General features: G+C 42.7%; 1 protein-coding gene and 1 non-coding gene across 2 annotated transcripts; one reads left to right on the top strand and one right to left on the bottom strand.

The window, feature by feature from the left end:
- Positions 1 to 71907: 71907 nt before the first annotated feature.
- On the bottom strand, positions 71908 to 117328 carry RAD23B (RAD23 homolog B, nucleotide excision repair protein). Its single transcript, XM_027550450.1, has 10 exons — positions 116860 to 117328; positions 99543 to 99624; positions 96390 to 96469; positions 93275 to 93543; positions 88989 to 89044; positions 84776 to 84903; positions 81477 to 81609; positions 79773 to 79900; positions 78906 to 79076; positions 71908 to 74308 (listed from the first exon to the last, which is right to left on the bottom strand). The coding sequence occupies exons 1-10, from the start codon at positions 116923 to 116925 to the stop codon at positions 74195 to 74197; spliced, it is 1227 nt and encodes a 408-aa protein (XP_027406251.1). The 5' UTR covers positions 116926 to 117328; the 3' UTR covers positions 71908 to 74194.
- On the top strand, positions 84195 to 84265 carry TRNAG-CCC. The gene has a single exon. It is a non-coding gene; the product is annotated as a tRNA-Gly (tRNA).
- Positions 117329 to 144179: the final 26851 nt, after the last annotated feature.

Genomic DNA, 144179 nt, shown 5'->3' with positions numbered 1-144179 from the left:
CCTTTGCTGTCAAGCATTCAGCCTTGGGGTGGAGGGGGTTGCCCAGGGATGGGACCCAGGTTCAGGCTGCAGAAACAAGAAAAAAGCATCGAGCCAGCAAACACATGCCAGCTCCGGGAGAGGTGGTCTGTTCTTTCTACTCCCGCATCTCAGGCCCAGCGTGGGCCTCCTCCCTGGGCTTCCTGCCTCCAGACTTCCCCACTGATGTCCTAGGCCACCAAGGCTTCTGGTATGAAGCTCCCCCAGGACGCCCATGACCCTATGGGGATGGCAGCTCCCCACACCCGCAGACTCACTTCCACAGCGATCCACTCTCCAGGACGGATTTATCAATTAGGTAGTGTGAGTACAGCTACAGAAAGATTTACTTCCAGAGCCTCTTTTTCGGTATATAGGTACATTCTCCAAAAATGATAAAACAAGAAGGCTGCCAAGTTTAATACATGTGTAATTAAATGTCTCAATGTAACCTTATATCAACTGTCTTTGCAGCTGGCCCTATAACTATATATAACTCATATTTAATATGCAATGTGGGTGAATTTTAATATGCACGATATGGTGTGAGGGTGGGGCCTTGGAAAAGAACCCTGCCTGGGGCCTCCAAGGCCTAACACATCCCTGTCCTTCACACCCTCTGCTGTAGCCATTCTGGAACATTTGCTGTTCCTCCCGTGAGCTCACTTTCCCTGGATTCCAGGCCTTTGCCCCGGCAGTTCTTTTGTTTGGAACACCCTCTCCACCATGACTGGCTGATTCCCATGACTCCCCCAGGAGACTCTCGGGAGCCATTTCCTCTGAGAAGCTTTCTGATACCCAGTCAGAAACCCCTGCTGCAAACTTCCTTTCGTTCATGTCTGTGGGGAAAAGAACATGGTAGGAAGGCCCAATACCAATATCTTTTGCCACCCCACTTGTATTTACATTGACCCTAACCACATTGGGCTTCCCTGGTAGCTCAGAGGTTAAAGCATCTACCTGCAATGCGGGAGACCTGGGTTTGATCCCTGGGCAGGGAAGATCCCCTGGAGAAAGAATTGGCAACCCACTTCAGTATTCTTGCCTGGAGAATCCCATGGACAGAGGAGCCTGGTGGGCTACAGTCCACAGGGTCACAAAGAGTCAGACACGACGGAGCGACTTCACTTTCACTTTGACTACACTGAGGACCCAAACTGGGTCTGATTCACTCCTGTGTCCCCAGCACTTGGTTCAGTGTCTGAGTCATTCCTCTCATTGAATGGCTGGTGGATGGCCAGGGAAAAGGGTGATGAATGGATAGATGGATGGATAGATGGGTCGATGGATGGATGGATGGATAAATGGGTGGATGGGATGGGTGGATAGGTGGATACATGGAAAGTTCGAGCACTGTAAAACAGGAAAGGAGATCCATCATCTGGTGTCTGAATTTCTTCCTGGGTGCCCCTGCCAACTGACAGTTTATGCTCTGCTGGATGTCTTCAAAGGGCAGTAAACATGTGACTCTTAGTCAGATGTCTACTGACTTAGTCTGTGATTTTGGCCATGTAGATTTCCCCCTCTAAGCTTGCCTTTTCATCTGTAAAATAGTCTCATAACACCTAGGCCATAGGATCACATGGGGTTAAATAAGATGACTTACATAAATTGGAGGGTCAGTTTTGTCACTCGACATCGCTTTGGTTCAAATTCCATTCGGCAGCTAAAAGAAGCTCCTTCCTCAAGTTGATCTAAAACTTTCTTTCTCATATTCCACTGGCTCACTGACCGCTCTGGAGTCTTGGACACTAAGGAGGGCCAGGGCGCTGATGTAACAAGGGACAGAAAAAGCAACAACACAGGCATTTCCTTGAGCTGATTGCCCTGTCCTGCCCGAGCACTGGATCTCTACCCTGGACCAAACGTACCAGAACAACCAGCGTCCAAGCTTAATGACGTCCTGGGGCTGCAGTCAGTGATCTCAGAATGTGGCCAACTCTAGATAATAGGACAGTACTTGCAGGAAAAACAACAACAAGCAAATTGCAAGAGGAAGATAAAAAAGGCAGAGAAGGAAATTTTAGGCAGAAAAATCCAGAAAAGACATAGCAACCAAATGCTATACATGGATTTCATTTGCATGTTGATTGGAACAAACCAACTATTTTTAAAAAGATAATGATGTGATTGAAAACGTAAACACTGAGATACTGAAACACTGAGATACTGAAAACACTGAAATACTAAGAAATTATTTTTAAATTTTTAGGTGCAGTTATGGTACTTTGTATGTGTGTGTGTGTTTCTTATCTTTTGGAGATATCCATTGAAACATACATGAAATCATTTGAAATTTGGTTCAAAAGATCTATATGTAGGGAGAGTGGGGATGGGAAATATATGAAGTATAGATGAAATAAATTTGCCTTTGAATTGATACATGCAGTAGCTGGGTCCATGGAGGATTATTATATTGAGTTTCTAGTTTTGTATGTGTTTGAGATTTTCCATAATAAATTTTTTTTTTAGTTTCTTGAACTAGTCTCATTCCTGGAGATACCTTGAATGCTTTGGTGTAAGTGCCTATAAAACCCTTCTTTGAGGGTGAGAGGTGGAAAGAGTCAAAGTCCTGGGCATGGGCTTCCCTGGTGGCTCAGTGATAAAGAATTCATCTGCCAATGCTGGAGACATGGGTTCAATCCCTGGGCCAGGAAGATCCCACATGCCTCAGAGCAACTAAGCCTGAGAGCCACAACTTCTGAAGCCTTCATGCCTTACGGCCTGTGCTCCACGAGAGAAGCCTCTAGATTGAGAAGCCTGCTCACTGCAACTAGAGAAAAGCTCATACAGCAATGAAGATCCAGCATAGCCAAAAAAAAAAAAAAAAAAAAAACTAAATAAAGTTCTTAAAAAAAAAAAAAGCCCTGGGCGTGGTGGGAGAGGAGCAGAAAGGAAGGATGGGTGCCAATCACTCTATTATCTACCTCAGTGTTTAGCTCTGGACTGGCTGCCATTTTGACCCCCTGCATCATGCCAGCCACTGTCCTAGGCCTTCTCCATTTCCTCATCTCAATTCATCCTGCAGAGAAGGCATTTTCCTCCCAGGCAAGAAAGCTGAGAGTCAGGGAGGTCACATACTTGCCCCAAATCATAACACTCAAAAGTGTCCAAGATCTACCAGGGAAGTAGGGTGACAAAAAGGAAATGCAACAGTAAAACGAGGGGAACAAACAAGAGATCTGCGGTCCATGAACGGTGCCATCAACCTAGGAAAGCAGCGAAAGATATTCCCAGGTAACAAGAGGCCTGGGGAGGCAAGGCGAGATTGGAGCAAGAGAATGAGAAGTCTCAAGAGAGGAGTTTGAAAAACACTTGAAGGAACACCGCATTACACTGTGCTTGTTGTTTGGTAGCTCAGTCGTGTCCGACTCTCTGCGACCCCATAGACTGTAGCTCGCCAGGCTCCTCCATCCACGGGACTCTCCAGGCAAGAAAACTGGAGTGGGTTGCCATGTCCTCTTCCGGGCCTCATTACATAGAGGTTGGAAAAATGTGATGTTGTGTTTCTTGCAAAGAGTGTAAGAAATGATTAATTAAAAGTTAAGCAGAAAAAAAAATTGCAAATGTTATAGAATAAAATATGAGATAATTCTGGGGAGCTAAATCTTAGAGTTGGAAATGTACAAGTTCACAAAACCAAAAATCATTTATTTTAAATTGGGCTTCATAGATTCAACTATATGAAAACTAATTTTTTTCCTCTGCATGGCAAAAAGTACCATAACAAATTTAAAACAATTGAAATTGTTTTATTGGAAAAATTATTTGGACACATAAATCAACAAAGGGCTAATTTTAGTAATATACATAATGTAAGCATAACTCCGGAGAAGGCAATGGCACCCCACTCCAGTACTCTTGCCTGGAAAATCCCATGGACGGAGGAGCCTGGTAGGCTGCAGTCCATGGGGTCGCTGAGAGTCAGACACGACTGAGCAACTTCACTTTCACTTTTCACTTTCATGCACTGGAGAAGGAAATGGCAACCCACTCCAGTGTTCTTGCCTGGAGAATCCCAGGGACAGGGGAGCCTGGTGGGCTGCCGTCTATGGGGTCGAACAGAGTCGGACGTGACTGAAGCGACTTAGCAGCAGCAGCAGCAGCAGCAAGCATAACTCAGCAGTGGCCACAGGACTGGAAAAGGTCAGTTTTCATTCCAATCCCAAAGAAAGGCAATGCCAAAGAATGCTCAAACTACCGCACAATTGCACTCATTTCACACGCTAGTAAAGTAATGCTCAAAATTCTCCAAGCCAGGCTTCAGCAATACGTGAACTGTGAACTTCCTGATGTTCAAGCTGGTTTTAGAAAAGGCACAGGAACCAGAGATCAAATTGCCAACATCCACTGGATCATGGAAAAAGCAAGAGAGTTCCAGAAAAACATCTATTTCTGCTTTATTGACTATGCCAAAGCCTTTGACTGTGTGGATCACAATAAACTGTGGAAAATTCTGAAAGAGATGGGAATACCAGACCACCTGACCTGCCTCTTGAGAAATCTGTATGCAGGTCAGGAAGCAACAGTTAGAACTGGACATGGAACAACAGACTGGTTCCAAATAGGAAAAGGAGCTCGTCAAGGCTGTATATTGTCACCCTGTTTATTTAACTTATATGCAGAGTACATCATGAGAAACGCTGGACTGGGAGAAACGCTGGACTGGAAGGAACACAAGCTAGAATCAAGATTGCCGGGAGAAATCTCAATAACCTCAGATATGCAGATGACACCACCCTTATGGCAGAAAGTGAAGAGGAACTCAAAAGCCTCTTGATGAAAGTGAAAGTGGAGAGTGAAAAAGTTGGCTTAAAGCTCAACATTCAGAAAACGAAGATCATGGCATTTGGTCCCATCACTTCATGGGAAATAGATGGGGAAACAGTGGAAACAGTGTCAGACTTTATTTTTCTGGGCTCCAAAATCACTGCAGATGGTGACTGCAGCCATGAAATTAAAAGACGCTTACTCCTTGGCAGGAAAGTTATGACCAACCTAGATAGCATATTCAAAAGCAGAGACATTGCTTTGCCAACAAAGGTTCGTCTAGTCAAGGCTATGGTTTTTCCTGTGGTCCTGTATGGATGTGAGAGTTGGACTGTGAAGAAGGCTGAGCGCCGAAGAATTGATGCTTTTGAACTGTGGTGTTGAAGACTCTTGAGAGTCCCTTGGACTGCAAGGAGATCCAACCAGTCCATTCTGAAGGAGATCAGCCCTGGGATTTCTTTGGAAGGAATGATGCTGAAGCTGAAACTCCAGTACTTTGGCCACCTCATGCGAAGAGTTGACTCATTGGAAAAGACTCTGATGCTGGGAGGGATTGGGGGCAAGAGGAGAAGGGGACGACAGAGGATGAGATGGCTGGATGGCATCACTGACTCGACGGACATGAGCCTCAGTGAACTCCGGGGAGTTGGTGATGGACAGGGAGGCCTGGCGTGCTGCGATTCATGGGGTCACAAAGAGTCGGACACAACTGAGCGACTGATCTGATCTGATCTGACTGAGTTGTAAGAGTTGTTTATATATTCTGGATAATAGTCTGTTACTAGATATATAATCTACACGTATTTTGTCCCATTCTGTGTGTCGTCTTTTGTCCTTTGAAGTACAAAAGCTTTAAATTTTGATGAAGTCCAACTTATTTTTTCCTCTGGTTGTTTCTGCTCCTCGTGTCATATCTAAGAAATTATCACCTAATCCCAGGTCACAAAGATTTGTACCTATGCTCTGTTCTAATTTTAGCTCTTATAATTAGGTCTTTGGTTCATTCTGGGTTAATTTTTGTATATGGTGTGAGTCAGGGGTCCAAATTCATTCTTTTGCTGTTTGATTTCTTTTAACTTTTAGAATCAACCTATACACAAAATATGGCAGGCTTAATCATGACTATTGAAACTGGACCAGAAATTTTCAATCTGAAAATACAAAGTAAAAGGGTCCAGGAAGTAAGTAATGCACCTGGGACCCAGATCTTGGTTTTGAATGCCACGCTCCAAGAATAGGAATCAGAGCTCCTTGGAGAAATGTTGGTTATAGGACTGGGGCAAAGCTGTACCAGATGAGCCTGGATATCATGTAGTGCCAGAAAGTAAGGAAGTGCTCAAATAACAATAATCACCAGCAGCACTGCTACCTCAATGGGAGTGTCAAGGGGACATAGGAAGAGACAACTGAAAGAGCTCCCACAGGCAAAGCTGGAACAATCTGAGCAAGAAATTAAGTAGCAGTGGGGACTTCCCTGCTGGTTCATTAGTTGAGAATTCACCCGCCAATGCAGGGACATGGCTTCAATACTTGGTCTAGAAGATCTGGTCTGGGAAGATCCCGGACATGCTGAGGAGCAATTGAGTCCATGCGCCACAGCTACTGAAGCTTGTGCTCCCTAGAGCCTGTGCTCCACACACAAGAGAAACCACCAAAATGAGAAGTCTGAGCACTGCAGCTAGAGAATAGCCCCCATAAAGTCTAAAATAAAAGTCTGAATCCATACTGATATAAATAAATGACTGAATAAACAAATAGGAGAAAAGAGACAAATATCCTGTGCAGAAGAATTCCAAATAAATTTCGTAGATGCTCCACACTGCAGGAGGGGGAACATAACTCCCATTCCTTAAGTGTGGGCTGTGTATAGTGACTTCATTCCAAATGTAAGGTATTGAATCAAGGAATATACATGTGTGTATACACATTAAAAAAAGTTTTTATACCAGAGCAGTGAATCAAAATGAAATATTTTTATAGTGCAAAAAGCATAGACTTTGAAGCTAGACAGACTGGGTTCTAATTTTCACTTTTCCCCTTGCTCACCCAGATACCATGAATGGGTCTTTTAATTTCTAGATATATCATTTAATCTCTGCTCTAAGCACCACTACATATACTAAGCTCCTTTTGTTTGTTCTTTTCATTGATAAATCATTAGTACCTAGGATAGTACCTGTTAGGGAGAACATGATTAATAAATGTATTTAAAAGAACTACTTTCTATGGCAAAACCAATATAATATTGTAAGGTAATTAGCCTCCAATTAAAATAAATAAATTTATATTAAAAAAAAAACTACTTTCTGAGCCCAAGTCTTAGTTTCCTCACTTGTGACATGAGTATATTTTAAATATATACATTGCAGGGGTTTCATGAAGACTGAAAGAAATCCTATGTGCCAAAGTGCTCTTGGACTTCACAGCTTTATATAAAATTAAGGGGAGCTGAACTGGATAAGAAATACCTGGGTTCTGACACCACCTTTCTATTGCCCCATAACAAATTATCACATATGTAGCAGCTTAAAATAACACCCATATTATTCCATGGTTTTTCTAGGTCAGGAGTCCAGGCATGGAACTTCTTTTCAAGTCTTATTTTTTCAAGGTCTCACAGGCTAAAATCAAGGTTTTGTCTTACTTGCACTCTTATTTAATGGCTAGACTAAGGGAGGATCTGTTTCTAAAATCCCTCAGGTGGTTAACAGCATCCACTTCCTTGTGACTACAGAATTCATAGCAACCTGCTTCTTCAAAGCCAGCAATAGAAAAAGAGAAGGAGAGGGAGAGAAACAAAGAAAGAGACTGAGAGATTGATATTGGGAAAGGCTTTACTGCTTGGAGTGTCTGGGTCAGGCCCACCCAAGGCATTCTTCTTTTTGTTTCACTCAAAGTCAACTGATTAGGGACCTTAATTACATCTTCAAAATCTCACACCTTTTCCATATAACATAATATAATCACAGGAATGCTATCTTATCACCTTTACCATATTCGATTGGTTGGAAACAGATCACAGGTCCTACCCAACTCAAGGAGTGAGATTATACTGGCAATAACAATGTAAGCTACTTGGGACCCTCAATTGTTATTGTATCTGGGAACAGGTACTAAGTACCTTAGACCTGGGCCAACAAAGCATGGTTCTGGCCCCAGCTCCACTGCAGCAACTTGCATGAGTTCCTTCCTCTCTAAGCCTCACTTTCTTATCTAACTTATGGGGTTAGTTATTGTCACACCCACCTCCCAGAGTTGGTGTGAGAATTTCTGGATTGGTGCTCTTACAAACATGCAGTACCACCTCCCCACCACTTCAGCAGTGGTTATATCCCTCTTAGACACATGGCTGTCTCAGCTCACATGCCCCCATCGCACAGAGCCATACAACAGCCTCTGCAACTCACCCCATCCCTCAAAGCCACCCAAGGGCCTTGGTTCTCATGTCCCTCCCACTCAGCAGGCCTTGCTCACCCCTGTGCCGTGGTCATGCCACCATATGCAGTTCCACCTTTGCATTAACACAGGCATGTGGATTTAACATATGGCTAACCCCTAAGGCGAGGTGGAAAAAAAGCAAAGGAGAAAAGCACAACCTTTTAAGGAAAATGAGCACAGCATATACCTGTCAAGTTGAATGTGAATTCCTACCCTCCCGACAGTCTCCAAAGCAAGAACAATAGCTGCACTCAACTTGACTAAAGCTTATGATGCTTTTACTGCCTCTGAATTTATGATGACATTTGGTCCAGAGCAGCATGGAACCAGCTTTAATGCCTGCTGTAAAACTTTGTTCACATGACCCCGTCCATTAAAAGGAGGCTGAAGGCTGAACAGCAGCAGATGAAAGCCCAGGGCCTTCTGGGATGACTCTGGTTTCCTCTGCCACACCACTTGGCCACACAGTGGACTTCTCTGCCCTGGGTATTACCCCTCTTTCTTTTTTCATGTCTTTTTTTTCTCTGTGTGTGTGTGTGTGTAATAAAATATTTTTAATGTGGAATTTACCATTTTAGGACTTTTAAGCATACAGTTCAGTGACATTAAGGACATCCACTTTGTTGTGCAACTGTCACATCTATCCGTCACCAAACTTTTTCATCTTCTCAACTTCCCACACTCAGTACTTATTAAGCAATAACTCCTCCTGACTTCCTCCCTACATTCCCTGGTACTTACTATTGTACTTTCTAGCTCTATAAATTTGACTATCCTAAGTATCTCATATAAGTGACATCGTATAATATGTCTTGCATATTTTATTTAGCAAAATGTCTTCAAGGTTCTCCCATGTTGTAGCATGCATCAGAATTTCATCACTTTTTAAGGTTTAATAATATCGTATTGTAAGGATATACTACATTTTGTTAATCCATTCATCTGACCATGAACATTTTTGTTGCTTTCACCTTTTCATTACTGCTACGAACATTGGTATATAGATATATATCTGTTCAAGTCTCTGTTTTCAATTCTTTTGTTAACTTTTTATTTTGTGTTGGAGTATAGTCAAGTAACAATGTTTTGACAGTTTCAGATGGACAGCAAAGGGACTCAATCATACATACACATGTATCCATTCTTCCCAAAACTCCTCTCCCATCCAGGCTATCACATAACATTGAGTACAGTTCCCTGTGCTATACAGTAGGACTTGGCTAGTTATTCATTTTAAATATATATGCTTTCAATTCTTTTAGGTGTATACCCAGAAGTGGAATTTCTGGGTCTGAAAGAGATGGAGTACCAGACCACCTGACTTGCCTCTTGAGAAACCTATATGCAGGTCAGGAAGCAACACTTAGAACTGGACGTGGAACAACAGACTGGTTCCAGATAGGAAAAGGAGTATGTCAAGGCTGTATATTGTCACCCTGCTTATTTAACTTCTATGCGGAGTACAGCATGAGAAACGCTGGGCTGGAAGAAGCACAAGCTGGAATCAAGATTGCTGGGAGAAATACCAATAACCTCAGATATGCAGATGATACCATTCTTATGGCAGAAAGTGAAGAAGAACTAAAGAGCCTCTTGATGAAAGTGAAAGAGGAGAGTGAAAAAGCTGGCTGAAAGCTCAACATTCAGAAAACTAAGATCATAGCATCCAATCCCATCACTTCATGGCAAATAATTGTGGAAATAGTGGAAACAGTGGCAGACTTTATTTTTTTGGGCTCCAAAATCACTGCAGATGGTGACTGCAGCCATGAAATTAAAAGACGCTTACTCATTGGCAGGAAAGTTACGACCTAGACAGAGAATATTTAAAACCTAGACAGCATATTAAAAAGCAGAGACATTACTTTGTCAACAAAGGTCTGTCTAGTCAAGGTTATGGTTTTTCCAGTAGTCGTGTATGGATGTGAGAGTTGGACTATAAAGAAAGCTGAGTGCCAAAGAACTGATGCTTTTGAACTGTGATGTTGGACAAGACTCTTGAGAATCCCTAGGACGGCAAGGAGATCCAACCAGTCCATCCTAAAGGAGATCAGTCCTGGGTGTTCACTGGAAGGACTGATGTTGAAGCTGAAACTCCAATACTTTGGCCACCTGATGCAAAGAGCTGATTCATTTGAAAAGACCCTGATGCTGGGAAAGATTGAAGGCAGGAGAAGAAGGGGACGACAGAGGATGAGATGGTTGGATGGCATCACCGACTCAATGGACATGGGTTTGGGTAGACTCCAGGAGTTGGTGATGGACAGGGAGGCCTGGTGTGCTGCAGTCCATGGGGTCGGAAAGAGTCGGACATGACTGAGCGACTGAACTGAACTGAACTGATGTTTAAACTCTATGTTTAAATTCTGAGGAACATTCATACTGTTTTCACAGCAGCTGCACCGTTCTACATTCCCACTAACAATGCATAAGGGTTCCGATTTCTCCACGTCCTTGCCAGCGATCACTACTTCTCAATGTTTTGTTTGCTTTTGTCTTGTTTTGTAATTGCCATTCTAGTGGATGTGAAATCGTATCACCTTGTGGATTTTATTGGCGTTCGTGCCGCCCCTCTTCACCCAATCAAAATTTGATCCCACTCCTTTGCCTGAGCCTCTTCTCTGGGGGGAGCCTGCCCATGGGGCTTGTCTTGACCTGCTAGGGACCCAGGCCTTCTTTAGATGTCAGGCTACCCTGAAGGCCACATCTAGCCCAAAGAATCCATGATTTTATGAGCAGCACATCTGTCCTCTGCAGGTCAACGCCAGACACAAATCCCAGTCTTCTCTCGGACAGCTTGGATCCGAGCCTCCTGCCAGATGTCGGAATACCCGACCAGCCTTTCCCTGGACTTGTCTCACATGGATCCAGACGTCAGTCTAGAGGTGGAGGAGGGCTGGCAGCAGCCAAGCTTTCAGGGCTCAGCTTCTGAAGGAACGTGAGGACCAGCAGGCAGCACAGCTCCGCAGGGCACTGCCCTCTGAGTGCTGTTTCCAACTGGGCTGTCATTATGCCATTTGGAGCTGAGACGGAAAACTTGGACGAATTTCCCCCATGCTCTGAGCCCACGAGAATTTATATTGGTCAGAAGTGATCCATATATAAAGAGTCCTGTTTGGGCACACAGAAACTTCCAGGGTATATTTTCGGTAAATTTGATGTATCTTTGATATGTAGTTGCTTAGAAACAGCAATTTGTAGAAGGTATACAGTGACTGCATTTTCCAAACTGGCGAGAAGGAGTGTGTTTATGAGGACACAGCATATTTGAAATTGGAACTTGACCAAAACTGCTCAGAGGTATGACTTCCCTAGGAATGCATAACACACCAAGTTCACAGACAGAATGTGATTCACGGTGGTTGATTTCCCCATGGTCACAGACTTGAGCTTAGGAATGAGCTTCTGTACAGAGCACGAATTGCCTTTTTAATTGTATTGCAACAACCCAAAGAATATATAAATCAACTCTCACTTACGCACAAAAAATCAAAATACTAAGAAAGCCAAACTCTTTCTTGACTATTGTCCCCAATTCTAGCCCAATTTCAACATACACTTGAGGCATTGCCTTCTACAGCCTTTCTATCTATTATGTAAATCATATATATATTTGTAAATATGCTGTTTTTAAAAACATAAATGGCATCATATTTTTATTACCCTCCCCAATGGCTCAGCAGTAGAGAATCTGCCTGCAATGCAGAGACAGGTTCGATTCCTGGGTCGGGAAGATCCCCTAGAGGAGGAAATGGCAACACACTCCAGTATTCTTGCCTGGAGAATCTCATGAATAGAGGAGCCTGGCGGGCCACAGTCCAACGGGTCACAAAGAATCGGACACGAATGAGCACACACAGTGACTTATTATTTTCAGTTAATATATACTACAGATTTTCCAAAGTTTGAACATACACTGATTTCTTACTATTCACTTATTATTTCTTATTTAATTTAGTATCTTCTTCTTATTGTATTTTATGGCTACATATTACTCTGTGACCTGGAGATACTGTGGTAGACTTAGTCACTCTCCAGTGGCAACGCATTTAAGTTATACCTAGCTATTCATTATTGTAAGCAATGCTGCGATGAAATGCTTAATTAAGCTACATAGAACCCGGGCTTCCCTGGTAGCTCGAATGGTAAAGAATCCACCTGCAATGCAGGAGACCCATGTTTTTCCTTCTTCATGTAGAGCACATGTGAAAGTGTTTCTTTAAGATGAATGTTTAAAGGAAGTATCCAAATATGATGAAGGAATTTTCTAGACAATTTTCAAGTTGCCTTTTGGGAGTGTGGTTACCTTGATCTTGGCTGCAAATGAACTGTTTACATACAATGGGGGCCCTGCTAGACAAAATTAGTAGTAAACCTATAGGAATCAGGCATTAAATATAAATGAGGTAAGCGAGCTGAATGTAAGACAGTCAGGAAGGGACATCCCTGGTGGTCCAGTGGTTAAGAATCCGCCTACCAATGCGGGGACTGGGGGTTCAATCCCTGGTCCGAGAGGATCCACATGCCACCGTGTGACTAAGTCCACATGTGCCAGGACTACTAAATCCATGCTCCAGAGCCCACAGGCTGGCTTGTGAGATTTCAGTTCCTCAACCAGAAATTGAACCCAGGTCCTCAGCAATGAGAGTGTAGAGTTCTAACCACTGGACTGCTAGGGAATTCCTGAACCTGGATTTTTTCAATATAAAATCTTCAGGTTTTAAAATGTTCTCACCAATTCCATTAAAAAAAAAAAAAAAAAAAGCACTGTGAAGGCAAAAATAGAACATAAAACCAACAACCCATGTCTGCAGACCAGATTCAGTGGTCTGTGGGTTTACTGCCTGCATCTGACCCCTAGGGTCCCGTGGGGAATGGCTTCTCTGGACCCAGTTTTGACCAATGGGGATGGATCCCTGGGTGCCTTAGCCTTGGCAGAGAGTGACTCCCCTTCAGGGAGCCAGCGAGGAGTAGAGCTCTGCACAGGGCTCAGAGGTCAGGGGAACTGCGCTCAAGCCGTTCAGAAAACACCACAGACCGGGGAGGAAGTTATCAGGACCAGATTTCAACTCAGCTCAGAAAAATACTGCAGCAACAGACAGATGTCTAGAGCCTCAAGAGGTGCTTCGTGGCATAAAGAGTATCCCCTCTGGAGAGAGGGCAAAGACAGGCTGGCGGTCCATTCAAAGGGATATTGCGGGTGATTCTGGCTGAGATGGGGGCTGGACCAGAGGACGATTAAAGTTCTCTTTGGTCTTGAGACCACCATTTAGAGAGTTGCTGACTGAGACCTTACTGTGGGTGAGAGGAAGAGACAGGGTCTTAACGTTTGTAGAGCGTCCTGTCAGTGCCACGAGGCTGTCCTGGCCCTTCACAGACACCGCTGAGTCCAGGCCTCCCACAATCCTTCGAGGCCAGCATTGGTACGGTGTCCAACTCTTCACCAGCGCATGGACTATAGCCCTCCAGGCTCTTCCCTGCATGGGATTCTCCAGGCAAGAATACTGGAGTGGGTTGCCATGCCTTCCTCCAGGGGATCTTCCCAACCCAGGGATTGAACCTGTGTCTCCTGACTCTCCTAGATTGCAGGTGGGTTCCTTTCCCACTGAGCCCCTTGGGAAGCCCAGCCTGACATTAACCTCCTCTTTCTTGCTGACGAAAAACAATAAGACTTAGAATCTAAGAGACTTGTCCAAGGTCCCCTGGCCAGCAAACTGGGGCCAGGGCTCCCACAGTGGTCCTTCTGGCTCAGGACTAAGTGCTCTTTCCACATGGCTCTCTATTTGACTTTTACCATGTTCAGTTCAGTTCAGTCGCTCAGTCGTGTCTGACTCTTTGCAACCCCATGAATTGCAGCACGCCAGGCCCCCCTGTCCATCACCAACTCCTGGAGTTCACTCAAACTCACGTCCACTGAGTCGGTGATGCCATCCAGCCATTTCATCCTCTGTCGTCCCCTTCTCCTCCTGCCCCCCAATCCCTCCCAGCATCAGAGTCTTTTCCAATGAGTCAACTCTTCGCATGAGGTGGCCAAAGTACTGGACTTTCAGCTTCAGCATCATTCCCTCCAAAGAAATCCCAGGGCTGATCTCCTTCAGAATGGACTGGTTGGATCTCCTTGCAGTCCAAGGGACTCTCAAGAGTCTTCTGCAACACCACAGTTCAAAAGCATCAGTTCTTCAGCGCTCAGCTTTCTTTATAGTCCAACTCTCACATCCATACATGACTACTGGAAAAAGCATAGCCTTGACAAGACGAACCTTTGTTGGCAAAGTTTAAAACCACAATAACCAGCCATCCAAGGGCCCAGTGCTCTGTTGCTTACAAAGCCCTTCTACATTCACTGTTGTGTGTTCCTGAGGAACACTGTTGAAATCCTCAGACTCACCCACCTGCATCTCTGTTCTCCTGAAACTTTTGTTCCAGACTATCAGTCAGAAAAACCAGGAGAGTCTAACCCTAACCCTACACTGGTGCCATTTATACTTCTGGGCCAGAGCAAAGATGGTCTAAAAATTGATTCTCAAATTCTCTTGCAGCATAGATCCCAATTTTTTTCTTTTTCCTTTTTAAAGAATTTTTTTCCTTAAAATTTTTTTTAATTTGAATATAATTATTTTACAATGTTGTATTAATTTCTGCTATACAACAAGGTGAATCAGATATACATATACATATATCCCCCCAGCCCGCCCCCGCCCAGGCCATCACAGAGCACCCGAGCTCCTGGTGCCACACAGCAGCTTCCCTGCTGCCTATTTTACACATGGTAGTGTGTCATGTCAGTGTCACTCTGTCAATTTGTCCCACCCTCTCCCTCCTCTGGTGTCCACAGATCCGCTCTCTCTGTCTGCATCTCTATTTCCACCCTGCAAATAGGCTCATCAGCACCATGCTTCTGTATTCCATGTTAATATGCTATATTTGTTTTCTCTTTCTCACTTACTTCACTCTGTATGACAGACTCTAGACTCAACCACATCACTACAAATGGTTCAATTTCATTCCTTTTTATGGCTAAGTAACACTCCAGTATTCTTGCCTGGGAAATCCCGCGGACAGAGGAGCCTGGCAGGCTACAGTCCATGGGATTGCAAAAGAGTCAGACACAACTTAGCGACTAAACAACAACAATAACAATATTCCATTATATATGTATCACATCTTCTTTATCCATTCATTTGTCAATGGACGTTTAGGTTGCTTCCATGTCCTGACTATTGTAAATAGTGCTGCAATGAACATTGGGGTACATGTATCTTTTTGAATTATGTTTTTTTTCAATGCCAAGTATTGGGATTGTTGGGTCATTTGGTAATTCTATTTTTAGGTTTTTAATGAATCTCCATAAAATTTCAATATAATATAGCATAGTATAAATTTCAGGTGTGCAACATAATGATTTGATATTTGCTTACATTGTGACATGGACACGATTGACACTAGTCCAGATAAATCCATCATCATACATGGATACAATTTTACTTATTTATTTGCCCTTGAAGTATAAAGGTGACAGTCACGGTGTTAATTTCTAGCTTTCAGGGAAACCTCTGCCTTCATTTTGAAAGCATTTTATTTCTCCAGGCAGACGTATTCAATTCTCTGAAAGGGTATTTAGCTACAGGTCACAGATATGGGCTTCCCAGATGACACTAGAGGTAAAGAATCCACCTGTCAATGCAGGAGACTGAAGAGGTTCAAGTACAATCTCTGGATTGGGAAGATCCCCTGGAGGAGGGCATGGCAACCCACTCCAGTATTCTTGCCTGGAGAATCCCATGGACAGAGGAGCCTAGAGGGCTATAGTTCATAGGGTTGCAAAGAGACCAGATTGAAGCAACTTAGCAAAACAGAAATATAATCACAGAGGTTTAACAACCAGGACGTCTCATGTCCTTAGCATATTAGGAAATCTAGAAACAGCAGCCTGAGATGGAGCAGTGAGCCCATGATGCCATCGGGAATTCAGCCTGCTGTGCCATACCTAGCACCCAGCCCTCCTTCTCAGGCTCAAGGACCCTGTGGCATTTCCAGGCCTTCGTCTTAGTTTCAGGCCAGCAGTGGGGGAGGATCAAAATGCAAAAAGCATAAGCCAGTTGAGCCTGTAATTTTTATCAGAAAAGTAAACAATCGATTCCCTGGAAGTCCCACTCATTGGCCTCACTGGCCAGCCTTTGTGCATAAGTATCTGGGAAATCCAGTATGTTTTTGCTGGGTATGTTGCTGCCCCTAATAGTTAGGGTTTCATTAGTCAGGAGACTGGGAGACTAGATGGATATTAGAAGGCCTCTAGCAGCATCTGCCATGTTTGAATGTGTTTTTTCCCCCAGATTATAAGCATCTGTTTCTAAAATATTTTTTGAAATTCAGCAGTAATCCAGGGAAATATCAGTTTGAAACTGAGGCAATTCATGGGCTCAATCTGCCAAAAGCTACAGAATCCACAGAATATGGCGGGATTAGGACTTCTGGACCTATCCTTCTGGTCCATTATCATGGGTTGCGGAGCAGAGGCTCAGAGAAGCTGAGAGCTTTTTCTGGTGGCAGTGGCAATGGCATTCCAAATCATGACTCCCAATCCAGTCCAGTGTTCTCTCACCCACATCAGGTCCTCTCTGAAACAAGTTCCCTCTCCGCTTTCTGGATTTCTAAAATATATATATTTATTTATTTATTACAAAGCATAGGCTTCCCAGGTGGTTCAGTGGTAAAGAATCTGCCTGCCAATGCAGGAGACTCAGGAGACATGGGTTTGATCTCTAGGTCAGAAAGATCCCCTGGAGGAGGAAATGGCAACCCACTCCAGTATTCTTGCCTGGAGAATCCAATGGAGGGAAGAGCCTGATGGGCTACAGTTCATGGGGTTGCAAAGAGTCAGCCATGACCAAACAACTCAGCACACATTACAATGTAAAGCACAGATTCAGGGAACCACATAAATCAAATTACTGTCTAATTAATTATATATGTATATAAAAAGAAGCCCTGTCTGGGTCAAGAAAAAAGAACTTGGTTGCAATCCCCTTCCTCTCCCCATAAAAAAATTTGTGCATTGTTTATATCACTCCCAGGTACTTTTTAGAATAGTGTTTTACCACCCACATGTGCATCCCAAAATTTAGTTTAGCTGAACCATTTAATAAATGAGATGTGTCTCTTAAATGTTTTTCCATCGTTATGTTTCTCCTCCATCTCCTTCATTTTATTACAACTTAAAAAGGAAATGGCAACCCACTCCAGTATTGTTGCCTGGAAAACTCCATGGACAGAGAAGCCTGGCAGGCTACAGTCCACAGGGTCGAAAAGAGTCAGACATGACTGAGCGACTAACACACACACACACATCAGTTGATGAACCCAAGCTTTCTGATCCATAGAATTTCACAGAGTTTTGCTTATTGCATCCTCTTGGTGTAGTACTTCATGTTTTTCATGAAATCCTTTGTATTTCCCGATCCAGACAAGGGGTTGGGTTTAATTCTTTTAGCAAGACTATCAGCAGTGTAGGTCAAGATTATAGGGGGCACATCTTATCTGGGGTCCCTTTTTGTGACCTTGACCGTAGCTGATAAAGCCGTTTCCTCTCAGCAAGTGTAGAGAAGTCAAAGCAAAGGCCAGGGTGAGCAGAGAGGAGAGCAGGTGGTATCATCTGGCTGCGTAAATAAGAGGAAGTGATAGGGAGTAACAAGAACTGAGGTTTGCAAGGCAAGATGGCATTAGATTGCTGAGGCCTTGACTGCCTGGCTCAGCGATTACAGCCTCACTCACTCAGCGGAGGGAAGGGAAGTGGAGGGTTTGGAGTGGGAGACTGGTAGGCCAGAGATCCACAAAAGGACATGGACTCTTATGTATTTATTGATAGCTTCACCGGGTCTTTGTTGCTGCACACGGGCTATCCTCTGGTGCGGGCTTCTCATTGCAGTGGCTTCTCTTGTTGCAGACCACAGGCTGCAGCGCACAGGCTGCTCTGCGGCATGTGGGAATTTCTCAGACCAGGGATTGAACTGGTGTCCCCTGCATTGCAAGGTGGATTCTTAACCACTGGACCACCAGGGAAGCCCGGGACATGGACTGTGTTGCAGAGTGAACGATGTATTCATGTGAGAGGCCAGAAGGAGGAGAGGCCATTGAATAGGCTTCTGCGGTAGCCTGGTATATCAGCCAAGTTCCAACCAGGAGACAAACTACATCTATAATTTGCAAATTTAACATAAAGAACTTTTTTCAAAATTGTGGTAACTTATAGAATTTGATGTGGACTCTAAGTGTCCAGTCCAGTGGCACCAAGTGCATTCACATGGCTGTGTCACCATCAGCAGCATCCAGCTCCAGAATGTTTTCATCTTCCCAAATAGAAACCTACCCATTAATCAATCTCTCCCCTTTCTTCTCCCCTTCCAGCCCCTGGCCATCACCATTCTCCTTTCTGTCTCTATGGATTTGACTGCTCTAGATATCTATATAATTATAAAGGATCTTAACTAGCAAAATATAATTATTGAGAAGGATAAAATGCAACTCTAAAGACTACAGAAGCAGCAAACACAGAGAGAAGTTGCTACCATTAAAGCTGCAAAAGATAGTGGACAAGGAAAGAATCCAGAAGAACTCTTCTTCCCACCAGCCCTGCCTTCTTCAAGTGCATGCGTGGTCGCCTCAGTAACGTCTGACTCTTTTCAACTCTATGGACAATAACCTGCCAGGCTCCTCTGTCCATGGGATTTCCCAGGCAGGAATACTGGAGTGGGTTGCCATTTCCTCCTCCAGGGGATCTTCCCAACCCAGGGATCAAACCCTAGTCTCTTTCATCTCTGGCTTTGGCAGGTAGGTTCTTTACCGATAGTGCCACCTGGGAAGGCCCCTCCTCCCCGACACCCCTCACTCCCCCTTCAAGGCAGAGATTCAAACCTTTTTGGAGAGCACGTGGTTGTTACAGGATTATGCAGCCTACTGATGGCAAAGAAACTTGTCAGAAGCTAGCGTAAAGGAACAGCCTTCCAGGTGGCAGAGAAAGTTACCAGGAGCTACCGTGCAGTGCAGGCAGGTTGGAGTCAGTAGCTTCCCAGCGGAAGACATGATGTAGCTTTTTGTATTACCAGCCACGTGTGCACCACAAGAATGAGTTTAGTCAAGCTCATTTAAAATTTTGATGTAATTACTTTTAATTTTTATTTATTCAAAAATTTTTTATTGATGTATAATTGAATGTTAGTTCCAGGTGCACAACCTAATGATTTGATATTTCTATACATTACAAAATGTCACCATGATAAATCTAGTTACCATCTATCCTCACACAAAGTTATTACAGTATTATTGACTATATTCCCCATGCTGTACATTTCATTCCCGTGACTCATTTATTTCACGGCTAGAAGTTTGTACTTCTTCATCTCCCTCATCGATTCCACTCACACCCACTCCCCTCCCCTTTGGTGACCGCCTATTTATTCTTTGTATCTATGAGTCTGTTTCTGTTTTGCTGTGTTTGTTCATTTATTTTGTTCTTTAGATCCACACAGAAGTGAAATCTTATATTTGTCTTTCTCTGCCTGACTTATTTCACTTAGCATTATGCTATCTTAGCCCCTCTCCCTCTTGATGTGATGATTTGATATATGTATATATTGTGAAATGATTACCATAATAAGATTATCCATCACCTCACATAGTTATATTTTGACTTTTAAGTGTGAACTTTTAAGGTCTGCTCTCTATTAGAAATTTTCTGGGATGGGGTGGGAGGTGGGAGGAAGGTTCAAGAGAGAGGGAACATATGTATGTATACCTATGGCTGATTCATGTTGATGAGCAGAAACCAACACAATACTGTAAAGCAATTATCCTTCAATTAAAAACAAACAAATTAAAATGTTAAAAACAGAGAAATGTTCAAGTATACAATACAGTATTGTTAACTATAGCCACATTAGACCCTCATGATTTATTCATCTTATTTGATCACCTTTACCAATTCCCACCCTCCCCCCCCACCTCCCCTGCTGCCTGCCCAGCCCCACCACCCCACCCGCTGTCTCTGAAATCACCAATCTGTTCTTTGTCTCTATGAGTTTGGGTTTTTTATTAAGATTCCATATATAAATGGGATCATACAATATTTTTCTTTCCCTGTCTGACTTATTTCACTTAGCATAATGCCCTTGAAGTGCACATTGTTGCAAAATGTAAGCTTTTCCTTTTTGTGGCTGAGTAATGTTCTATTTCGGAGAAGGCGATGGCACCCCACTCCAGTACTCTTGCCTGGAAAATCCCATGGACGGAGGAGCCTGGTAGGCTGCAGTCCATGGGGTCGCTGAGAGTCAGACACGACTGAGCAACTTCACTTTCACTTTTCACTTTCATGCACTGGAGAAGGAAATGGCAACCCACTCCAGTGTTCTTGCCTGGAGAATCCCAGGGACAGGGGAGCCTGGTGGGCTGCCGTCTATGGGGTTGCACAGAGTTGGACACGACTGAAGCGACTTAGCAGCAGCAGCAGTGTTCTATGTTGTTTATTTTTGTGTGTGTGTGCATTTTCATAGTTTCTATATCCATCCATCCATCCATTAATGAACATTTAGGTTATTTCCAGTTCTTGGCTATTATAAATAATGATGTCATGAACATGGAGGTGTAGATATCTCTCTGCACCTCCAAAATAAATGAAAATAATTTCATTTATTTTGGATCAATACCCAGAAGTGGGATCTCTGAATCATACGTTAGTTGTTTTAATTCTCTGAAGAACCTCCATACTGTTCCATTGTGGCTGTATCAATTTACATTCCCACCAACAGTGCACAAAGGTTTTCTCTCCCCCACATCTGTTATCTCTTGTCTTTTTGATCAGAGCCACTGTAACAGGTGTGAGGTGATATCTCACTGTGGCTTTGATTTGCATTTCCCTGATGATTAGTGATGTTGAGAATGTAACTGTTAGCCATTTGTATATCTTCTTTAGAAAAAAAAAAATTTATTCAGGTCCTTTTCCCATTTTAAAATCAGATTATTTGATTTTTCTGCTATTCAATTAAATGAGTTCTGTATAAATTTTGGATATGAACCCTTTATACGGTGTTCTGTTTGTAAGTACATTCTCTCATCCCTTAGGTTACCTCTTCATTTTGTTGACAGTTGCTTGCTGTTTGATGTAGTCCCAGGTGTGGATTTGTGCTTTTGTTTCTCCTGCTTTTGTTGTCACACCCAGAAAATTATTGCCGAGACCCACATCCAGGAACTTTTGCCATGTGTTTTCTTTTGGGAGTTTTATGGTTTCAGGTCTTATCTTTAAGTCTTTAACCCATTTTGAGTTAAGACTTGTAAATGATGTAAGATAGGGGTCTGGTTTCATTCTCCATGTGGATATACAGCATTTCCAATACTATCTATTGAAGAGACTATCCTCGTTGAGTATTCTTGGCTCCCTTGTTGAGCATTAGTTGACTGTATATCAGATCAGATCAGATCAGTAGCTCAGTCGTGTCCGACTCCTTGCGACTCCATGAATTGCAGCACGCCAGGCCTCCCTGTCCATCACCAACTCCCAGAGTTCACTCAGACTCACGTCCATCAAGTCAGTGATGCCATCCAGCCATCTCATCCTCTGTCTTCCCCTTCTCCTCCTGCCTCCAATCCCTCCCAGCATCAGAGTCTTTTCAATGAGTCAACTCTTCGCATGAGGTGGCCAAAGTACTGGAGTTTCAGCTTCAGCATCATTCCTTCCAAAGAAATCCCAGGGCTGATCTCCTTCAGAATGGACTGGTTGGATCTCCTTGCAGTCCAAAGGCCTCTCAAGAGTCTTCTCCAACACCACAGTTCAAAAGCATCAATTCTTTGGCGCTCAGCCTTCTTCACAGTCCAACTCTCACATCCATACATGACCACAGGAAAAACCATAGCCTTGACTAGATGGACCTTTGTTGGCAAATAATGTCTCTGCTTGGGAATATGCTATCTAGGTTGGTCATAACTTTCCTTCCAAGGAGTAAGTGTCTTTTAATTTCATGGCTGCATTCACCATCTGCAGTGATTTTGGAGCCCAAAAAAATAAAGTCTGACACTGTTTCCACTGTTTCCCCATCTATTTCCCATGAAGTGATGGGACCAGATGCCATGATCTTCGTTTTCTGAATGTTGAGCTTTAAGCCAACTTTTTCACTCTCCACTTTCACTTTCATCAAGAGGCTTTTGAGTTCCTCTTCACTTTCTGCCATAAGGGTGGTGTCATCTGCATATCTGAGGTTATTGATATTTCTCCCAGCAATCTTGATTCCAGCTTGTGCTTCTTCCAGCCCAGCATTTCTCATGATGTACTCTGCATAGAAGTTAAAAAAACAGGGTGACAATATACAGCCTTGACGAACTCCTTTTCCTATTTGGAACCAGTCTGTTGTTCCATGTCCAGTTCTAACTGTTGCTTCCTGACCTGCATACAGATTTCTCAAGAGGCAGGTCAGGTGGTCTGGTATTCCCATCTATTTCAGAATTTTCCACAGTTTATTGTGATCCACACAGTCAAAGGCTTTGGCATAGTCAATAAACAGAAATAGATGTTTTTCTGGAACTCTCTTGCTTTTTCCATGATCCAGTGGATGTTGGCAATTTGATCTCTGGTTCTTCTTCCTTTTCTAAAACCAGCTTGAACATCAGGAAATTCACGGTTCACATATTGCTCAAGCCTGGCTTGGAGAATTTTAAGCATGACTTTACTAGTGTGTGAGATGAGTGCAATTGTGCGGTAGTCTGAGCATTCTTTGGCACTGCCTTTCTTTGGGATTGGAATGAAAACTGACCTTTTCCAGTCCTGTGGCCACTGCTGAGTTTTCCAAATTTGCTGGCATATTGAGGGCAGCACTTTCACAGCATCATCTTCCAGGATTTGGAATAGCTCAACTGGAATTCCATCACCTCCACTAGCTTTGTTCATAGTGATGCTTTCTAAGGCCCACTTGACTTCACATTCCAGGATGTCTGGGTCTAGGTGAGTGATCACACCATCGTGATTATCTGGGTCGTGAAGATCTTTTTTGTACAGTTCTGTGTATTCTTGCCATCTCTTCTTAATATCTTCTGCTTCTGTTAGGTCCGTCCATTTCTGTCCTTTATTGAGCCCATCTTTGCATGAAATATTCCTTTGGTATCTCTGATTTTCTTGAAGAGATCTCTAGTCTTTCCCATTCTGTTGTTTTCCTCTATTTCTTTGCATATATGTGTGGGTTTATTTCTGGGCTCTTGATTCTGTACCACTGGTCTATGTGTGTATTTCTAAGGCAGTTCCATAGTATTTCATAAGCCATAGTATTTATTTATTTACTTGTGGCTGCACTGGGTCTCTGATGCAGTGCACGGGCTCTTCCTTGCTGTGTGCAGGCTTTCTCTAGTTGCAGCGAGCAAGGGATACTCTGTAGTTGCAGTACATGAGCTTCTCATTGCAAAGGCTTCTCTTGTAGAGCACAGGCTCTAGGGCGTGCAGGCTTCAGTGGTTGCGGCTCATGGGCTCTTGAGCTCAGGCTCAGCAGCTGTGGTGCATGCATTTAGTTGCCCTGTGACATGTGGGATCTGGGTTCCAGATCAGGGATCAAACCTGTGTCCCCTGCTTTTGCAGATGGACTCTTAACCACTGGGACCAGAGAAGTCCAGTATTTTGATTCCTATAGCTTTATGGTATAGTTTGTAATCAGAAAGTATGATGCTTCCAGCTTTATTCTCCTTTCTCCAGAACGCTTTAGCCAAAACTACGTTCAGGGTCTTTTGTACTTCCACACTAATTTTGGGGTTGTTTATTCTACTTTTGTGAAAACAAATGTCATTGGAATTTTGATAAGGACTGAGTCTAATCTATAGATTTGGGTAGTATGGACATTTTAACAACATTAATTATTTTCGTCCATGAACAGGAGATATCTTTCCATTTATTTATATCTACTTCAGTTTCTTTTATCAGTCCTATAGCTTTTAAGGCAAGGATTAGATTTTAAGTAGCAAGGCTCGTAAGTACTGGTTATTAAACTTGGCTGAACACTGGAATCACCTGGCCAGTTTTCATTTATATACATGCTGAGTCTCACTCTCAGAAATGCCGATTTAATTGGTTCAGGATAAGGCCTGAGCATTGAGATTTCTGAAACCTTCCCCCAGGTAGTTCTAAAGGGTGGCCAGTTGGCCCAGATTAGAAGTTAGTGGTGGGTGGCCCAAGGGCTAAATCCAGTCAGCACATCTGTTTGCTTTGGCCCACCCATGTTTCAAATTTGTTCCACTGCCAGCACTTAAAAATGGAAATTTCACATACACGCACAAACAAAAACCTATATTTCCAGCTTCTCCTGAAAAATCCGAAAGTCTGGTGCATGGAGCCCAATTCCTACATGGCCACAATGGGTGGCTATTGAGTAGCTGTTACCCATCGTAATGACCCTTCAGAAGCCCAGTCCACCCCACGACTGCCTCACCCCTCCTGCCTCACCCTGTGGACATTTGGGTTTACCAACCCAGACTGGACTCTAGAAGCACCCATTGGACCTTCTCCCTTGAATTCTGTCTTTGGCTGTGCTGCTTGGCTGGAAGAGGAACGCTGCTTTCCAAAATCTGGTTTCAGATTTTCAAATTGCAAAACAGCCAGCATGTTGTAAATCTGGGTATCATGCCCATATATCTTAATCTTCAATATGTTACATCCTGTATAGCACTGTTTTACAAGAGTTCTTCGATGTCCCAAGACAAATTATGATCCCTTGTTAGAAAACCATACGAGCTACTTGACGAAGCCCATGCCTGGTCAGTTTTGGCATTTGAAATTAACGCCTCCAGCTCACGATTCACTGCAGGCATCAACTGTTGGCATCTGCAGATAGAACAGCAAGGCCTTATGCATTCAGAGTTCTGCACAGTTTAAAAAGCACCTTCCCAGACATTCTTTCATAGGATCTTCACAGTAAACTGAACAAAAGCCAACATATTATCCTTGGTTATTGATAAGAAAAATGAGGCTCAAAGAGGGTGACTTTCTCAAGCTGACCTGGCCTGTTATTGAGGACTCTTGCTGTTTCACTGGCTCCTAACCCTGAACTTTCTGCTCCCTCATGCTGACTCTAAAAAAATGCTCCTCTAAGAAATCCCATGAGAACTGTGACCCCTCACCGCAAGACGTTGATCTGGAAAATACAAGGCTTTGGAAATGTTCACTCCTGAGGTCACGTCTGCTTTATGACCTCGTGCTGTTCAGATTAGACTGCTCTTGGAAAAGCCTTGATTTGTAAGAAAACTAAAGTTAGTAAAGGGTTCTTGGTACAGTGGGAAGAACACGGACTGTGGAGTCATGCAGACCTGGGTTCCAAGAGTCCCTACAGCTCACCTCCCATCAGCTCAGTCAAGGGAAACCAGATGTACGCAACTGGTTAAGCATGAATCAGAGCCAAGAGAAAAATGAGCAGAACCCTGGGAGTGGGAGAGCTAAGATGTTAAATAAACATAAAAACCCAAGAGGACTGCTTGACGGAAAGAGGAGCAAGCAGAGAGAAGAAGACAACCTTGATGTCTAACTTAGGTAGGTTTAGAAGCCCAGGAGGCTACTTGAAAGGGAAACAAAGAACTGTTTTGGACCATCTTTGGGACTTAATGTGCATGCACAATGGTTTTCCAGGGGCCCGCTCTGGTATTACGCTGTCCTTCCTGCCCTCCCTTTCACTAAGAGAACAGTTAAGGTGATATGCTTGCTTCATCAAGTTCACTCTTGCTGGAAGGATATACGATGAAGTGGAATTAGGAGAAAGGATATCCAATTTTGTATCCAGGAACATTTTTACTAAGGATGCCTCTGGGCTTGAGACAGAACAAAAGGGTCAGTGGAACTTGCCCTTCTATTCTATCTGCCCTTATTTTTTGCCCATCATCTCACACCTGGACCACTGCATCCGCCTCTCTGCCTATCTCCATCTTCTATGAGAGAGGAGGTCTCATCCATGCCCATAGACTGTAATCATCTGAAGTTAAGGTATTGGGAGGCTGTGTCCTAGTTGGGAATGGTTAGGTAATGCCAGGTACACAGTTTAGACTTTACCCTGCAAGTTGTTTCAGAAAGATTAATTTAGCATGGTAGCCCTCAAACTTGACTTTACATTAGAATCAGCTGACAACATTAAAAACTCTCCATACTGGGCCACACCCCACACTAATCACATTAGAGTCCCTGGGGTGGGTGTGCAATCCCAGCATCAGTGGGGTGAAAAACCCCCAGATGATCTCAGTTGCATCAAGGATGAGACCCATTGCCCTGAGCTCCAGTGTGAAGGATAGACTGAAAGAAGAGATGCTAAGGAAGAAGCAAGACGGTAGGTTAAGAGGCTGGTACAGTGGTCAAGGGAGAAGGCAAAGGCAACCCACCCCAGTACTCTTGCCTGGAAAATCCCATGGACAGAGGAGCCTGGTAGGCTGCAGTCCATGGGGTTGCTAAGAGTCGGGCATGACTGAGTGGCTTCACTTTCACTTTACACTTTCATCCATTGGAGAAGGAAATGGCAACCCACTCCAGTGTTCTTGCCTGGAGAATCCCAGGGATGGGGGAGCCTGGTGGGCTGCCGTCGATGGGGTTGCACAGAGTTGGACACGACTGAAGCGATTTAGCAGCACAGTCGTCAAGAAGGTAGGTTAAGAGGCAGGAGAAGAAGGGGATGACAGAAGATGAGATGGATTAGAAGGCATCACGGACTCAATGGACATCAGTTGAGCAAACTCCAGGAGACAGTGAAGGACGGGGAAGCCTGGCATGCTGCAGTCCATGGGGTTGCAAAGAGTCAGACACAACAGTGACTGAACAACAATATGGGGAAAGAAGTGGTCATGGGGAGAGTTGATACAGCAGGAACCAGAGCAAAAATGGTAGAAACAGGAAAGGAAGGACATGATCTAGGTTAAGGAAGGAGGTGACTGGGATAGGCAGGACAGGAGAGGCACCAAGGGTGATGTCTAGTATTCTACTTGGTCAAGGGGTTGAATGTGGCCTCATTACCAATATGGGGAAGACTGGCAGAAGAGCAAGCAGTGGGCAAACCAAGAGTACGAGGTTCTGCCCCGGGCCAGGAGAATAGCTTGAGAAGCCTCAGCATCTCAGTGGAAGGTGCAGCCATAGGCGTTCATGAGTTGCCCAGGGGAGAAGGTGGCAACAAAGGCAAGCACATAGGGCAAAAGGGAAAGAATAACAGAACAACATTAAACAAACAAACCAAAATTGTGACTGAGGCTAAGGCAACCGTTCTGATCCCTCAGCATCCAGGGGTTTATGACAGAGAAGAGGGGAGGGTACAGTGGCTTCCCTGAATTGGCTCCCAGCTGAAGCTATTACCGTGCCTAACACACTGCTCAAATGCTGTAAGAAACACAGCCCCTGACCCAACCCCACCCAGTGACTGAGCCTGAGTCAGGAGTGACATTAAGAGAATGAATTAAGAGAGTAGATCTGGATGCAACTTCCTCCCATTCTTGTCATGTAAGCATCCAGAATCCTAGTTCATCTCATAGACCTGAAACTATGAAGGAGTTCAGCCTTATCTCACAGATTTGAAAACTGCAGTTCAGAGGATGGAAGTGTGCTGTCAAGGTGCCACAGCTGGCTGGTAGCAGGCTCAGGAGCCGGAATTCAGATCTCCTGGGAACCAGTCCACAGTACCCTTCATTGCAGTCTTAGACATTGCGCCTCATTGTTGCAAAGTTCAGCACAGTGCTCAGTGTCTATCCAGGCACTCGGTGCTTCAGAGGCGATGTATAAGGAATTAATTTATAAGGCAATTATTAGGAAGGCAAGAGGGCGCCCAGGGTCATCACCTTGAAAGCATTCATGTGGGCACGATATTTGCTGAGAGGAGAATAAAGCCTGCTATACATAGTATTTCCTTGGATAATTAACTTTGTCCACAGGCTGCTCTAACAACCATCCATGGACACTAGCTAAGAAATGTCATCAGAGTCTGGGATCGGGAAAATTGGCTGTGAAGGAGAAAGAGCAGCAGAAAGAAAGGAGGTCATGCCCAGTTCTGCCATGTCTCAGTTTCTTGAGCTAAACATGCTCCCCTTCTGGGTTGCCCATGAAGGATGAGGTCAGACTAAATAATCCCTGAGATCCTTCAAAACCAATGACTTGGTGTATCCGCTGCCTTTCTCCAGATGCCCACGTGGTAGCTACCGTAGATTCTTTCCCAAACATGGAAGGAGGACTCCTCTCTGCCCAGAGCCTGGCTCCTTCCTCCAGGTGGAATTAATTAGCTATCAAGGCTTGATGTGGGGAAAAAAGAATTCCATTCTCATGTTATATTTGTTAAAAACACATTTCCATATAAGCACATACATCTGTCTCCGTGCGTGCACTGAAAGCTCCTTCTGCTGACAGATTCTTGGAGAGTTCAGAGAGCGGGAGGCCCCTTTTTCCAGTACTCACCTCGCTCAGGAGTGAAAGTTTGGAGACCTGATCAGTCTAGGAGACTTTGTGGTATTGGGGTGCACGTATCTCCCTTTTTAGCTCATAAGGTGCTTTATCAGAAATTATGTCACTGGGTCCTCAATGCAGCCCTACGAGGTAGGCAGTGTGGGTATCATTATTACCATCGCATTGATGAGGCATGTGAGGTTAGGAGAGGTTAAGTGACTTGGTCAAGATCACAATGGGGGACTTCTCTGGTGGTCCACTGGTTGACTTCATGCTTCCAATGCAAGGGGCGTGGGTTCAATCCCTGGTCAAGGAACTAAGATCCCACGTGCAATGCAATGTGGCTAAATAAATAAATAATTTTTCAAAATGTAAAAATTAAAAAAAAAAGATCACACAGTGGTTGCTGGTACCAATCAAGGTATCTTGACCCCATAGCCAACCCTCCTACCATTATGCATTCATTTGTTCATTCATCTGTTTGACATGCTTATTTAGCAGCTCACATGAACCCAATGGTGTGAAGGGCTCTGCAGATACAAAGATGAGTATGACACGGTTCCACCCTTGAGGTGCTCATAGTTCATGAGCTAGAAGATCTGGGAAGCACTGATGGTAACACAAGTTCTGTGCTTTGGGTGCACAGAAGAGAAAGAAACTGACTCTGCCTGGAGACACCTTCGCAGAGAAGCAGAGGTAGGGAGTTTTCAGAGCAATAGAGAGGGAGTGTTTCTTCTGCTGCGAGGAGAAGGGTAAAGGCACACAGGCATGAAGAGTCGCCATGGCCAGGAGCACTGAGAAGCTCCATGTGGCTGAAGATGGGGGTGGCTGGTGGGGTGTGGAGGGATGTGGCAGGGAAGGCGACCTGGCTTTCTGAGTGGAGCTGAGCTTGATCCAGTAAGTGATGGGTAATTGAGTCATCAGCAAGCAGACGTTCCCGATTTTCCTGTTTGGTTAATGGTGTGTCGGCTGCCGCCTGAAACGCAGCCACCTACGCAGTCCCATTGTCTCCTCCCCGCTACACACGGCTGATTTGACCCAGTTATTCCTGAGCATTGCTTAATCTCAGTACAGCTTCCATAAGAGGCAAAAAAAGAGGAGGAGGAGGAGGAGGAGGAAGAGAGTTGCTTGAGCAATCCTTGAGGCCCAGCAAGGTTCTGGCTTTGGAGAGGCCCACGTGGGCTCCATGTTCTCAAGGAAGTCTTTGCTGCCCCTTTGCCAGAAAGGGGGAGCGGGTTCTCCATGTGCTGTGTGAGCACAGGTCTAGGCCTGGGTGGGAGTGAGTCAGTGGCCTGGGCGTTGGTAGGGTTGGCATGGAGCCAGGTAGCTGATGGTGGGCACTGATGCATGTGGTCCTGAGAGAGTACTCTTCTATCAGGGAGGTTTTTTCCTCCTGCTCCAGAGTCTCTCTCCCTTCAATCATTAGAACTCCCTGGATTTCCTCTTGTCCCCACAAAGACAAGGGTAGGAAAAAGAAGCCTGGTCAAATATGGAGGGCAAAGAGAAAACCCATTGCAACTCTTGTGTTTCCAGCCCTCATTTAGTCAGCAACAAGAGCTTCCAACAACAAGTGTCCAAGTGAGATTCGACACTTGGGCATCAGATACAGAGATAGTTCTAGACACCTGAGAAGATGGATGGTCACCCTAGATATTTCCAAATCCAGTGGCTCATGAAACCCTCAAGGCCCGGAGGAGGATCTCACCGTTTCCATTCTCCAGTTGAGGAGAAGCATGTATTTCCCATTAGCTGACTCTGTCTGGTGGGGTGCTGCCAATGGGACGGAAGAGGCAGGTGGTCCAGCAGAGGTCGGGCGGGTCAGTGGCTCCCTTGCTCTGCTCTTCCTGGGCAAAAGAGACTGTGTCGTTAGAGGGTAAGTGCCCAGTGGAGCTGGGAAGGAGGCCTCTGAAGGTGAGCCCTGGGAACCAAGCAGGCTTTGCTTTCAGCTCTTGCATATCCATTGCCTCATTTAATTTTCCCATTAAGTCTTCGATGAGATACTATTTAGCTAATGAAGAACACAAGATTCAAACAAATCAAGTAACGTGTCTAAGGTCACAGAGGTGTTAGGTGCAGAGCTCAGATGCAAATCTAAACTCCCTTTTCATCACACCATGCAGCCTCTCATAAGATGTGGATTATCAAAGAGGTTTGTGTGGTGGTATCTATTCCCCAATGTGTTTTTTTGTTTTGTTTTATTTTTTGTTTGCTTTTTTACATTTTCCCTTACCAAAAAAGGTTTTTTTTTTTTTTAATGTTTTCGCCTCGCAGCAAGGCATGCAGGATCTTAATTCTGCAACCAGGACTGAACCTGCATTCCCTTCAGTGTAAGCACGGCGTCTTAACCTCTGAACCCCCAAGGAAGCCTCCCCCCAACAACGTTCTTATCTGCCCCCTTTAGTAATCAAGTACAACTTTAGCCTTCAGGCGCTTATCTAAATATGCTTTGAATCCAGCCAGAGTCAAGTCCAATATGAAATGTGCATGGAAAGAGCCCCAAAACAAATCATCTTTCACTCAACTTCTCTCCACCGGCAGAGGCTGCTTGAACAGGTAGGTTCTGCAGAACCTGAGTGAGAAGGCAAAGAAGAGAGTTACACAGGTTACCCCTGGTTGATTGCTTGCCATTCCAGGATTACCACTGGGCCCGAGAAAGCTGGAGTTGCCAATGTAAAGAGTGCAACCCCCTGGTTCTATCTCTGCTCCTGGGACACTGCAAGTTCCCCCTTCTCTTGCCCTCATCCCAGCTGACTCAAGAAGCCTTCTGGCAGCCCATTCACTGCCTCTCTCCCCAGATGACAATGCAAGAGGCCCAGCTGCCATCGCCCTGTCTGCTCACGAACAGCAACTTGCACACCAGGCAATGGGAGTAGGGAGCGTGAATTCTCTTCAAGCTACTCATCTATTTTACAACATGAGTCTGCATGGCAGTTACATCATCCTGGGTTGCTTGTCCAGGTGGCTGAGGATCTTGCCAACTTGTCTCTAGAACACTGTGAGCCCTATTAGGTTCCTGTTTGTCTGAAATTTTCCTCTCTTCTCTTATGAGTCAACACCTAACGTGGCCTATTGCCTTGCTGTTCAAAGTGTGGACTGCAGCTCAGGTGCCTCAGTAGCCCCTGGGAGCTTGTCAGTAATGTACAATCACAGGTCCCAATCTAGACTAGCTACTGACAAATCAGACTCTGCCTTTACCAAGATGATAAAGTCTGAAAAGAACTGCTCAAGAGGCCCATGAAAGTTCAATTCCAAAACCCCGTCATTCCTAAAATAGGTTTCATGTGATGGTGGATTGAAGATGATGGCCAAGTGCTACAAGATATTATTAAAACGTCGAGAACCCCTCTACTCAGGCTGTAAAGTTATTTGAGTACTAGTTAGAGAGGTTGGTAAAACTGGCCTAGCAAAAAAATATTTACTAAGTCTGCTTTGGACTCCCCGCGTGGCTGCAGGAGACCTGGGTTCAATCCCTGGGTCGGGAAGATCCCCTGGAGAAGGGAATGGTAACCCACTACAGTATTCTTGCCTGGAGAATTTCATGGACAGAGGAGCCTGGCAGGCTATAGTCCACAGGGTTGTAAAGAGTCAGACATGACTGAGCAACTAAAACTAAGTTTGTCTTGAAAGCCAAGGTTAAATTATTGGTAGCAGCTGCCTGGAGCTCTGTGTTGAGGCTGGTTTGGGTTAGGCTCAGAGGCTGAGTTTAGGTTGAGGAGGAAGGAGCTATACTGGATTAGCCATGTCTGCCCTGGGCTGAGGGGGTCACAGTGGCCACATGTGCCTGGTATCTGCCCTCCTTGACCCAGACCCTCTCTGCTTTCCTGGCACTCAATCTTATTTATATCTGTCAGCAGTTTCCCCGCTCAACCCCTGGCATTTCTAGTACCTCCTGGGGGACTGAGAACTGAATGTCACCAGACCTGACCATTTGGGACAAGGACTTAATCCACCACCTGCTCACAGGCCCGCTGTAACACAAAGTGTCACAAAGTGACTCCTCGCTCTGACCTGCTTCCACCCCGCTGTCCCAGCTGCATTTCTACAGGAAGACAGCACAAACGTGGCTCTGAAATGGGCTCCTTTGAGCCCACGCTTCTCCATGCAAAGGCTGGGGGAACCATGGTCTTCTTACCACAGGGTTTGGGACGTCTCACGAGTCCTGGAAACTCATCCAAGTCATCGGAGTGTGACCCTGAGAATGAAGTCTGCTCAGAACACGCTGTTCAAGGGTTTAGACACAGTCACCTTCGGCCTCAGTCTGTCCTGCTCAGCCCAGAACCTTACAGGAATGAGGATGGTGACTGGCTGGTAGGAAACCTGATGACCTAGGAGTGTATTAGCAAGGATGCCTGAGGCCATGCATGGGGCCCAAAAACCTGCTCTCATTTTCCTCTTGGGCAGAGTCAGCTGCCTCCACTCTCAGGCCTCTGGGTCAATAATCCTTTTCTTTTCTTTGAAAACAAGTACTGCAGAGGTTTCAAAAGCAGAACCTAAGGACACCAAGCCCTCTTCTCTGGGGCCATCCCCAGTTCCCTGCCTTTTCACAACTGCCTGGAGAGTGGGAATCAATATGTATCAAGTGCCTATTAAGTGCTATGCAATTTCATATACTTTATCTCACTTACACTTTACAACAATCCTGTATGGTAAATGTCATTGTCTAAATTTAGACAGTACCTGACCTGTCCAAGGTCGTCCAGCTTGTAAGTGGATGGACCTACAACTCAAACCAAATCCTATTTGGCTCCAAAACTGGCATGCCTCTCAAGTTCACAATGTCTGCAGGGAGGTTCAATGATCTTTTTGCCAAATCCAGTGGTGACTTTGGTCTTCATTGCACTTGATGTTTAAGCTGACCCATGTCCTCCTTCAAACACTGTCTTCTCTTGGCTTGCATGAACCCTCACTTGCTGAGGTTCCTCCTGCTTCACTGGCTATTCTTCTTCAGTCTCCTTTTCAGATTCTGTGCTTAAGCTCCCCACTTGAAAGGACCCATGATTCAATCCTGAGTTCTTCTCTTCTCCATTTACACTCTGCCTGGGTAATGCCACCCATCTCCAGGTTGAAATGCCATCCATGTATGGAGGTGTCCAAACCTGCAATTCTTGTCCTGACTTCTCTCCAAAAGTCCAGACTCACACAATTGACTCTCTGTTTGACATTTAGACTTAGATTAGTAATTTCTCCCTTGAAAAATTTGCTTCTCCTTCAATTTTCCTCAACAAAGTAAATAGCAAGAAGTGACCAAAGCCAAAAAAAAAAAAATCTAGGAATTATTTTTGATTTCTCTGTTCTCCTACAGCCCATGCTCAATCCTTCAGCAAGTCTACCTCGTCCTCCAAAGGATACCTTAATATCTACCTCTCTCCTTCTCCACTGCCAGCACCCTAACCTCTGAGCATCTCTTGCCTGGACCACTGCAAAAACCTTGAAACCGATGTTCCCGCTTCCGATCTCCCTGCAATCCTTTTGCTACACCGCAGCCAGAGGATCTTTCTAAAATCATAAATCAGATGAAATCACTCTCTTACTTAAAAAGCTTTCAGCGATTTTTCACTGAATGGTTTTGAATAAATTCCAAAATTCTTGTCCTGCCTCATGGAGTCCTGCCTGATCTGCCCTTATCTCACGCTGTTTACCCCCTCACCTATCACACTCCAGTCATATTAGCCATCCTTCATGTCTCACACCCACCAAACAGGTTTCTGCCTGAAAGCCATTGAACATGCTGTCCACTCTCTAGGGTATTTATTCTTCTCCTAGTCTTCCCAGGTTGGCACCTTCTTCTTCTTTTTTTAAGAAATTACCACGTATGAATTCATTCCTTCTACAAAAATACTTATTTCTTTTTGGCTGAGTTGGATCTTAGTTGTGGGGTGCAGGCTCAGTAGTTGAGGTGCACAGGCTCTCTAGTTGAGGAACGCTGGCTGAGTGACCCCAAGGCATGTCAGATCCTGGTTCCCCGACCAGGAGTTGAATACGCATCCCCTTCATTAGAAGGCAGATTTCCAACCACTAGACCACCAGGAAAGTTCCCAGGTTGGTACATTCTTGCCGTCAGCTGAAGTGCCTCCTCCCTGATCACCAGTCTAAAGGAACCACACACTCAGCCACTGTCACCATCCTGGATTTTAATTCTCTGCAGAGCACTGAGTACTATCTGGTTGTTTCTTGTTTATAGATTTGCTGCCTTTATTGCCTTCAATTCCTCATTACAAGTCAGGATCCAAGATGTTCCCTGTCTGTTCACCACTGTATCTCCAGTGCCCACACTGGTGTCTAACACATGGGAAGCTCTCCATAAATACATATTCAATGAATGAATGACTAAGGAGATAAAGTGCTGTTATTTATCATTTAGAGGGACAAAGCCACCAGGCAGCCTTTGGGGAGATAAAGGCATGGCCAACTAGCCTAGCATGACTCAGGCATATCAGAGCCATGTTCTTTTGAGGTGAGGCACGGATCTGGGGGTACTATGAACCCCCTTCATATCTTCAGGCACAAAGTCCATAATCAGAGTTTATTCCCTTTCCTTTCTTCTGCTCCTTTTTTGTTAATTGTAATAAAACAATATTTTTAAAGCTACCACAATCCGATTGCCCTAACAAAGAAATTCTTTTTACACGTGGCTATTTCCTTCAGTTCTTTTTCCATGAGCAAAAAGTTTTCACAAATTTGCAATCATAGAATATATAGTATTTTGTGGTGGGTTTTTTTTTTTTTTTGTATTTTCCACTGTCATAAATGTTCTCCTAGTTATTCCAGATCTTCATATTTTTCTATAATTTTAATAATACCTGACATATATTGAAGTCTGTGCTATTACATTACATGATTCAAGCATTATCAAGGATTGCTTCATTTTATCCCCACAATAACCTTATAAGATAGACACTATTTCATCTTACAGATGAGGACATTGTAACACAGAAGTTAAGTAATTTGTCTGAGGTAACACAGCTAAGAACTGGCATTCTGATTCCAGAGGACGAGCTGTCCCCACGACGTTTTACTGTCAAGTGGAAGTTACTTTATCATTCCCTGGCTATAGGATATTCAGTTCTTTATCTGTAAAATAGAGGTAATAATAGTACCTCCCTCATAAGGTTGCAGTTTTTAGGATAAAATAAGAAAAATGTATTAAGTATATGAACAGACAATTCACAGAATTCAAGCAGCTGACAAAAGAATGAAAAGATGTTCCACTTTACTAGAAACTAGCAAAATAAATATTAAAAGAACAATGAAAGAGCAATATTAAATATTGGAAGATTTGGGGAAGGGAGCACATTCACGTGTTGGTGGGAGAAGAAATTGGTGAAGATTTTTTGAATTGCAACTTGACAATTGCAAGAAAAAGCATAACCTAGGATCTGGAAATTCCTCTTTGAAACATCTTTCCTTTTTTTTTTTTTTGGCCATGCCATTCAGCTTGTGGGATCTCAGTTCTCCAACCAGGGATCAAACCTGAGTCCTTTGCAGTAAAAGAATAGAGTCCTGACCACTGGGCCACCAGGGAATTCCCATGAAGCATATTTCCTAACAAAACATCTGCCCATGGGCATAATATATATGAACACTCATCAGTTCAGTTCAGTCTCTCAGTCATGTCAAACTCTTTGAGACCCTATGGACTGCAGAAAGTTGCCCATCACCAACTCCCGGAGTTTACCCAAACTCATGTCCATTGAGTCAGTGATGCCATCCAACCATCTCATCCTCTGTCATCCCCTTCTCCTCCTGCCCTCAGTCTTTCCCAGGATCAGGGTCTTTTCAAATGAGTCAGCTCTTTGTATCAGGTGCCCAAAGTATTGGAGTCTCAGCTTCAACATCAGACCTTCCAATGAACACCCAGGACTGATCTCCTTTAGAATGGACTGGTTGGATCTCCTTGCAGTCCAAGGGACTCTCAAGAGTCTTTTCCAACACCACAGTTCAAAAGCATCAATTCTTCGGCACTCAGCTTTCTTTATAGTCCAACTCTCACATCCATACCTGACCACTGGAAAAACCATAGCCTTGACTAGATGGACCTTTGTTGACAAGGTAATGTCTCTGCTTTTTAATATGCTGTCTAGGTTGGTCATAACTTTCCTTCCAAGGAGTAAGCATCTTTTAATTTCATGGCTGAAATCACCATCTGCAGTGATTGTGGAGCCCCCCAAAATAAAGTCAGTCACTGTTTCCATTGTTTCCCCATCTATTTGCCATGAAATGATGGGACCGGACACCATGATCTTAATTTTCTGAATGTTGACTTTCTCACTCTCTTATTTCACTTTCATCAAGAGACTCTTTAGCTCTTCTTCGTTTTCTGCCACAAGGGTGGTGTCATCTGCATATCTGGGGTTATTGATATTTCTCCTGGCAATCTTGATCCCAGCTTGTGGTTCCTCCAGCCCAGCATTTCTCATGATGTACTCTACATAGAAGTCAAATAAGCAGAATGACAATATACAGCCTTGAGTACTCCTTTTCCTATTTGGAACCAGTCAGTTGTTCCATGTCCAGTTCTAACTGTTGCTTCTTGACCTGCATACAGATTTCTCAGGAGGCAGGTCAGGTGGTCCAGTATTCTGATCTCTTGAAGAATTTTTCACTGTTTGCTGTGATCCACAAAGGCTTTGGCATAGTCAATAAAGCAGAAATAGATGTTTTTCTGGAACTCTCTCACTTTTTTGATGATCCAACAGATGTTGGCAATTTGATCTCTGGTTCCTCTGCCTTTTCTAAAACCAGCTTGAACATCTGGAAGTTCACAGTTCACATATTACTGAAGCCTGGCTTGGAGAATTTTGAGCATTACTTTACTAGCATGTGAGATGAGTGCAATTGTGCGGTAGTCTGAACATTCTTTGGCATTGCCTTTCTTTGGGATTGGAATGAAAACTGACCTTTTCCAGTCCTGTGGCCACTGCTGAGTTTTCCAAATTTGCTTGCATATTGAGTGCAGCACTTTCACAGCATCATCTTTCAGGATTTGAAATAGCTCAACTGGAATTCCATCATCTCCACTAGCTTTGTTCATAGTGATGCTTTCTAAGGCCCACTTGACTTCACATTCCAGAATGTCTGGCTCTAGGTGAGTGATCACACCATCGTGATTATCTGGGTCGTGAAGATCTTTTTTGTATAGTTCTTCTGTGTATTCTGCCACCTCTTCTTAATATCTTCTGCTTCTGTTAGGTCCATACCATTTCTGTCCTTTATTGAGCCCATCTTTGCATGAAATGTTCCCTTGATATCTCTAACTTTCTTGAAGAGATCTCTAGTCTTTCCCATTCTGTTGTTTCCCTCTATTTCTTTGCACTGATAGCTGAGGAAGGCTTTATTTCTCCTTGCTATTCTTTGGAACTCTGCATTCAGATGCTTATATCTTTCCTTTTCTCCTTTGCTTTTCACTTCTCTTCTTTCCACAGCTATTTGTAAGCCCTCCCCAGACAGTCACTTTGCTTTTTTGCATTTCTTTTCCATGGGGATGGTCTTGATCCCTGTGTCCTGTACAATGTCATGAACCTTAGTCCATAGTTCATCAGGCACTCTATCAGATTTAGTCCCTTAAATCTATTTCTCACTTCCACTGTATAATCATAAGGGATTTGATTTAGGTCGTACCTGAATGGTGTAGTGGTTTTCCCTACTTTCTTCAATTTCAGTCTGAATTTGGCAATAAGGAGTTCATCTTCTGAGCCACAGTCAGCTCCTGGTCTTGTTTTGGTTGACTGTATAGAGCTTCTCCAACTTTGGCTGCAAAGAATATAATCAATCTGATTTCGGTGTTGACCATCTGGTGATGTCCATGTGTAGAGTCTTCTCTTTTGTTGTTGGAAGAGGGTGTTTGCTATGACCAGTGCATTTTCTTGGCAAAACTCTATTAGTCTTTGCCCTGCTTCATTCTGTATTCCAAGGCCGAATTTGCCTGTTACTCCAGGTGTTTCTTGACTTCCTACTTTTGCATTCCAGTCCCCTATAATGAAAAGGACATCTTTTTTTGGGTGTTAGTTCTAAAAGGTCTTGTAGGTCTTCATAGACCCGTTCAACTTCAGCTTCTTCAGCATAACTGGTTGGGGCATAGACTTGGATTACTGTGATATTGAATGGTTTGCCTTGGAAACGAACAGAGATCATTCTGTCGTTTTTGAGATTGCATCCAAGTATGCATTTTGGACTCTTTTGTTGACCATGATGGCCACTCCATTTCTTCTGAGGGATTCCTGCCTGCAGTAGATATAATGGTCATCTGAGGTAAATTCACCCATTCCAGTCCATTTCAGTTCGCTGATTCCTAGAATGTTGATGTTTACTCTTGCCATCTCCTGTTTAACCACTTCCAATTTGCCTTGATTCATGGACCTGACATTCCAGGTTCCTATGCAATATTGCTCTTTACAGCATCGGACCTTGCTTCTATCACCAGTCACATCCACAACTGGGTATTGTTTTTGCTTTGGCGCCATCCCTTCATTCTTTCTGGAGTTATTTCTCCACTGATCTCCAGTAGCATGTTGGGCACCTACTGATCTGGGGAGTTCCTCTTTCAGTATCCTATCATTTTGCCTTTTCATACTGTTCATAGGATTAATATATATTTCTTCTATTAAGAAAATAGTAACCCTTTTCCTTGTAACTCCATAGCCCCAGCATTACTGTGCTCAAAGAAACTTCCTTAGCCAATTTTTATTACAAAGAGCCCCACATTAGCTGAATTTTTTTCTGACTGGGGTGTCTGGAACTATTCTAAATAGTTAATCTCTGACTCCCCAGGTTTTTCTTTGATGGAAAGAGGAAGCTGAGTTTCTGTCATCCCACCTCAGCTCGACAGATCAGAGAGATAATTATAATGGACTATCCATGAGCGATTAAAAATGCATCCACAGTACTAGACAGATTCCTTATTTGTGGTTGAGATGAATCCTACTCGAGGGATCCCTTGTTACCACCCCTGTCCTTCAGCATCCCTACACGCCTCTTTCTGGAGGAGCAAGGAACTCCACCTGCTCTAAACTTACACTGACCGAGTCACTGGGCCCATGATATTGCTCCAAAGTTCTTTTATCCAGCCCTTGCATCTTTGCTGCTTGGGCCTTTCAAAAGAGTTTTCTCTCTTCTCACATTCCATACTTTCCCCCTCTTCCTACAGAACTCTGTCTCCTTCTCTACCCAGGGGATGCCCAACTTCTCTCCATCTCAAAGTATCTTTGGATTTTTGCTTATTTTCTTTCTTTCCCTTCACCTGTGCTCTGAATCCCTTCTATCTCCTCTAACACTTTGTTTCCATTGACTTCCCTCTTTTTCTGTCTCAGATCTTTAATTATTTCTTCCCTGAGTCCCTTCTCTGGGTTCAAACATCTCCCACCCTGAAACGACTTTCCCTTGCTCCTGCCTTGCCCTTAAGTCATCATCACATCTCTTTCCTTCACTTAGCAGCCAAATGAATGGAACAAATACCCCTCGCGCTCTGTGTCTACCTCCTTACTTCCTGCACATCCGCAGCCCACAGCCACCAGGTCTCCTCTCGCCCTCTCCACTGAAACTTCTCTGACAAAGGTCAATGGCTTCCTCCTGCTAAGCCCAGTGGGCGTCTACCAGTCCTTATCTCCCTTGACCTCGCTCTGAGAGTCTCCTGTTAATCACCCCATTCTTCAGGAAACTCACTTCCCTGTGAGAGAACAGCTTTCTCTCAAAGTTCTCCTCCTACCTTCTTGGCATCTTACTCTTTTTCAGGGTTAAATCACCCTCTTGTGATGACAGCAGCGAGACAACACCAGTAATTAGAGGTAGTACATGATACATGGAGTCCCAGCGATGTTGCTCACTGAGAGTAAGAAAGAATCCCATGAATTGTAAACCAAGATCTTGGCAAACCCAGTACACAGGTGTCTCAGGAACTAAGGATGATGTATCCAGGTGCTTAAGCAAGTACTATGGAAAATTATCCCTGTCTTTTCCATCTCCAAACTGTCTTCCAAGTTCCCATATTGCTTCCTATAAGGGTGGAGATATCCAAAGTAGACACATGGCCCTAGCGCTCAAATGCCATCTGGCTTTACGACACTGAATAAATTTAAATAATCCAAACTTAACAACTCTGAGGATCAAAGGCGATGAATGACTGAGGTTCAGCGTCTCGCTGTGTGCCCTGCAAGAATATCAATCTAGCGACTCTTGTCCCCTGTCTCCTGCATGATCAGATTTTCACTCTTCCATCAGCATAAAAACATGCTACTCTTCTCCCATCTTTGAAACAAATTGCCCTATCCCCCTTCTTTGCTCCCTTTTCCAGGTAAAGTTCCTTACAAAAGTCAGCCATACTTGCCTTCTCTCATTTCTCTTTCCCCGTTTTCTCTCTCTCTTTCTAATTTTTAGTTCGGGCTGTGCTGGGTCTCTATTGCTGCGTGTGGTCTTTCACGCAGTAACAGAGTCTTGTGGCACGCGGGGGGCTACTCTCTAGTGCGGCGTGCCCGCTCTAGGCGTGTGGGCTTCAGTAGCTGCGGCTCGAAGGCTCTAGAGCTGTCTCAGCAGTTGTGACCCACATGCTTAGCGGCCCCAAGGCATATGGGATCTTCCTGGACCAGTGAGCAAACCTATGTCCTCTGCATTGGCAGCTGGATTCTTGAGCACTGGACCACTAGGGAAGCCCCTCCCTGTCCCATTCTCTCTTAAACCAACCCTAATTAGACTTCCTTTCCATAGCCCCCAGCAAAACATTCTTATCACGAATGTCTTCCGTGTTGTAAAATTCAGTGGTCAGTTCTCATTCCTTCTGTTACTTAACCTATCAGCAGCATTGGACATAGCTATTTATTCCCTCCTCCTTGATCTTTTTTCACTTGTCTTTTGGGTCATCTTACTCTTGTTTTCCACTTCCTACCTCACCAGTAGCTCCTTCTTAGTTTCTTTTGGTTCTCTCTCTCCCTTGGAATGGCCTCAGGCCTAGTACTTTCTCTTCTCTTTTCTTCTAGCTACACTCCTTGGTGATCTTATTTTCAATATCATTTCTAAGCTAATGACTCCTACAAGTTTATCTTCAGCTCAGATTCCTCTGCAAACCTTTTGACATCTCCCCTTGGACATCTAATAGACTGCTTAAATTCAACATCACCACATGACCTGCTCTTCTTCCAATCTGCTCCACCCACAGATTTTCCCAGTTCAGTTGACAGGAATCTCATCCTTCAATTGCTCAAGCTAAAAACCTTGGAATCAACCTGGATGCCTCCCTTCCTCTTCACATTTATCTATCAGGCACTGCTGTTGGCTCCACCTCAATATGATATCAAGAATTCAACCATGATCCCCTTCTAGTGCTAACACCTTGGTCCAGGTCTCCATCATTTCTCACTTGAATTATTAAATGGCCTCTCATCTAGTCTCCCTGATAATTCAGTTCAGTTCAGTTGCTCAGTCGTGTTCAACTCTTTGCAACCCACTGGACTGCATACACCAGGCCTCCCTGTCCATCACCAACTCCCGGAGCTTACTCAAACTCATGTCCATCACATTGGTGATGCCATTCATTGATCTCATCTTCTGTCATCCCCTTCTCCTCCTGCCCTCTGTCTTTCCCAGTATCAGGGTCTTTTCCAATGAGTCAGTTCTTTGCATCAGGTGGACAAAGTATTGAAGCTTCAGCTTCAGCATCAGTCCTTCCAATGAATATTCAAGACTGATTTCCTTTAGGATTGACTGGTTGGATCTCCTTGCTGTCCAAGGGACTACCAAAAGTCTTCTCCAAACCACAGTTCAAAAGCATCAGTTCCTCAGTGTTCAGCTTTCTTTATAGTCCAACTCTTACATCCATACATGACCACTGGAAAAACCATAGATTTGACTAGATGGACTTTGTTGGCAAAGTAATGTCTCTGCTTTTTAATATGCTGTCTAGGTTGGTCATAACTTTTCTCCCAAGGAGCAAATGTCTTTTAATTCCATGGCTGCAATCACCATCTGCAGTGATTTTGGAGCCCAAGAAAATTAAGTCTCTCATTGTTTTCATTGTTTCCTCATCTATTTGCCATGAACTGATGGGACCAGATGCCATGAACTTTGTTTTCTGAATGTTAGTTTTAAGCCAACTTTTTCACTCTCCTCTTTCACTTTCATCAAGAGGCTCTTTAGTTCTTCTTCACTTTCTGCCATAAGGGTGGTGTCATCTGCATATCTGAGGTTATTGATATTTCTCCTGGAACTCTTGATTCCAGCTTATGTTTCATCCAACCCAGCATTTCTCATGATGTACTCTGCGTATCAGTTAAATAAGCAGGGTGATGATATACAGCCTTGAGTACTCCTTGCCCAGTTTGGAACCAGTCTGTTGTTCCATGTCCAGTTCTAATTGTTGCTTCCTGACTTGCATACAGATTTCTCAGGAGGCAGGTCAGGTGGTCTGGTATTCCCATCTCTTGAAGAATTTTCCACGGTTTGTTGTGATCCACAGAGTCAGAGGCTTTGGCATAGTCAACAAAGCAGAAATAGATGTTTTTCTGGAATTCTCTTGCTTTTTTGATGATCCAACAGATGTTGGCAATTTGATCTCTGGTTCCTCTGCCTTTTCTAAATCCAGCTTGAACATCTGGAATTTCACAGTTCATGTACTGTTGAAGCCTGGCTTGGAGAATTTTGAGCATTACTTTACTAGCGTGTGAGATGAGTGTAATTGTGTGGTAGTTTGAGCATTCTTTGGCATTGCCTTTCTTTGGGATTGGAATGAAAACTGACCTTTTCCAGTCCTGTGGCTACTGCTGAGTTTTCCAAATTTGCTTGCATATTGAGTGCAGCACTTTCACAGAATCATCTTTCAGGATTTGAAATAGCTCAACTGGAATTCCATCACCTCTGCTAGCTTTGTTCATAATGATGCTTCCTAAGGCCCACTTGACTTCACACTCCAGGATGTCTGGCTCTAGGTGAGAGATCACATCATCATGGTTATCTGGGTCATGAAGATCTTTTTTGTATAGTTCTTCTGTTATTCTTGCCACCTCTTCTTAATATCTTCTGCTTCTGTTAGGTCCATACCATTTCTGTCCTTTATTGAGCCCATCTTTGCATGATATTTTCCCTTGGTATCTCTAACTTTCTTGAAGAGATCTCTAGTCTTTCCCATTCTATTGTTTTCCTCTATTTCTTTGCATTGATCACTGAGGAAGACTTTCTTATCTCTCCATGCTATTATTCCATGCTATTATTTGGAACTCTGCATTCAAATGGATATATCTTTCCTTTTCTCCTTTGCCTTTGGCTTCTTTTCTTTTCACAGCTATTTGTAAGACCTCCTTAGACAACCATTTTGCCTTTTTGCATTTTTTTTTCCTTGGGGATGGTCTTGATCACTGTCTCCTGTACAATGTCATGAACCTCCATCCATAGTTCTTCAGGCACTCTGTCTATTGGATCTAATTCCTTGAATCCATTTGTCACTTCCAGTATAATTGTAAGGGATTTAATTTAGGTCATACCTGAATGGTCTAGTGGTTTTCCCTACTTTCTTCAATTTAAGTCTGAATTTGGCAATAATGAGTTGATGACTAGAGCCACAGTCAGCTCCCGGTCTTGTTTTTGCTGACTGTATAGAACTTCTCCATCTTCGGCTGCAAAGAATATAATCAATCTGATTTCGGTGCTGTTCATCTGGTGATGTCCATGTGTAGAGTCTTCTCTTGTGTTGTTGGAAGAGGGTGTTTACTATGACCAGTGCATTCTCTTGGAAAACTCTATTAGCCTTTGCCCTTTTCATTCTGTACTCCAAGGCCAAATCTGCCTGTTACTACTTATTCTCTATCTTTTCCCTCTTCTGCCCATGTATTCTCAAAACACAATCAGAGTACAAATATATTGAAATACGTTACAGATATAATGTATCTGTAATTCCTTCACCCCACCCCACCCTCAAGCTTCTGATAGCCAACAGTCTACTCTTTTGTTTGAGTTCAGCTTTTTTAGACTTCACATGTAAGTTAAATCATACAGTATTTGTCTTTATCTGATTTATCTTTGACTTAGCATAATGCCTTAGGATGCATTCACAGTGTTGAAAATGGCAGAATGTTCTTCTTTCTCATGGGTGAATAATATTCTATTGTATATATGTACCATATCATCTTCATCCATTCATTCACTGGTGAACTCTTGGGTTGTTCCTACCAGTGGGTTGTTTCTATCTTGGCTGTTCTGAGTAAGCTGCAATAAACAAAAGAGTGCAGCTATACTTTTTGATACCCTGTTTTCATTTCCTTTGAGTATATAACCAGAATTGAGATTTCTGAGTCATATGATAGCTCTATACTGTTTTCCACTGTGGTTTTACCAATTTACTTTCCCACCAACAGCGAACAAGTTTTCTTCTTTCTCTACAGTCTGGCCAGCACCTGTTATCTGTTGTATTTTTTATAATAGACATTCTAACAGGTGTGAGGTGATAGCTCATTATGGTCTTGATTTGCATTTTCCTGATGATTAGTGATGTTGAACACCTTTTCATGTACCTGTTGGCCAACTGTATATCTTGGGAAAATGTCTGTTCAGTTTTTCTGCTCATTTTTTCATTGGATTGTTTTTTGTGTTCTGTTTGTATTTTGTTATTAAGTTGTATGAGTTATTTTTATGTTTTGGATATTAACCCCTTATCTGATATATGCTCTTCAAATGTTTTCTCCCATTCTGTATGTTATTTTTTCATTTTGCTTATTTCACTGTGCAGAAGCTTTTTAGTTTGATGTAGCTCTGCTTGTTGACAGCCAATGCAAACCTGAGAAAGAACAGCAAAGCCAGAGACATTATACTTCCTGACTTCAAACTATACTACAGATTTCATAATTAAAACAGTGTGCATGCTTAGTTACTCAGTCATGTCTGATTCTTTGCAGTCTCATGGACTGTAGCCCGCCAGGCTCCTCTGTCTTTGGGATTCTCCAGGCAAGAATACTGAAGTGGGTAGCCATTCCCTTCTCTAGGGGATCTTCCCAACTCAGGGACTGAACCCATGTCTTCTGCATTGCAGGTGGATTCTTTACCATCTGAGCCACCAGGGAAACCCAATTAAAACAGTATAGTATTGGCATAAAAATAGACACATAGACCAGTGGAACCCTAACCAATAAGTAAACCTCTACATATAACATCAACTAATATATGACAAGGATTCAAGAATACTCAGTAGGGGAAGGATAGCATCATCAATAAACGGTGTTGAGAAAACTGGATAACCACAAACAGAAACTAGGGCACAATCCAACACCACTCACAAAAATTAACTTGAAATGGATCAAAGACTTCAACATAGCAACTGAACCATAAAATTCCAAGAAGAAAACAGGGGGGAAAGCTCTTTGACATTGATCTTGGCAATGATTTTCTGAATATAACACCAAAAGCACAAATCAACAGGTAGACTGAAAAACTTGTTCAGAGCAAGAGAATAAGCCTTAAAAAATATTTTGGGGGGCTGTACTGGGTCTTCATTGCTTTGTGTGGGCTTTCTCTAGTTACAGCGAGTTGGGGCTACTCTCTAGATCTGGTATGACGGCTTCTCATTGCAGTGGCTTCTCTTATTGCAGAGCATGGGCTCTAGAGCACATGGGCTTCAGTTGTTAAAGCTTGCAGGCTCTAGAGTAGGGGCTGAGTAGTTATGGCTCATGGGCTCAGCTGCCCCACGGCATGTGGAATCCTCCCAGGCCAGGGATCAAACCTGTGTCCCCCACATTGACAGGCAGACTCAACTGCTGGACCACCAGGGAAGTCCTGAGGATAAGCGTCTTAAAAGTGAATTCATTCATCTTCCATCTAGGTAATTCCACACTCAAATCCTCCCCACCGTCCAGAGCAGGATCCATGTCCAAGAGCAGCAGCAGCACATCCATAAACCTTCACAATATGTGGGCTCGGTTGCATTTTGATTCAAGGACATAGAGCAGGAAATCTGCAGACACAGTTCCCTGAGGCCTGACTGGAGTCAGTCATAAGAGCAGATATGTATGACTGAGCACCAGGTCCCAGTGACAGAGGTGCCCACGTGTTCTTCAGTAAGTGTATCTGCCAAATGCCCTCGAAAGCATGAGGTTCAGAGCAGGGCACCCTCTCCAGGGCCTGAGAGTGATGATGGAACAATCACCAGGTGCAGGACAAGGCTGCTCCTTGGCCGTTCCTCCTTCCCAGTCTGTACAGCTGGCAGAAAGATCATTCCCTTACCTCTGCTCTGGATAAACTGCCTAAGGATGGACATGGTTGTATTTCACAGGAGCTCTGAGCCTTTGGAAAAATCCCTTCTCTTTGAGGATCATGAAGAGTGCTGGTGCTTCGAACAAACTCTGGTAACCAGTGGTGGGGGGCAATCCCGGGGTGGGGAAGTGGAGATAGGCTCAAGGATGTGTTGTACAACATAGAGCAGGACAGGTGCAGGACAATACCGGTATATATAGCAATATTTTGTGATAGCTGTAAATGGAGAGCCACTTTTTAAATTGAATGAAATTTAAACAATTTTTAAAGAGTGCTGGTGCTTTGGTTTCGTATTACTGTGTTGCCTTTCACCTACCCTTCTCCATTTTTCTTTATGATGCTGAGGCTGGGAGCCTGCAAACTTCCCTTCTGCTCTGCCAGTTGGTTCTCTTGATGGCAAGTTCTGTCCACAGGGGGCGCTAGAGGGGAGGGGCCGCTCCTTTCAGCCTGCCTCCTGCTGGGGTCAATCACCCAGATTTGCTTCTGCAACGCAGGGGTGACAGTTCCTCCTGTTGCTGTTGTTGTTTAGTCCCTAAGACATGTCTGGCTTTTTTTCGACCCCATGGAATGTAGCCTGCCAGGCTCCTCTGTCCATGGGATTTCCCAGGCAAGAATACTGGAGTGGGTTGCCATTTCCTTCTCCGGGGGATCTTCCCCATCCAGGGGCTGAACCTGCATCTGTCTCCTGCATTGCAGGTGGATTCTTTACCACTGAGCCACCAGAGAATTTGGGTTGCATTTTCCTAACACTCACAGGTAATTGTGTCTACCTCAGGTAACTCAGCACCAGCACTAGCCAGCACTCCCTGCTCAGAGAACTGTGTTGCAGCTCCACGGGGTCCCTTTTCTGAGGTTCTTTTAAAATTTTATTTATCTATTTATTGAGCTACACTGGGTCTTAGTTGCTGCATCACTCTTCATTGCAGCATCTGGGCTCTACTTCCTTGACCAGGGGTCAAACCTGGGCCCCCTTCACTGGGAGCATGGAGTTTTAGCCACTGAACCACTAGGGGAGTCCCACCTCCTCTGATTTTTTAGGTTTTAATAATTACAGCATCTTCCTTTTGTTCCCTCCACTCTAGAGGTCCACTCTTGTAACTGCTTCCTGGAATTGCTACCTCTGTAATTTCTTAGGGTTTTTCTTTTCTAATTACCTAGTTAACCATTCTTTGTGTTAAATGCAGTCTTCACATATCTGAGGTGTTGTTATGGATTGAATGTGTCCCTCCACCTCCTCAAATTCACATACTGAAATCCTAGTTTCCAACATGATGGAATTAGGTGGTGGGCTCTTTGGAAGATGCTTAAGGTCAGGTCATGAGGGTTGAGTCCTCATCTATGGGATTAGTGCCCTTATAAAGGACACCCACAGGGCTCCTTAACCCCTTCTGCCAGGAAACAAGCTCTCAGGAGACATGGGATCTGCCAGCACCTTAACTTTGGCCTTCCCAGCCTCCAGAACTGTGAGCAATAAGTATTCGTTTTTCAAGCCACCCAGTCTGTGGCATTCTGTTATAGTAGTCCAGCTGGCTTCTGTCTCCCATCCGGGCCCTGACTGGTGTGGGTTTAAATCTCAGCCTAACTCTTCCTAGCTGTGAGATTCTGTTAGTTGACTTAAGTTATGCTGTGGTCACAAAATAACCCAAACTGCAGTGGCTGACAACAGAGGTTTGTTTTGTACTCAGGCCTAGGCTGGTCATTCTTGGTCATAGCCCTGGGATCCAGGCTGACGGAACAGCCCCCATCAGAGACGTTGCCATTTGTGCAGCAAAGCAATAAAGGAAGGTAATGGGATCAAGAGAGACTTTGACTTGAATGTTGCGTGTGCCATTTCTCCCTGCATTACATTGGCTAAGGCAGGTCACATGGACAAATCCAACATCAGTGGGGTCAAAAATGCTACCTTCCATAAGGAGGGGCTCTCTAAGGGAGGAGTTCAAATATTTTAAACAATAATACATCCAACAGTGAGCATCCCCAGGTGGTAGGTTGGGCTGGTCTAGGAGCACTGAGTACTGTGGGGTTTGTGTGTGTGTGTGTGAATTAAACAGCCCGTCTTTCAAGCACTCTCCTCTGGAAGCTGGCTTCTGTAGTGTGTCCCTCCCCCAGGGGTGACACTGAAGAGAGACAGCCTCCCATTCTGCGAAACGCCCTGGGAATCTAGTATCAGCAGCAGCAGTTAACGCTGCATGCCTCAACTCTTACTGAGAATTTCGACATGGTGCTGGACCGAGAGTCCGGTGGGGGCCACCGCGAGCGGCCAGCCCTCCCCTAAGCACACACACAGAGGCAGCAACAGTGGCCTGCTCCCCACAGGTGGCAGCAAGGATGCCCGGGCTCCCAGTGGAGTCAAAAACCCACCTCCGGGATTTTGAGTTGATCAGAATAAGGGAAACCAGGAAGTGGGGGACTTCTTCATAAGCAGCCTTGGAATCATTCAATTTGAATTTTAAAAAGAATTCTGACTTTATTTGTAAATCCAGCTATTAGTTATTTGTTCTGGTTTATCTTTCACATTGAAATTGGATTTTTTTTCTGAGTACATAAATAACATGATGACTTTTAATAATTGGAACTGTTCATATAAATATCTGGACCAAAAAAAGTCACCTAAAACCTCATACTCTAAGCTAACCACAATTAATGCTGGTGATTAGTTTTCTTGTACCTCTTTACACATTCATATACACACAGGTACCTGTAAATTCTCATAAATGAGAAGGTATCATTAATTTTTAAAATTATCAACCAGTTTCACCGCCATCCCCCAACCCATCCACGCCCCACCGGTGACCCTTGTTCCCCTTCTGGTAGATGGCCTTCCTCTCCCCCACACCCATACAACCCTGTACAGTTTATTATCTGTGGCCGTGCTCTACTGGTCTTTGTTTTAGAAAATGATATCACCCATTTCCTCGCATCTTCTGTCTGTCAGCAGTACTCTTGGAAATCCCTGTGGGTCACTGGGAAGGGCTCCAGCTCCTCGTAAATGGCTGCTTACTCTTCTATGGCAAATTGTGTAAAGCTGGAATTTCTCCACCTACTTTCTCCAAAGACGTGGATCCTTGCAGAGGCAGAGGAATTCGGAAGACAGCGTGGTATGGGGGAGCCCAGGAATTGTGGGGACCTGAGGACTAGTTTCCTTGGTTCCAGGTGAGGCTAGACGAAGAAGATTTTGGCAAAGAGCCTTTTAGACAATGGTAGTGTTGATGTTGCCGCTGACAGCAATGGCCGTCATTTGCATTTATTGATTTTGACTTTCTTACTGATTTTATTGGTTTTTTTCTAAGCTTATTTTTTCAGTAATGAATGTCTTTCATGTTCCAAAACATATACAGGGCACACGGTGAAAAACCCCCTTCCAGCTCCTGTCTCTTAGTCATCCAGTTCCTCACCCCATCAAAGACCACAGTTGCTGGCTTCTTCTATAGGTACTTAACAAATTAGAAATAATTTTGATTTTCTTTATTCCATCTACTCCTCCACCACGCAAAGCAGTAGGACAAACCCCATCCAGTGTTACAGATGAGGAAGACAAGGCCAAGATTCAGAGACAGAACACTACCCAGCCCAGGATCCCTGCGGGTCAGACCCCAGGTCTACTTGGCTGGCTGTCTGCAGGTTGAGTGAGCTCTCCCCATGGCTCAGTGAAAGGGAGCCAATCAGAAACCCTTCTCTAGAGCAAAATGTATCACTGTAGCAAGCCTGGATTTTTCTACCTGGAGGCTTTTTTCCCCCTTAACACAGAGAGCTGACTCCCTGAGCAGCGGGATGTGGCCGAGCCAAGGACTGTCCGCCTACTTCCTTGCAGCTGGAGCTCCTGGGAAGGCCCGTGCTTGTGCAGCTGGGCCTCTGCGCCTTCACTCTCTCTGCCCGGGAACCTACCCCCAGGGCTTCAGGACAGAGGCTGCCTGTTCCTGCGTCTGTTTTGCTATCTCAGCCGGCAAGCCCCTCCTGCTGCCCCTTGATAAAAATCCCCTGATACTCAGTTGAGAAAGACACCTGGGTGCTCCTGGGCATCATCCACCTGGTCCTTTCAACAAGCTCATGAGACAGGCCCGAGAAAGTGGAGTGCGGCTCAGAGAAGCCAAGTGACTTGCCCGAGATGCCGCAGCATCCACATGGCTCCACTGAGACTTCAACTAAGGCTTTCTCCAGCCAGTGCTCATACCTGGTCTGCTGTACCAGGCCACCTCCTGGATGGCCATGCCCTTGGCTTCTGCCTCCAGTGCACAAGCAGGATTATGCAGAGGTCTTAGGCATGGGGATCAGCAGACAGGCCTTGGGGCCTGGCTTTGCACTTGCCAACTCTACCATTTAGGGCATGTTCCTAATTGCTTTAAATTCTGCGCAGCTGAAAAGTAGAGATGCTAAGATTTCACTCCTAAGGCCATGAAAGGTCACAGCACAAAACAAGAACATGAAGCCATGCACACTGCACATTCGTCTCAGGACTGCACTGGATGTAAGGAGTACAGGCTGTTGATGATGATTTTAAAATTCACTTATTGGGGAGTTCTGTGACACTCCAGTGGCCAGGACTCCACCCTCCCACTGCAGGGTGGCCCAGGTTCAATCCCCACCAAGATCCCACAAGCCACACATCATGGCCAGAAATAAAAAAAAAAATCAAGCAAACAAAAAAACCCTTCCTCATTAGATCCAGTTCTCCTCCCTTGCTCTCAGCCAACAGGTCTAGACTCCCCAGTCTTTGAGTGTGGGGCACTGTTCTGCACAGAATGGTCGAAATTTTGAGCTGGGCCTTGCAGGATGACTAGTCAGACAAGCAAGGGAGAGGTTGCCAAGACCGGTAGGTGTGAGAATGCTGGGTTTTCCAAAAATGATGGCTCTTCCCATGTGTCTGGACCTTGCAGGTGGCCTGAGGGGATGCAAGGAGAGACAAGCCTAAAGAGGTAAAGAGGGACCCATGCAGTGAGGAATGGATGATGAAACCAGCTTGGAGGGTCCATGATGGGGTCAAACCAGACCTCTACATCTGAGGCTATTTTAAGCAGGAGGGAAAAAAACCCAGAACTTTCTGGGTGTTTCCAGCTACCCCACAACTGATATGCAGCAAGAACAATATTTTTGTTGTTGGGTGAACTCATCTGTTTCTCTTCCCAATTGTAAGTTCCTTATGGATAATTCTGTTTTCCCTAGATTTACCCATCTACCCTTCCCATTGCTAGGGTGATTTCAAATGAAGATGATCTTTTTCTGAATTTGAAAGTAGAAACACTTAGGAACATGCAATTGTAAAGTCAGAAAGGTTTTGATTATTGGTATGAAAGAAGGATTAGATTAGAATAAGAAAAAGCAAAACAGATAGCTGCCTCTTAGCTTGGCCTGTCTGCAACACAGCAAAACAGATCAATAAGTTTCTTACTAAAACCAGGGGAGAGAAATTCTCTAAAGTTTATAATGAACCAGAAGTGGTACAGGGACTTCCCTGATGGTCCAAGTGGTTAATAAGAGTCCATGCTCCCAATGCATGGGACATAGTTTTAATCCCTAATAGGGCTTGCCTGGTGGCTCAGATGGTAAAGAATCTGCCTGCAAGGCAGGAGAGCCAGGTTTGATTTCTGGGTCAGGAAGATCCCCTGGAGAAGGGAACAGCTACCCGCTCCAGTATTCTTGCCTGGAGAATTCCATGGACAGAGGAACCTGGCAGGCTATAGTCCATGGGGTCGCAAAGAATCAGACATGACTGAGCGACTAACACTTTCAGTTTCTCAGGGAATTAAGATCCACATGCTGCGTGCTGTGGCCAAAACAAGAGATGGTACACAGAAAAGAATAACATGATACCCGTAATTTCTAATTGTATGTTTATGATGTGCACCAGCACTTACTTTGACAGGCCATCTTCATTTTATTTTTACGGACATGAACATATTTCTAAGCATAACCTAGTTTCCCCAGGCCTTGCCAAACTGTGGGTAGTCTTGGGGTTACACTCAATAGTGATAACTTAATTTTTTAAGTTTATGCCAGTAATAAGCAAAATAATGCACCCCTTCCCCCCAACCCAGATGTTCACATCCTAATCACCAGATACTATGAATGTTAGTCATATGGCAAAGGGGAATTAAGGATGCTAATCAGTTCACTTTAGGATAAGGAGCTAATCCAGGCAGGCCCAGTGTAATTAGGAGGTTCAGATAAGAGGGAGACATGAGAGTCAGTTGAAGGAGTAGATGTGACGATGGAAGCAGAGCCCTGAGTGATGTGGCCACAAGCCAAGGAATGTGGGCAGCCTATAGAAGATGGAAAAGGCAAGGGAAACAGATTCTCCCTTGGCACCTCCAGAGAGAAACACAGCCCTGCCAACACCATGATTTGAGATCTGTGAGACCCTTGGACCTCCAGAACTGTAAGATAATAAATCTGTGTTGTTTTAAGCTGCTAATCTTGTGGGGATCTGTTGCAGCTGAAATGGGAAACTAATCTAATACCTTTGCTTGCTGACCCAGAGGCTGAGCCCTCTCCACCCACCCTAAGTCTCACTGTTTATTCTGGACAGGCATCCCTGGCTGACTCATGAGAACTCGTAAACACGGCCCCCACATTCTTCCACTCCAGCTCCTTTGGTGACATGTGATGTCTCTGTTACCTTTGGGCCATGCTCTCCACCGCTGCAGGTGTCCGCTGAGAGCACCCAGGCCCGTGGCCAGGGATCCCTGCAGCACACACAGAGCATCAGGTGCTTACACTTCCAAAGCGACACTCTATTCCTGCTGCCCTCAGCCCTTCAAACCCCCTTCAAGCTGACCATGAAGGAGCTGAGAGAATCCTCCTTACCACAGTCCAACTTTTCCACCCGGGCATCTGGTCTCACGGAGTGTAGCCCATGTCCCTTTGCGATAGCATTCGCTGGAAGCCCCAGGCTCTCAGGGGGTGGTCTCCGGGGAAGGGCCAGGATCTAGAGCATCCCACCTCAGCCATCTGTCCCGTCATGGCCCTCCCAAGGCTGTCGCTGCCACCTGCCCGGTTCCTTCAGCCAAATCCCCTCCCTCTACACACAGACTTTCCGCACACACGCCCACTCTCGACAGACGTACCCAGGTGTATATTCATTCCTGCTAAGGCCACAGAGATCCCCTTCCGTGACCACAGAAGAGTCCCAGTTTTATTTCCCCACCTGCACCCTAACTCCTGCTTCTACAATCCTGAGGTCCTCCACACTGAACTGGGCCACCACAGTGGCTTTTCAGGACCTGCCAGCAGGGTAGAACCACTGTGAAGCTTTACTCCCAGGGGCACGGGGACCCAATTGTCCCTTTTCCACCTGCAGCAGCTGGGACATCCAGCAGAGAGGCCAGCTGTGTGCCCTCACAGACTCATTTGCCAAGGCAGCCTCTCTGGGAGTGAGATGCGGATGTGGCAGCAAGTAAACACTATTGCGGACACCCCCCACCCCATCACTAACAGAACTTGCCCTCACCCCCTGATGGCCAGCAAGAGTGGGCAGGGGTGACCCCTGCTGTCCCAACCCCGTCCTCTCTGGAGGACCCCAGGTGGCCGCCTCCAGCTGACAAAGCAGTCTGGGAGAGGAGGGAGAGGAAGGGCTTTCCTGCAAGCTGGGCCAGGACCCACCAATCAGACCCTGTCTCGGCAGCTGAGTCCCTCGTGGAGCTCATTTGCATAATTTGGTTCAATATTTACCGAGCCAACCTCATTTTCTGGGCTGTCTCCACGGCCGACAGCTGGGAAGGCTGCAATTACGGCATTACAGGCGCACAGGGAAGCCGCCGTGAGCGCACACCGAGATGCAGCTTCCAAACAAACGCGGCCCCGGGGAGGCCCCGGGGAGGCCCCGCCGCGGCTACCCCACATCTCTGCAGATGGAGCTCTGCCTGGGCCGCATCTGCAAGGCCGCTCCACCCAAACACAGCCGACAACCACAGCGACAACAACTGTTACTTTTTATGAAGCTAATCCTAAGAGCTGACCGCGGCTGGGGCTTAGGTGCAGGCACTGGGCTAGAGTCCCTCCGTGGAATTTCTCACTTAATCCTCACTGCCGCCCTGGGAGGCAATGAATCTGTGAGGACTGTTTCAGGCCACCGTTCAGACAACATGAGACTTTGTTAGCCCAGGGGGAGCCCCGGCTTCAGACATGGCTGGGTTCAAGGTGAAGAAGGCATCATCAAGACTCTTTTTCTCCAAGGAACTGCTGACGTCACTCAAGAAGGCTCCCCACCGCGGCAACTCCAGACCTACCATTACCCAGTCTAGAGCGCTGGAAGTCTGAGCGCAGCTGCCAGAGTCCCTGAGACTCACTCGGATTGGACAGGCAGGGAAATTTACTTTTCAAGGGAAGCCTTCTGTGGTCCAGAGTGGAGCAAAGAGAGGACAGGGAAGGATCCAGGGCAGACAGGCAAAGGACCGGCATATTGGTCCACAACTCACTGAACCTGCCCTGGAATGCAGGTTCCTTTAGGGCGGGGACCCATCATATTTGCTCCCCGTCACCTAGAAGTGTCTCTAGACATGAGAGGCTCTCAGTAAATATCAGCGGATTGAGGTTGATTCCTGTTTCTTGAGGGACTGGAACATATTTGAGGCTAGGACAGCCATTGTGTGGATAAAAATAGCCATTCAAGTTGGACTGCCATGATTAGATGAGAAAATATAAGCAAAGATGCCTAAAAATACAAGACATAGGGGCTCCATAAAAGAGTGTAGACTTCATAGACTCATCCATTTTCGGCCATGGTAATCTGACTCAGATGGACAATGATTTCCTGTAGGCTACTTGTGTCTCCTGATACAATAGTTTTAAAAAATAATAGCACTAGGGTTGGGGGGAAGAGAGAAGCAGGTGATGGAGATTAAGAGGCACACACTTTCAGTTACTAAATAAGTGAGTCACAGGAGATGAAATGTGGGAATATAGTCAATAATCATGTGCTAATATTTTTGTATGGTGACAGATGGCGACAAAGATTTATCGTGACCATTTTGAAATGTACAGAAATATCAGATCACTGTGTTGTGTGCCAGGGACTAACATACTGTTGTAGGTCAATGATACTTCAAAAGCAACAAACAAACTCATAGAAAAAGTGATCAGATTCATTGTCACCAGAGGTGGAGGTTGGGGTGGGGGAATTGGATGGAGGCAGTCAAAATGTACAGACTTCCAGCTATAAGATATATAAGTACTGTGATATAATGAGCAGCATGATAAATGTAATTAACACTGCTGTAAGTTATATATGAAAGTTGTTAAGATAGTAAATCCTAATAGTTCTCACCACAAAGAAAAAGATTTTTTGTCTTTAATTTTATATCTATATGAGATGGTGTTCACTAAACTTGTTGTGATAATCATTTTATAATGTATATAAGCCAAATCATCATTATGCTATACACCTTAAACTTGTAAGTGCTATATGTCACTTATGTCAATAAAACTGAAAGAAAAATAATAGCAAGTCATTTTTAGCATGCTTTGCCAATTACAATGCACCTTTACAATGGACTTCCCTGGTGGCTCAGATGGTAAAGCATCTGTCTACAATGCAGGGGACATGGGTTCCATCCCTGGGTTGGGAAGATCCGCTGGAGAAGGAAATGGCAATCCACTCCAGTACTGTTGCCTGGAAAATCCCATGGACAGAGGAGCCTGGTAGGCTACAGTCCATGGGGTCGCAAAGAGTTGGACACGACTGAGCGACTTCAATTTCACTTCACAATAATGATCTCATTTGATTCTCTCTACACATTCATGTTTAGATCCTGATGAAGGTGAAAGAGGAGAGTGAAAAAGCTGGTTTAAAACTCAATATTCAAAAAACTTAGCTCATGGCATCTGGTCCCATCACTTCATGGCAAATAGAAGGGGGAAAAGTGGAAGCAGTGACAGACTATTTTCTTGGGCTCCAAAGTCACTGTGGACAGTGACTGCATCCATGAAATTAAAAGACGTTTGATCCTTGGAAGGAAAGCTATGACAAACCTAGACAGCATATTTAAAAGCAAAGACGTCACTTTGCTAACAAAGGTCTGTATCGTCAAAGCGATGGTTTTTTCAGGAGTCATACATAGATGTTAGAGCTGGACCACGAAGAAGGCTGAGCACCGAAGAACTGATGCTTTCAAATTGTGAGGCTGGAGAAGGACTCTTGAGAGTCACTCTGCAAAGAGATCAAACCAGTCAACACTAAAGGAAATCAACCCTGAATATTCATTGGAAGGACTGATGTTGAAGCTGAAACTCCAATACTTTAGCTACCTGATGCGAAGAGCCAACTCATTGGAAAAGACCCTGATGATGGGAAAGATTGAAGGCAAAAGGAGAAGAGGGTGGCAGAGAATGAGATGGTTAGATAGCATAACCAACTCAATGGACATGAATTTGAGCAAACTCTGGGTGATAGTGAAGGACAAGGAAGCCTGGCTCGCTTAGTCCATGGGTTCACAAAGAGTCTGGACACAACTTATCGACTGAACAACGACAAACAAAACCTCCATGTGAATTAGACGATAACACCTAATATTTTGTTGAGAGTTTATCCATGCCAGGCATTGTTCTGGATGCATGGTTCTAGATGGTGTGCCGGATAAGGCAATGGCACCCCACTCCAGTACTCTTGCCTGAAGAGTCCCATGGACCGAGGAGACTGGTAGGCTGCAGTCCATGGGGTCGCGCAGAGTCGGACACGACTGAAGCGACTTAGCAGCAGCAGCAGCAGATGGTGTGCATTTGTTCATTCCCTTCATCTTCACAAGAGCCCTCTAAAGTGGATGTTATTCTCCCCACATCACAGATGAGGAAAGTGAGGCACGGAGGGGTTAAGTAACATGATAATGGTCACAGAGCTGATAAACAGCAGATACTCCAATCATCTGGCTTTGGCCTACCGTATTTAACCACCAAGCAAGATGCTGCTTTAGTGAATTCCATGAGAAAACTGGACCTGAAATAATGCAGTGGCCTCAGAAGCAGTAAGTAGCCAAGCTTTGGAAGCGAGTGCAAGTTATCTGCACGTTTCCCACTTCCCAGTCAGTAAAGCTCAGTCTCTTTCCTTCCATAGTACAAAGGTGGGTGCTCAGAGCACCCCAGTTCTCAGGGGGCAGCCACTGTGGGACTCCGGACCCAGAACAGACAGCCAGCAGGCGCCTGGGAGGTCCGTGAGCTGGCTGAGTGGTGTGGGCAGGAGAACAGGGATCCCCTACTTAATTCCTTTGTGCTTCACGCCAGACCTCAGGGCCAGGGAGGCCGGGTGCCGGGTGGGTCAGAGAGAGGGGTGTGCTTGCTGGGCACACCTGGAGCCAAGCCTGAAGCAGCTCTGGGCGCCCCGATAAGGCACCCACCCCCACACACACCGGAGAGCACCAGGAACCATCCGAGAGGCAAATCACAACAAGCATCTCACTGAGCTGGGCCTGGTGGGAGTTTTTTCCATTCACCAGCAGAGAAGAGACACTCACCAAGAAAACAGTGAACTAGTCAGCGCGCTGCACTCCGAGCCTGCCCACACACACCTGGGGCGGCGAGCGGCACCTGAAGGGCTTATGGCCACAAAGCCTCTGTGGGAACAGCAGGCAGGAGGGCCGCTGGGTCAAAAGTTTACACGGCAGAGTCCAAATCTCAGGGATGCTGAATGCAAGGTGGCATTGAGATCTGACCTTGGAGCCGTAAAAGGATATCCGTGGAAATCCGCCTAAAGCCAGTGATTTAAGCATCCGTAATGTGCTAATGCCTCCGTTGTGAACAATGTACCATGGTTGTGTACGAGGTTAACATCAGGGAGCACTGAGAGAAGGACAGACAGGAGCTGAGTTACCACTTTCCGAAAATTTAAAATTATTCCAAAGAAGTTTTGTCAAATTAAAAAAAAAAAATTTCTCCAGAGGGACTGTCAACCCCATCGCATGCTCTGCAGCCTAAGTCATTTCCGCTTTTTGTGCCTTGGTTTCTTCATGTGGGCACACAAACTTGGGCATAATGATGGTCCCTGCCCTAGAGTATAAAGAGCCCTTAGCCTCATCCGGCCCCATAAACATGGAGCAAACATGGGCTGTTATAACTATCCACACAGTCTGCCTTCACCCACAAACGACATTTCCAGGACTGCCCCCAGATTCCCCTTCGTGGAAGGACTTGCTGCCGAGCTGCAGAGAGCAGCCCTTCCCAGGGGCAGCCACACCTGCTGACCGAGTGATGCGGCCGGGCACTGTGGCTCAGAGGCCCAGGCACTTGTCAGATGTGGGACAGCTCTGCCCAGCAAGGCTGGCTCCAGGTCTCCCTGGGGACTGGTGGAGGCTTCATCAGGCTGCTTCGCAGTTGCCTCCCTCCTCTGCTGATCCCCAACAAATCTCTTGCCCCTTGAACTCCATTTCAGTGCTTGCTTCCTGGGAACCTTACCTGCGGCAGCTGGTCCTGGGAGTGGTCCAAGAAAGCAGGTAGATAAATGGGGCTCGGGACTGCCTGAGTCCCCACTCCGTTGGCAAGGAAGAGCCCATCACTGGTGGAAGGAGAAGCATGGGCAGGCGCCAACATAAGGAGGCTATGGACTGATGAATGGGTCCTGTACCTGTGGGTGAAGTGTTCGGGCAGGCCATGAATGTAACGGGCATGTGAGACTGGGGGTGGGGTGGCGAGTAATCGTAACTTTAAAGATGACAGTATTAGGGCTTCCCTGGTGGTCCAGGAGTTAAGAATCTGCCTGCTGATGCAGGAGACAGGGGTTCGTTCCCTAATCTGGGAAGATCCTACATGCCACGGAGCAACTAAGACTGTGTGGTGTGACTATTAAGCCTGTGCTCTAGAGCCAGGGAGCCGCAATTACTGAGTCCCACGCGCTGCAACTACTGAAGCCCGGGTGCCCCAGAGCGCGTGCTCTGCAGGAAGAGTAGCTACTGCGATGAGAAGCCTGCTCACCACAACGAGAGAAAGCCTGTCTACAGCAAGGAAGACCCAGCGCAGCCAAAAATAAATAAGTAATACATTAAAAAAAAAAAAGATGACAGTATTAAGCAGCTATCACTAAGTAAAGGTTAGCCCAAAGGTTGGTTTGGGTTTTTCCTGAACGTCTTTCAGAAAACCTGAATGAATTTTCGGGCCCACCCAATACTACAGATTCCCCCACTGAAAGATAATGAATAGCTCAGGCCTCTTGGCAGCCAGTGGAAAGGCAGGAACGGAAGGGCTTCTGCAGTTGCACACAAGCCGAGGTGCATCTTCTATCCGGGAGACGTAATAGTCTGAGTGGCTGAAATTCAAAGGCAGTGCACTGCTCCACCAGGGCAAGTCCAGTTAGGCCAGGGTAAAGTCCTGGGGTCCCGACCTTTGGGAGAGGGACACCTGCAGAGAGGCCCTGAATGTTTCAAGTCCCCAGACTCCACGGTATCCTCCAAGCCAGAAGCCTGGTCCAGCCCACCCCCTCCACCCAAGGCAGTACATTGGCTCCTTCCTACAAGGCAACACTTGCACCTCTACCCTTCTGGGATTGCCTAGTGAAAACAATGCTCGCATTCCTTTTACTAGGTTTTTTCCCCCTCGTAACATCCAAAATCTTTTTCACAACAAGGCCGGATCTGAGGTTAGTTCCTAGAGCCTTAGCTGGTGCACTGGCCTCCGGTGTTCCTGAACTTCTGGCCCTTGGAGCATTTGCTGGGTTTGGTGTGGCCACGTGGGTTCCCAGGGCCCTTGGGAGGACCAGGGTGTGGGAAGGGGCTGCCATCCAGGGGCACGTGGCATTACCTCGGGTGATGGTGAGGATGGCGCCCCTCACCAGCCTCTTCCTGGGGGTGCGGCTGCCGCCCGTGAGGGCGCCAGCCTTCAGTGTGGGCGCCTCTGCACATGCACAGCATCTGTTACAGTGGTTTGTCCTCCTGGCCGGAGAGCCTCGTCTTCTAGATTATTTGCAACCGGGACAGTGGTGGTGAGTTGCTGCCACTCGTGAACAACCTCTAGCACAAGCTGGTTGAAGGTAGAGTTGGTTCCTCTGGGACAGAAACTGTGTGGCTGGACTAGCTTTTTGGTTCTCCTTGGGCAAACGTCCACTCCCATGATGGCGTCTCTTGCTCAGACAGGTCCCTAAAACATCCTTTAATTCATTTTCAGCTTTCTCTTTTACATTTAGGTCTTAGCTGAAGATGGCTTCCCGGGTGGCATGAGTGGTAAAGAACCTGCCTGCCAATGCAGGAGACATAAGAGACCTGGGTTTGATCCCTGGGTGGAGAAGATCTCCTGGAGGAGGGCATGGCAACCCCCTCCAGTATTCTTGCCTGGAGAATCCCATGGACAGAGGAGCCTGAGGGCTACAGTCCACGGGGTCACAAACAGTCCGACACGACTGAAGCAACTGAGCACCCACGCAGCTGAAGACAGGCACGCATGTGTATGAGATGACTTTATTTTTGTCCAGATGGAAGCCAGTCTCCCAGCAGCGTTCACTAAAGACTCCATCCTCTGTGCACTCATTGTGGTGTCTTCCCTCGTGTGTCAAGCTCTCGCTCCTATGTTCCTAGGTCTGCTGCAGGATTTCTGGCTTTGTTCTGTTTGTCTACTTTCTCCTCTGTTAGGCTATGGCTTTGTAATACAGCTTATCCCTGTTAAGTGAGGTCGGTGTAAATAATAATTATGATCATTACAGATGAGGGCACTTAGGCTCGGAATATTTGAGTGAGTTGGCCAAGATCACAGGACTAATTAGTGGCCAAATCAGGATTCAGACACACGTTTACTTCCCTGGTGGCTCAGCTGGTAAAGAAACTGCCTGCAATGTGGGAGACCTGGGTTCGACCCCTCGGTTGGGAAAATCCCCTGGGGAAGGGAACAGCCACCACTCCAGTATTCTGGCCTGGAGAATTCCATGGCCTCTATAGCCCATGGGGTCACAAAGAGTCAGACATGACTGAGTGACTTTTATTCACTTGCATTATTTCAAAGATTGGGATCTTTTTACTCCACAAGGCTGTCCTCAGAGTTCCTAGGAAGCAAAAGGGGTTGGTTGGGATGGTGTTTTGACTACATTGATTTTATGCTCCCTACCTCAGAGAAGGTCATGTTCCTTCCCAGAAGCAACTGACATTTCCTTTGGCTCCTGGAACCAGAGAGAAGCCACTTTATCTGCCATTGTCTTCCCTTGGGAGGACCCAGCAGGGCAAAGAGGACCAGTTCCAAGCTTGGGACCCAGAGAAAGCTTCCACATTAGTGGGCAGTGGGCTTCCGGCTTCCCATACTGTGGCTGTAAGGAAGGGCTGAGAAGCCATATAATTATCTTCATTTCTTTGAAAACAGATCTGACCACAGCTGTCTCCTTTGCTAAAAACAAAATAAATAAAAGACCCTCCCCCTCACCAGCCCCATTAAGAAAAACACCAAAACCTACAGTGGTTCTCCAATGAAGCAATAGGGTGCAGACTTGTTTTTTCTTTTTGTGTTTCTTTTTAGAAAGATAAATAACTTAAAAGATAAAAAGATAATAACTATACCTTTTTCCATAATAGAATCATACAGATTCTATTATGTGCCTTAAACGTAAAACATCAAAGTGTAGCTTTAGAGGCAATGGTCTGTTCAGCCTTCTCCTTGTGTCTGGCATACAGTAGGTGCTGAGTAAATACTTATGGCTGCAGGGGCGTGTGGCTGAAGAATCCCCGTGGTTAAGAGAGGGCCATCAGCTCAGCTGGAAAGTGACACATCGCCTGGGTCAGGGCCAGACGGCAGGGAGCAGAGGGCTTCAGGTGGTGTCACAGGTCAGCCTGGGATGTCTCCATCACAGCACCCAGGAGAAGGCTGGAAGACCCTGTCTGTGTGTGGCTGGGTTTTGAAGGTGAACAGGCTGGTTCTTCTAAAGGGAGGGTTTTCTCCACCCCCACCTCACTCCATGTACTGACTGTAACATAAATCTGAAAGAGAAATATAAAAACAAAAAGCCCATCTGACTCCAAATCCTAAGAGCTTTCCCTGGGTTCCTCCCTCCGGGCATGCCATAGGAGGGCAAGGTACAAGAGCATCTCACATGACAACAATCGCACTGCCTCCTCAACCCCAGTGCTCACACAGAAATCAGCATAAAGGGGGACACAAGGGTGGCCTGGAGACAGGTCCCCATCCTCCCTGGGCTAGATTCTAGTTATGTCACCTTCTCTGAGCCTCGGCTTCCCATCTACACGGCAGGATTAAATGAGTCAATGTAGATCAAGCCTAGTGCCCATGGTCCTGCAGCTTTAGTTCCCTTCTGTCCTTTCCCCTAAACAGAACCACAGCGTTCCTCAGGGCAACAGAGGGCCACTAGGGGATGGCTTTTCTAGACCAGCATCTCCCCCAGCCTCCCTTGAGCTGGGTTCCCCACAGAGCCTTCATCTCTTCCAGGACACAGAGATGCTGGTTCCCCCTAACCTGCGGGGTTCATCTCCATCCTCCCACCTGAAACACTGCATAGCTCTCCCTCACCACAAGGGGGCGTGGCAGGGCATGGTGGAGAGCCTGTCCTGGCATCTCCCCATCTCTCAACTTGGGCTTGCCATGTTAAGTTCCCCCTGCAACGCTAGAGCGGCCTCCCTTCCACCCCAAACCTGCAGTAGGGCTCCAAAGCACAGTTCCTTCCAGTTCCCTTGTAAGTCGTGGGTGCCGAGCTCCTACTGCTGATGATTGACTTGGCAAGTTTTGTTTTGGCTTTGACGTGATGTCCATAAAACAAATGTGCAAATGAAGTTATGGTCAGATATGCAATGAGTGCACTGCACGTTCAGAGTAGAACAAGTGAGTAGCCCTCTGCGGGCTCCTGGGCAAGAATACCTTCTCGGAGCTTGTGATGCTGAAGCGGGTTTTAAAGGTGGGAAAGGAGTTCAGATGAGGAGAGAGGAATATGGAGAATTTCTAGGCAGAGTGACCAGCACATGTAAATGTGTGTACAGGTGTGGAAAGGCCTGGGTAATGGAGTCGTGTTGCATGTGGTGGAGAGGCGGGGAGATGGGCTGAAGGCATTTGCTGAAGCAAGTCTGTAAAAGGCACGGAAAGCCAATCAGAGAAGTTCAGCCTTTGTTACCCTGAGAGCAGGAGTGGAAGGCATTTGGCAGAGAGCCAGCAACAAGTTCCAGATATCAGTATCCCCACCGTGTCTGCAGCAGACAGGAGGAAATCTTTCGCCAGCGCGCCAGTGACTATCCCATATCGTGTATTTGGGGTCATTTAACAAGACTAAAGTGGAAAAACCACCATCTAACACAACAGTTCTCAAACTTTCTAGTCTTGGGACCTCTTCTCCCTCTTAAAAACTGAGAAACTCAAGAGTTTTTCTTTCTGTTGGTTAGATCTACCAATACTTAATTAGAAATTAAAATTGAGAAGTTCTAAAAGCTGATTTTTTAAAAAGATTTCTTTTGATGCAGACCATTTTTAAAGTCTTTGTTGAATTTGTTACAATATTGCTTCTGTTGTTTATGTTTTGATTTTTTGGCCACAAGGCGTGTGGGATCCTAACTCCCTGACCAGGGATCAAATCCACACCTCTTGCAGTGGAAGGCAAAGTCTTAACCACTGGGCTGCCAGGGAAGTCCCCCAAAGTTAATTCATTTAAAATAAACCTACTACATGTTATTTTTAATCTTTGTGAAAAATAACTTTTGAAGAAATCAGTGACAGGAATGGTGTTGTTTGATTTTCACAAACCTCTCTGTTATCTGGCTTAGTGGAAGGCAGCTGCTTCCCACAGCTGCTCCCTCATTCCATCTGCTGTTATGTCACATTCTGTGCAACCTCTGGGAAACTCCACGATGTACCTGTGTGTGTGGCGGAGGCAGGGGGGTGAGGATAGCAAGCAGAGTCAGTGTTGTTTGTTATGAAAATGGTTCTCATGTCATAGACGCCTCAAAAGCAGTCTTCAAGCCACATTTTAAGAACTGCTAAGCAAATCATCAAAGGAGCAAATAGCTGTCGAAACAGCAAGGAGGAATTTTTTAAAAATCACAGGAAGGAAAGAGACTCAATTCAGGAGATAGGAAGAGGTCGGGATGAAAACAAAGCAACATCACCAAGGGTGACCTGTGTTTGCCTCCTGGCTCTGCCACTTGGTAACTGTAGCTTTGGCCTGATTGAAACCTCAGTGAAAGTGAAAGTGAAGTCACTCAGTTGTGTCCAACTCTTTGCGACCCCGTGGACTGTAGCCCATCAGGCTCCTCCATCCATGGAATTTTCCAGGCAAGAGTACTGGAGTGGGTTGCCATTTCCTTCTCCAGGGGATCTTCCTGACCAGGGGATCAAACCTGGGTCTCCCGCATTGCGGGCAGACGCTTTACCATCTTGAGCCACCAGGGAATCCCTGAAACTTCAGTTAATCCATCTGTAAATTGGCGATAACAGTAGTATAGGTACAGCATGCAGCACAGAGTGAGACACTTGGATTTGTAGAGGTTAGCCACCTTCTCTTGGGCCCAGAGAGGACTCTGTGAAAACAGCTTTTGTTCAGTAGCTAGGAGATATATACACACACACACACACACACACACACACACGCCTGGGGAGGCTGTTTATGCTTCTGTAACATGGGTCAGATGTGGACTCCAAGCACATGGGTATCTTGAAAACTGTGGTATTATTAGCACAGCTGCTCAACCCAAGGCCTGTCAAACCAGCAAGCTCAAATTCAGGCAGCATTAATGGAGATATCATGCATAGAACAAGGGAGGTAAGAGCTCCTCTAGCAGTTTGCACCGCTTACACCCTCCCTCAAGTATTGTATTCATCAGCATAACATTGTCACGTGTTCTGTGCTTAGTTGCTCAGTCATGTCCGATTCTTTGCAGCCCCCTGGACTGTAGCCCACCAGGCTCCTCTGTCCATGGGGATTCTCCAGGGGAGAATACTGGAGTGGGTTGCCATTTCCTTCTCCAGGGGGATCTTCTCAACCCAGGGATTGAATCCAGGTCTCCCACTTTGCAGGCAGAATCTTTAACACTGGCGTAACTCATTCCAAGTGAGGGATTTTTTTTCAGCATGGAGACTTGGCCAAAGGGTAAGGGTGGGAGGTGGTCTGGGAGACACAATCACTCTTCTCAAAGACCTGAGAGGTTGGCACACTGACTCAGGGTAACCCCTAGAAGTGAACCAGGCCCTGAGTATGGCCTACTACCTGGACAGGAAGAAGGAAGAGGGGAGCTTGACAATCCTGGAGTGTCTGAAATGTAAGAAGTCTGAGTTGGCGGTAGTGAGGGCCACATCGCTAGAAGTGTTCAAGTGGAGGCTAGAGATGAGGCATGAAAGCGGCCGGGTGCTTGGTCACTGGGTGGCACCCACAGGCCCATTCCAGTCTGAGTTCCTGTGCCTCTGGCACACTGGAAACTGTCAGAGGAAATCTAAAGGGCACATTGAGTGTCCCTAAGGATGGGTCAAACGGGCAGCGGGTCTTCTGTCAGGCAATTGTGCTGGGTTCTCTGCCAAATTCGATTCAGAGACATAGCTGCCAATTCCTCGGCCTAGAAACTGACAGGAGAAAAGCCAGCGTTGCTCAGAAAGTGTGTAGACATGAAAAGCTTATGTGGTGTTGCCAATGTTTGTGCCACGCTGACCAGCTGAATGGGAAGCCCACCAGCCCCCCTGGGAATGCTGAGCTGCTAACAGCTAAGGAGAGAGGACCAAGGCGCCCAGGGATCAAGGAGGTGCACCCAGCACCACTGATAATCATTCAGCCACTCCTCACATTGCAGAAAGGCAAAAAACTCCCAGCCTCCAGGACAGGCAGTCTGCAACCACATCAAACAATCCTGGCCTTGGGAATGATGTTTTCCAATCTACTCTCTCCCTTGACCCCTACTAGCAAGCTCTGAGGTGGACTCTGCTTTAGAGGAGGAAACCTGGACACAAGGCTGAAGTCACAGAGCTGGCATGGGGCGTGAAGACAGAAATCCAGGCCAAACTCCAAGCCCAGATCTTCAGGTCCCTCTGACCTGCCCCAGCCTGAGATTCTTGGGACTGCAGCTGTCGGCCTGCTCTGTTTATGTCTCAGATGCGGACCCATCTGGAATCTGTCAACAGAATTCTGCTGCCCCTACAACCAGCCAGCTGACAGTATTGTGTGTCAGGTCTTCAGAATTTGGTGCCAAGGTCCCTGGGCTGAGGAGAGAAAAACAGAGCAGACTCTGGGACTCTGTTCTTTGCCCCTAAACTTCTTAAGTTGGCTTTTAGAACTGAAGGGATGACAGACCTGGGAAGGAGAACCTGGAACCCTAGTAAAAACGACAAAGGTTGTCCCAATTATTTGTACATTGCCTGTGGATCCGTGCAGTGCTGCCAGCACCTCCACCTTCACTCGTTCTGAGGATACAGAGATGAAAGACACAGGCGTTGACTTTAAAGAGCCCGTCAGATGCTTGCTCATTCAGTGTATAGTTTAATGGGTGACACAAATAGATGATTTCAAGTCAGGATTCCCACCTTCAGAGTAGATACAAGTGGCCGAGGGAATAGAGAGGTCAGGTCTCTGGCTCAAGTTGGAGGGAAAAGGGAGTCATGGTCAAATGGGGTCTTGCATGGTTTTGACCACTGAGCAATCAGTAACAGAGGTGGGAACAATGTCAAACCGAATGTTTGCCGGGCCTTAGGCAACTGCTCATTAGTTGCTGAATGCATGAGGAGGAGAGTAGCATGTGCCAAGACAGACACAGCAGAGCACATTCTGGGGGAGCCGTGAGTAACCCAGCCTGGGGATGCACTCCCCTCCACTCGTCTGCTCCTCCTGCTGTCTCCCCGACCACCACTAGCACCGCAAACACACACTTAGGCAGCTGAGTGGCTAAGCAGATTGTTTATATACAGAGGAGGTGACAGGTAAGCAAACATACTGAGCATAACGGCAGTTAAGTCTCTCAGTGTCCAAGAAAAGATAATGCCGTTTGCAGCAACACGGACGGACCAAGAGATTATCACACTAAGTGAAGGAGTCAGGAAGAAAAAGACATATTATTGTGAAACCTAAAACACGATACAAATGACGGTATTCACAAAAAAGAAACAGACTCACAGACATAGAAAACGAAGTTTTCCTTACCAAAAGGGAAGGGGCAGTGGGTGGGGGGGCAGGGATAAACTAAACAGATACAACTACTACATTCTGGAAAATAGTAGAATGGGAAATATCAAAAAGTACATATAAAACATGTTACATATATGTGTATACATATTTACCAGAATCACTTTGCTGTACACCAGAACATAACACAACACTGTAAATCAACTGTACTTCAATAAAAGATGGTAACTTGTTACCAAAAAAAGGGAAGGCAATACCAGTGTGAACTCAGGTTCAGTATCTGTGTGCAGGCATAGGAATACAGATGCAATGTTTGCATATGTGTATTTATTTTCTATGTGTCTACTGAAATGCCTGGGAGCAGCTGAGACTCTAGTAACAACTCTGCACACCTAGAACAAAGCTGGTTTCTACATACAATCTGCATGAAAGGGAACCAGAGCTTCCTGCAGAAAATGGCAAATTCCAGGGCTGGTGCACAGAGAATACCGTGTGTGTCAAGAAAGTTCACTCCGGTTTTCCCAAACTATCTGGCCAACCCAGTACGAGAGCCTGAAATATATTACTGTGTGAGAAAATAAGGAAATACTCAAAAGAGTGATAAGGACATGCCAAACACAGACGCTAGCTTTAAGAACAAAACCAACGGGACAGTGACTCCCCTTGCAGGCCAGTGGCTGAGACTCACTTTTCAGTGCAGGTGGTGGGGGTTCAATCCCTGGTCGGGGAGCTAAGCTCCCACATGCCTCGTGGCCAAAAACACCAACACATAAAACAGAAACAATACTGTAACAAGTTAAAGACTTTAAAAAATGGTCCACGTCCAAAGAAATCAATCTTAGAAAAAAACAGGATAATTTGAGCATCAATATAATGATGGATTATATACTAGTGAATAAAACAGGAATAGAGTCCATACAGGAATGCAGATTACAAATGAGGGAAAGAGAATGCCAGAATACAAGTGAAGGCTAGAAAAGATGAAGAAGCCATGTCATTTGGAAAGGGCATAGCAGTACTTTTTCCAAAAATGCATAATTTGAGTCTAGTCATGAGGAAACACCAAACATAAATTGAGGGACATTGCATAAGACAAGCACCTTGTAATCTCAAAAAAAAAAAAAAAAAAAAGTTAAGCTCCCAAACATCAAGGAAGGACTGTGAAAGGGCATAGCCTGGAAACCAACTAAATGCAGTGTATTATTCTTGACTGAAGCCTTCTGCTGTGGCAGACATTACTAGGACAACTGCAAAACTTACGTGGGTGTGGGGAAGTAGTGGGTGGTTTAACGGGGAGCTTTTTGTGCTGTTCCCACAGTTTTCTGTAAGTCTGAAGCTGTTTAAGGATGAAAAAATTAAGGTTCTTCGCAAAAATGCAAACATATAAAATTTATAACCCCAAAATTTAAGATACAAAATTATTTTAAAGTGGAGATAAATATTACCTTAAATGAATATCAAACAAGCAGAAGCAACCTTATTGACCAAAAAGAAATCTGAAAACAAAAACAAAACCAAAGGAAACCCCACAAAATGCCATCAACAAATAGGACTAAAATGCAAAAAAGCTGCAAAGAAAAACAAAAAAGTCACTTCAGGGTTCATAAATGCATCTCCCGCCACATACAAATTCTAACCTTAAGCTGTTCTAAGGCATAGCCTCACCAGCCCCTTTCATTCTCATCCAATTTTTAACCAATTTTGAGGTAACTTATCATGTTCTTCTAATCTGTTGGCAGATAAAACCCAGCTGATTTCTGTGATTTACTGCCAGACACTCTTTTAAGAATTCTGAGACAAATGTGGACTTTGTCATAGAGATGGAAGATGTCAATAACAACTCAGGATCCACTTCAAATATCCTTTGAGACTTAAGGTTGCAGCCCAACAAGCAGTCCTGGCAGACGCAGGCTTTAGGTGTGAAAGACCACTGACAGGAAGCCATCTACAGCTGGTGTAAGTGTAGAAGTGCTCAGTTTTCATCACAGAAAACCTAACAGTTGAAACACTGGAAAAAATTGGCGTGGCTCCTTGGGAGGCCAACCTCGCCAGGTACCTGAAGACCACATGGTCTGGAGAGAACACTATCTACAAACATCTGTAACTCATTCTGAGCCAGGTGAGGAGAGGACGAAAGCCTACTAGTGCAATTAGAAAAAGTTTGCGTGAGACAGGAGGCAGAAGTCTGTGCTCCAGCTACGCTGTACCTTTGAAGGATCCATTAGCATTCAGTCTCTGTCACAGTAAACTGAGCTCAATGGCAAAGATCATCACGTTCCCATCCCCTGTGGAATCCACAGCACCACATGTGAAACAAATTCGTCACCAGTGATGCTTCTTTGGTCCTCCTAGCCTCCTCTTCGCAGTGCAAACCCTTCTTGAGGGACCAGGTTTATCATATTAACATATATTAACATATATGATAGGGAAGATCTTTTATAACCAATTTATCACTATTTGGTGTGGCTCCCCAAATGCTAGTGCACAGCGCCCTTCCCTAGCAAGTCCAAGCTTTGCTCCCTACCTCCCTGTCACCGTTGCTCCCAACTGCTCTCCCCCTCCCTCCAGGGTTCCGTCCACTCTTCCAGCTGTGGTTAAGATGCTCCCTCTTACGGACCCAAGTCTGATCCCAGGGCCCAAGGATTCCCAGATGCATTCATTTGACTTTTCTGTTCTGTTCTGAGTCATCACTACACAAGGTGCTTCTGACACCGCTTAGTGCTGAATTTTTGGACTTCTCTGGTGACTCAGATGGTAAAGACTCTGCGTGCAATGCAGGAGATTCAGGATTGACCCCCTGGGTCGGGAAGATTTCCCTTGGAGAAGGGGAATGGCTACCCACTCCAGTATGCCTGCCTGGAGAATTCCATGGTCAGAGGAAACTGGTGGGCCACAGGCCACGGGGTAGCAAAGGGTTGGACACAACTGAGAATAGCACTTTCTTATTCACTTGGTGCTTTATTTAGTTATCTTACTAAAGCACAAGAAATAGTATAGCAATAGCAAAGAATAATTTTAGACATCACATACATGCCGGACTAGCACACCAGGCGCTCCTCCCTTTGATAATGAATATGTGGGGGTGATACCACACCTCTGAAAGACCCCATGATGGTCACAAGCAAAGCAAACTGAAGTTAAGACCTCAAGAGGCCCAGAATGACAAATAAAAGGGGGAAAAGCGTCATAATTTAACATATGATAGGGCTGGGTGCAATCTAAGACATGGATGGAAAGCTTTCTGTAAAGGGCCAGAAGGTATTTAGGTTTTGCTGGACAGTCTTTGTGGCAACTATTCAACAGCAAACCTCTTTAGCACAAAAGTAGCTGCTTATAGATAATATGTAAATAAAGGAGCATGGCTGTGTGCCAACAAAACTATTTATGGATGCTGGAATTCGAATCTTTCCGCCTTTTTGTAAACAAAACACTGAAAACTGTAAAGGCCATTCTTAGCTCATGGCTCATACAACAGGCAGTGAGCCAGATTTGGCTCATGAGACTGCAGTTTGCTGGCCCCTGGCTTAGAACAAAGTGGAACAAAAAGGACAGTGGGAAGTCAACTGGAAGAACACACTGTACCTGAGCCGCACAGGAGACAGTTCAGCAGAACACAGATGTGGTCAGGAAGGACTCCTGTAAACTGCTTGCTTTTGAGTACTTAGCTATCTCAGGCTGGCTGATGTTTAAAAAAAAAAAAAAAGAGGTTTGGAAAAGGGAGAACTCCCTGACATCTCTAAAGCCCCCATGAACTTTGATATATACATTCTAGGAAGTGTCCCATCTCTGTGTTGATGTTTTCACTGTGAACACAAACAGGAGACCCAATAAAACCGACCTAGTGCTGGGCATTCCACACCCTAATTCACCACCAACAAAGAAAGCAGAAGGATCAGTGATGGGGCACTGTCCATTTCCAATCTAAGATTCTATACGGTAAAATCATTTTAAAAAATGAGAAATGCCATGTTGGATATATTGAAAATATTTTATAATTAATTCTCTAGAATCCTAGCCATCGAGTACAGGAGAAAAAAAATCATATGGTGGAACACTTCAGTATTTTTAAACAATGTAAAAATATATTTGACTAGACGGCAGTAAGAATTTAACAAGTATAAACTTAAGCTTCTTCAGGTCTTCCACAGAGCAACTAAACAATCAACAGATTTCAAGAAACAGATGACAGAATACCTCCAACGCAAAAATTCCGAAGTCATGTAGCCACTTAAGATTAAGAGATTTACCAAAATGTTTGTAAATTAAAAGATAACAGCAAAAGGCCACATAAAGCCTATTTCTTTCATGGTGTCATGGCTGATTCTTTCCACAGATAAACAGAGCACTGCAAAGAATGGCCAAACGTGGCCTGAGCTGTCTTCTGCTGATTATTAATCCCACTATTTGTAGTTCTGCTGTCCAAGGAGAAAAGCTCCATGTGATCGAACACCTCCTGCTGTCACTTCCCAGAGAAAAGAGGAGGTGGCTGCTGGTTGTTTTTTTCTCTCCTTTTCTAGTTTTCACTATGCTCTAAGCAATTAAGTAGCAGATAAAATATCGTGAAAATAAACGAATACTCCATTCTCTCACCAGAAATGCCATCCCTCTTCCCAACTCATTGCTCTACCTCGAAAGATGAACATATTTACAAATCCTCATTTTATTCTGAGACATTTTTGCACAATCCATTATAAAACATACAGGTAATACAAAGTCCAAAGGTCTTGTTGTGTTTATGGAATAAACACATGAAGATTAAACTACATGATTAACATGGGAAAAAAAATCATAATTTTGTTTATTTTCATAAGAGATAGGTTATGAGTGCATGATGCAAAAGCTTAAAAGTCATCACCAAACTGTGCTAAGGATTAAGAGATTATGTAGGATAAAATCTGTGCAAATTCATCTTCTTAACTCAGTATAAGATGGTAGAAAAAAAATTCTTTAGTCTTTTTAATACTCAGGAAGAGAGCTGAAAAAAATAAAACAAGTAGACACACCTGCCCCCTCTTCATGATCAAATAACAATGCCAACAAAGGAGATTCCAAAGAAAAAAGCTGAGATGAAAAAAATCCAAATAAAAGCCAACATTGCTATTAAGATTTTTCTTTTAATATGCCATGAGATATCTTGATTGTATATTTTCCAAAGTACTATTCCAGCTGCATCTCCCAACCCTTCCAAAAGATTTTGCCAGTCTTTCCAATGCAATAAAAGATGCTGGATTGTAGTTCTGTCCACCTTCTCTTTTCAAAAGCAAAATAATCCTAACAACTTTAATGGTCATACATTCTTATCTAATAAGGAAAAAACATTTACAAATATCAGAAACCCAGTTTTGAGACATTTGCATTAATCTTGAACTGAATCAGCATTTTGTGGGTTTTAAAAAAGGCAGCAGTTGGAATTCACGACTTGCTGACAAACACATTTCTGCTGAGGGAAGGGGAAGACAGGGAGAGTGAATGCTGCATTTCTTCATTGGCCCCAAAGTGCTAACTCCACAAAGGGATACATCAAAAGCAAACATGCAACCGTGGTTTTTATAACTTTTTACTGCAATATAACAATGAAGTAAACAGTAATTAGGCAGCTACCAATTTACCCCCCAAAATAAACCAAAAAAAAATGTAAACAGAAAAATAACTCTGCCTATACTTGTACAGCTTCGCAAATCATGTTAGAAGGGTCTCACATTCAATGATCAAGAAATTTAAAATAGCAGTTAATTATTTTCATCTTAAGAAAATGTTCCCCCATCTCCCCCCTTCAACCCCAAGTATTATCATGAAAGAATGGGCTTTCTTACACATTAATTTTATACTTATTTGAAGCAGCAACAATAACCATCAATAATTTGGCATTTCTGTTTACAGTCACTCCCATTTTTTTTTCCCCAATTTCACAAAGCCATTATCCAGTGTTGCCATAAAATAGGGACTGTAGATTCTAGGTAGCAAAGATTCTTTCTGAAACCAATGTTAAGTCAAAGAAATATAAAGCAGGGCATTACACTAAATTTCTGGATCTAGTACACTAAAAAGAGTGAAACCTAGGAAAAGTTACCTACTGTTTTATAGAAGAAATAAAGACCTGCAAAAGCTGATTTTTGGTTGTATAATATTTTACACACTGTGTGGATTTGCGGCATCTGCTAACTGAAGCAGACATGCACTGTATTTATCCCTGCCCTATATCCTAGATCCCTCCCTCCCCACCCCCAACAATCTACTACCTTATACCAAGTATTGTGGATATGAGCCCAAGTCATCCCAGACAATCCAGTGAACAAAGTTAGTGTAATGCACTGGTGTGAAGTGTGAGATTAAAAAAAAAGTCCCTTTCAATCTTCATCAAAGTTTTGCTGTAGAAGAAAATTGGCAGCCAAGTTCTCATTCTTCTCACAAGCAAAATATGCTTGTATCACAAGTCCTTCAGGAAATCCTAATGCCTTTAACTGCAAGAAAGAAAGAAAACATATTATGAGGTCATCATTGTTTGAAAACATACTATAAGGGATGCAAAAAACCTTGAGAATTTTACATGAATTCATCCCTGATTATGGAGCTGCTGTCCAATTCAAGGAGCTAGATAGAACTTTGGAGAAGGCAATGGCACCCCACTCCAGTACTCTTGCCTGGAGAACCCCATGGACAGAGGAGCCTGGTGGGCTGCCGTCCATGGGGTCGCACAGAGTTGGACACGACTGAGCGACTTCGCGGTAGCAGCAGCAGATAGAACTTGGGGCCCTTTCCTGTAACCACTTACAAAATTCTTTGCTCCTAGTTAAAATTTTGATGCTAAATAGATACTTTGATAACACTCACTGGCATTAATACTAAACGTTAGCTGCTGTGGTAGTTTAAAAATAAATGACCCTACAGAAATCTGTAAATCAGATGGCTTTTAGTACATAAGTGGTGAAGCTATGGATGAGAGCAACCGGAGGTGGAGGTGAATTTAACTACCTAATCCAATTATTGTTTAAAAAAAAAAAAAGCCATATCCTTAATTAGGGTCAATCTTAACCTCCTTACTTTATGAAACACTTCATACTACAAAAACGAGTGGTCAATTATTAGTAATATTACATGACATACTTTTGAAATCAAGACATACAATATTGTTTTTATCTGCTTAATTTTTATAGCATTTTAAAAGGTGATATGATCCATTTAATTTTATTTTCCTAGTCTATTGAAAATCACTTGCAACTCAATAATCACTGCTTTTAAAAGCCTTTAAATACACTCAGGTGAATTAATCTAATTCCCCAGGTGCCATACATTTGTCCCTTGCATTAGACTCTATCAAGAAAGGGCCTTTAAAAACTAGGCAAAACTCCTAATTCAGCATGATTATACTCATCCATTTAAGGACAAGAAACTCAAAAATGATTTTGTTACTTAGGTCTTGTCCACATTAAAGCTGGGCTAGCTGAAGTAAAAGGTAAACAGGGCACAATCCAACTGTATATGCTTTACAGTAAGACACACATTTAGATTCAGAGACACAGTATGCTGAAAGTGAAAGGACGGAAAAGGACACGCACCATGCAAACCATCACAGAGAGAGCTCAAGTGCTATATTAATATCACACAACAGACTTTAAGATTAAAAGTGTTACTAAAACAAAGACATTTTATGATGATAAAACAATCAAAAAGACTTCATTATAAACAAACAGAACAACAAAGCCCCCAAATACATTAAGCAAAAACTGACAGACTTGAAGGGAAAAATGCAACAATAGCTGGAGACGTCAATATCCCCAAGTTCTATAATAGATAAGAGAAGGCAGAAGACAAGCAAGTATAAAACCTGAAAAATACTATAAACCAACCAGACCCAACAGACATTTACAGAACACCGAACAACGGCAAATTATACACCTTCTCAAGGATACACAGAACAGTCTCTAAAGACCATGTCAGGCCACAAAACAAGCCCCAACGAATTTATAAGGATTAAAGTTACACAAATTATGTTCTCTGACCACAATGGAATGAACTTAGAAATCAATAAAAGAAGGATATTCGGAAAATTCATAAATGTGGAAATTGATAAAACCCTAAAAAACCTACAGATCAAAAAATGACAAAATCAGAAAATACTGAGATAAATGAAAATAAAATGTCAATACACTAAAATTTATGGCATGTTGCTGTAGCAGTTCTTGCAGAAGTTTCTACTTGTAAATATCTACAGGTATAACTCAGAGATACTGCAGGTTCGGTCACAGAATACTGCTATAAAGCGAATATGGCAATAAAGCAGGTCACAAGAATTTTTGATTCTCCAATGCATATAAGTTATGTTTACACTATACTGTAGTCTGTTAGGTGTGCAGCAGCATGACATCTAAAAACCAATGTATATACTTTAATTTAAAAACACTCATTGTCAAAAGTAACCATCATCTTGACAGTCAAAAACCTTCAATTGGTAAAAAAGGAATTAACTGCAAAATGTAACGGAGAGAGGCACAATAAAACAAGGCATGCCTATGTAATAAGAGATAGTAAACCAATAATCTAAGTTCACCTTAAGAAACTAGGGGGAAGAAAAAGGGGTAACTAAAGCAAACTGAAGGAGATAAAATAGAGACTAGAAAAACACAGACTCAACAAAACCAAAAACTCTTGCTTTTTTTCCCTTTACTGAATTGACAAGAAAAAAAAAATCTGAGAATTCAAATGACTAAAATCAGAAATAAATGTGGGAACATTATTATTACTTTGTATAGAAATGAAAGCAACAATAAGGGAATACTAAGAACACCTGTATGCCAACAAATTAGACAACATATATGAAACAGACAAATTTCTAGAAAAACAAAAACCACCCTGACTCAAGGAAAAAAAAAAACAGAAAACCTGAACAAGTCCTATGACAAGAGACTTAATTAGTAATCACAAAACTTCCTCAAAAGCCAGGCCCAGATAACTTCATTGAACTGTACCAGCAATTTAAAGAAAAATTAACACCAATTCTTCATTAACTCTTCCAAACGAGAGAAGAGAATAGAACTCACTCCATAAGACCAGTACTAGCCTGACACCAAAATCAGACCAAGACACCACAAGAAAACTACAGACCAATACTCCTTACGCATGAAGATGCAGAAATCCTCAACACATCACTAGCAGACCAACTCCAGCAACATATAAAGAGCACTGAACACCACGACCAGAGGATTCACCTCAGGAATCCAAGGCTGAGCCAACACAGAAAAATCAGTCAGCACAACAAAGCATATTGACAGAAAAAGGGGCACAGTCACATGATCATCTCAACACACAATCTGACAAAACCTCACATCCTTTGTGATAAAAACATCCAATGTAATAGAAATAGAAGAGAACTTCCTCAACCTGATAAAAGGAATCTAATGAAACCCACAGCTAACATCAAACTTAATGGTGAAAGACTTAATATTTCATTTTCCTCTACTATCTAGAACAAGATAAGCATATTGGCTCTTATCACTGCTATTCAATAATAGAGGAGGTTCTAGCAGGACAATGAAGCAAGTAAGTATATATGTAAATAATAATAAACAAAGGACATCTGAATTGAAAAAGAAGTAAAACTATGTCTACCTTCAAATGATCTTACATACAGAAATCTTAAGGAACACAAACAAATTAAGATTTAACAACTGAGTTCAGGAAGGCAAACAAAATTGAGTTTTGGTATACAAAACTGCATGATACACAAAATTGTATCTCCATATAACAATGAACAATCCAAAAACTGAAATTAAGAAAACAATTCTAGGGACTTCCCCAATGGTCCAGTGGTTAAGACTCTGTGCTTCCAATGCAGGGGTCATGGGTTTGATTCCTGGTTAGGGAACTAAGATCCCATATGTGTTGGTGTGGCCAAAAATAAATAAATAGAACACAATTCTATTTGTAACAGTGTCAAAGAATAAAAATAAGTATTTTCAATAAACGGTGCTGGGCAACTGGATATCATATAGGCGAAACATATCAATCTAGACTCCTACACCTCACACTATAAACAAAAAGTTAACTCAAATGGAGCACAGACATTTTTCATTACGTAAATGTAATAAGAGCTATAAAAACTCTTTGGGGAAAACACAGGCTCAGGTCCTCTGACCTTGGGTAAGGCAATGTTCTCTTGTACAACACCAAAAGCAGAAGCAACAAAAAGAAAATTTCTCCAACACAGAAATCAAGGACTGACAGTCTCAAAAAAAAAAAAAAAAAAGTTGCTATAGAACAAGTGAGGCAATTGTCTACTGTCATTTCTATTATTTGAGGGGGTAAAACAGCACAATATATAAAGTATCTTTTAAGAAATACCAGTTATAAACCTTGAACACTTATATGCTTATGTCATAAAGACAAAGCTCAGATGCTTTTCTAAGTATTAAGTTATTTAATATGCAATTTCTCTGATTTCTACCTCAAAACACTCTGTAAGATAAGACAGGGCAAGCACTATGATTCTCTGTTTACATGGGGCCCAGAGCAGACGACTGACTAGTCACCGTATCATAGAAACCAGGTTACTGCACTGGCACGACCTGTACAGGCTGACCTGATAAGGGTGAAAGAGAATCAAAGTATCAGGTTCTGATATTCACTATACATATTGTATATAATTCACACACATATATTTACATTTAGAGACAACAGTGAAATAAAATTTGAAATATAAATTTAAAAAAGGATAATCTTGAATTGAGCATATACTTTTTTCCTCTTGAATTTTAAAACATCAATGAAATCTTTAGCTTGATTTATTTATAACAATTTCATGCTAGACTGGTATTTAATGCTGGTCCTTGGGCTTCACAAAGAACATGATGGAGAGTAGGGCTGAGAAGAGACTGTCTCCACTGCAATCCCTACATGAATAACGCTCTATTTGGCTCTGCTCAATAGGAGCTATCCTCCACGATGGAAATACTCTATATCTAGGCTACCCAATGCAGGAGCCACTAGCCCCAGTGACTACTGAGCATTTGCAACATGGCTAGTGTGACTAGAACGGAATTTTTAAGTTTTACTTAAACTCACCCTTTCTATAGCTTCTTTTTCCTGAGGCGTTACTTGAATGTAGTTCATATGACCACCTCCAGCTTCTGCGATTCCTCCACTGCCACCTCCTCCCCCTCCTCCTTGACCACCAGCTTCTTGAACTGGTTCATTTAACATCTGAATAAAATGCTCCTGATGTTGGCTAATTTGCTGCAGTGATTTAAAGAACAAAAGAACAACACGTTGATATAAAGTACCTCCAGGAAAATAAGAACTCTAATACAAATAAAAAGGAAAGCTACAACTCTGCAATTGCATTATTTTAGAATGATTCTGGATTAGTTGGTCTTTGGAAGGATGTGATTTCTTGTACATTAAAGAAACTCAGTATTTCTGAAGGAGGTAAACATTGAAAAATTAAAAGAATTCAACTTCTCTTTCAGAAACACTCCATTCCCCCATTACTATTAAAAAAACTACTTGATGGCTAAAAGAAAAATTATATTAATGTCTATCTATTTTTATCTTCCACAACTAGCAGGCACTAGAATGCTACACAAAACTCAAATACTTCATGGCCTGAGCACTAAGACAAGCCCACAGGGGTATTTTCTAGGAGGCACTGCACCTCTAGTAATAAGCTTGAGAAAGAGAGATTTAGAAAATTAAACATCTCTTTTTGCAAGAGTTTCTCATATTCTTTAATAAAGTGTTTCCCAAACTTAGTATTTGACTAAATTAACCCCACCCCACCCGCAATTCTCTTTTTATCAGTACCTCTATAACATTCTCCTGAGGGTAGCTTGGAAGAACAGTTTATACACCTGGTAGAGGGGAAGGAGTGCCCATTGACTTCTACAAAATGTAATACATCCTAACCATTTTTGAAACTGATTAAACAGTCACCTGAAGTAACTGAGGATTTTCTCGACCTATCTGTTGTAGCAATGCTGGAAGCAGGGAAGGATTCTGTTGAATAATTTGCCTCATCTGTTGAAACTGAGGCTGATTCCGTAAAAATTCAAGAGGGTGTCCTAAAATAAACAGGGATATTTTTAAACAATAACAAACATAATTTAGACAGCAAACACTGTGAAGAAAAAAAATGATTTGAGTTCTAAGATGTATATAAAATGAAGTAAGTAATGACAATCTTCAAATTGTACCAACTTGCAAGTCTTACACTGCAGAAATTATTCCTACTAGCTCAGGTAGAGAGTGGGTTTGCCAGGTGGTACTAGTGGTAGAGAACCTGCCTGCCAATGCAAGAGACGTAAGAGAGGCAGGTTCAACCCTGGGTGGGGAAGATCCCCTGGAGGAAGGCATGGCAACTCACTCTAGTATTCCTGCCCGGAGAATCCCATGGACAGAGGAGCCTGGCGTGCTACGGTCCATGGGGTTGCAAAGAGTCAGACACGACTGAAGCAACTCAGCACAGCACACAATGTAGAGAAAACAGAACACTCAAAGAAGGAAGTTTTCCTACAACTGCCTTGGGCACTCGATTTATCAAATAATACTGAGAACCTGTGCCCTGCATATACTCTATAAAAAGTATTAAAAGTTGTTTCTGATGCACAAAAATTCCTAAGAAATATATATACCAAAACTAAGAAACACAAAAAAACCTACCCTCTTTAATTGTATACAAAAGAATTATGCTTTTGAGGTTACGAAGATTAGTGAGAATTTTCTGATGTACATTCTTATCTCCTGAATTATTCAAGACAATCATTCAAATTAAAATGGCCACAGATCAGGGTTATTTACTCTTCTTTGTGTAACACTAGTTTTACAGAAGAAAACAAGACTCAGAAACTAAGTTATCCAATAAGTGCCACTGAACGGGACAGTACCCCAAACCTGAACCACAGCTCTGCTTCCTCCATTTCCATGCTGAATCTCAGGAAATGAAAGCTTATCCTCTGGGAGACTGTACACAAAGTGCTTAGGGATTTTTATGAACCAGAACTGACTGCCATAATTAGAGCTAGGAAATACATAAAGGAATGATCTCTTCCAAATTAACAGTTTGAATTACTTTATCAATTTTACAGAAGAAAGAATGAAAGTGAACATTCCCAGGCCTCTCACAGGCTCTAGGCTTTGCTTTCTAGTCAAACCTTTGCCAACCCAAGTGTGGGTGCTAGTCAGTAAAGATACTTGAATTCAAGCTTTGCTCTCACCTCTAGATATAAGATATTAAATATACTAGGTTTCATTTTCTTGGTTCTATAATAACCATTAAGATCCTACTGGCTTTGGAATTATATTTTATGATATTTATAGGCAGAGAAAGAGACAAGGTGCGCAAACTATTCCGAATGGCTTTGGAATATAACACTAAATGCAAGCTGGGAAGCATCTCTTCCTTAGAATGAGCTAAACAGAATATGTCCTTTACCAAAACTGCAGAGATGAAGTTTAATATAAGAGTATCTTTTATATCCACGTAGTATAGTTTCTTCTGGGCCTTTCTCTAACACTAAAAGAGATTTTAAGAATTATGATGCTCTGAGAATGAACCTCACCTCAAAAGTACTTCAGGTTAAATTATTTTACACTGAAGACTCATAGCCATTTCTTCCCCATCAAAAGATGCCACTTTACCTCCAGAACTTGTTGTTGTAGTTGTTGCTGTCGTAGTTGCTGCGGCTGCAGCCACTGAAGACTGAGGAGCCCCAGTACTAGCTGCTGGAGGGGGGTCAACCACAGCCTGACTTTCTCGATCTCCAGGAATTCCCTGTAACATAATTCCCAAGCTTTAGAATAGCTCATCATTCAAAGTTAGTTAAATACTACACAGAATAAGAGACTTTATAAGTCTATTCAATATCCTTGTCTAATTTCTAAAAGCATCAAACAGATGTCTGCTTCATTCAAAGCAAAGGATAAAGACAAACAAAGTCTGCACATATTCAAGATCAGAAATGGCCTCAATGTGGTATGGATGGATACATATTGCTATTATATACAGCAGCACTGCCCAACAGAACTTACCATTTTGGAACACCTCTATATTTATGTTGTCCAATAAAAATACCCATTACAAGTAGCTACTGAGACCTTGAAATGTGGCTAATGGTACTAAGACACTTAAAAAAGAGTTAAGTATTAACTTACTTATACTTAATAGTACTCAACAGCTACCCAACTAGAGAGTGTAGATGTAAGACATAAAGGAATTTTATTAATTAAAAAAAGTCATGAAATGATGTTTATACAGCAACACATATTAATATCTAACACCAAAGTATCAGGCAAGATCCTAAACTTACATATAATACCGTCTAACATTAAAAAGCTAATTATTTAAAATTTCAAAATATCAACACAAATCTTATTAGGACATATCTGACTTTTTAGTTCAGTGGTTAAGACTCCACACTTTCACTGCAAAGGGCATGGGTTCAATCCCTGGTCAGGAAACTAAAATCCCACAAGCTGTGTGGTATGGCCCAAAGGAAGAAAGAAAGAAAAAAGTAAATGGGTATAAAAGAATCTTCAAGTTTTGGGTGATGATTTTTCTAAGTTTGTGACATTATCTTCTGAAATTGTTATAACTTAAAACTGCACTAAGATTTTTGGAATACCCTATTTTGATAAAAATGATTTATAAGACTTCTCACATATAGCTATCAAATCATGTAATCTTCATAGGTTTTGGAAAGGGAATAGAGGAGAAAATACTGCATATAAATATGAGATGGTACTAGTAATCACTTCCACTTCCAAGTAAATTAGAGGCCAAAATCACAAACATATAGAGAATGAAAGACACTAAACAGCAGGATAATAATTGCTGTATTAGATGTTCCCTCTAGGCACTGCAAACCACCCAATTCAAACCCTTAAATGAGGAGCTATCAAGTGTGGACAAACTATATACAGATCGAGGGTCCAAAAGCCTCCATCAAATTCTCAAACAAGTTAGCTAAAGTAAAAGTTAATCACCACTGCAACAGATCTACCTCAAATTCTCACACACAGGACTTAGCTTTTTGTTAGATCATTACTTCTTCTTTCTACACACTCACTTTCACTTATATAGATTCATCAAAAACTAGCAACAGTTCAAAGCATCAAAACAGGTGCCTGCTTCAACTGAAAGTAAAGGATAAACTGTTTCCATGAACCTCTCATCTATTTATTTGCATTTGATGCTAAATAGTAGCAACTGTGAGAATAGTAATTCATTTTTTTTAAACCTCAAAATTTTAAATCTACTGGGTCAAAATATTTGATGACACCATTAAAATTATGCAGAATTCCAAAATCAGGTATAAATTAAAGCCCTTCTATAAAAGGAAAGGCAATGTTTTTATGTAATACACATTTTTTGGGGAGGAATGAGGGGCAACCATAAACCGATCCACAATAACTCTCAATCCAGTATGATTCCTCAATTTCAAACTGATAATTAAATGAACTGTCAGTATTTTACAGACTTTCAAGTGGACAATGGGAAAAAGAATTCAAAAGATAAAATGATATGTTAAGATTTTCTGAACCTCATGCCAGTAAGCAGGAAATGACCGGAGGAGAAGCAATTATCTGCTCATGACAAGGGACTCTTCGGAAACTACTCTCTGAAAAGGAGTTTCTACCAGAAGCGCAACTAGAAACAAGGTAATGGACTGAACTGTGGATGGTATTCTCCAAGGAGTTAGGATCGGAGATGATGTTTAGGGTGATTCAGACTTATGATAATATTCTAACACACCAATGACAATTGCAGAATAAAATCTTAGGACTAAAAAATTAATCCAGTATTACTACAAACTTTTACAATTTGCTTTAGATCTGTGTCACATTTGTAAAATAGACATTCATTGTCATAAAATATCAAGGGTTTCAGTTCATGCCCATAACAATCTATTTCTCAAAAACTTTTATTAGTAGAGGAGTCTACAACCTAAAATTTTCCCTAAACCCTTGTGAAAATCTGGGATCTGAGTTGTCCAGATAAATCAGATTATCTGAACTTTTCAGCACTCTCTCCCAATTTTTAAAAGCTAGCAACTAATTACAAAAATTTACATATTACAAAATTTGACTTGGACTTCCAACTTGAAACTTTCACTCTACATAGTACATTCAGGATCAAACGGCAGGCAAAAAGAGCTACTAAAATGTTGGATTCAGTTAGTTTTAAAACCTGCCCCACCCTAGCCCTCTTAACACACAGCTCTCATCCTTAGAGGATGATGTAACTAGGTTAGACACTACTACTCCAAGTGGATAGCCAATTTTAAAATCCATTTAGTCACATTTTCTGATTCAAAGTCTTATCACAAGTCTTTTAGAAGAGGTTATACTTTATTAGCAGCATTGGTGGTTCAGTGGTAGAATTCTTGCCTCCCACACGGGAGACCCGGGTTCGTTTCCCGGCCAATGCATTATTGTCTTTGTTTGGGGCTTCCCTGGTGGCTCAGACCATAAAGCGTCTGCCTGCAATGCGGGAGACCCAGGTTCGATTCCTGGGTCGGGAAGATCCCTTGGAGAAGGAAATGGCAATCCACTCCAGCACTCTTGCCTGGAAAATCTCATGGACGGAGGAGCCTGATAAGCTACAGTCCACGGGGTCGCAAAGAGTCGGACACGACTGAGCGACTTCACTTTCACTTATACTTTATTAACAGAAAATGTTAATTCACTGAGAAAAATACTGGGTTGACCAAAAGGTTTGCACTGATTTTTCCGTAAGATGTAATGGAAAACCCCAAAAGAACTTTTAGAAAACCCAATAAATGTCAATAAAAGAATTAATTAAACCAACCCAATAAAAGCATTATGCAAATGAACATACATCACCATTATCTTATGAACTGCTATTGTTTCTTTAAAATTTGTTTCTTTGAGATTTCATCCTTAAACAACCAGAACAAAGAAAGCAAAATGTTTCTCACCATTAAGAGATACTCCACTGCTCTGTCAGGGTTGTTGAAACTGGCTCTCAGGGCTGCAATTACTTGCTCTCGTTCATAGCCCATTGACATGATCTCAGTTACCATATTCTCGTAAGACTGACCTGTCACTAAAAAGAGATGTGTGTGTGGATGGAGGAAGGCAAAGAGGAAAAGAGAAAGAAAATTTAATAAACAAACATTCCCCACATAATTTCAGTGTGTATGTATGTATGTATACACTGTCAGGCACTACAGTGTTAGGAATACCTAACGATGAGTAACTAAAACACATACACAACTACTACAACATACATGTGGTAGGTAGAATAATCCACCTCCTCCCATCCTTAGAAACTGTAAGTTAGGTTACAAAGCAAAAGGGAATTGAGGTTGCTAATCAGCTGACTTTAAGATAGGGAAATTATCCTGGATTACCTGGATGGGTAATCCAATGTAATGGTAAGGGTGCTTAAAAGCAGGAGGGAAGCAGATGGAGGGTCAGAGAAATAAGTGGGGGCAAGTTAGAGAAAAAAGCAGGGGCAGAGATGCTATGTGCTTCTCTGATGACAGAGGAAGGCGCTATGGCCAAGGTATGTGGTCAGTTTCTTAGAAGTCGGAAAGGACACCGAACAAATTCTCCCCTAGAGTCTCCAGAAAGGAATGCAGCTCTGATCTTAGCCCAATGATTTAGTCCCTTTATTTTAGTCCAGTGAGCTCCACGTCAGACTTCTAGCCTCCAGCACTACAGTAAGATAATAAATATGTTGTGTTATGCCACTAAGCTGTGATACAGAGCAGCAATGGGACAGTAATACAGTACGTTAAACACAGAATAGAAACACCATGCACAAAGGTAGCACAAAAGTATAACAGAATTAGAAGTCGAGGCTGGCAACCTGCAAGAGGAGATGGATGAAATGATTTTTGAAAGCAAGAAGTGGGGACATTTCAAGCCATCAATTGTGCTGTAATAAGTTGTTTTCCTTTGACACCTTTTATTATCAAAGCAGAGGGGAAAACGAGTTGGAAGCGAGAAAATCAGAATGTCTCATACCATATAAAATGGTAAATTATCTCTGTAAATCATTTCCCAGAGATCTCTCCAACCCCAACTCACTCTTCATGGAAATATCAGACAACACTCTGATTTAAAGCAAGTTTTCCTAATAACAATTTGTCCTGAGAAGTTTTCCTAGTGATGATGAGCATCTTTTTATATTTCTGTTGGACTTTTGTATATCTTCTTTGGAGAAGTATCTATTCAATTCCTTTGCCCATTTTTTTTTTTTAAACTATTGAGTTGTATGAGTTCTTTATATATCAAGGATGTTAACCTATCATATACATATATATGGCTGCAAGTATTTTCTTGCCATTCCATAAGTTGTCTTTTTACTTTGTTGATAGCAAAATTTTCAATCAAGTTCTAACAGCTATGAAAGTATAGCTTAAAAAACTAAGTATCACTGAGCAAATTCAACATTTGGTATCTTGTTTAATGACTTTTCCCTTCCTATTCCATTAAGTACTTAAACTATTTCAAATTTTTAATTACCCACTGATACAATTCTAGCACAAAGCACTCAAGTGTCAGTATACTTTCTGTAATCTAGTTCTCAGATAAAGAAAACATTATCAAGAATAAAATTATGTGCTGTGGAGTATCAGAACTATACTATTTTAACAGTGTTTTTCTCACTCAATTCTCACAAGAATTCTATGAGGTTGAGGCTTATTAGAAAGATTAACAATTTGATCAATGGCTATTAAGCCACGGTGCAGAGACACAAACACAAGCTGTCTAGACCCTAGAGCTCCCACACCTAATCCTTAATGCCATGCCTCCTAATTAGTCAAGTTATAAAAACTCAAATAGAAGTGTCTACATGCAGGCTTGGTACATTTTAGATCCTAAAGGTACAAGGGAAATGACTCCTAGGAAAATTAGGGACAATGGACAGCATCAGACAGAGCTAAGGAGACAGAGGAAATAGTGAAGAAAATGTGATTAAGAATGAATTCTGAACTTATCATCTAGGATAGGAGGTGTTGTGAAAGGAACAATGACCTCATTAGACCTGCCTTTTAGAAACTCCACTGTGGCAAGGAATAGACCAGTTAACAGAGTAATACTAGAGCATCAGGAAGGGAGGGACGTCAGCTGAGGCAATTAAGTGGTAGTAGAAACAAAGATTCCAGAGACTTTAGGAAGGAGATCGGTAGGACTCCTAGTCTCACTGGTCAAGAGAGGAAGAGGTCAAGGTTGATGCTAATACTTTGGTAGAGCATGGATGATGATGGAAGCAAGAAAGGAACAAAAGAGAAGAATCAGATGGAGGAATAAAAAATTTGTCAATTTTGAATCTAAGGAGTTTATGGAGGTTTTAGGTTTTCCAGCTGGCAGCTTAAAGAATGAGTCTCAGAAGTCAGAGGGATATATGTACTGGAATTTTAACATTGAGAATCCTTAAAAGTACAGTTGACAATGTAGGTTTAACTGTGTAGGTCCACAAATAATTGGATAACTGCATTCCTAGCATACTTCTATATGATCCATGGCTGGTTGAATCTGCAGATGCAGAACCATGGACAGAGGCCTGACTGTAAAGTTATAGATGTATTTCTGACTACACAGAGTTGATGGCCCTAACCCCTGTGTTATTCACGGGTCAACTGTGTATGGGTGGTTATTTACTATTCCCATGATCTGAACTTTGAACAATGACCTAGAGCAGAACCCTAGAAAAAACCCATACATTTAAGGGCCAGGTAAGATACAAAGAATTAACCAGGAAGCCTGAGGAAGGAACAATCAGAGATACAGTTCAAGAAAAGAGAGGCGTCACAGAAGCCAAAGAAGAAACATTTAAAGAAGCAGGGTATCGATGTAAAGACTGGATAAATTAAAGATTAAAGGGCTAAGGGATCCTGAGACCATAATAGCAGTTCTAAGAGATGCAGATGTAAAAGGTAAGACATCACCACCAGAGACCACAGCAGGAGGAACTACAGCTGTGCATTCCCGGGCTCCTGCCAGGCAGCATCAATGCATTCCAACTGAAGCCTAACAGCGACAGCCAGAGCCTCCAACAGCATCAGGGGGGAGTGTAGGCTGGTTCCAGCTCTGAGGCTACAGAGCATTTTACACATCCCTGGGTAATCTTGAGCTGTTCCAGAACCTGTGTAACAATTTCCTAAGATTAACCTTTTACTGTTTGAAATAAGAGTGATTTCTGTTTTCCTGCTTACTAGACACTTGACTCATACTCGTATGGTAGCAGGGTAATCCCAGAAAAAAGTCCTCACAGGTATGAATGTGGGTTTGGTACACCCAGGTGATCTTAGGTTGATTAAACAACTATTTTGCACCTTGTGCTTTTTACATGGCAATCAGGGCATCATAGAGTTCAAGCTCAATTAGGTCAGAGGGCCAACCCGTATCTTGCGTGATACTACTGCTGCTGGAACCTTGCTGCTGCAGCAGCTACACAGGGCATCCAGAAGCCCATACTCTATGGAAGCTGCACCCCCACCTGCTCCAGTCTTCCACCTCCCCACCATTTCCCGTGGTATAGAAGAGTACCAAAGGGCAGGAGCAGGGCTGCCAGCTAACCACTGACAACAAGCACCTACAGCAGGCACTGTCCTGGGGCAGTCACAGCGTAACCCAGTTACAACTGTAACCCAGGGACAGTTACAATGGGAAACGGACAAAACACCCAAACTGGTTCTGACAGATGTACGTGTGAAGGGAAGATGGAAAGACATTACTCAACAGGTAAAAAGTCAGGATAAAACGGCATTTTCACTGTAAGTACAATACAAGCAACAAGATGCAGATGGGGACCTACAGGGCTACAACCTGGAGTAAAGGCTGGAGGTGAATGAATAAAGATGAAATGTGAGACAGATTTAGTAACATCTTATACTCATTTCAAAGACACTTCCTAATAAATGTATACACAGATTAAACTTCATTTTAAAACCCATATTTGGAAAATGGAAAATATATCTGCTTTAAGGAAAGAAGTATGCTTAACTCTTAACAGCACAATTTAAATGATTCAATATATAGAACATTAATTTACAAAGTCTTCAGTAACACCGAATTATCTAAATCATTTAACCACCTGATTATAAGCAACCATGGAAATGATCTAGAGAAATGAAGCCTCTTCCCTCTTATAAAGTAATTCACCATATAGATACTTACCAAGTGCACTTGTTGCATCTTCAAAAAGGTTTGACCGAGAAGAATCACCTGATGTACTGTAAAATGTTTTTAGAAAATCATGTATCAGAAAGTATGTAAAATTTACCTTAAAGCTTAGTAGCTGTCCAATTTGTACAGACTCTTGGTTTTAATTAAATGTATAAATCTGGCTACAGTGTTTAAAAAGGCTTCCAGATTAAAACCCAAAGCTTTATCCATAACATTTATGGATTGGGAAGAATTTTAATACTCATTCTGTTCTGAAAATCCATCATTTAAAGAACTTACAAATAATCTGTAAGTCAAATCACAGTCAAAGAAATACCAAAAGCTGTACATGATAAACAGCACATGTAGAAACTGTATTTGGCTGGAAAGGCCTGGGAAGTCTTTATATAGTAGAATTTCACTTAGATCTTATAGTTAAGTTCCGAAAACAGAAACTGCAAGAAAGTATTCAAGCAAGGAACATAGCATAAAAAAAAATGCAGAGGCAGGACAGACCCGAGCTATAACCAAGTTTTAAACCAGTTTAAAAGGACTAAGTTTTCATGGGACTTCCTTGGTGGCCCAGTGGCCAAGACTCCATGCTCCCAATGTAAGGGGCCTGGGTTTGATCCCTGCTAGGGAACAAGATCCTACATGCCACAACTAAGAATTGCTGCAGCCAAATAATATTAAAAAAAAAAAAAAAAAAGCAGAGGAGGCATCTCCTGATCTCCCAAATATATTAAAAAAAAAACAAAAAAATTAAGTTTTTGTTAAGCAAGTGAAGAAGATGAGTCTAGAAAACAAAGTAGACACGAATACGATGATGAAAGACCAGGAAGAGAAGGCCAAAGAAAAATGAGGTTCACAAAACTGGTCAAGACAGCAGTTAGCAATTTAAATTACAACATACACAGAGACAATATACACATATACCTGTGTCCCAATTTTTTACAACATACACAGAGACAATATACACATATACCTGTGTCCCAATTTTACAAACAGAACTCAGTAGACTTCAGTTCTGAGAAAACCCTACAGCACAGCAAGACAACGGAAATACCCAACTTTGAATTCATAAATTACTTAGAGTATCCTTGTATCCCCAGGTGCTGTGGGCAGGGTTACTTCTGCCAAAGTGCTTGGCATCCTAACACTCAACATAACTGGTAAGCGTAAAACTAGCATTTGGTACCCCACTCCAGTACTTTTGCCTGGAAAATCCCACGGACGGAGGAGCCTGGTGGGCTGCAGTCCATGGAGTCACTAGAGCCGGACACGACTGAGCGACTTCACTTTCACTTTTCACTTTCATGCACTGGAGAAGGAAATGGCAACCCACTCCAGTGTTCTTGCCTGGAAAATCCCAGGGACGGAGGAGCCTGGTGGGCTGCCGTCTATGGGGTCACACAGAGTCGGACACGACTGAAGTGACTTAGCAGCAGCAGCAGCACTTGGTATAATTTTTAATGTACCTCCATTAACTAATGTTTAGAAGGTAAAACTTCAAAATGAAGTTTTTGAACTATAGTTCAACACTATACACACACACACATATATGGAAAGAAACTCTCCTGCCCTGGACCCTACCCAGAGACAACCACCACCACTAGTTTCTATATACTGACTTGTGTCTTACTGTTGTGTTTTGGAATAACTGCATGTCAGAAGAACTACAACTGCCTCAATTTTTCCCAGAGAGGCATGACTTTCCATTTAATTGATCAAATCAAATAATAAGAACCTGTTTGGTTTCCAATCTTTAAATTCTTTCTGTACTCAAATTTATTAATCATTTCTTTCATGACTTTTTTGTGTTAAGATTGTTTTTCCCATGTTTTCCTCTAGTTTACGATTTCACTTCTACATTAAATCTTTCTCTGTTTAAAATTTATTTACTCTTTTTTCTTTGGGCCACACTGTGCAGCATATGAGATCTTATTCCCCTACCAGTTAATCAAACCCATGCTGCTTGCAGAGCCGTAACAACTAAACCACAAGGGAAGTCCATAAAACTTATTTTTATAAGATGACCTCCAGGTAACTAGACATTTACCCCAACAGCATTTCCCAGAGTGGTCTGAAATTATTTTTATCTTATATTAAGTCCCTGGATGTATATTGGTCTGTTTCTAGACTACTATTTCATCAAGTAGCCATTCTAATAAGAGCCATTCTAAATTTGCAATCACTACCATGCATAATTCTTTGGCGCTCGGCTTTCTTCACAGTTCAACTCTCATATCCATACGTGACCACTGGAAAAATCATAGTCTTGACTAGATGGACCTTTGTTGGCAAAGTAACATCTCTGCTTTTCAACATGCTATCTAGGTTGGTCATAACTTTTTTTCCAAGGAGTAAGCGTCTTTTAATTTCATGGCTGAAGTCACCATCTGCAGTGATTTTGGAGCCCCCAAAAATAAAGTCTGACACTGTAGAATTGATGCTTTTGAACTGTGGTGTTGGAGAAGACTCTTCAGAGTCCCTTGGACTGCAAGGAGATCCAACCAGTCCATTCTGAAGGAGATCAGCCCTGGGATTTCTTTGGAAGGAATGATGCTGAAGCTGAAACTCCAGTACTTTGGCCACCTCATGCGAAGAGTTGACTCATTGGAAAAGACTCTGATGCTGGGAGGGATTGGGGGCAAGAGGAGAAGGGAACGACAGAGGATGAGATGGCTGGATGGCATCACTGACTCGATGGACATGAGTCTGAGTGAACTCCAGGAGTTGGTGTTGGACAGGGAGGCCTGGCGTGCTGCGATTCATGGGGTCGCAAAGAGTCAGACATGAATGAGCGACTGAATTGACTGACTGACTGACCGTGCATAATACATTTTATTACCTGGCAGAATTAATTAGACCCTTCATTAATGTTCTTTTATAGAACAATTTGTGCTATTTTTGCACACTTTTTTTCTTTTTAAACCTTACAGATAACACGGAGATACCGTTTAACCACCACTCAAATCTTGATTCTAACTCCACACTCCTCCCCCTCCCCAGAGGAAACCATCTTATCAGTTAGCGTGAGGTCCCTCTGCTACTGTTTCTCTACACATTAACATGCTAACCCACAGACAATATGAATATTGTCATGTGGTTTTTGTTTGGTTTATGGTTACTGACTCTACTGTTCTGCAATCTGCTTCTTTTCACTCGATTAACAAAGCCTTGAAACCACATTTATTTAATATGCATATATACTGCATACTTTACCTGGGCTACAGTACTGGATATTAGAGTTTCTTAAACTTTAGGAAGCCTAAGAGTTCACCAGTTTTACTGTTTAGTCGTTCAAGGCGTGTCTGACTCTTTGAGACCCCATGGACTGCAGCAGGCCAGGCTTCTCTTTCACTATCTCCCTAGGGGACTCTACTAGAATTCACTAGCAGAGCTTGTTAAAAAACAGACTTCTAGGACCCTCAAGTCGAGAATTCTGATTTACAGAGGTCTGGGGTGGAGCCTAAGAATTAATTTCAAAGTAACTCCCAGTAATGTTGATGCTGCCTATTTACTGCCACACTACGGAGAATTCCATGGAGAGAGGAGCCTGGCAGGCTATAATCCATGGGGTCGCAAAGAGTTGGACATGACTAAGCAACTATCGCTCAATATGAATAAGCACAGTTCTCTAATATGAACAAATAACAAGTCAAGTCATGCTCTTACTAATGGAATTTAACTTAGTTCCAATCTGTCCTCAATCACAAGCAATACAGCCCTGTGCACAAGTTTGGTTTCTCTACAGTAGATATTAAGGAGTGGAATTTGCACTGTAATATGTAGTTTTACTGCCATCCACACTTTACAGATGAGGAAAAATCCAAAGATGTTAATTTCTTTTCTAAGGTTAAGACCAAACAAATGTCAGACCTGAACACAATACTATGTAGCAACTGGAAAAACTTACTGATATGGAAAGATGTAGATGACAGATGTGACCATAGTAAAATAATATACAACAAATAATGATGGGGGACAATGTCAAGTTGTTTGTATGTCAAGCTATAATATACTGTCAGGTTATTTTATGATTCTTATTCTTTTGCATCATTTGTATTTCCTAACTTTTCTATACAAAAGTTTTTTTTCCTTTCTCCCTGGGAGAGAAAGAAAAAAAAATCCAGATTATGGAAATTTAAACAGACATAAAAAGCATACTATTTTAGTCAGGGTTCAAAGTTTAGATAGAAAGTTTGTTTGATCCACACAATAATCAAAATAAATACACACACGAAGTACCTGTTATGAACACCCTCCTATGCAATTTCCTGGAGCCCCGTTCGTACCTGTCGGTTGACGTTGGGGTGGTGGCCACTGGGGTTTCCACTGGCCGCTCCGCAGGCTTCTCCTGCTTCGCTGCACTAGCAGGCGCAGGCTCAGAAGATGCTGTCGTCGGTGCTGGAGTGACAGACACAGGTGTGGGAGTGGGAGCCGAAGCGGGGGCAGGGGCTGGGGCCTGAGTCACAGCTGGCGCTGTGGAGGAACTGACTGTGGTGGTGGCGGCAGAATTTGACTGCTGAGTTGTAGCTGGTGCTGGTGTTGTCACTGCTTTAGGCTAAACACATTACAAAGCAAAATCATGCATTATGATAAAATACTACATTATTACCTAACCTCTGGATGCTATAAACAAACATAACAATACAAATTTTTAGATTGAAAGCAATTTTGTAAGGTGACATAACGAGCGATAAACAGCAGCAATCTGAATCATTATTTACGTTACACATTCAAAGCTGCTAAGAGCATATATATATCAACTATCAATCTCAATTAGTTCTAGCCAATGATTTCAGTCTTAGCATCATCATGAAAAAGAATCAAAAAAGCAAATATTTTAAAACATAAAGAATGTGTGTATCCAAAAAAATAAATAAAAGAAACACATAATTCACCCCCCAAACTTCATAACTGAAGTTTCTTGGTTACAACTTTCAAGTATTTATCCTCATTTGAAAGCATTATGAAAATAACTCCCTTGAAATTAAAGTATAAACAGAAGTATGATTAATGAACATGCCAGATAATCTGCTGTATTTTAGAAGAGGGAAGAAAATCCCAATGTTGACCAGAAGCCAATGGTTTAAGTACAAAGAGACTAACATTACTTCTGAGATGTATATATAGTTAAACAGAGGCCAGTAACGTTATAACTGCACGCTCAGCACTTTCTGAACTAAAATCAGAGCCATAAGCATTCCCACCAAGCAAAAAGCAGTTACATATGTGTAAAAATCACACTATATGAGTTTTATCTTTCTCCGAAGGCCTATCAATGCTCACGACCTACTTAGTTCATAACTTTCCTAAGGTAAAAAGGTAACTGATTTGCTGGAAGATGAGATTAAAATTCAACATAAGTGCCCCAGGTATAAATCAACAAACTGTAAAAGAGTGGACTTGTGTCTTATTCTAACTGAGCTGGTATAGAGTGTATTGGGAAAAACGTCTTGGGCAGGTAGGGGGATGGGACGTAGCCCCCCTCCTTTACCTATAGTAAGAGGCTTGAATTTGGCTCTGCGATTTTTATTGCCAACGTAATTTCCTGCAAATTATTAATGTTCTATAACTCCAACTAGATAAGAATGTAATTTAAATGCATTATGTCCATTTACTATTTCCCTTAAGATCAATATAATACTGATTATATATATATATGTTATATATATATTACATATGTATAGTGATTAATATAATACTATAATATACCATGTCCTCAAGGTCTCTGTTGCCACAAACAGCTTTTCAAACCTCACTCTAAATAGTACCAAACCCATCTGCTTTTCAAAGGTCCTCTGCTTAACTTTTGATATTAATAGTTTTTTCTCTCTTCTTTGTAATAAGGGAATTTCTCACTGCTTCCAAAATGTTTAACTGTAGCAGTCTTCTTCCCCTTCTAAAAGCTGGCCTATGTAAAATAAGAATCTGCTTGGCTCCAAGTAGCTGTTTTTCAAACGCATGCACCTATTCTGAGACCCAGCCTGCTTACTTAGTTATGCTCTTAACAGTCAAGGTTGCCGTAATACTAAAGGAAATAAAACCATAACAAATACATACCCAAGTGTCTGTGGCTACCAGACATACTATGTATGATAAAATTAAATAAGGGAATATTATTCAGCCTTAAAAAGGACAAATTCTGGCACATGCTATAATACGGCCAAACCTTGAAGACATTTTATGAAGGAAAATATTAATAAACAAGTCACAAAAGGAATCACAAAAGGAAAAATACTGTATGACTCCACTTATATGAGGTATAAGGTGTAGTCAAATACACAGACAGAAAAGGTAACAGTGGTGTTGGGCTGGGGCACGGCATGGCTATTTACTCTTTAACAGGTACAGAGTTTCAGTTTGGGAAAATGAAAAAAGTTTTAGAAATGGATGGTGGTGATGGCTACATAACAATGTGAATGTAGTTAATGCCAAGGAGCCATACACTTAAAAATGATTAAATTTGTACATTTTATGTTGTGCATTTTATCAGTTTTTGAAAAAACTAGTTGAGACAAAGTTTCCTCATATGATTCTGTTAATCTGTATTTAATGTTTAATATTTTAATAATTAAGTGCTTAAATATATATAACAAAATATTTAAAAAATTAACCCCAATACATATGAAATGTTGAGCTGTTTTTTGTTTCTTACTACAAAAGTATGCAGTAATTAAAATCCGTTTGTTCAACTCTTTATTTTCTACTGCATATATTCCTTTGAGACTTAAAAAGTCTTTGACAAACTGGTTTGCAATTACCTATTTAAATTTAGTTTGGGTGCTTGCAAGTAGCATTATCCCTAGATTATTAGGAGCTCAGAATTTAGATCATAATTCAATCTTAAAAATGAGCGTCATAAGTACCACCACTCCTCTACTGTCTTAACACTCTACTGCATATTTATTTATCTTTCTGTCTTTCCCTTTTTCTAGTTTCTAAAAATCTATCTCATTGACTAAAAAATATCACTGAAATTTTTAGTCTATATGCCTTTTTGGCCTTCAGGCATTTGTTAGGTCTAGTACATCATTTAGCCAAGTCCTTTTAAGGCATTCTTAATAAAAACTATAAAATACGAAACATTTGAAGAATCACATTCTCTAACTACATATTTTGTGATTTTACTAATCCAACAATACCTAATGATGTTTAACAGGACATTTCACATGTATCAACTGTTTCAACATATTTAAAATTATGCTCAAACTACAAGTACATAAAACTATTAACATTATGGTTGACTCAAAGCAAACTGTTAACACACTTAATAACTATTAAGTGCATGCCACTATGGATGTATATATACTGTTTTCACTTAAAAAGTAAGTGTAAAGAAAGACTTGGGATCTTTTTTTTTAAACTCACATGGATAAAGATATATACAAGGAGGCTGAAACTTACTTTTGTCACCATAACTACCACGAAGTTTTTCTCATCAATTTTATATTCTTTTAGAGCAGTATCATCATTGAGGATTTTGCCTAGTACATTAAGAAAAAAACATATTATTAAAGGCACCATAAACTGTCTTACACTGAGGTTAAAACAATCATAAACATTAATTTTATCAATTAAAACTTTCCCCAAAGAGAAACATTAACCAATCAGCCAAGATATACATAAATGGATACAAGATTAGTTAAGAAGACATGAGCATCTGACTAAAAGACAGCAAGCACATACATTGTCTGTAGATATCTGAATCCCAAGCACTTCTTAAAAATTATTTGTAATTCAAAAAAAAAGACGTGCTAGGTAAGGAGATATTAACTAGGTCCTGAGAAACAGGAGATCATGAAAACAAATAAAATTCAATTTTGAGACGCTCAAAGATCTACCCCCAACCCGGACTGGGAATAACCTATAAACCTTCTTGATGGAGGGAGAAAAGTACTTCTTACTCCCACAAATACTGGATACTTGAAACACAGAAATGTTTCACTGCCATAAAAAGTAAGTACTCATAATGACTTGGGACACAGAAATGTCAAGATACAGAACTGAGTAAGCCACATGGACTGTATGACTTCAGTCATGCAGAATGACAGACGTAAGGTCAAGATTCCTTCAGGCTTCCTTTTCCTTGAAATTAGTTTTCCATTTTTAAAGTTATTGACTTAAAAGCAGCAAGCATTAAGACAAAAGGGAATAGTGTCTCTGTCTGCACAGGAATGAAAAAAACAGCCAAGAGTAGGAACCAGAAATTCTAGTTTTATATCTGCCACCAACTACCCATGCCTCTTCAGGCTTCTGAGTCCTCATCACAGGGCTGGTATTTTCCTCTAAACTACCTCAGTTAAGAAAGTACTACAAAATCTCTATCCAAAAACAGACAAGAATCCAGGGTAAGTCAAGATCCATCTTACTGACATCTGCACTCAAAGTGCTCAGTATTTCTTCTAAAGAACACAGATAAGAATTTTCTCCACAAAATTCACCTATTAAGTCTATTTTTAACATACATCTTCCTGGTTACCAGTGAGGCTAGTTAATTTGCAACTTCCTATTCATATCCTTTGTTGCTTTTTAATTGGGTCATCCTTTTCCCTACTGATTTGTCAAGAGCTCTTCATATAATCTGAATAATAATCTTTTTTTCCCCCTGTCATTTATTGTAGTGTCTTTTGACACAGGTTTTCTATATTCTTCAGTCAATTTTGGTATTTTATTTAAAAACAGATAAACTTATGGCTTCTCTGGTGGTCCAGTGGTTAAGAATCCACTTTTCAGTGCAAGGGTCACTGGGTCGATCCCTGGTCCCAGATGACCCGACATACCACGGAGCACCTAAGCCTGCGAGCCGCGACTACTGAGCCCAAGCGCCGCAACTGCTGAGGCCCCTGAGCCTGAAGTCCGTGCTCCACAATGATAGAAGCCACTGTGGCGAGACGCCCACACACCCCGAGGAGCAGCCCCTGCTCCCGACAACCAGAGGAAGCCCACGCACAAAACCAAGACCCCATAGACGAAAAATAAAACGACATTTCAACAGATTACAAAAGGTGCTCAGTTTGATGGGAAAACTAAAGAAAACACATGCAGAACAATAAAACTGGACCCCTATCTTGTGCCACTCATAATGATTAACTTGAAATAGATCAAAACTTAAACATAAGGACTGTTACCATAACACAGGGAAGAAAGCCAGAAATTGTGGCTTTACCAACAATTTTTGGGGAATCACGAAGAAAGCACACACACACAAAATTCGACAAATGGACTACATCAAACTCAAAAGCTTCTGCATAGCAAAATAAACAATTAACAAAATGAAAAGAATTCTACAGAATGGGAGAAAAATTTCAAAAACCATGTCAGTTATGTGGCTAATATCCAAAATACATAAAGAACTTAATAACAAAAAAAGCAATCTGTTTAAAAACTGGCAGATTAAATATAAATCAACATTTCTCCAAAGAGGATGTGGAAATGGTCAAGAGACAGATGAAAAGATGCTCAACATCACTAAGCATCAGGGAAATGTAAACCAAAGCAAGACACTACCTTACATCTGTTGGAATAGCTTGATGAAGGAGACAAGAGGGGCTGGTGAGGTTATGGTGAAAAAAGAATCTTTATACACTGTTGGTGGGAATGTAAATTGGTCCAACCACTATGGAGAATATGGAGGTTCCTTAAAAAATTAAAAACAGATCCACTGTATGACCCATTGTGTGTATGAGTTATGTCTTTTTTATTCATTCATCCCTTGATGGCCATTTTGGATTGTTTCCATATCTTAGCCATTGCGAATAGTGCTGCTATAGACATGGGAGTGTATATGTCTTGTCAAAATCCCGTTTTTCACTTCTTTGGGTATATACAATATTATTCAACCATGAGAAAGACAGTAACTTCCTATCTGCAACAACATGAATGGACCTTGTGAACATTATGCCAAGCAAGATAAGTCAAGCACAGTATGATATCACTTATATGTGGAAATGTATGTGGAATTTAAAACTCTGAACTGTAAAAAAAAAAAAAAGTTATTTTACCTTGGTAGTTACCAAACGTTTGGGGCATGGGGGAGATAAGAGTTATTGTGTTTAAGAGTACAAATGTGTAATGAGTATTAAATAAGCCATAGAGATCTAATGCACAGTATAATGAATACAGACAATAATATTGTTAATTCTGTAATGTGGTAAATATCACTACAACAGCAATCATATTACAATATGTATCAGAGTTAACACTTTGTACACTTTACACTTAAACAATGTCACACAAAGTAATCCAATAACATTTTTTAATTAAAAAAATAAAGAAAAACAAATACAGCCAGTTACACAATGCTTACAGAAGAAAAAACTAACAAGCAAAACTAACATTACTGGATGGAGAAATACATAAAGCAAATGTGAAAAATAAGAGGACTGAATATTATAAAAGAACATTCAAATGACTGTTCATTCTCTGCTTTTATCTCTACAATGTTTCTGACAGAATCAATTTGTATATGCTACAATTCTTAAGATGGCAATTTCTAAAACTAAAAGATATCACAGTACACATGAAAATGGCATGTTAATTTCAGTACTTAATTCATACCTGCATAAATTAACTTTTGACCTGCTACAGGAAAGGCATCTTTACCCTTTTCGGATTCAATCTTCTCTTTCAGTGCTCTCACCTATGGGAAAAATTTTAAAATATTTGAAAAAAATATAAACAAAGGAAAATCCAGAATCTGAACAAGTGATGCAACATAAAAATTTTATACATATTATTGATTCCAAAAACTTAAAAGATCATGTCTTCATAATACTATTTTAAAAAATTCTATTGATAACCCATACTATTAGATATGGTTAAGTATAAACTGTTTTACCATCTGTTACACAGGTTTTTTTCCTTAAAAGACTTTCTTAGTTGACTTTAAAAATCTATTCAAAATAAATGTTTCAAAAGCACAAACTATGATTCTCATTATAAAGTTTATGGGTTTATTTCCCACAGAGTAGGAAAGTAAAGAAAAGCTCTCTAATCTAAAAGGTTTAAGAAATAAGGTGGTCTTGTCTACAATGATAAAAAGTAAGTTAAATGTGAATGTCAAAAAGCAAATTATTTACCTTAAAAGTGGCTAATGTTTCATTATAATCACCTGCGGGAACTCTATAAAGACCAATTAAAACATAATTTCTGAGTGTGGGTCTGGACATCATTATTTTGTAAAAGCTTCACATATGATTTCAAAGTTTGGCCAAGGTTGAGAGCCACTATATTACTTAACTGATCTTGAACAAGTTGCTCACCAGTCTCATCTATAAAGAGGGACTGGAACGGATGATCTTTATGGTTTTCTATCTCTAAAATTACATGACAACAGGTTCATCATCAAGTACTCAGAAAACAAATGTAAACTATTTCCTAAGTAGGGTGGCATAGAAGTTAAAAAAGAGAGACACCATAAAACTAAATTTCTCTTAATGCCCAAGAATCAAGGGGGAAAATCTCATTTCTTTCAATTCCCAGAATACTTCTGAAAATTGTACAAGTTGATAGTTCTGAGCTTTATGTGGAAAACTGTCATGGATACAAAAGGGAGGGCTCCTCCCCAAATCACACTGTTACTGTAATATAAGCAGTGGACAGAGGAGCCTGGTAGGCTGCAGTCCATGGGGTCGCGAAGAGTCAGACATGACTTCACTTTGACTTCTCACTTTCATGCACTGGAGAAGGAAATGGCACCCCACTCCAGTACTCTTGCCTGGAAAATCCTGTGGATGGAGGAGCCTGGTGGGCTGCAGTCCATGGTGTCGCTAAGAGTCGGACACGACTGAGAGACTTCACTTTCACTTTTCACTTTCATGCATCGGAGAAGGAAATGGCAACCCACTCCAGTGTTCTTGCCTGGAGAATCCCAGGGACGGGGGAGCCTGGTGGACTGCCGTCTATGGGGTTGCACAGAGTCGGACACGACTGAAGCGACTTAGCAGCAGCAGCAGCTGAAATCCAGACCCAGATCTTCTGACTCCACGCTTTAGAGCAGAGTATTTTGCAAATGTCACATAAATCACCCTTGCTATACTTATCTTCCTGAAGTGGGTCAGTAGCATCACTGCTATTCTGTTATTTCCCAAAGTGGAAACCAGTCACAAGAATCTCAACCACTAAATATATATGAGTACAAGAGGGAAAGTAGGGCAAACAACAACAAAACACCCTTCCAATCATTTTATTACTAAATAACACTGCTTCAAAGAAATCAAAACTGTGATTAAGAATATTAAGCAATAACAATGAGAACTCTATATACATTAATACCTATATGATATGATTTAAAAAGTAATCACAGACTAACACTAAACATTTATTATTGAATGAAAATTAACAAACTAAGCATGTAATCACTGCAGATGGTGACTGCAGCCATGAAATTAAAAGACACTTACTGCTTGGAAGGAAAGTTATGACCAACCTAGACAGCATATCAAAGAGCAGAGACATTACTTTGCCAACAAAGGTCCGTTTAGTCAAGGCTATGGTTTTTCCAGTGGTCATGTATGGATGTGAGAGTTGGACTGTGAAGAAAGCTGAGTGCCGAAGAATTGATGCTTTTGAACTGTGGTGTTGGAGAAGACTCTTGAGAGTCCCTTGGACTGCAAGGAGATCCAACCAGTCCATCCTAAAGGAGATCAGTCCTGGGTGTTCATTGGAAGGACTGATGTTGAAGGTGAAACTCCAATACTTTGGCCACCTGATGTGAAGAGCTGACTCATGTGAAAAGACCCTGATGCTGGGAAAGATTGAGGGCAGGAGGAGAAGGGGATGACAGAGGATAAGATGGCTGGATGGCATCACTGACTCAATGGACATGGGTTTGGGTAGACTCCAGGAGTTGGTGATGGACAAGGAGGCCTGGTGTGCTGCAGTTCATGGGGTCGCAAAGAGTCAGACACGGCTGAGCGACTGAACTGAACTGAAGCATGTAATTCAAACAGAAATAACAAGACACATACCAAAGGAAAATGCGCATAAAACAAATTAAGAGAAATAGTAGAAAATGGTTCCTGTAGCAATAGAAAAATGCACAAATGACAAGGCAGGCAATTCACAACTATACACCCAATAAAAAGAAAAGCTGAACCTCATTAATTACCAGAAGCACAAATTTTAATGTCAGATTATCATTAATCCAATAACGGTCACACTGGAAAAGATTGTCTTGAATAATTTTTGGTGTTAAGTGTGAAGAGAGGGATAAACTTTCAGAATGAGAGCATCAAATGATATAGTGTTTTGTGGACAATCTGCCAAAATGTCTCAGTATTTTGGCAGAGGGTGTGTGGGATTGCGTGTGTAGATTCAACCTGGCAATACCACTTTGGGTCATACATCAAAGAAAACAGAGCTAGACTTTGGAACCAGGTTCACTGACCCATCCAAGCTTCTGGCATTATTCCTTTACCTCAACCCAATGATCTTCACTTCCAATCCATTTAAGTCATCTACTCACAGCCATTTAGAACACAGGTTGAATCTCATCATCCCCAAAATGCTCTTCAAAATTATAATAAAAGTGCTAATCTCTTCCCATCAACTCTCTCAGTAACTGCTCACCACACCTGGTCTTGCACTTCATTACGACTCTGGTCCCTTGAGCCTCTCCTTTCATTCCAGCTCTGCTCAGCTTAGACAATAATGCCACTGCTTCTGTCACTTCCTAACATCACACACTTGTCTTCCTACTGCTCCTGCCAGGCACATTTCCACATGTGGGCCAACACAGCTGAAGTTTTCAGTACTCAAAATTGACTTCAACCACTCTGTGCTGTCATACACTTCTACGTTACTTAGCTAACAAATCTCACCTTTAACACCTAACCAGCTACCTATCCACATTCACAGTCTTCTAAATGTTACTGAAGAAAAGGAAAGACATCCCCAATCCTTCTGTTCCCCTGGTTAGCCCTCTCTTCCATCCTCCACGACGTTGTTGTTTCAAATCTGTACTCTCCTCTAAATCTGATTCCCAACACTTGCACCCTCCCCGCAGATGACCACTTGAATCCTACTTCATTCAAGACACATTCAAGACAACACCCCAGGAGCTCACACTCTCAACTGGCTGTTTCCAAACTGACACATGGGGTTTTTTCCCATCCATTCACTAATCTCCGTTTTCTTCTCTACTAAATGAAAGGTATCCCTCTCTTCAAATCTAATTCCTGTTGTCCCTCCAGTATTCTCCAGTACCTTGCTAGATTCATTCTGTTTCCTATCCCCTCATCCACTTTTATTTTCAACCTCTCCCTCAAGGCCAGTTCATTTCCATTCACATTTACACAGACCTAATTCTCTATCATCTTAAAACAACCCCCTCCCCCAATCTGTCCCCTGCTAGTTACACTCTCCTCCCCTTAGACTCAAGCAATTTTCAAAAAAGTTAACTACATATTGCTTTTACTTACTCACAACTGCATACTTCTTACTCAAGAGTGCAATACAATGTGGATAAACTGAAGCATAGACTTTGTTCTCATTTTGCTGCTTATCTTCTGCAGCAGCGCTACTCCTACATTGACAGTAAGGTGGCCCTCCCCAGTACCCCTGAATTTAGCAGCATCAGCAGCCGACACGTCTTAATCCTTCTCTACAGGATTCCTTGATCTCTGTCACAGCTGACAGCACTGAGCCATTTCTCCCTTTCACACTGTCTTACCTTGGATTCCGTAACACTGAACTCCTCCAGGTTTCCTCCTACCTCGATTCCCTCCATTCTGAAATCCCCTCCCTTGCCCAGACCTTTAAGTGTTACTCAAGGCTATGCTTTTGACTGAATTTTCTTTTACACACTCTTCCAGGATAATCTACCTCATCTACTTCTAGTTTTAAGGACGAATCGGATGTCACCTGTATCTCTAGCCCAGTTCTCTCTACTAGAAACCTTCACCGGATATACTATAGGCATTTCAACCAGAATGTATTTGCTGAAGGATGGTTTCTAGACTACTTTAAGTCTTCTATAACCCAATCAAGCTGAGCACCATTTTGAAACAGCTTATACAGAAAAGCCTTCTTTTCAGATGTCGTGAAGGAGGAAAAGGTAGCAACTCTTGCACATGGCTTCTCTGGGAAAGGTTATGTCCAGCAGCCAATGTAGTTACAACTTCTCTAACATAGTCAACAAAAGAGTCCAAAATGCAGTACTTGAGTGCAACCTCAAAAACGACAGTGATCTCTGTTCATTTCCAAGGCAAACTATTCAGTATCACAGTAATCCAAGTCTATGACCCAACCCCTAATGCTGAAGAAGAGGAAGTGGAACGGTTCTATGAAGACCTATAAGACCTTCCAAGACTAACACCAAAAAAAGGTGTCCTTTTCATCATAGGGGACTGGAATGCAAAGTAGGAAGTCAAGAGATACCCAGAATAACAGGCAAGTTTGGCCTTGGAGTACAAAATGAAGCAGGGCAAAGGCTAACAGAGTTTTGCCCAGAGAATGCACTGGTCATAGCAAACACCCTCTTCCAACAACACAAGAGACGATTCTACACATGGACATCACCAGATGGTCAATGTCGAAACCAGATGGATTATATTCCTTGCAATTGAAGATGGAGAAGCTCTATACAGTCAGCAAAAAACAAGATCAGGAGCTGACTGTGGCTCAGATCATGAACTTCTTATTGCAAAATTCAGACTTAGATTGAAGAAAATAGGGAAAACCACTAGACTGTTCAGGTATGACCTAGATCAATTTCCTTATGATTATACAGTGGAAGTGACAGATACAAGGGATTAGATCTGATAGGGTGCCTGAAGAACTGTGGATGGAGGATCGCAACATTGTACAGGAGGCTTGTGATTAAAACCATCCCCAAGAAAAAGAAATTCAAAAAGGCAAAATGTCTGAGGAGGCCTTACAAATAGCTGAGAAAAGAAGAGAAGCAAAAGGCAAAGGAGAAAAGGAAAGATATATCCATCTGAATGCAGAGTTCTAAAGAATAGCAAGGAGAGATAAGAAAACCTTCCGCAGTGATCAATGAAAAGAAATAGAGAACAGAATGGGAGAGACTTGAGAACTCGTCAAGAAAATCAGAGATACCAAGGGAACATTTCATGCAAAGATGGGCTCAATAAAGGACAGAAATGGTATGGACCTAACAGAAGCAGAAGATATTAAGAAGAGGTGGCAAGAATACACAGAACTATACAAAAAAATCATCATGACCCAGATAATCACGATGGTGTGATCACTCACCTAGAGCCAGATATCCTGGAATGTGAAGTCAAGTGGGCCTTAGGAAGCATCATTATGAACAAAGCCAGTGGAGGTGATAGAATTCCAACTGAGCTACTTCAAATCCTAAAAGATGATGCTGTGAAAGTGCTGCCCTCAATATGCCAGCAAATTTGGAAAACTCAGCAGTGGCCACAGGACTGGAAAAGGTCAGTTTTCATTCCAATCCCAAAGAAAGGCAATGCCAAAGAATGCTCAAACTACCACACAATTGCACTCATCTCACACACTAGTTAAGTAATGTTCAAAATTCTCCAAGCCAAGCTTCAAAAGTACGGGAACCGTGAACTTCCAGATGTTCAAGCTGGTTTTAGAAAAGGCAGAGGAACCAGAGATCAAATTAATGGATCCAACATCCATCAGATCATAGAAAAAGCAAGAGAATTCCAGAAAAACATCTACTGTTGCTTCACTGACTACACTAAAGCCTTTGACTGTGTGGATCACAACAAAATGTGGAAAATTCTTCAAGAGATGGGAATACCAGACCACCTTACCTGCCTCCTGAGAAATCTGTGTGCAGGTCAAGAGGCAACAGTTAGAACTGGACATGGAACAACAGACTGGTTCCAAATAGGAAAAGAAGTATGGCAAGGCTGTATATTGTCACTCTGCTTATTTAACTGATATGCAGAGTACATTGTGTGAAATGTTGGGTTGGTTGAAGTACAAGCTGGAATCAAGACTGCCAGGAGAAATATCAATAATCTCAGATATGCAGGCGACACCACTCTTAAGGCAGAAAGTGAAGAGGAAATAAAGAGCCTCTTGATGAAAGTGAAAGAGGAAGAGTGAAAAACCTGGCTTAAAAGCTAACATTCAAAAAACTAAGATCATGGCATCCAGTCCCATCACTTCATGGCAAATAGATGGGGAGACAATGGGAAGAGTTGAAGAGACTGTAGTTGTCTTGGGCTCCAAAATCACTGCAGATGGTGACTGCAGCCATGAAATTAATAGACACTTGCTCTTTGAAAGAAAAGCTATGATCAACCTAGATAGAATATTAAAAAGCAGAGACATTACTTTGCCAACAAAGGTCCATTTAGTCAATGCTATGGTTTTTCTAACAGTCATGCATGAATGTGAAAGTTGGACCATAAAGAAAGCTGAGTGCTGAAGAATTGATGCTTTTGAACTGTGGTGTTGGAAAAGACTCTTGAAAGTCCCTTGGAGTGCAAAGAAAGCAAAGCAAAGCAGTCCATCCTAAAAGAAAGCAGTCCTAAAGATTCACTGAAAAGGCTGATGCTGAAATTGAAGCTCCAATACTTTGGCCACCTGATGCAAAGAACTGACTCATTGGGAAAGACCCTGATGCTGGGAAAGAGAAGGCAGGAGAAGGGGATGACAGAGGAAGAGATGGTTGGATGGCATCACCAACTCGATGGACAGGAGTTTGAGCAAGCTCTGGGAGTCAGTGAAGGACAGGAAAGCCTGGCATGCTGCAGTCCATGGGGTCATAAAGAGTAAGACATGACTGAGCAACTGAACTGAACTGTGCTGAGCCCCGTGTCAATGTTTCCACTAAGTCATCTCAAAAGATGGGCCTAATACTAAGCACTATGATCAGAGTAAACAACAAGTTTCTCCTGGCTGAAGCAGGGATATTCATTTTGCTGCTTATTTCCCCCTAGATAAAGGATGTTAGTTTATCACTGATTAGAGACAGAATATGGTTAAGACTCAATAAATCTAGTTTTTTTTCCTAGCCACATACTTCTCTTTTATGAAATTGTGCATTTTAAAAGAAAAACATACTCAACACCTACTAGACATAGCTAACATTGCTTTTTTTACCCAAAAGGAGACAATCATAATAATTTATTGAAAAAGGCCAACACAAAAGCAGATCAGTTATCCTTTTCATCCCATTCTGTTCTGAGGTAGTTGTCTCTCACTTCTCCAATATTCCTCACATTAAATCCAGTGGTTCCAACTTATCATCTAACTTATCACATTGAAAAATGTGAACGCTATATTGTATCCCATGACACTATCTTAGTTCAGGCCAACCACCATTAAAAGTAGTTATTTCCACGAATTAAAGTTGTATGTTTCAGATATAAAAGTAATGTCTTTTAAATCTTATCTCCATAGTAGTATAATGTTTTACAAGTCAGTCTTCCTACACATCACTTAGTTCATGGGTGCTACATACTTACCATGTGTCAGGCAGTGTACAAAGAGCCTCACAATATTTAACTCATTTACTCTGTGTTAGATCTCTATTTGAATCCTGGCTGGTTATTCAGACAGACTTAGTATTTGAAAACAACAAATACTATTGAGATTTGTGAACACTGATGCAGGCATTTTTGAGGCAATCTGCCATCCTTTGACCCAAAAATTCCACCTCTAAGAATCAATACTAAAGGGATGTTCACAGAAATACTTCAAAGATACATGAACGAAATATGTGTAGTACACTACTTATTGTAATACTGCAAACAACCCTAAATATCCATCAACAGTGAAATGGTAAAATACATTATTGCTCATGCATACAGCTGTATTGTTAAACAATTCAATAAGAACAGTGACTATATAAAGAAATTAACAGAATGCATGTACATTAAAATGACTGGAAGAAATATTTACAATTATCTTTAAGGACAAAGGGCTCCTCTGGTGGCTCAGAGGTTAAAGCGTCTGCCTCCAATGCAGGAGACCCGGGTTCGATCCCTGGGTAGGGAAGATCCCCTGGAGAAGTTAATGGTAAACCACTCCAGTATTCTTGCCTTGAGAATCCCATGGACGGAGAAGCCTTGTAGGCTACAGTCCACAGGGTCGCAGAGAGTCAGACACGACTGAGCGTCTTCACCTTCACCTTAAGGACAAAAGCAATGGATTTTTAAATACATAGTGTTGTTGTTTTTATGTATTATATGCACACATTTTTCTGAAAAAAAAAAAAAAAAGACAAGCAGCATATACAGAATTCAACAATGGTTACTTAGACCAGGGGCCTAAAGCCTTTTGCTCTTTATACACTTTACTTACTATAACAAGTCTCGATTGTTTTTAGTAATGAGGGGAAATGTAAGTAGTTTAAAAGAAAAAACACCTCATGGTACCCTCTTCCAACCATTACTAATATTATATAATATTATACAAGAATACACTGCAATTTATGAGATCTCATTAAAGCTGAAAATTCTGGATAGTTCGAACACTACATAGCCTAGCAAATTAAAAAATTAGTAACAGCAAGTAAGTTTTAGCCATTAACCATTATGTATGTGTTAGTCACTTAGTCAAGTCTGACTCTTTGCAACCCCATGAACTGTAGCCTGCCAGGCTCCTCTGTCCATGGAATTCTCAGAAAAGAGTACTGGAATGGGTTGCCATTCCCTTCTCCAGGGTATCTTCCCAATCTGGGGATCGAACCTGGGTCTCCCACATTGCAGGCAGATTCTTTACCATCTGAGCCACCAGTGAAGCCCCCATTAGCAAAAGGAAACAGAGACCTAAAGCAAAATCTGTTTACAAAAGGATTCCATACAGTTTATGGGCAAAACTTTTCCTTTTTGGTTCCCTGGGCGGTATCCTTCCATTTGGGAGACTAGTGCAGGCACCCGAGAGTATTTCCTGAATCCTTCCCACAAAGCGGGTTTCAGGTAATTCTAAAAACAGAACTGATTATGAAGATGTCAACTGACATTAATGCAGCAGGAAACTTCTTCCCACTGGACCAAAGGAAAGAAAAAATGTGGTACAATCTTTTTTTTTTTTAACTGAAAAAATAATTTTCAAATTAGGGTTACGATCTAAAAGTTACTATTTTAAGTATAATTTGAAATTCATAATCCATTCTCCCCCAACAGAAACTATGATAATCAGGCTCCTAAAGCCAAAGTACTCAAAGTGTTAGTCGCTCAGTTGTGTTCAACTCTACAACCGAGAGCTGTTGGATTACAGCCCTCCAGGCTCCTCTGTCCGTGGAATTCTCCAGCAAGAATCCTGCAGCGGGCAGCCATTCCCTTCTCCAGGGGAATCTTCCCAGTCTGCGTCTCCAGCGTTGCAGGCAGACTTTTTACTGTCAGAGCCACCAGGGAAGCCCCTGGTAACCAACAGCAGCTACCAATTTCTTTTCTTTTTGTCTTTTTTTTTAAATAAAAAAAGCCCATCTATTTATGCCAGTTTAATCTATTCTACAATATTATAAATACATTCCTAACAGTATGGTCTCATCAAGATCAAAACGGACACAGACTTTGAAGACAGTAAAGCAGAAATTCCCAAGTTACTTGTAAATTTTAAAGTCCCTATACAGGCAGAGAACGGATCTAATACACGACAAATAAAGCCACCCACCTAATACAACCAGACATGCAGAGGACAGGACAGAGGGAGAGACAACAACTGTTATCCACCTGCTCAAGCATCGAAGACCTATGCATACATATTAGTCATTTGTAGCTGGTCTACTTCCTCTGCTGGAATAGGTATATATGTTAAAGGGTTTATAAAGTTCATCCCCCTATAAAATTAGCTGTCAGAGAGCCAAATACAAGGAATGTATTTATCCAAACTTATAGGGAACAGACGTGTGATGTCCTTCAGCAGGATTCACTGTTCTATACCAAGTTTAAATTTATAACATTTCTTTCCAAAAGCAAAAGAAATTTTATATACTATCTATCAAATAATCTCAATTTCCAGGACTAAAATGACAGAATACTTCTCTCAACACTGAAGTTGCTGACTACATCAAGCTGAGAAAATAAAGATATCTCACACAAACCATGTTCAAAAAGGACAGTGAAAACACAGATCACAATGAATGGAAAACTGATAAAAAAACAGGATTTGTTTTTCTAAAAATTGCATAGATTTCTGATTTCACAATTTACCCAAATTTTCAGATCCATGATCTCATCTGATTTTCACACCAACTCTATGAGGAAGGTAAATCACTATTACTCCCATTTTACCCATGAGAAAACAGATTTAAGTATGCCACACTCAAAGACACAAGGCAACTACAAAGTGGGGAAAGGCTCCCTCTAGCTTGGGAACAGTATGATGTATTTGAAAGAGCAAGATGTTAAAAAAAAAAAAAAAAGGCAAACAGATTCAAGAGCTACCCTTAAGTTCTGCTGTAAGGAAGAGGGGGAAACGGAACTGTAGACAAATGTGGAGACAAGGGAGGGTTTTATTAAAACAAGGACAGTGTTTAGATAACTCTAGAAATGGAAAAATCAATGATGAAGAAAAGGAGACCCAATGGAGTGACGTCCTTTATAAATGAGAGTTTAGGATGTCGTGGGAAAGTGAAGGAACTGGCCTTAGATAGCACTATCCACAATACAAAGCTATCTCCACAATCAATAGAGGCTGTCAGGTGGAGTGAGAGTGGGACCATGTTGTTAAGCACTGTCACCAAACATACTGTGTATTTTCTCAAACTCACATAACCTTCAAAACGATCCTGAGACGGCAGTATTTCTGTGGCTGTATTCTTAACTTTACTGATGAGGAAACAGGCACAAAACTGGGTAACTTGCCAAAGGTCACATCACGTGGCAAGTGCTACAGCCAGGACTGAAAGTTAGGCGGCCTGGCTCAAGAGACATGCCACACCTGACCCTTGCAAGGGAGTGATTATAACCACTGGCTCTATTTTAGCTGGGCAGAAGTGGAAGCAGTAACACGAGGAGAGGGCCAGAGAAAAGCAGTATGGATAAAATGGATTGTAAGTCTCCTAAGAACTGGAAACAGAGGAACGTTAAAGTGAGGTACCAAAAACAGATTACTGTGGACAAGAGGAAGAGCTCCAGTTACTTGCCATGATAAGAGCTAGTTACCACTCCTGGGTCTGAATAAATGAGTTAAGTAGAAGGAAAGGTCACCGGATGTGCAATTAATGAATGGAGATCAGACTGTGGACAAGACCATCATTCAAAGACAGTGAAACTACCAAGGCCATTGACTGTGACCCCAGATAAGTTACTAATCATGCTGGTCTCCAATTCTTTTTAAAACACACATTATTACATATTTTTCACAATTCTGGTTTTTTTTTTTTAACAATGCCTACCACAGGCTGTGACACTCAGAATTATTGCGATTGTTTTCATGTGTCTCCCATGCGTTCCTCAATTCACTCAAATCTAACTTCTGGCCCCACCGCTTCAAGGAGACTACTCACCCGGGTCACTTATGACCTCCAAGTTGCCAAAACCAAGTCATGTTCCTTGTTTTCATCTTACATTTTTGCAAGTAGCAGATACACTTGACCCTTTCCTCATCTTTTAAACTTTTTTCTTCTCTTGGATTCTTCCTCCTTCAAAGGTTGCACCTTGACTGCCTGACCTTTTCACTACTCAGTCTTCACATGAACAGCACCCCAGGTTTCAGCCCTAAGCCCCGTTTCATTCCATTCTCACCAAGGCTCCTCAACTCTAGTAGCTATAACGGGTAATTTAGGCTCTTGGGCTCAATTTTGTCCAGAATGGGCACTGAAAAAGGTTGAGGCAAGATGATCTCATCCATTCCCATGGACTGAGGTCAAACACACATGTGGCTTGTCATGTCTCTAACCCCAGCCCAAATTTCCCTCTGGAATTAAAATTCATAGCAAATCTCCTTGTCATTTCCACCTAAATGTTTAGTAGGCGTCTTAAATGTAAGTCTTTGAGTTCCCACCCCAATCCCTAAACCTGCTCCTCTCTCAACCCTCCATGTCTTAGCAAAGAACATGGTGTTCACACAAGTTATACAACTAAAACCTTTACTTAATCTTTTATTTCTCAACTTCCCCCACTACAACCCATCATCAGCTCTTCCCTTCCAACCATATCTCAAATCCCTCCAATTCTCTTTATATCTCTACTGTTACTTCCCTAGTCAAAACTTCAACTCCTGAAACTGTTGTGCAAGCCTCACTGCTCTTCGTACTGTCTGTTCTCCAGACAGCAAAGTAACCTTTCCAAATCATAAAAGAAATATTTTTTCTGCTCTGCTTAAAAGCCCCCAAAGGCTTCCTATTTTACAATGAAAATCTCCAGCTTATTACAAAGCCCTACAGGCCCTGGCCTCTTGCCTAACTCTAATCCCTCACCTCTCTTTCCCCTCACCTACTAGAACAACAAAACAGGCCTTTTTTGATTCCCAATGCACACCCTTGAAAGTCCTTCCCTAAAGAAAACACTCTCCCCATCTCTGAGTGCTTATTATTCAGATCTCAGTTTAAATGTCACCTTATTTAGAAAGGTCTTCTGTGACCAGTCCATTTAAAAGTAGCCACCTAGTCATGCACTATCACATTACCTCACCCTATTTCAATTCTCTACATAACTCTTACCATTATCTGGTTTTGAAAACTTGTTTTTCAACTGATTTATCCCACTATAACGTACACACCATGAGAGCAGAACCTGACATTTTTAGTAAGTATTCAACCAATACTAAATAAATTAACATGCAAAGACTGAGGGATCACTGACTTGGCAATTCACCAAAAAATGTATTTAGTTCATTCAAAAGATCTTTACCAAACTCTTGTTGCTGTTGTTTAGTCTCTAAGTCATATCCGATTCTTTGCAACCCAATGGACTGTAGGCTCCTCTGTCCATGGGACTTCTCAGGCAAGGATACTGAAAGGGGTTGCCATTTCCTTCTCCAGGGGATCTTCCTGACCCAGAGACTGAACCCAGCTCAGCTGCATTGGCAGATGGATTCTCTACCACTGAGCCACCTGGAAAGCTCCCTTAAATGCTTCCTGTGTGCTAAGTACAGATGCAAGCCATGCCAGATTTCCCAGGTACTTCCAGTATTTTGTTTTACCAAAATGCCAAGAAACCTTAGTTTTACCTCTGTGATATAGTATTTTAATACGTTAACTACTTAAAGGTTTTAATAATCTAGGAAACTTCCATAATAAGGCACTATCTCCAGCACAACTCTATTATAATACAATTAGTCACGATGGGAACAATGTGCTAAAAAATGATGGCTAGTAAATCCTATATACAGAACTAGTACTCAAGCAGTATTTTGCAGCACAAATGTATCACCAAGTGAGATAATTCTTTGCAGATTACTGTACAGATCAAATACACTGTCTATACTAATTAAAACTACTGTACTTTAGCAACTATCTTATCAAAAACTTCCAATGTATACACATAGCTTTGTTGTGACTTATGTAGTATTTCAGCTTGTGCACTTAATGTCTCGCCTCAAACTCACTATTGTTTTTCCCCCAGTTATTTTATAAGAGGAGATGAATTATTATTCTAATAATAAAAAGATTTTTGTAATGATTAACACTAAGGGCAGTGCAAGGGTAACGGTCAAATAAATGGCACAAAATGGCAATGTTAAGGTTTCACTGGTTTTAAACAAAAAGGCAGGGGAGGACTTTCAACATTCAAAAACTAAAGCAAATAAGAGCACCTTAAAAACAAATCTTGCTTTTTCTACTGTGTCCGTCTCCTATGCTATAGCCACCGACTGAGCTAAGACTATGTAAATATGTCTCCCCAAAAGCCCCAGACCATGTCTCCCGTGTCCTTGCCTTCCTCTGGTTCTGCCAGTCAAAGCTCACTGAACATTTACTTGTTCAGCAAACGAATCACTCCCATGATTCCTCTTACCTCTCAGTCCTCTTTCACTCATTTTTGCTCCTACTCCTCTCAAGCTCACAAGAGTTTCTACACCAGCCATTTCAAGTTACTTAAGTAATTTAAGGTTCCTTAGTTACGTCTAGGTAAAAAATCAAACCTCTGAGTGGCCAACACATAGGTTTCAGACACCAAAATCTGTTCATTTTATGTGAATCTCCCTAAAAGTCTCACTAAAATCCTATTTTTTCCCCTTTATTTTAAATTTATTTTCTTAATATCCTTGGCTATCTAGTTTTCACAAACAGGATACTTATAGTCTGCCGATAATTATATAATTTTCATTGCGTCTTTTCTTACTGGAATGCTCTCAAATACGGTATTAAAAATAAATGTTAATTTAAAAATCACTATAAAGATGCAATTAAAATAGCTCTAATGTTTTCCCCATTTCTGAAATTTAAGTCCATTAAAGTAAAAACCCACAAGTCATTTTAAAGTAAATGTTCCAGAATATCCCGATTAAATGTTTTCATTTCTTGTCCCAGACTAACAATGTTAGGTTTTACATTTATATAAACAGCAGCACAATTATACTTGGACAAACAGCAACAAAAAACTGAAGAAGCAACTCTGTAACTAAGCTTTCTGAAAATCTACCTTCAGAAGTATATGTTTATAATTCATATAAATAAACTGGAAAATAGCAACTTAGCTAATTATCTATACAAACACAATATTGGCTCTAAGATGAGCCAATAATGAATGCATAAAATGCCTAAAGAGCAATACAAATCTAGTAGAACATAAATGTTTCAGTGGAGCTGTAGAAAGTCACTGCATATCTTCAATAAACCAGAAATATAAAACACTGCCCCCCCCCAAACCTTTAGGTTTCAATAATTCTGGAACTAATTGTGAATACCAGTTGGTAAAGTTCCTGCAGCACCAACATTACAAAAAACTAAAGTCAATAGCTATTTTATGGAAAAATTTGGCTGAAAACTAATTAAACAGCTGCATTTTCACCTCCATCCTTTAACTTATAAGTACACAATAAGCAGTAAAGGAATATTCAGGAAGAATTTGATGTTAGTAACAGCGATCCACAGGTGTTGTCAATTTTGAGGACACTGAATTTCTCATTGAAACTTGGTATCTCTTGCACCTTTTAAGAATTTATCATGTAGCATATTTACACATATAATTAAGTGCCTTGAGCTAAAATCATTTTGTGCCACAATTTCAAAAAGCTTGGGAACTACATTTTTAAATAATTCAAGATGTAGAAAACTTCCTCCCTCAAAGGTACCCATTGATTAATAATCAATTCCATTTACTGACCACCAATTAAATACTATTTAATCTTCACATCTTTGTAAAACAGGTACATAGCAAATTATGTTAGAGCTGCAAATGGGAGCTCAGGTTTATTTAATTAACCAACACCAAGTAGACCTGGATGGGTGTGAGAGTTGGACTATAAAGAAAGCTGAGCGCCGAAGAATTGATGCTTTTAAAGTGTGGTATTGGAGAAGATTCTTTAGAGTCCCTTGGGCTGCAAAGAGATCCAACCAGTCCATCCTAAAGGAAATCAGTCCTGAATATCAGTGGATGGACTGATGCTGAAGCTGAAACTCCAATACTTGGCCACCTGATGCAAAATGACTCACTGGAAAAGACCCTGATCCTGGGAAAGATTGAAGGCAGAAGGAGAAGGGGACGACAGAGGATGAGATGGTTGGATGGCATCACCGACTCAACGGACATGAGTAAGTAAGCTCCGGGAGTTGGTGATGCAGGGAGGCCTGGCACGCTGCGGTCCATAGGGTCGCAGAGTCGGAAACGACTAAGCGACTGAACTGAAGGTCCCCGACATCCACCAAAATTGAATCAATTATTTGAAAAATACAGACGGGCAGAAAGTTGCTGCTGTAAATACAACACTGTGACAACCTCAAAGGTGTACAGACTCACACTTCCAGAACACAAGAAGTTTACACTGAATGGCAATTTTTAGATCTTGGCATAAAGTTGTACTGATTTCAACACAGTGGCTTTTTGCAGTCACAAATACAGAGGATGACATGAGAATTTAACACGTGAAGTTCGAGTCGTCCAAGAGTTTACAGAAGAGATTCAGAGTTTTTATTTTATTTCTCCTCTGAAAGGCTGTTATTTGGGGGTTGGGTGCAGACTTCCGATCCCACAAGTTCAAGGCTTCTAACACAGGGAACTTGCTAATCTGGAGTTAAGTTTGCGCCTGGATTTATTGGAAGGGCTCTAATGCAACAACCTTCACCACCAAAAAGGCCTCCAAGTGCAATCTACGTATGGGTGTGGGCTGGGTGGCGGGAGAACTGCAGAGAAACGATTCAACATTTATGCAAATAAAAGGGTCACCAATTCTGCGGCGAAGAGGGCAAAAAATGCATTTTCACCACCCCTCACACTCACTCTGCGGCTGACGGAACCTGATACCATTTTATTTAAGGCTCATTATCTCCAGTTACCACCTCCAAGACCTCAGCGCCTAACCAGGTCCACGCAGGTATAGTGGCGTCGCCTACCTCTCCCTCCCTAACCTGTGCACCCACACCCGGGAGCCCAGCTCGATCGCCCAGGCCACCCTGACCTCCCCTCCCCCTCTGGCCCCTCCACCGAGAGCGCCCAGGCCGAGGTCTCCGGTGCCCCGCTAACGTGTGCTTCACGCCATATGCCACCCGGACTTCGGTGTCCGACCACTGCTTCCCCTCACTCCTGCCACAAAACTCACAGCCCACTCTGAAGGTTCGTTGGGCCGCACGCTGCCAGGTCCCTGGCCCTACCCGCGCCCGGAGCCCGCAGGCCTCATAAGCGCCCGGGTCCCTAGACCCTCCGCTCGCCATGCCCTCTCGGGTGCACCGCGGCTCTACCTGCTCAAGCTCCGCTCGAAGCTGAGGTCGAGGCCCCGCACGCGGTCCCGCCGCGCCATCCCCAGCCCAGGCCTTCCCGGCCCCTCGCGCGGACCGCCCCCGCTCCGGGCCGGGCCCAGCGCGCCCCGCCGCACTCACCGTCTCGTCGGGGTCGATGTCGATCTTGAAGGTCTGCTGCTGGAGGGTCTTCAGGGTGACCAGCATGGTGCCGTCGCGCAGCTCCGCTGCCGGGCCTGCTCCGGGTGCTGGCCGCTGGGCGGGGTCTGTGGCCTGGCGGGGCCCCGGGGTCGCCCGCGCTCCTCGCGCACTCGGGAGGAAGGTGGTGGGGGTGGGGGCTTGTCACATTCGCCCTGCAGAGCGGCCTCTCCCCCAGCCCTGGCCCCCGGCCGCGCCGCTGCCTCCGCGACTGCGGCCTTCCTCGCGAGCTCGGGCCACCGTGCTTCCTCACGCGCCCGGTTACCAGCCAGTGGGTCTGTCGGAAGGGCGAGGGGCTCTGCGAAAGCAGCAGAGAATCCGCTAGCTCACCACAGGCTGGTGGCCGCCATCATCGTGACTCGCCGAGACGCGCCCTCCCCCCACCACCCTAAAAACCTGGGGGATGGGGCCGGGCTGGCGGAGCGCGCAGGCGTAGGGTGCGGCGAGGCTGTGCGCAGGCGCAGCCAAGAACTCCGCCCCGGAATTGGGGCGGGGTGGATTGCCGCTCTGGAATGCCGGCCGCCTGGATGGCGCGTGCGCAGGCGCAGTCAGTGGGCGTCTTGTTGTGGGGGCGCTCAGGGCTTCCTCGTCTCGTCTGTTTCTGGGGCCTTCTCCCGCCCGCTGTCGCTCCGCCTACGTGCAGACTCCGCCCGGTTGCCTGAGTTGCGCAATCCGTAGCCTGGGAAGCGCTACGTGGAGACACGACAGAGTGGCTGGCGAGCCTTGGAACTAGGGAACTAGAGGGTGGAAGGTCGGGGCGAGGTTTAAGTGAAAGGGTCGCGGGCAACCAGCGTAGTGGGCCAGCGCTTGCAGGGCGCTTTCTATGTGGCTGAACCCTTATGCTGGGATTCATTTACCCTGAGATCACTGACTTCAGCGCCAGACCACGTTAATGGACCTTGCGCCTAAATATAAGATCAAGTTATATCACTTCCCCAGGCAGATCTGTCCAATGGCACCTCGTCTCATGAGTAAAAGTCAAAGTTCCTAGAGCTGGATACACAGCCCCTACCTCTTACATCTTATTCTCTCGGCTTGCACTAGACGTTGTTGGTGGATGTTCAGCAAATGCTCTCAACCTGAGAGTCTACCTTCACCCTTGCTGTTTCCGCTCTGAGTCTTTTCCTCGATACCTGGGTGGCTCGACTTCTCACTTCCAATCTTTGCTCAGATGTCGCCTTCTCAGGGAGATCGACTCTGGATACCCGACTTAAAACGGCAACTTCCCGAGTTCCGTTACCCTGCTGTGTCTTCTATAGCACTTCAGTTCAGTCGCTCAGTCGTGTCCGACTCTCTGCGACCCCATGGACTGCAGCACGCCGGGCTTCCCTGTCCATCACCAACTCCCGGAGCTTACTCAAACTAAAGTCTATCGGGTCGGTGATGCCATCCAACCATCTCATCCTCTGTCGTCCCATTAATACATATGTATTGGGTTTATCATCTTTCTCCCTTCAGTAAATCACAGGCAAGCTGCACAAAGGCAAAGATTTTGTTGTGTTGCGTGATGCACCCCTAGCACGAAGAAACAAGCCTGGCGTGTAACGCAGGCATAGTAAATATTTTTGGAATCCATGAATGCGCTCGGTTTCTCATCAGTAAAATGGGGATAATAATAGCACTCAACTTCATTGATTATTGGAGGGGAGTGTTGAATAATGTATGTAAAATCTTTGTACCAGGAACGCACAGAGTTAGTAGCCCATAAGTACATAGCTGTTTGTAGTACGCCCAATTCAGATAAGAAAACTGAAGTATAGAGATGATGAGTTAGGTACCTGGAGTCACCCACCTGCTAAGTGGCAGGTCCAGAATCTGAATCTAAGCAGAATGACTCCAAAGTCCATGCTCCTAGGTGCCTGGCATTCCTCTCTCTTAATTACGTATCCTGCTGCACATTTAGGGGCTTCCCTGATAGCTCAATGGCACCCCACTCCAGTACTCTTGCCTGGAAAATCCCATGGATGGAGGAGCCTGGCAGGCTGCAGTCCATGGGGTCGCGAAGAGTCAGACATGACTGAGCGACTTCACTTTCACTTTCCACTTTCATGCATTGGAGAAGGAAATGGCAACCCACTCCAGTGTTCTTGCCTGGAGAATCCCAGGGACGGCGGAGCCTGGTGAGCTGCCATCCATGGGGTTGAACAGAGTCGGACACTACTGAAGTGACTTAGCAGCTGACTTAGCGGTAAAGAATCCGCCCGGAATGCGGGAGGCCAGGGTTCGATTCCTGGGTCGGGAAGATCCCCTGGAGAAGGGATAGGCTACCCACTCCAGTATTCTTGGGCTTCCCTTCTGGCTCAGCTGGTAAAGAAACCGCCCGCAATGCGGGAGCCTTGGGTTCGGCTGCACGTTTAACTTAAAGTAATTCAAATGCAAAATTACAGTTAGGTCACTAGCTGTGTGACTAATTGCAAATTACCCCCACTGTACCAGCATCCTCACTGATAAAATGTCACTGCTTGGTTTTCTGTGGATTCTAGGAGCTCAGATCTAATTCTTCCATGGAACTTTGCTTGACCAACCTCCCTCTCCACTAACCTCCTGTTGTCCATTTCAGACCACATGTCTCCCTGTATTGTAATTCAGCATCTAACCCTCCACCCTCTGTATTTCCCTATATCTATTGTTAGTCACCAGGTGATCTCATCTTACTCTTTGTTTTGAAATACCTCTCTCCTGGACTTTCCCCCTGAGCTATCGTTAGCTGATTGCCTGCACAGTATCTTTTTAAAAAATATTTATGTATTTAGCTGTGCTGGGTCTTAGCTGCGGCACATGGGATCTTTCCTTGCAGTGCATAGGCTTAGTTGCCCTGTAGCATGTGGGATCTAAGTTTCCCAGATCAGAGATCCAACTCGCCCCCTCATTTGGAAGGCAGATTCTTAACCACTGGACCACCAGGGAAGTCCCAACACAATATCTTGACTTGAAATATAATTAGCCTCTGATACTTAACGTGGCCAAACAGAACCATTGACCCCCTCTGGGCCTCCCTTCCCCCTGAATCCTGTTCTCCCAGTTTCCCCCCATCATAGTTCATGGCACTGCCATCTACCCACATGCTCAGACCAAAAATCTAGTCATCATGCCTGATAAGTCTCTTCCCTCTCTTCTTCCCCGCACCAGCCACCACATCTAATCCATTATCAAGTCCTATCAACTTTATTCTCCAAGTTATATCCCCAAGTCAGCCATTTCTCACCATTTCGACTTCTAAAACCCTAGGCTAGTCCATCAATATCTTTCATTTCAGCTCATCTTTCCAAGAGTCATGACCTACTCTTTGTGACCCCAGGGACTGCAGCGTGCCAGGCTTCCCTGTCCAGCACCAACTCCTGGAGCTTGCTCAAACTCATGCCATCCAACCACCTCATCCTCTGCCATCCTCTTCTCCTCCTGCTCTCAACCTTTCCCAGCATCAGGGTCTTTTCAACATCTTTCACCTGCCTCCAAAGTGGTCTCTCCGCTTCTACTCTTTTTCAACCTCCTCAGCAGTCAGAGTGGTCTTTTTCAGATACAAATCATGTCACATCTATTCTTAATACCTAATTATACTTGAGAATAAAATTCAAACTCCTCACCTGACCTTGCAAATTTACCTGACCTTGAACATTTCATGCAAAGATGGGCTCAGGAAAGGACAGAAATGCTATGGACCTAACAGAAGCAGAGGATATTAATAGGAGGTGGCAAGAATACACAGAAGAACTGTACAAAAAAGATCTTCACGATCAAGATAATCACGATGGTGTGATCACTGACCTAGAGCCAGACATCCTGGAATGTGAAGTCAAGTGGGCCTTAGGAAGCATCACTATGAACAAAGCTAGTGGAAGTGATGGAATTCCAGCTGAGCTCTTTCAAAGCCTAAAAGATGATGCTGTGAAAGTGCTGCACTCAATATGCCAGCAAATTTGGAAAACTCAGCAGTGGCCACAGGACTGGAAAAGGTCAGTTTTCATTCCAATCCCAAAGAAAGGCAATGCTAAAGAATGCTCAAACTACCACAGAATTGCACTCATCTCACATGCTAGTAAAGTAATGCTCAAAATTCTCCAAACCAGTCTTCGGCAATACGTGAACCATGAACTTCCAGATGTTCAAGCTGGTTTTAGAAAAGGCAGAGGACCAGAGATCAAATTGCCAACATCTGTTGGATCATCAAAAAAGCAAGAGAGTTCCAGAAAAACATCTATTTTTGCTGTATTGACTATGCCAAAGCCTTTGACTGTGTGGATCACAATAAACTGTGGAAAATTCTTCAAGAGATGGGAATACTAGACCACCTGACCTGCCTCTTGAGAAATCTGTATGCAGGTCAGGAAGCAATAGTTAGAACTGGACATGGAACAACAGACTGGTTCCAAATAGGAAAAGGAGTATGTCAAGGCTGTATATTGTCACCCTACTTATTTAACGTGTATGCAGACTACATCATGAGAAACGCTGGGCTGGATGAAGCATAAGCTGGAATCAAGATTGCCGGGAGAAATATCAATAACCTCAGATATGCAGATGACACCACCCTCATGGCAGAAGGTGAAGAAGAACTAAAGAGCCATTTGATGAAAGTGAAAGAGGAGAGTGGAAAAGTTGGCCTAAAGCTCAACATTCAGAAAACAAAGATCATGGCATCTGGTGCCAACACTTCATGGCAAATAGATGGAGAAACAGTGGAAACAGTGGCAGACTTTATTTTGGGGGGCTCCAAAATCACTGCAGTTAGTGACTACAACCATGAAATTAAAAGACACTTACTCCCTGGGAGAAAAGTTATGACCAACCTAGACAGCATATTAAAAAGCAGAGACGTTACTTTTCCAACAAAGTTCTGTCTAGTCGAGGCTATGGTTTTTCCAGTAGTCATGTATGGATGTGAGAGTTGGACTATAAAGAAAGCTGAGCCCCAAAGAATTGATGCTTTTGAACTGTGGTGTTGGAGAAGACTCTTGAGACTCTCTTGGACTGCAAGGAAATCAAGTCCAGTCAATCCTAAAGGAAATCAACCCTGAATATTCATTGGAAGGACTGATGCTGAAGTTGAAGCTCCAATACTTTGGTCACCTGATACAAAGAACTGACTCATTAGAAAAGACCCTGATGCTGGGAAAGATTGAAGGCAGGAGGAGAAGGGGACGACAGAGGATGAGATGGTTGGATGGCATCATTGACTCAATGGAGATGAGTTTGAGCAAGCTCTGGAAGTCGGTGATGGACACGGAAGTGTGGTGTGCTGCAGTCCCTGGGGTCGCAAAGAGTCGGACAGGACTGAGCAACTGAACTTAACTGACCTGACCTTGGGGAGCTCACATGATCTGCCAAACTCTCTGGCCTTATCTCTTCCCTTCTCCCTCTCATTCATCATCATCCCTCTGCACCACCTTTCTTTCATACCCCGAACAGGCCAGGCTGGTACTAATCTCTTGGCCTTTGCATTTGAGTTTATTTCAGCTTGAAATTCTCTTCCCAGATCTTTGAATGACCAACTTTTCATCATTCAGGCCCAAGTCATAATTTACTTTCTCAGATTTCTCCAGCAACTTTAATAATATATAATAAACATACATTAACCCTTTAGGCAAGGCACCATTCGAGGCACTTTCCATGGAACCTCATATCTGAGCCCCACCAAACTATGTGATATCTGCAGCAGGAGTGCGTGTGTGTGAAGTCACTTCAGCCATGTCCGACTCTGTGCTACCCTATGGACTATAGCCTGCCAGGCTTCTCTGTCCATGGGACTCTCCAGGAAAGAATACTGGAGTGGGTTGCCATGCCATCATCTAGGGGATCTTCCCAACCCAGAGATCAACCCTGTGTCTCTTATGTATTCTGTATTGGCAGGTGGTTTGTTTATCACTAGGGCCACCGGGGAAGCCCATCTATAATTCAGTTCAGTTCAACCACTCATTCATGTCCGACTCTGGGCAACCCCAGGGACTGCAGCTTCCTTGTCCATCACCAACTCCCAGAGCTTGCTCAAACTCATGTCCATTGAGTCAGTGATGCCATCCAAGCATCTCATCCTCTGTCGTCCCCTTCTCCTCCTGCCTTCAATCTTTCCCAGCATCAGTCTTTTCCAGTGAGTCAGTTCTTTGTATCAGGTGACCAAAGTATTGGATTTTCAGCTTCAGCATCAGTCCCTCTAATGACTATTCAGGACTGATTTCCTTTAGGATGGACTGGTTTGATCTTGCAGTCCAAGGGACTCTCAAGAGTCTTCTTCAATACCACAGTTCAAAAGCATTAGTTCTTTGGCGTCCAGCTTTCTTTATAGTCCAACTCTCACATCCGTACATGAGTACTGGAAAAACCATAGCTTTGACTAGATGGACCTTTGTCGGCAAAGTGATGTCTCTGCTTTTTAATATGCTGTCCAGGTTTGTTGTAGCTTTTCTTCCAAGGAGCAAGTATCTTTTAATTTCATGGCTGCAGTCACCATCTGCAGTGATTTTGGAGCCCAAAAAAATAAAGTCACTGTTTCCATTGTTTCCCCATCTATTTCCCATGAAGTGATGGGACCAGATGCCCTGATCTTAGTTTTCTGAATGTTAACTTTTAAGCCAGCTTTTTCATTCTCTTCTTTCACTTTCATCAAATGGCTCTTTAGTTCTCCTTTGCTTTCTGCCATAACGGTGGTGTCATCTGCATATCTGAGGTTACTGATATTTCTCCTGGCAATCTTGATTCCAGCTTGAGCTTCATCCAGCCCAACATTGTTTCACATTGTTTCACACAATGTGCTCTGCATATAAGTTAAATAAGCAGGGTGACAATATACAGCGTTGACATACTTGTTTCCCAATTTGGAACCAGTCCATTGTTCTGTGTCTGGTTCTAACTTGCTTCTTGACCTGCATGCAGATTTCTCAGGAGGCAGGTGAGATGGTCTGGTATTCCCATCTCTTGAAGAATTTCCCACAGTTCCTTGTGATCCACACAGTCAAATTCCATCTACAATAGGACCCTTGTTTAAATTTTTTCATGGCTCTACCTGAAATTGTTATTATTTTTTATTATCTTGGCTAAATAGTACAAGTTGGGCAGGCTGTATGCCTCCGTGTCTGATACAGGTGTGTTTGCCTAGAGTCCCACAGTTCACGTAACAGATGATGGGACCCCCTCCAACTCACCAGTGCAAAGGCCACCAAGGTGAGGGTGCTTATGAGCAAAGCCTTGTAGGATAGGCCTTGAGCTTCTTCAGTAGCTGTTGAGCCAAAATATAAAGATGGAAGGGAGTCATTACTTCCAAATACTTGATAACAAGCCAGGGAATTTTACTTGTATTTTTGGAAGTTGGTCAAATGATTTCAGGGAAGAAGATGAGCAAGCAGAGATGCAACAGCTACTGAGTTAGAAAATACTGGGGTAGAAAATGCCAGAGTCCAAGCCATTCATTCACTCATCAAGTAATTCTTGAGACTTTCTCCATGCCAGAAGCTGTTCTAGGTGCTGAGGATACAATAGGGAGCAAAGTCCCTGCCCTCATGGAGTTTGTATTTTAGTGGAATAATAGATAATAAACTAAAAATCAAAATTATAACAGATGGGGGTACTGATAAATACTACTTTTTTTAAAGAACATGAAGAAGATCAATAGTGCTAAAAAAAGATACACTTGCTACAGAGAATGTGCCAGCTATTTTTCATCCCCCTCCCTCACCTTCTTTTTAAAAACGATTTTTTCGGCTGCATCAGGTCTTAGCTGCAGCGCGCAGGATCTTCATTTCCTCATGCAGGCTCTTTCACTGTGGCACAAGGACTGTCTAGTTGTAGCTGGTGGACTCAGAAGTTGCAGCACGAAGCCTTAGTTGCGGCACGCGGGATCGTAGTTCCCCAACCAGGGGTCAGGCCCACGGCCCCTGCATTGCAAGTCAGTCAGCGTCAGTGTTAGTGGCTCAGTCGTGTCCGACTCCTTGCGACCCCATGGACTATATAGTCCCCTAGGCTCTTCTATCGGAGAAGGCAATGGCACCCCACTCCAGTACTCGCCTGGAGAATCCCAGGGACGGGGGAGCCTGGTGGGCTGCCGTCTGTGGGGTCGTACAGAGTCGGACACGACTGAAACGACTTAGCAGCAGCCGCAGCAGGCTCTTCTATCCATGGAATTCTCTAGGCAAGAATACTGGAATGGGATGCCATTTCCTTCTCCAGGGGATCTTCCTGACCCAGGGATTGAACCCAGGCCTCCCACATTGCAGACAGATTCTTTATCATCTGAACCACTTGGGAAGCCCTCCTGCATTGCAAGGCAGATTCTTAACCACTGGGCTGCCAGGGAAGTCCCCCTTCCCCATCTTCTTTCTTACCCCTTCTTCACCCTGCAGTCGGTCCCAAGAAGACTACCCTGTATGGGTTTCCACAGCTGGCTTCTCAGGGAGTCCTAGCAGGAGAGGACTGAGGGAGGAGAGTGAATTAGGTGTGCACTTGGCAGTGCTCTGGATACAGGATCATTGCTTCTGTATGGCCTTCCATGTGACTCTGTCCTTCCAGGTCTGGTGAGTGCTCCCTAGAGGGCCCTGCTTCTCACTGCAGGGTGCTGTCCCGTCCTTGCAGTGCGCCTATACACTTCCCTACATCATTGTGAAGAGTCCCTTTATTGACTCTCCCTGGATTACACCTTGTCAGTTTCATAGGACTGCTAAAACAAAGTACCACGAACCGAGTGGCTTAAAACAACAAAAAGTTATTGTCTCACAGTTTTGGGGGTTAGAAGTTCAAAATTAAGATGTTGGTAAGGCAATGCTGTCTCTGATACCTGACACACGGATTCTTCGTGGCCTCTTCCTGCCTTCTGGTGGCTTGCTGGCAATCATTGGCATTCTGTGGCTTCCTGTACCACCTTGATCTCTGCCTCCATCATCATCTGATGTTCTCCTCTTGTATGTCTGTTCCTCTGTCTCTTCTTATAAGGACAGGAACAGAATAGGAAAAACTCTTCTTGTGTCTCCTCTACTCACTGCTCTATTACTACTTTTAATATTTACTTCTGATCACCAAATTATTATTAGTTAGTTCAGTTGCTCAGTTGTGTCCGACTTTTTGTGACCCCATGAACCACAGCACGCCAGGCCTCCCTGTTCCTCTCCAGCTCCTGGAGTCCACCCAAACCCATGTCCATTGAGTCAGTGATGCCATCCAACTGTCTCATCCTCTGTCATCCCCTTCTCCTCCTGCCCTCAATCTTTCCCAGCATCAGGGTCTTTTCAAATGAGTCAGCTCTTCACATCAGGTGGCCAGAGTATTGGAGTTTCAGCTTCAACATCAGTCCTTCCAATGAACGCCCAGGACTGATCTCCTTTAGGATGGACTGGTTGGATCTCCTTGCAGTCCAAGGGACTCTTAAGAATCTTCTCCAGCACCACAGTTCAAAAGCATCAATTCTTCAGTGCTCAGCTTTCTTCACAGTCCAACTCTCATATCCATACATGACCACAGGAAAAACCATAGCCTTGACTAGATGGACCTTTGATGGCAAAGTAATGTCTCTGCTTTTTAATATGCTGTCTAGGTCGGTCATAACTTTCCTTCCAAGGAATAAGTATTTTTAATTTCATGGCTGCAATCACCATCTGCAGTGATTGTGGAGCCCCAAAAAACAAAGTCAGCCACTGTTTCCACTGTTTCCCCATCTATTTGCCATGAAGTGATGGGACCAGATGCCTTGATATTAGTTTTCTGAATGTTGAGCTTTCAGCCAACTTTTTCACTCTCCTCTTTCACTTGCATCAAGAGGATCTTTAGTTCCTCTTCACTTTCTGCCATTAGGGTGGTTTCATCTGCATATCTGAGGTGATCACCAAATAGGTGGGTTTTCTTTCTCCACACCGAGTAATTCTCCAGTTCTCTGTGGACACCAGCTGGGCATCCTACAGTGTGATTCAGTCCTGGCACTACCTGGAGTTAGCATCTGATCCCACATGCCTTCCCTGGTTACTCAGATGGTAAAGAATCTGCCTGTAATGCAGGAGACCTGGGTCGATCCCTGGGTTGGGAAGATCCCCAGAAGAAGGGAATGGCAATTCACTCCAGGATTCTTACCTGGGAAATCCCATGGACAGAGGAGCTGGGAGGGCTACAGTCCATAGGGTCACAAAGAGTCAGACACGACTGGGCAACTGAGAATGCAGGCATGCATGTAGCAGCTGCAGCTTGTAGTTCATTGGGACCATTGCTGTGTCCTCTCACAGAGTGCTCCCCATTTGAAGACCAAGACTTCTAACTGCACAGGTTTCAAAGATGTGGGACCAGAAAGGTCCTCAGTGGGTCACTGGGAGTGGTAAATGGGCCCATTCCTGCTTTCCTGCCTTGATTTCTGGACCATCTGGTCTTCCTGCTGAGGACACAGTACCCTGCAGGACACTTTTATTCAGTCTGTAGGTTCTACCCTGGAGAATGAGGCCCTGTTCTTGCACAGTATTGCCCCGATAGTGAAAATGAAAGGTGCTCAGTCATGTCTACTCTTTGAGACCCTATGGACTATACAGTCCATGGAATTCTCCAGGACAGAATACTGAAGTGGGTAGCCTTTCCCTTCTCCAGGGGATCTTCCCAACCCAGGGATCAAACCCAGGTCTCTCGCATTGCAGGTGGATTCTTTACCAGCTGAGCCAAAAGGATTACCCTGAGATGGTACTTCATCTGCCCCACCAGCAGCTTGTTCCGTCACTCTCTCAGGTTGGCACTTCTGGGGAAGGTGGTATGTGGTAAGACCAATAGATCCCGTGAACATGGGATCACTTCCAAACCTCCTTCGCTGTGAAGCGGGTCCCCTAGTTGGATGCTGTTACTGGTAGGGTTCTGGTCTACGTGTCAGGCACTCTGTAAACTGCAGAATGGTAGAGGCTGAAGCTCTTGTACTTCGTAATACAAACCTGTACTCAGGATAATTTTCTGTTCTTGCGGGAACAAATTGCTTGGCCTTCCAGGATACAAAGGACCCTATGAAGTCAACTTGTTACCATGTGACCAGTAGGTCCCTCAGAGAATAGTACCAGTTGGGAATTCATCTCTGGTCTCTCTTTCTGGCAGGTTGGACATTCAGAGGTGATCGTGGCTAGACCACCGTTACCGAGAGGTCATGCCGAGAGGCCACACATTGTCTCCACCTCTGCCACCACGGTCACGCCACTCAAGTGCCTATCATGTTTCCACTCTTGCTTCCTTATAGTCTATTCTAGATCTAATAGCCATATTCTTTTTAAAATATGGATCAGCTCATTACTGCTCCAAACCCTGTACTAGCTTCTCATTTCAATCAGTAAAATCTCAAATCTTTACATTGCTCCCCTCCCTCCATCCTCTTTGTTACTTTTCTGATGTCATCAGCTATATATTTCCCCAGGTGCAATCCGCTGCAGCCTCACCGTCCCTTGAGTTCACCAGGTCCACTGTAATCTGGTCTTTTGATCTCTTCTTCCCAAGGCAGTCTTGCACTGGCTCTCTCCCTCACATCCTCCAATTATTGCTCAAATTTTCAACTTCTCAATGAACCCTGCTCTGACCTCTTGACCGCCCTATTTGCTATGACAATGTCCATTTCCCAATCAACACTCCCTATACTCCTTACCCTGCTCTCCTCCTCTTTTAACACACTATATTGTTTATTTATTTATTATGTTTCTTTAGCATCTATCTCCCATGCTAGAAGACAGGGATCTTTGTCTGTTTTACTTGTTCAGATTCTGTAAGCACCAGGAGGAGCGCCAGGAACAGAGAAAGAACTCAACGGTGAAAGGAAAATTCAGCCACCCATTAAAAAAAAAAAGCATATTAAAACAAGGTGATATTGTTATGTGTTAAAATGAATAATTAAGACTCACCTCCAATAATATTATAAATTATTATAATATTATAAAATTATAAATAATAAAACTGTATGACAAAAAATGTCTTCATAGTTTTCTGGTGACTTTACAGTTTGTTACATCCTTTTGGAAAGCCATTTAGCCTTATAAAAATGAAAGTGAAGTCGCTCAGTCATGTCCGACTCTTTGTGATCCCATGGACTAGCCCACCAGGCTCCTCAGTCTTTGGGATTTTCCAGGCATGAATACTGGAGTGGGTTGCCATTTCCTTCTCCAGGGGATCTTCCCAACCCAGGGGTCGAACCCGGGTCCCCACATTGTAGACAGACGCTTTACTGTCTGAGCCACCAGGGAAGTCCGTAGGTGGTTCTTAACTCTTGGAATTTCAACTCTTGTATGTGTGCTCATGCTTGCTCAGTCACCAAGTCGTGTGTGACTTTGTGACCCCATGGACTGTAGCCCGCCAGTCTCTTCTGTTCATGGGATTTCCCATGCAAGAATACTGGAGTGAGTTGCCATTTCTTTCTTGACCCTGGAATTGAACCTATGTCTCCTGCATTGGCAGGTGGATTCCTTACCACTGAGTCACCTAGGAAACCCATTAACTCTTATACACATTACATGAATACCTCTGAAACTACTTTTCTCGGCTTAGCTATCTAACTGTGATTAGAAAAGTTGATACAGTGGTGCAGTCAGCTGGCCACTGGGTCAAGGGCTCAAGGTTCACATGTTTTATGTTTAAACAGTATCATTTATATAACCAAACAGTCTCTCTTTTTTCATTTCAACTGAATTTGTCATTAATTTTGCAAGAGAGTAGAAAAATTGTTTCACAAAACAAGTTGTGAAATAGACCTTTTGCTAAAGTTCAATATGTTTAAATAGTTTTGGTTCTTTTGTTTTTTCTCCAATTTAACATTCCTTTTCTCATTTAGCAGGTTTTTCTTTATTACTAGCTAAAGCTGATTTTAATACATGATATATTGCAAGTATACCTGACTTCTCTTTTGAGCTAAAAAGCGTAGCTGGCTTTTTGTTGAAATCATGTTTATGTGTTAATTACTTTATTGTCATTTATTTTCCTGTATTTATTGGGAAGCAGTTATATGCCAGGCCCTACCTATGTCTGATCTGCCTCTTGGGAAATTTATATGTAGGTCAGGAAGCAACAGTTAGAACTGGACATGGAACAACAGACTGGTTCCAAATAGGAAAAGGAGTACGTCAAGGCTGTATATTGGCACCCTGCTTATTTAACTTATATGCAGAGTACATAATGAGAAACACTGGACTGGAAGAAACACAAGCTGGAATCAAGATTGCTGGGAGAGATATCAATAACCTCAGATATGCAGATGACACCACCCTTATGGCAGAAAGTGAAGAGGAACTCAAAAGCCTCTTGATGAAAGTGAAAGTGGAGAGTTAAAAAGTTGGCTTAAAGCTCAACATTCAGAAAACAAAGATCATAGCATCTGGTCCCATCACTTCATGGGAAATAGATGGGGAAACGGTGGAAACAGCGTCAGACTTTATTTTCTTGGGCTTCAAAATCACTGCAGATGGTGATTGCAGCCATGAAATTAAAAGATGCTTACTCCTTGGAAGGAAAGTTATGACCAACCTAGATGGCATATTCAAAAGCAGAGACATTACTTTGCCAACAAAGGTTCGTCTAGTCAAAGCTATGATTTTTCCTGTGGTCATGCATGAATGTGAGAGTTGGACTGTGAAGAAGGCTGAGCGCCGAAGAATTGATGCTTTTGAACTGTGGTGTTGGAGAAGACTCTTGAGAGTCCCTTGGACTGCAAGGAGATCCAACCAGTCCATTCTGAAGGAGATCAGCCCTGGGATTTCTTTGGAAGGAATGATGCTGAAGCTGAAACTCCAGTACTTGGGCCACCTCATGTGAAGAGTTGACTCATTGGAAAAGACTCTGATGCTGGGAGGGATTGGGGGCAGGAGGAGAAGGGGACAACAGAGGATGAGATGGCTGGATGGCATCACTGACTCGACAGACATGAGTCTGGGTGAACTCTGGGAGTTGGTGATGGACAGGGAGGCCTGGCATGCTGCGATTCATGGGGTCGCAAAGAGTCGGACACGACTGAGCGACTGAACTGACTGACTGAACTATGTCTGATAGCTGTCTGAATCTCTGCCCTCAGGAAGTTACTACAAAGATCTCTGCCATGTGCCGGGACCGAGGCTGATTCCAGGAAGGCAAAAAAGCCTGATTGGCTTTTAATGAGGTAGGATATGGACACAGGCATCCAACATCTTTTTAGTTCTCTATCTCCCTTTCACAGCTGGTCATCTAATCTCTGTATTGGTCACATGTTCTGAAAATTATAGTATCTTGTCATAAATGAAACTGAATAAATTAGTGTAATCCTATGGGCTTCTCTAAAGAAACTTTAGAGCATTTAAAAAGTTTTTTCTACTTTAAATGGAAAGTATGTGTTCCTTTCCCAGACCCGTTTATTATTTGTGCTTCTGCAATACATGCAATATGTGTTTTGCAGAGCTGTTACACTATACATACATATATATATTATATATATATATGTATAATTTTTATTTAACTATTTTAACTTTTGCCTGCACTGGGTCTCATTGCTGCATGACAGCTTCTCTCTAGTTGCCTCAAATGGGACTACTCTCTAGTTGAAGTGCATGGGCTCCTTATTGCAGTGGTTTCTCTTGTTGCAGAGCACAGGCTCCAAATAAATAAATAAATTTTAAAATAAGATATATGACCAGAACCAGACATGGAACAATGGACTGGTTTCAAATTGGGAAAGGAATATGTCAAGGCTATATATTGTTACCCTGCTAATTTAACTTCTATTCAAAGTACATCATGTGAAATGCCAGGCTGGATTAATCACAAGCTAGAATCAAAATTGCCAGGAGAAATATCAACAACCTCAGATATGCAGATGATACCACTCTAATGGCAGGAAGCGAAGAGGAACTAAAGAGCCTCTTGATGTAGGTAAAAGAAGAGAGTGAAAAAGCTGGCTTAAAACTCAACATTCAAAAAACTAAGATCACAGCATCCAGTCCCATCACTTCATGGCAAGTAGATGGGGAAAAATGAAAACAGTGGCAGACTTTATTTTCTTGGGCTCCAAAATCCCTATGGACAGTGACTGCAGCCACAAAATTAAAAGACGCTTGCTCCTTAGAAGGAAAGCCATGACAAACCTAGAGAGCATGTTAAAAAGCAGAGACATCACTTTGCTGACAAAGGTCCATCTAGTCAAAGCTATAGTTTTTCCAGCAGTCATGTATGGATGTGAGAGTTGGACCATAAAGAAGGCTGAACACCAAAGAATTGATGCTTTTGAACTGTGGTGCTGGAGAAGACTCTTGAGAGTCCCTTGGACTGCAAGGAGATCAAATCAGTCCATCCTAAAGGAAATCAGTTCTGAATATTCATTGGAAGGACTGATGCTGAAGCTGAAGCTCCAAGACTTTGGCTACCTTATGCAAAGAACCAACTCACTGGAAAAGACCTTGATGCTGGGAAAGATTGAGGGCAGGAGGAGAAGGGGGCGACAGAGGATGAGATTGTTGGATGGCATCACCAACTCAATGGACATAAGTGTGAGTTCATTTTCTTTAGCCTTGACTGGCTTGAACTTCTTGCAGTCAAGGGACTCTCAAGAGTCTTCTCCAGCACCACAATTGGTTGAATTGATTAGTAAATATAAAAAATCAGACTACAGAAATGGAATAAATAAGAAGCAAGTGTTTGTCAAATTTCCAATTGGCACCAAATATTCGAGCTTAAAAAAATACCCATAATGGAATTGACTACATAAAAATTTCATTGTCTCATTATAGTAACAGTGTAAACAGAATGAAAAGCATGCAGCAAACTGAAAAATGTTCCCAACATGTGACAAATTGAATATCCTTACTATATAAATTAGTCATACAAATTGAAAAGGAAAGCCTTACAATCCAGTTAGGTTTACACAAAAAATTCACAGGAAAATTACATTTAGCCAGTAAATAATAATGTGGGTCATCATTTGAAGAGTGCTTATTATGTGTTTAAGTCCTTTTCTAAATGCCTGATATATTAACTTTTAATCCTTATATCCATTATGAAATGACTCTGGTCAAGTTATTTAACCTTTCTGTGCCTCAGTTTCCCTCCTCTGTGAACATGTCTGAGAATTATTCCATGAAAGATGCAAAGAAGTGAGATTGCTGGGTCAAAAGAGAATGTGGATTTTCAATATAACAAATCCTACCAAAATTCTATCCAAATTGCCACATATATTCTTATCAACTTCCTATCAACACAGTTTGAGAGTACTAGTTTCCCCGGCCCCCCACCCAACACTGAATAAGTTCTGTACTTTTCTTTTTTTGTCAGTTTAATGGGCATATCACTCTTGCCTCTCAAGAATTCAAGTCCTTTCCATCCTGAAAACCAGATTTAATACCCACGTTTTCTTTGAAGAGTCCCGTCAACTGCCCAGTAAAACATTTTCCCTTCCTTTCAATTCCCTCATCATTTTATCTATTCATTCAACAAATATTTGTTGAGCATTTATTATATGTTCTAGTCAGTGCAGATAAAGCAACAGATAAATCAGGCAAAAATTTCTACCTTCATGGAGCTTACATTCTAAGGAGGAAGGTGAACAATAAACATAAATTTAAATTCATAGAATCTTAAATAGCTAAGAACAAAGAAAGCTGATGTGGGGATTAAGAAAATATCAGGATAGAAATAGAATTGAAATTTTAGGTATAATGACTGAGGAAATCCTAGCAAAAGGTTGCTTGTGCCCTTCTTACAGCATTTACCACTTTCTAGTCTATATTAATTTTATTATGGTAAAATATATAACATACAATTTATCATTTTAATCATTTTTAAATATATACAATGACAGTAAGTATACATACATTCACATAGTCGTGCAGCCATCACCACTATTCACCTCCAGAACTTTTTCATCATCCCAAACTGAAAGTCTGTATCCCCTTAAATTATAACTCTCCATTCTGCTCTCCCACCCACCTTTCTGTCTCTGAATTTGACTACTCTCAGTTCAGTTCAGTTCAGTTGCTCAGTCGTGTCTGACTCTTTGCGACCCCATGAATCACAGCACGCCAGGCCTCCCTGTCCATCACGAACTCCTGGAGTTTACCCAAACTCCTGTCCATTGAGTCAGTGATGCCATCCAGCCATCTCATCCTCTGTCATCCCCTTCTCCTCCTGCCCCCAATCCCTCCCAGCATTGGGAGACTTATTGGGTCTTTTCCAATGAGTCAACTCTTCACATCAGGTGGCCAAAGTATTGGACTTTCAGCTTCAACATCAGTCCTTCCAATCAACACCCAGAATTGATCTTCTTTAGGATGGACTGCTTGGATCTCCTTGAAGTCCAAGGGACTCTCAAGAGTCTTCTCCAGCACCACAGTTCAAACGCATCAATTCTTAGGGGTTCAGCCTTCTTCACAGTCCAACTCTCATATCCATACATGACCACAGGAAAAACCATAGCCTTGACTAGACAGAACTTTGTTGGCAAAGTAATGTCTCTGCTTTTGAATATGCTATCTAGATTGGTCATAGCTTTTCTTCCAAGGAGTAAGCGTCTTTTAATTTCATGGCTGCACTCACCATCTGTAGTGATTTTGGAGCCCAAAAAAATAAAGTCTGACACTGTTTCCACTGTTTCCCCATCTATTTCCCATGAAGTGATGGGACCAGATGCCATGATCTTCGTTTTCTGAATGTTGAGCTTTAAGCCAACTTTTTCACTCTCCTCTTTCACTTGCATCAGGAGGCTCTTTAGCTGACTACTCCAGGTACCTCATTTAAATGGAACCATAGAGTGTTTGTCCTTCTGTGTTTGCTTCATTTCACTTAGGATAATTTCTTCAACGTTCATCCATGTTGCAGTATGTGTCAGAATTTCCTTCCCATTTAAGTTTGAGTAATATTTCATTGGAAAAGACCCTGATGCTGGGAAAGATTGAAGGCAGGAGGAGAAGGGGACTACAGAGGATGAAATGGTTGGATGGCATCATCGATTCAACGGATGTGAGTTTGAGCAAACTCTGGGAGATGGTGAAGAACAGGGAATCCTGGCGTGCTGCAGTCCATGGGGTTGCAAAGAGTCAGACGTGACTGAGCGACTGAAAAAATATTCCATTATTTGTATATACCGCCTTTTGTTTATTCATTCATCTGCCAAAGGACATTTGGGTTGTTTCTGGGTTTTTTCTGTTGTGAATAATGCAGTGAACATAGGTGTGCAAATATCAGTTCAAATCTCTGCTTTGAGTCCTTTTGGGGATATAAGCAGAAGTGGAATCACTGGATCAAATGGTAGTTATATGTTTAATTTTTTTAAGAACTACCATACTGTTTTTCATAGTGGATACACCATTTTACATTTTTATCAGCAATGCACTAGGGTTCCAACTTCTCCACATCCTTGCAAAAACTTTTGTTTTTAATAATAGACATCGTAATGGGTTTAAAGTGGTATCACATTGTGGTTTTGAGTTGCATTTCCTTAATGATTAATGATGCTGAACATCTTAATCACGTGCTTTCTGGCCATTCGTATGTTTTCTTTGGAAAAATGACTGTCCAATATGTCTTCACCCATTTTTGAGTTGGATTGTTTGTTTTTTTTTGTCATTGCATTCTGAGTGTTCCCTATATATTCTGGATGTTAATCCCTTGTCAGATGAATGAGAGCAAATATTTTCTCCTGTGAGTTGTCTTTTTATTCTAGTAATAGTGTCTGTCTTAGTCCATTTGGACTGTTGTAACAAAATTACCATAAGCTGAGTAGTTTACAAACAACAGAAATTTGTATTTCACCACTCTGGAGGCTGGGAAGTCCAAGATCAAGGACTTCAAGCATCAAGCAGCTTCAGTGTCTGGGGAGGGCACACTTCCTAGTTCATAGATGGCATCTTCTTGCTGTGTCCTCATGTGGGGAGGGAAGGGATCTCTGTAAGGGGTCATGAGGGTGTGCCCTCATGACCCCATCACCTCCCAAAGGCCCACCCCCTAGTAATATCATCACCTTACGGGTTTGGATCAACATACGAATTTTGAGGGGACACAGACATTCAGACCATAGCAGTGTCCTTTGATATACCAAATTTTAAAAATTTTAATGATGTACAATTGGTCTATTTTTTGTTTTGTAGACTCTGCTTTTGGTCTCATATCCAAGAAATCATGAAATCCAGTGTCATAAAGCTTTCCCCTGTTCTAAAAGTTTTGTAGTTTTAGATCTTACATTTTGGTCTTTGATCCATTTTGAGTTAATTGTATATGGTGTTAGGTAAGAGTCCAGTTTCATTCTTTTGCATGAGGATGTTGGATATTCATTTTTATTACATTTGTTGATTTTCCTAAGACCCTTTGAGGACGGCACTGTGTCTTATAATCCTTTATATCCCTTATAGTACCAGGCATTTAACAAGGGCTTAATGCACTTTAAAAAAATACTTTGTGGTTCCTGACTATTGAATCAAAACTGTCTGCACCTTATTGTAGGACCTAGCACATAAGTGGCATTTTAAAAATGTTTATTAAATTAAGGAATTACATATATACTTATTCTGAAGGATCTCATGGTCAAAAAAGTTATTCTTTCAATTAAGTGATATTCAGCAGATTGGAGAATCAGTAAATTATTATAAATGTTGTATTGCATAATACATATATATAAAAAGAGAATGACATAAATAGCAAAAATAATTTCCATAGCCACCTTCAAAACAAATACTTAAATTCCATTTTGAAGAAGATGAACTGTAAGAATTCATCATTTTTTTCTCCTTGAAATCTTTTTAAAATAATCCAGTTTTTTAAAAAAGGCTAACATAAGAGTTCTGGAAAACCAAGGAGGTGCTGTGATAGTTACACAAAAATGTTCCCAGTGAACCGGCTCATTGGCACTTAGGGCCTTATGTGGTCCCCTCCCGGCTCATTGGTACTTAGGGCCTTACGTGGCCCCCCTCCCGGCTCATTGGTCCTTAGGGCCTTATGTGGCCCCCCTCCCGGCTCATTGGTCCTTAGGGCCTTACGTGGTCCCCCTCCCGGCTCATTGGAACTTAGGGCCTTACGTGGTCCCCCTCCCGGCTCATTGGAACTTAGGGCCTTATGTGGTCCCCTCCCGGCTCATTGGTCCTTAGGGCCTTATGTGGCCCCCCTCCCATACTGAAGCTGAACTTCAGCCAACAGCATCCCAAGAGTGGTGCTGGATCATTCTGTATCTAAACCTGTGATACATAGATTTTGTATCTATAGCATCTGGAAATGGACTGACAGAAACAAACACAGGTAGATTTTTCTGTGAGTTGCAAGCTCAGAGCAGAGGCAATGCTCTCAAGAGTTAGCCTTAGGAAAAAAAAGAAAAGAGTTAGCCTTGAGATGCAAAGAATTGGATGGGGTTGTGGACTGAAGGACCTCAGGATGTTGGAGCATTGATTTGGCAAAGGTGTGCTGGCTGAGGGTGGAATTTGCCACCTCCAGCTCCTGGATTGGGCGGGATAGAGTTTCATGGCTGCAGTGCCCTTCAGGTTACCATGGTGAATTGAGCATGTCAAGCAAAGTCCAGCATGTCACTTCCACGGTAACCACCTGCAGTATCCCTAATATCCCAGGAAAGAGGCTGGAATGTTTGGCAATTTTTTAAGGGTGGTGGGGAGGGTGGAGCACCCTGTTCTTTGGTGGAGCAAATAATTTGGAGCGCTCCATTTATCTTGAGAGAGTTTCCAAACTGTTTCTAGGGAGGTAAGTAGTTGAAAATATTCAAAGAGCAAAGGTCAAAGCTTCCTGAGATTGATCTCACCAAATGAAGCAGGATGTGAAAACAAACAAAAACCACAACAGGAGAGAGCATTTAGCCAGTGTAATAATAACAGCTGTCGCTTCTGCACCATTTACCACACACTGAAGGCCACTGTCCCGATCACTTGCACCTCACAGAAAATGACGACGAAGAGGACAGCAGCCATCCGATCCCAGGGTTTTCACTATTACCCACTAGTCTATATAAACAGAATGTGATCAATGGGAGAAGGATGTTTCAATAATAGTAAATTTGTACTGTAGTTATAGAAAGGGGCCAGTGCTCTGGCTGTACTTCATTCTTGAAAAGATAGAGCAGAATTCAAATGAAGACAAAAAGAAACCATGTGTTCTGTTAATATCTCTAGTTAATAGAGCACACTTACAAACTGATAAGAAAAAGTCAAATAGTCTAATAGAAAGTTTGCCAAATGATATGGACAGCAATAAACAAAAGCACACGTGATACCATTAAAATATGATGCAATGATACAGTGTTAAGAAAATATATGTATATAATTTATGTATTACAATCCTGGTCTTATAAGGAAATAAACAACCGCCTTTACCACCACTGCAATAAATACATGCACAAAAAGACAGAACAATGACTTGAAGAAAAGAAAAGAACCAGAATGTTCACAGTGGTTCAGTTCAGTTCAGTCGCTCAGTCATGTCCGACTCTTTGCGACCCCATGAATCGCAGCACGCCAGGCCTCCCTGTCCATCACCAACTCCCAAAGTTCACTCAGACTCACATCCATTGAGTCAGTGATGCCATCCAGCCATCTCATCCTCTGTCGTCCCCTTCTCCTCCTGCCCCCAATCCCTCCCAGCATCAGAGTCTTTTCCAATGAGTCAACTCTTCCCATGAGGTGGCCAAAGTACTGGAGTTTCAGCTGTAGCATCATTCCTTCCAAAGAAATCCCAGGGCTGATCTCCTTCAGAATGGACTGGTTGGATCTCCTTGCAGTCCAAGGGACTCTCAAGAGTCTTCTCCAACACCACAGTTCAAAAGCATCAATTCTTTGGCACTCAGCCTTCTTCACAGTCCAACTCTCACATCCATACATGACCACAGGAAAAGCCATAGCCTTGACTAGACGGACCTTTGTTGGCAAAGTAATGTCTCTGCTTTTGAATATGCTATCTAGGTTGGTCATAACTTTCCGTCCAAGGAGTAAGCGTCTTTTAATTTCATGGCTGCACTCACCATCTGCAGTGATTTTGGAGCCCCAAAAAATAAGTCTGCCACTGTTTCCACTGTTTCCCCATCTATTTCCCATGAAGTGATGGGACCAGATGCCATGATCTTCGTTTTCTGAATGTTGAGCTTTAAGCCAACTTTTTCACTCTCCACTTTCACTTTGATCAAGAGGCTTTTGAGTTCCTCTTCACTTTCTGCCATAAGGGTGGTGTCATCTGCAGTGGTTAGCCCAGGGTAATAAGTTGCAATTTATGAACGTATTTTCATTTTTCCAAAATTTCAATAAATAACCTTTATTTAGAATTAGAAAAATAAACCACGACACAAATTATTTGAACATTTGTGAGTTAAGTTTAAAATGAAAATATTATACTTACATGTTTGTTGTTAAGCTTGATTACTTAGAGCGTAGTACTTGTTTAAAACCCATAGTGTACAACACAGAGTGCACCCTAATTCATACCGTGTACTTTGGATGATGATGATGTGTCCGTGTAGTTTTATTGGTCATAACAAGTGCACCTCTGTAGTACAGAATGTCCGTAATGGGAAAGTTGTATGTGGGAGAGGACAGGGGATATATGGGAACTCTGTACATCCCATTCAGTTTTGCTGTGAACCTACAACTACTCTAAAAAAACTAAGTTCATTATTTTAAAAAAAAAAAAAAAGAACATAGCAGCCATAATGGTGTCAGGCATAGGATTTCTTTAAGGAGGAAATTTTGTAAATACTCTTTATTTAAATTTGGCATGTTTCTGTCCCTCAATGCCAAAAGTATGGTTTTTCACATGGTTAGCATATCCATTTATAAGGGGCAAACCATTATTTCTTAAGTGCATCAGATTGAGGTATAAAACCAATGACTATTTATTATTTAGAATGACAGTTCTCACATGGGCTAGAATACACATATGGACATAAGCAATGTCTTTTCTTTGTGAAGTCATGGGAAAAGCCTATATTATCAGAAGGTTTCTTGGAGAACCTGAAATTAGGAGAAGTAGGAACTAGTGTCATGACTTGATTATTTAAAATATTTCTCAAAGCATGAATCCATTGACTATGTATATCAGTCTCACCAACGACGTTCACTAAGATGGAGGTTTTTAAACACGAACCTACATTTACTCTATCAAAATCTCCAGGTATGAAGTCAGAGTCTGCACTTTTAACAAGCATCCAAGATCTATTTATGTGCATGGAGGTTTGGGAACCAGGGGTGCTTGGTTCCAGAGTAGCAAGGAGAAAGGGTAGTGGTGGCTGTAGAAGTCTCTGCCAATAGAAAATTAGCAAGTCAAAAGTGCTGCTAAGACTGACTTCACTAAATCTACTGATAGAGCACAGCTGATCCACAGTTCTGACTGCTTTTCTGTGATTCCTTGATGTTCTTAACTTCATTCGATTGCTGTCAAGTCATGGGAGAATGTCATTCTTCTTTCCACTGTATATCACTGCCCAGATTTATTATGTATTTTTATATATATTTATAGAAGCATAATTGCATACCAGTGACAATTTCATGAGTTTTGACAAATGTAGATATCCATATAACCAGTACTGCAGCTGAGTATACCTTCACCCTACGAGGTTCACTGTGGTCTCTTCCCTTCTCTCCCTGCCCCTGTCCATCCTGGCAACCACTATTATGATTTCTCTCCCTGCAGATCAGTTTTGCCTGTTTTATAAATCCATAAAATGATGTATTGACTATGAGGGAACACCATAATTTTTACAGAAGACAGTGACACTCATTTTTCTAAGTTCTTTCAAGAGAAACCACTCTCAGTTCAGTTCAGTTCAGTCGCTCAGTCGTGTCCGACTCCTTGCGACCCCATGAATCGCAGCATGACAGGCCTCCCTGTCCATCACCAACTCCCGGAGCTCACTCAGACTCACATCCATTGAGTCAGTGATGCCATCCAGCCATCTCATCCTCTGTCATCCCCTTCTCCTCCTGCCCCCAATCCCTCCCAGCATCAGAGTCTTTTCCAATGAGTCAACTCTTCCCATGAGGTGGCCAAAGTACTGGAGTTTCAGCTGTAGCATCATTCCTTCCAAAGAAATCCCAGGGCTGATCTCCTTCAGAATGGACTGGTTGGATCTCCTTGCAGTCCAAAGGACTCTCAAGAGTCTTCTCCAACACCACAGTTCAAAAGCATCAATTCTTCGGTGCTCAGCCTTCTTCACAGTCCAACTCTCACATCCATACATGACCACAGGAAAAACCATAGCCTTGACTAGATGGACCTTTGTTGGCAAAGTAATGTCTCTGCTTTTGAATATGCTATCTAGGTTGGTCATAACTTTCCTTCCAAGGAGTAAGCGTCTTTTAATTTCACGGCTGCAGTCACCATCTGCAGTGATTTTGGAGCCCCAAAAAATAAAGTTTGACACTGTTTCCACTGTTTCTCCATCTATTTCCCATGAACCACTCTAGACTCTTACAAAACTCCACATCATTTCAATTTGGGTTGATAAAGGTGGAATACCTTAAGATTTCTTGGCCTCAAAGTATAAACAGTATCCTGCTAAGGATGTTAGAAACTGTCCTTCTGTAATTAGTTAGCTAGTTTTAAAATCTTGAATTAGACATATTTTAATAGTTAAAAATATTCTGATAGTGAGAGTAGGAAGATGACCCAAATGGAATCAATTCTTCTGATCCAAAACGATAATATCCGCAATCTCCCAGAAGAATTTGAAGATCAACTTGCTAACTTAGGAAGAAGAAAGAAAGTGTTCAGATAGGCAAAAGAAAGCCACTTGATCCACAGACCAGAGGCAACCAAGTTTGATCCCAGATCAGATTCCAAAAGGGATCAGTAACATCTTCCCCAAACTTGGATTTCAACATATTCTTACCCATTTCTGTCTTTTCAGCCCCACAATTACAGTCTTTTTCACGGCCCAAAAGAGAACTTTGAGGAACAGTACATCCTTTCTACCATCCGTTGTCACAATTCCTTTGGTCCCATAACACGTTCTGTGGTCCTTAGCAGATTTGCATGTTTTGATTGCTCCAAGACTTGAACATTCTGTTACTATTTGTGTGGTTCTAGGTCACTCGTGTAGAGTTATCACTTGCCTTCATCTTTTTGAATGTTCCTTCTATATTCTAGTTTAAAGGGTTCTGTGCCGTCACTCTCATTTGTTTAAGAATCTCCCCACCTCTTTTCTCTTCATTGGAATTGCCCCAAGTCATGCTTCAGAGCACTTCCTGGTACTATCTTCTTTTGGAAACTTGTGGCATTATGCTTATTTTTTAAAAAATATTTTAAAGTCTAGCTTCCTAAAGTCTGCTATACACATTTTATCTAGCTCATCCTTGTCTTCCCTTGAAGATGACATGGTCTCCCAGGGTCTCAATCCTTCCTCTCTGATAAATGGCTTCTTCCTACTGGTTGGAATCAGTCAGAGCAGAGTTATTTTTATTCCTGCCTCTAGCATCTAGGATGTGAAATTGTTGGGAAGGCAAGTGAAAAACTCTGCTTTTATCTGAATGAAATATCCAGAATGTTATCCCCAGCGTGTGTGCTCTGCCAATTCTGTGGCTTTCCCCCATGTGTCTCAGCTCAGTTTCCATAAAAACCTCACTTCTGTTCCTCTCTCCTTTCATCTTCATCCAAGTGTTCAGGGATTCCTCTGCATCTATTGTTATTACAGCCTACAATGCTGCTCCGTCTCCTCTCAACGGGTCTTTTGTGTACAGCACACCCTTCTATCACTGTGTTCCCATGGACCGGTTCCACCCCGCCAACTCTCCCGGTATCTGTGAGGTCTTGTTTGTCACGCTGTGCTGTAATCTCAAGGTTACTTACTATGTTCTGGGTATGCTATCTGGACATCTGCTGCCTACGTTTTGTTTCTGATGTCCTTCCCAATTGTTTTCTCATTGAATCACTCAGCACCTGCCTCACTGTTTCCCTCACTGTTGAAATCCTTCCCAGGCCCTCCTTCATGTCATCCATGGAAACTCATTTCATTTTATATAGGTGATTTTTTTTTTCCTCCCTTCCCATCTGTTTTCCATTTACAGCCCTTTTGGCCAGATGAGTTGGTCTCTGACTAAACACATTCTTTTCAGTCTTTGAAAAATGTTCTCCATTCTTAGTCAAATATCCATCATTCCTACATTTGAAGCTGTGGTCCTGAAATGAAAATTTGCACCAACTGTGTACCCAGTCATTCATTTTTTCTTGTATCATATTTTTATTCTCTGCATTGTGCCCTAAGTCTTTTATGTTCCAAATTTCACAGCATCTTGAGATGCTTCCATACACTATTTTGATGGCTTTTCATTTCCCTGTAACTTGGCAGTTGATAGTTTGACCAGCCTCAGCAGGCTCTGCCATATGCTAGATTCATATTCCATGAAGATAACTCCCCTTCCGGCACGACTTGATTGTGTCAATTCAGATATTACCATATCCCTCGCTGGGAGTCCCAGAATTCCAGTGTATGACTTTTCCTCCATAGCTTTACCATCCTCTGGGGAAAGGAATATCAGAGGTGGTGCAGAGTAGTAAAAAGGAGGTTTGCTCTGCCACTTGTTACTGGGAAACTAAAGAGGACACTGGGCTTTCCAGGTGGCGCTGGTGGTAAAGAACCCAGCTGCCAATGCAGAAGACGTAAGAGGCGCAGGTTCGATCCCTGGGTTGGGAAGTTCCCCTACAGGAGGGCATGGCAATCCACTCCAGTATTCTTGCTTGGAGAATCCCATGGACAGAGGAGCCTGGCGGGCTACAGCCCATAGGATTGCAAAGAGTTGGACACTACCGAAGTGACTTAGCACACAAAGAGGACAAATAACTGGGCTCCCCTGGAAGTCCAGTGGTTAGGACTCCATGCTGCCACTTCAGGGAGCATGGGTCTGATCTCTGGTCGGGGAACTAGGATCCTGCATGCCATGCAGCATGGCCTAAAAAATAAAAAAGAGTGCAGTAACTAAAACAAGGAGTCAATTTTCCAAGCCTCAGCTTCTTTACCCTTTAAGTGGTAATAGAATACTGACCTTTCTAGGTTATTATGATGATTTAATAAGATACTATTTATGAAAACACTTTGTACATTGAAAGTAACACAAATACAGACTTTAAGAATAATCACTGAGTAATTTCACTTTCCTAGAACCTGCAGAGCATGTGCAGCAGGCATGAGAGGTTGCTCAATATTTACTCCAGCCTTGTATTAACTCAAATATTGAGTGCCTCCTAGAAGCAAGGTTCTCTAAGGAGAAACAGAGGCAGGTGCACACAACTCAGTAGTGGAGTTCTCAGCCAGGAGGAAACTGAATTTGGGCAAGCGTCCTTTCCCCAGAGGACTGTTGTGGGCATTGGGGTGGGCTTCACACTGCTCACAAACATCTGTGCTGTCCCTTATTCTTTGG

Source organism: Bos indicus x Bos taurus, chromosome 8 (assembly GCF_003369695.1).
Source record: "Bos indicus x Bos taurus breed Angus x Brahman F1 hybrid chromosome 8, Bos_hybrid_MaternalHap_v2.0, whole genome shotgun sequence".
NCBI lineage: Eukaryota > Metazoa > Chordata > Mammalia > Artiodactyla > Bovidae > Bos > Bos indicus x Bos taurus.
The sequence above is the reverse complement of the archived record's forward strand: the minus strand, read 5'-3'. Positions and strand labels throughout refer to the sequence as shown.

Excerpts from the sequence above, each read along its gene's own strand:
- RAD23B (XM_027550450.1), bottom strand. The coding sequence starts at position 116,925 with ATGCTGGTCACCCTGAAGACCCTCCAGCAGCAGACCTTCAAGATCGAC. Across the intron at positions 93,544-96,389 it reads TGGTAGTTATGGTGACAAAA|CCTAAAGCAGTGACAACACC; the intron begins GTAAGTTTCAGC and ends TAATGTGTTTAG. Across the intron at positions 89,045-93,274 it reads ACCCCAACGTCAACCGACAG|TACATCAGGTGATTCTTCTC; the intron begins GTACGAACGGGG and ends AACATTTTACAG.